General features: G+C 43.9%; 2 protein-coding genes across 6 annotated transcripts; one reads left to right on the top strand and one right to left on the bottom strand.

Moving 5' to 3' along the window:
- The first annotated feature begins 652 nt into the window (after window positions 1–652).
- Window positions 653–18072, top strand: ALDH5A1 (aldehyde dehydrogenase 5 family member A1). Its single transcript, XM_075921149.2, has 10 exons — window positions 653–1112; window positions 5120–5203; window positions 5946–6116; window positions 7019–7135; window positions 7530–7673; window positions 8762–8905; window positions 10582–10740; window positions 13260–13429; window positions 14790–14848; window positions 15034–18072. The coding sequence occupies exons 1-10, from the start codon at window positions 843–845 to the stop codon at window positions 15237–15239; spliced, it is 1524 nt and encodes a 507-aa protein (XP_075777264.1). The 5' UTR covers window positions 653–842; the 3' UTR covers window positions 15240–18072.
- Window positions 18073–18540: 468 nt separating this feature from the next.
- KIAA0319 (KIAA0319 ortholog) lies at window positions 18541–103079 on the bottom strand. Of its 5 annotated transcripts, none has more exons than XM_089776357.1 (21): window positions 102306–102955; window positions 88274–88434; window positions 69999–70774; window positions 67942–68137; window positions 63860–63958; window positions 60879–60976; window positions 59955–60042; window positions 58360–58452; window positions 56565–56697; window positions 53281–53509; window positions 49246–49369; window positions 48168–48300; window positions 46221–46369; window positions 44619–44770; window positions 43014–43152; window positions 38070–38229; window positions 35218–35360; window positions 33101–33223; window positions 30133–30223; window positions 25644–25735; window positions 18542–24918 (listed from the first exon to the last, which is right to left on the bottom strand). In XM_089776357.1, the coding sequence occupies exons 2-21, from the start codon at window positions 88320–88322 to the stop codon at window positions 24740–24742; spliced, it is 3246 nt and encodes a 1081-aa protein (XP_089632483.1). In that variant the 5' UTR covers window positions 88323–88434; window positions 102306–102955; the 3' UTR covers window positions 18542–24739. The 5 variants fall into 5 exon arrangements, with proteins under 5 accessions (XP_075777261.2, XP_089632483.1, XP_089632484.1 ...); XM_089776358.1 differs by having other exon boundaries at window positions 102813–102951; XM_075921146.2 differs by lacking the exon at window positions 88274–88434 and having other exon boundaries at window positions 18541–24918; window positions 25644–25732; window positions 102813–103079.
- Window positions 103080–103494: the final 415 nt, after the last annotated feature.

Genomic DNA, 103494 nt, shown 5'->3' with positions numbered 1-103494 from the left:
GTGGCTAGATTGGCACGGGCGCTTTTCCACCAAAAAACCCCGATCGCCATTTTTGCGATCGCGGCTTTTTTGCAGAAAACAAAGCTGAGCTGTCTACACTGGCCCTTTTGCGCAAAAGTTTTGCGCAAAAGGACATTTGCCTGAACAGGAGCAGCATAGTATTTCCACAAAAAGCACTGATTTCTTACAGTAGGAAGTCAGTGCTTTTGCGGAAATTCAAGCAGCCAGTGTAGACAGCTGGCAAGTTTTTCCCGGAAAAGTGGCTGATTTTCCGGAAAAACTGGCCAGTCTAGACACAGCCCTGGATGTCACTCTCCCACACAGGGCACTCCAACACAAGTGGGGGGTGCTGAGAACCTGGATTGGGGAGCCTGCATTGGTGCTCAAGGCCCCCCCAGCACACAAAATCTTCTAACCTGCCCCCCCCCCCCCCAGCTCTGGTGTGTGAGGGGAATATGGGAAGCGTCTTTCTCCTTCTCACTAGGGGCCACATCAGTGAGTGGATGCGCGGGAGGGGGGGAAGGCGGGTTGTTTGTTTCTCACTTGTGTGTCGCTCCCCACTGATTTTTCTATGGGGCAGCGGCCCCCTGCGCAAAAAAGCTTCCCCACCCCTGCTGTAAACTGCAGGCGATGGAAACCGCAGCAAGCCAAGGGGTGCGGCATCCCTGTTGCCTCGGGGCACCCGTGGGTGAAGACGCGCCCTGCTGCGCCTCTAGCCCGCCGAGAAAAGCTGGAAACGTGGCCCTGGGGGCCCTGCAGCCCGGTCCCAGGCCCCTTCGGGAGCAGCTGGGGCGGCTCTAGCCGGGCAGCTCCGCCCGCCCCTGGCTTCCTGCTGGGCTGCAATGGCGGGGCGGCTGCTCTGGCGGCTCCCGGGGGCCCAGCTCCGGCGCAGCAGCTCCGGCCCGGCCCCGCCGCGGCTGCCCGGCTCCCTGCTGCGCTCGGGGGGCTTCGTGGGGGGCCGCTGGGTGGAGGCGGCCGCCGCCTTCCCCGTGCTGGACCCGGCCAGCGGCGCCGAGCTGGGGCGGGTGGCGGACTGCGGCGTGGCCGAGGCCCGGGCTGCGGTGAGAGCCGCGCGGGAGGCCGGGCCCGGCTGGAGCGCGGCCCCCGCCAAGGTGAGCGCCCCGCCGGGGGAGAGGCAGCGAGCGGGGAGGCGCGGGCGGCAGGGACAGCCCGGCCTCGGGAGCCCCCCCCCCCGGTGGGGGAGGAGAGCCAGCGCCCGGAGCCTGGGGAGAGGGTCCCCGCACACCCCCTGGGGGTGAGTGGGGCATTTACTCTGCAGGTGCGCCCATGGCTTCCTCGCCCTGGGGGTATGATCCCGCAGCAGCACCAGTGCAGGATTGGGGCCACCGTTCCCACCCCCGTGCAGAATACATTTTGTTACCGGGCGTGAGCAGATGCGCACCAGCAGGACAAACAGGGGCTGTGTCTACATTGGTGCGGAAAATGGCCGCTTTTGCGCAAAAACTTGCTGCCTGTCTACGCTGGCCGTGAGTTCTTGCGCAAGTACGTTCTAATGTGCGAAATCAGGGCTTCTTGCGCCAGTACTCTGACGCTCCCGCTCAGGAATAAGCCCTCTTGTGCAACTGCTCTTGTGCAAGAGGCCAGTGTAGACAGGCAACATGAATTTCTTGCACAAGAAAGCCCGATGGTTAAAATGGCCATCAGAGCTTGCTTGCGCAAGAGAGCGTCTGGCATACTGGCATGGATATTCACATGATATTCTTATTGATAAACTAGGCAAATATAACTTAGATAGGGCCACGATAAGGTGGGTGCATAATTGGCTGGATAGCCGTAGTCAGAGAGTTGTTGTTAACAGTGCTAAATCCTGCTGGAAAGGGAAAACAAGTGGAGTTCCTCAAGGGTCTGTTTTGGGACCCGTACTGTTCAATATCTTCATCAATGATGTAGATATTGGGATAGAGAGTACGCTTATTAAGTTTGCAGGTGATACCAAACTGGGTGGGGTTGCAACTTCTTTGGAGGATAGGGACATAATTCAAAATGACCTTAGCAAGTTAGAGAAATGGTCAGAGGTAAACAGGATGAAGTTTAATAAAGAGAAATGCAAAGTGCTCCACTTAGGAAGGAACAATCAGTTCCATACATACAAGATGGGAAGTGACTGTCTAGGAAGGAGCATGGCGGAAAGGGATCTAGGGGTTATAGTGGACCACAAGTTGAATATGAGTCGTCAGTGTGATGCTGTTGCAAAAAAAAGCAAATATGATTCTAGGTTGTATCAACAGGTGTGTTGTAAGCAAAACTTGTGAAGTCATTCTGCCGCTCTACTCTGCACTAGTTAGGCCTCAGTTGGAGTACTGTGTCCAGTTCTGGGCGCCACATTTCAAGAAAGATGTGGAGAAATTGGAAAGGGTACAGAGAAGAGCGACAAGAATGATTAAAGGTCTAGAGAACATGACCTATGAAGCCAGGCTTCATGAACTGGGCTTGTTTAGTTTGGAAAAAAGAAGATTAAGGGGGGGGACATGATAGCGGTTTTCAAATATCTAAAAGGGTGTCACAAGGAGGAAGGAGAAAATTTGTTCCTCTTGGTTTCTGAGGACAGGACAAGGAGTAATGGGCTTAAAGTGCAGCAAGGGAGGTTTAGATTGGACATTAGGAAAAAAATTCCTAACTGTCAGGGTGGTCAAATATTGGAATAAATTGCCAAGGGAGGTGGTGGAATCTCCCTCTCTGGAGATATTTAAGAACAGGTTAGACAGACATCTGTCAGGGATGGTGTAGACGGAGCTTGGTCCTGCCTTGAGGGCGGGGGGCTGGACTCGATGACCTCTCGAGGTCCCTTCCAGTCCTATGATTCTATGGAAAGCATATCTCTTGCGCAAACGCACAGGCCAGTGTAGATGCTCTCTTCTGGAAGAGTTTTTGCACAAGATCATGCCAGTGTAGACATAGCTATGCTGTTGGCTGTGGGAGCTCTACTAATCAACTGGGTGGAATTTGAATCGCTCAGGGGCAGCCTCCCAAGCGCTCATCTTATAGGGAATACCTATTAAAAATGCTTCAGAGAGGGACTACACTAAAAGAGCTAAAGAGGGCCTGATTTAGCTGCCTCTATTAGTGGGTGTGGTAAAACCCCATACTACAGCTGTAAGCGCTTTGGGGCAGGAACTGGTGGGCTACGTCTAAACTACATCCCTTTTTCGTAAAAGTGATGTAAAATTAGACGTATCGTAATTGCTAATGAAGCAGGGATTTAAATCTCCCCTGCTTCATTAGCATAAAAATGGCTGCCACTTTTTTTCGGCACGGAGCTTTGCCGGAAAAAGCGCCAGTAAGGGATCTTTCGGAAAAGGCTTTATTTTCCGCAAGATCAGCGTCTAGACTGGCGCTTTTCTCTGACAAAGCTCCGTGTGGAAAAAAAGGCAGCCATTTTTATGCTAATGAAGCGGGGGAGATTTAAATCCCTGCTTCATTAGCAATTGCGATACGTCTAATTTACATCCCTTTTACGAAAAAGAGATGTAGTCTAGACATAGCTGTGGAGTGCAGCATACAGCTCATTGAGGTTCTGACACCTCTAGGCACTGCTACTAATTCATCTGTCACTAATGTAACATAGAAAAGGAGGATTAGTGGGGACAGTAGATGGTGCTTTACATTTAAAAGCTGACTTGAAAGCCACAAGCCATTTACTGTAAAACATTGGGTCTTAGCCAGGGGTATATGTACTTCTGGGGGGCCATGCAGAAGTCTTGCAGAGGGAACAGCAACTCTTCTCGTTTTTTGCCTGATTTTTCTCTAGCAAATGCCAGGTATTAGCAACACACAACAAAGAGCAATTAATAAAGATGTCCTGCTTAGGTTCATAGCCATGCTCTTTTCGGATCCCAGCCCTCCACCTGGTTTGACTTGGAAGAGCTTCCCAGTCATTGCAACCAGGGAAGGGTCACACCAGATGTCCTGGTTAATGGAAGTGCTCCCAATACTCAGGGCTGTGTCTGACAATAGGGATGTAAGCGACTAGTCAACTAACTGATAAGCAGGAGCTTATTGGTTAGCACTCTCGACTAGTTGCATCACCTCTATGTCCCCCGGTGCCACTCTGCATTACAAAGAACAGTGGAGCTGGCACGTGACGATGCCAGCTCAGTTCGTGGTCCTGGGACTCTCATTTATCAGCATTAATCCCACTTTCCACTCTGCATTACAAGGGACTGGGCAACCGGTGTGCAAAGACACTGGTTCAGTCCCTGCTCCCGCGGGTCATTGGTCAGCTTGCATAACTTCCGCTGTTGCCGTTCTGCATTGTAAGGGATAGGGTAGCCAGTTATGTGGACTGACCAATGACCTGCGGGAGTAGGGACTGAGCCAGCACATTCACACACTGGCTCACATATCCCTGGTAATGCAGAGTGGCAGCAGGGGAGGTTAAACTGGGCCTCGGTGAAAGCCAGACTGAGCAATCTATCAACTACTCGATTAGGAAAGTAACCACGCTTTAAGATCCTTATCTGACATGGGCGCCCATTACCTCACAACCCATCCACACTTGCTCTCTGGTCACCAAGCCGCTGCCAACCAAGTCCCCAGAAGCTAAGAGCAGCAGCGACTGCTCATCATCAGGGACCAGGGCCTCGAAAATCCAGCAGGAGGCTGCAGAGAGGAGCCCAGTGGAGCCAGAAGAGCACAGAGGCCAGGTGCTCACAGTTGGACCAGGCACTCTGGGCCACTGCGCTCCTGTTCCCATTGCGGCCCCTGCCCAGTACCAATCCCCCTCAGAGCTTGTTGACACAGACGATGTGATGACGTCATTCTGACACCCGGCGGGAACATTCTGTTGTCCAGCAGGAAAACCTTTTTTATATAGAGAGAGATAAGCATTCATGCCTGATGGTATATTCTACCAGCTATCTTGAGGATGAAACTTCCACTTAAGAAAGATTCTTCTCTGAAGCATTTGTTGCTGTCAGGGTCAAGTTACCTAACTAAAAAATGACCATTGTCTATACTGGCATAATTAGCCCTCCAATACAGTTTTGAATAGCACACATTCATTTAGATGAGAAGTATGACATTAATTCAGTATGGTAACATTCTTATCTATGTTCAAAACAAGGGTAGCTTTGCTAAAATACCTTTTTTCTTTGTCCAGGAGAGAAGTGTGTTACTTCGCAAATGGTACAATTTGATGATGGATAATAAAGATGACCTTGCTAAGATAATTACAGCAGAGAATGTGAGTATAACATACAGACTAACATGACTACCCCTATGGTAAATTTTGTAACTTTAAAAACAATAGTCCTGTGGCTCCTTAGGGTATGTCTACACTTGCACCCTAGTTTGAACTAGGGATGCAACTGTAGGCATTCGAAATAGTCAATGAAGTGGGGATTTAAATATCCCGTGCTTCATTAGCGTGATCTCACGTTACTCTGATCAACAGCTGTTTCGAAAGTAAAAGTGCGCACCAGGATGTGTTCGAACCAAACCCCTTGGTTCAAACTAACGTTACTCTGGCTACCCCCTGAAGCTCCTAAAAATATATTGGGTAGTATAATGTGCCACAGGACTACTCGTATATAAAAATGTACTCATTTCAGCATCTTTCAGGCCTCTTTGCCAGCAAAGGACCCCTTTGGCAACAAAGAGCCTTATCCTGAGTGGTGATGTGCACCCACAACTCCCAGACCTTAAGCAAGAAAGTCTCATTTAGCAGAACCTCTACTATAGAATTTACCATGCAGCACCTATTGAAGTAATGGGAAGACTTCTATAAATCCTTAGCTCAGACTCTGTTTGAAATTTATGTAACCTGGAATCATAGTGCCATTTACAGTGCCTAGAACAATGACTAAGACTCCAAGGTGCCATCATAATAATAATAATAATAAGAGTAAAAAAATTACCTAGATGACTTTTTTTCCCCAATCACTTTGGGCTCTTTAAAATATTTATGCACTGTGATTTAATCATAGGGAAAGCCCTTGAAAGAGGCGCAAGGTGAAATTCTGTATTCTGCCGCCTTCCTGGAATGGTTTGCAGAAGAAGCTCGTCGCATTTATGGGGACATTATCCCACCTTCTGTGAAAGATAGAAGAATCTTGGTACTGAAGCAGCCTGTTGGAGTGGCAGCCATTATAACCCCTGTAAGTGCAGCTGGATCTATCAGACTGATTAAGGATTAACTTAGGGCATTCAGCTCAGCTTTGAGGATGGAGCAGTGTATACCACCACTGCCAAAGAGAAAGGAGATTCAGGAGGGTGTTTCCCTGCTCCCACAAAAACAAAACCCCCAAATGGTCCCTGCTTATTTGTTCTTGGTGGGTTGTCCTCCCCTGTATGGCCACGTAGGGCAGAGCTTATGTTCTGTATAAGGTATGATAAGATACAGCACTCGTCTGGATATATTTCTACATTGAGGGGTAGCCATGTCAGTCTGTAACTTTAAAAATGAGTAGTCCCGTGGCACCTTAGAGACTAATAAAAATATATATAGTATCTTGAGCTTTCGCGGGAAAAACTCAATCTGAAGAAGTGGGTTTGCCCATGATAGCTTAGGAGACCATACATATTTTTGTTAGTCTCTAAGGTGCCACAGGATTACTCATTTCTACATTGTTACATATTGTGAGACAAATAATGGCGTCTTCATGCTGAAAATACTTGTCATGATTTTGGTTTTCATGTCCTTAGGAATGCAGGTTTGTTTCCTCAACTTTTTTTTTCCCCTACACATACTCTTAGCAGAAGATGCGCCCCAAAAAGGTCAAAATGTTTGAATCAATATAGGCAGCTCCAGTTTCTCATTGATGTAGACATCTCTTTGCCATTTAATTAGAATTTTTAAGAGCACGAGATAATTGTTAGTCATTATACAGAATTTTATAAGTGCTGCCTGTTCTCTCCTTTTCAATTTTTGAAAAGTAAGTGCTCGTTCTTATATCACATTTGTTTTGATTCTTCCTAGAAGCTACAAGAATAGCCAGTTATTTGAGCAGAGCGAGAAGTATCTTCTGATTTTTTTCACTGCGTATTTCTCTCCTCCTAGTGGAATTTCCCTAGTGCTATGATTACACGGAAGGTTGGTGCAGCTCTGGCAGCAGGCTGTACTGTGGTGGTGAAGCCTGCAGAAGACACACCATTATCAGCATTGGCACTTGCTGAGGTGAGCTTTTGTCCTGGTGTAGTCCATTGCCAATGTAATAGCTGCTGTTTTAGATTTAATACCTTTACAATAATCAAACAAAATAAATGGAATATATTATGGCCACATTTCCAACATTAGACTAGCTATTGAAGTGCTTTGTAAAAAGACAGATTTAACTTTGAATATCGTTGCATTAGTTCATGTGGGCAACAGCCTATTTGTGTGTAAATAACAACGCCAACATGTAATGTTGAAGATGCTTCAATATTGGGCCCCATTAACTCCCACTGACTCATTGCTTATATCTTCAGAGCAAATATTAGAAATGTATGCTCACATAAAAATATTACCTAACTAATCCTGTACAAAGTATATTATTTTATAACTAAATATTCTCCCTTTCTCCTTTCAGCTTGCAAACCAGGCTGGAATTCCACCAGGAGTATATAATGTTGTCCCCTGTTCCCGACAACAAACCCCAGCTGTGGGAGAGGCTCTCTGCACTGATCCCTTAGTAGCAAAAATTTCTTTTACTGGCTCCACTGCTACAGGAAAGGTACATGATAAAATAGTGAATGATTGAAGGGTTTTTACTGTAATTATGTTTGAAAAGCAAGGGGAAGAGTTTTGAGGCGAGACAGGCATAATTTTCCTTTGGGGTGGTTCTTCCCCACACTGTAACAAACTTTCTTCCCTATGACAGCTGAGGGCTCCCCACAGATTCCTGATTGTGTTTAGTATCAGAGGGGTAGCTGTGTTAGTCTGAATCTGCAAAGGCAGCGAGGAGTCCTGTGGCACCTTATAGACTAACCAAAGTGTTGGAGCATAAGCTTTCATGGGCAAAGACCCACTTCGTGAGATGCATTGCTGATTGTGTCTGGGACTTTTCCTTGAATTGCTATCCATTTAATCTGGTAACTAATACCTTTTTTAATGTGCATTGTTTCAGTTTGTAATTTGACAGAGAGCAGTTACTCAGGAAAGTTCAGCTCCAAATACTGCTGTTTCAGGTTATGTGATGACTGAACTCTAATGGGAACACTTTACAATGTGCTGCTCAATAATGAAGTGCATTACTGAAAGGGAGCAGTTAATTAAATGAAATCTTTACGTAAGACTAGATTGTATTCGCCTTACTATGTAAATAGTGTCATGGAAATCAGTAGGACTATTTGAGGAATAAGACACTGGAGCGTGGGGTAAGATGGCAGAATCTTTCCCTGTAGGAGGAAGAGGCATTCTCTAAAATGGTCTGAGGAGGAATGTGGTGACAGTGAGCCAAGGAAAATTTAAGCTGGATATCAGGAGAAAAATCCTAACAGCAAGCTCCGTTGTATTGTGGAACAATCTTGAAAGGGAAAGTAGAAAAGCTAGTCCTTAAGTTCTAGTTAAATAAACGCTGGACAAAGTTATTGGGTGAAATCTTGTTCTTCTTAATGCTAATGGGGTTTTTCCCACTGGAAAAACAGAGGATACAATTGGCAAGGGAATGAAAAAGATGGACAGACACTGTGGTGATCTTGTAGGTTCATCATGGGAGTTCATCCCCTGCCAAAGTTAGTCCCCCTCCACCTTTAAATTCTGATTCTTCAGATAACTAATCAGTTACACTTATCCTGTTCTATGTTTGCTTTATACGTATAGGTATTGCTGCACCATGCTGCAGGGACTGTGAAGCGGGTTTCCATGGAGCTTGGAGGGCATGCTCCATTTATAGTGTTTGATAGTGCTGATGTGGACCGAGCAGTTGCAGGAGCATTAGCTTCTAAATACAGAAACTCAGGGCAGGTGAGTTCTACCTTGCCTGTTTTATCTTGTGGAGCATGAGAGCCTTTTTGTGGGGGGGAGAAGAGAAGGGTGATTAACCTGGATTTGACTAATTTGATTTGCTTGCGGATTTACAGTCCCCTATCCACTGAACAAATAAAGCGTAGGTAGCAGCATTATCATGGCAATGCATTTTAGTCATTACCTATAGTATTGAGAAAGTGAGTCTACATTGCCAGTTCAGTGGCAGTCCTGCTGAAACTGACAACATAAATGATTTTGTCATATGGACATTTCACAAGCAAAAAATTCACATGAATTCCCAAAGAATGGGAACTGAATGGGGAATTGAGCTAAGACCATTCTTATTTCAGGCCATTGAAGTAGGCACAGCAAAGCATATTTTAAGTTAGTGGTTCAGTTTTTGGGCAACCAAACCTGTTTGTAAGAATGTGCACCTAATCCTGTATTCCTTGTGCCCATAGCCTAGGAATAGGAAGACTAATCCGAACTACCTACTCCGTGCCGCGTGTAGCCGCGGGCACGGAGTCCGAACTAGCGGGGATTTAAAAATGACGGCACCTGGCAAGATGCAAATGAAGCCCGCGAAATTTAAATCCTGGGCTTCATTTGCAACCTTGGTTGCCTACATTAACCACCCTAGTTCGAACTAGGGTGGTAGTGTAGACATAACCTCAGAGTCTGTCTAGGCTAGGGATGTAAATGACTTGACTACTTGCTTCCCCCGCTACTTCTGTATCAGAGGCAACAAGGTGGTGGGGGGGGGGGGGGGGGGGGGGGGGGGGGAAGAGAAGAGGAGCCAGCTTAAATCCGAATCCCGCCCACTGCACTGATGCCTCTGAGAGACAGCAGAACAGAGGGGCAGGAGAGGCTGCTGCAAAACAGCCTCTGCCCATGGCAGGCCCAGCACTCTGTTTGGGGCCAGGCACTGGGGCAGCTCCAGCAGCAACCCCCACCAACTCTTAACATCCTTAATCTATACTATAGGCTCTCATATGCAAGAGTAAGGAATTTAGACTTGATGTAAAAAGTTACCAAAGGGAATCAAAGGTAGATAATACAGTCTAACCTGCAGGAGAGCATTATTTTAGCAGTTATTTGTTGGAGAACATCAAACAATAATAGGCTGTAGCAATCAAGGGAGGAAGAGAGGAGGATGTGACTAGAACAAAGGGTCAGTGTGAGCAGGTGTTCTTCTCCTAGCCTATGAACCCAGCCTGAAAAATCCAGACTCCCCTTTCTATGAGATTTGACCATCTTAACAAAGGGAAACATAATAAGGTAACAGAAATATCTGTTCCTACCTTCTCTTCAGCTTAGGTGCTAACTGCTACTAAACCCACACTCTCTAGCCTTTTATTAGAGGATAATTCCCACTTCCTTTATATCTTGGAAGTTACAGATATTAATTAGAGAGTCACCAGAACCCAATTAACCCTTTCCTAGCAGGAACCACACCTGATAATGTGGTGAGGTGTTTCAGGGAAACACTTCCAGCTTGTTAGTGTTTGATATTCAGGGTGTTGTAATGAGAGAAGTGGAAACTTTGGGAACAGCCTATGTGAGTGAAGAGGAGGCATGGAAGGAATTGTAATGGTAAACAGTTACTGTGCTGTAAAAAAAAGTGAAAAAGCACTAAGCTTTATGTTTTGTTGTTCTTTCATGTTTGTTTGCAGACATGTGTTTGCACAAACCGATTTTTGGTGCAAAAAAGGATCCATGATGCATTTGTGGAAAAATTTGCTAAAGCCATTGAGAGAGAGTTACGTGTAGGAAATGGATTTGATGAAGGAACTACTCAAGGGCCATTAATTAATGAAAAAGCAATAGAAAAGGTATGTACATATAAATAAAAAATACACTGAATTTCGCTTTTGAAATTTTAATTTATATTTTTATAAAGTATTAAACGGGTATACTCAGTTTTGTCTAATGCCTGTTTTGTAAGGCTATATTTGCTACTCTACTCTTATAATATATGCTATTTACTTATGCTAAATAATCTCTTCGACCTTGCATTTTGAGGTGATCTTTGCAAAATCTCAAGAAGAGAGCTCTGAATGGCTTGAAAGCTTGACTGTCTCACCATCAAAAGCTATTATTTCACCTACTTTATCTCTGAAATTGTAGAAAGTATTTTCTACTCAAAGCCCACAATGAGGTGAACAGGAGTAATTACAGCCATCATTGCTTCATTAAACTAGGAAAATAAAAAGGAATAATCTACCATGATCAATCCTTTCTTTCCAATTATATTCTGAGAGGTATTCTTCTGGAGAACATTTGTAAAAGCTTAACAGACTGTGGGAGTTATAGTGGGAGTATTCATATCTCTAGGTAGCATGATAGAGTTTTTGTTTTCTCATTTATATAAGTAGTTATATGTATTAACATACATTTATTCAGATTCTTCATTTCTATTATGGAAATTAAAAATGGCATTTATTTATTAGATAATTTTTTATTCCTAATTTTTGTCACTAAGCCATGGCCCACTAGATGCCTATCTGCATCTTTAGGTGTCTAAATATCTTTGAAAATCTGGCCCCATCTCCTTCAGATGTTTAGAATTAGTAGAGTTCATCTTCTCCCACCTGAAGGGGTTTTTTTTTAATTATTGGTCATAGATTGGAAGGGGGAAACAAGCTTTCCTACTTTTTCCAGCCCCCAGTTGGTTTTCTTAATTTGGATGAATTAATCCAGAGGAAGAAAATATCTTCTCTGCACCAGCTGGCTAAACTGAATTCAAAAGTAAAATTAAAACACACTTTTCACCACACTAGAAACTGAAAATACCTGCATTAGGAAAGGTCCCAATGCCACCATTCACACTGCTGTAAAGATTAAAAATAACGTAGATACTTAGTGCATCATATGACATTATGACATACAGTAATTCCTCATTTAACACATTGATGTGTTTCTGAAAATGTTTGTGCTAAGCGAAAATGTGCTATGCAGGGTCAATTTTCCCATTAAAAATAATGGAAAAGGCGGGGGGGAGGAGGGGGATTGCATTTCAGGTGGTGGTGGCGAAGTCAATTTTTTGTTGGTGCTGGGTCGTCAATGTCAACATTAGATATCTAGCAACGTAAGTCGCCGCGGTTTGTTAAAACAAAGATAAACAAGTGAGTGAGCAGAGGAGCTCTGTGACCACGTGTATTTATCCGCTCATGCGTATTACCACTATTTTCACCAACTTATCCCGCTACACGAAGTAGTCTGCCACTTGATTATTTTCGTGTTATTTTGGGGATGGTCATGTTATTCGAAAAACATTCCCTAAAAAAAAAAATCATGCTATTGCGAAAACATGTTAAGCGGGAATGTGTTAAAGAAGCACATGTTAAACGAGTAATTACTGTACTTAGATTCACTACCCTGCCCGATTATGTTTATACTTTAAAAAAAAATAGTACTCTAACTTATAAAAATTTGCAGAAGATTCACTGATGTAATGTAAGTTTTTTTTTGTTTTTTTGTTTTTTTTTTTTTTTAATTAATCTATTGAAATGATTTGAATAGATCATAGCAAGTTTAGGCCTTACCATAGGTTACCATAAATTCAGATTTATTTTTAAGGCCTTATTTTTAAAAAAAATTAAAAATCCATTTAAAATCCATTAAAAATAAATCATCAATTTTTATCCATCCGTGCTAGTGGTCATAGATGTTACTTTAATGTGAATTCTGTCCATTAGAGTATTGATTGAGATATGGTCCCTCGAATACCATCCTTCCGACTTGCTATTGAGATAAGCAGGGCTCGACGAGCCGCAGCGAGCCCCACTCTCCAGCCGTTCTGTCCAGCGATTTGTGCATGCGCAGATCTCCTGAAACCTGCTCTTCCGGGTTTTAATCTGCTCGCCACGGACGAGTAGATTACATAGATTGTCGAGCCCTGGAGATAAGATAGTTATTTCTGTCAGTAGGTAAGGACGACAGTCTTCTCTGTCTGTATGTGAAAATGCTGACCGTGAATGTGTGACCTTATCCTGCAAAGACTTACATATGTGCTTAACTTTACACAATGTGAGTACTTCCCTTGGCTTCAACAGGACTAATAAGCATCCATAATGTTACGCTTGTGTGTAAATCTTTACTGAATTTCATCCCTGCATTGAAAGTTATCCTTGTCTATGTCTAAAATTCAGGTGACGTTCAGGCGGAGAGATGAAAATTCATCAGAAAGGGAGATTTTAAACAGGTCTCAGTCCTCTGAAGGAGGAGATTAAACCCCTTTTGTCTAATGTCCTGTTTAATTTTGGGGAATCTTATTGTGTATTCAAGGAAAACTAAACCAAATCTTTTCTGCTAAATGCTAGCTTGAGTATCTTATTTGTGTTCATCTTAGGTAGAGAGACACATTAGCGATGCAGTTTCTCAAGGAGCATCTATCATGACAGGAGGGAAACGACACAGCTTTGGAAAGAATTTCTTTGAGCCTACTCTGCTCAGCAATGTCACAACAAAAATGCTTTGCACGCAAGAAGAGACATTTGGTCCGTTAGCACCAGTTATCAAGTAAGATATTCCATTCTTCAGATTAGTATAGAGGGAATTTAGTATACTTCAGAAAAATATTTGACATGTGAATAAGTATGCAGTCTGCATTTTTAACTATTACACCACTTTTTCTTAGGTCCTTTAGGCTTGTGAGATTACGGTGCACGCACGCTTTATTTTATTAAATGAGAATTTTTCTTAAATGACACCTGCAGTTTAACAAGGGAGGATAACAAGAGGCCATCAATTTCATGCTCCTCTATGGGATATGGAAGCTTTTTCATCATGTCACTTGACCTAATAGTACAGTAAACTTCCGATAATCCGGCACCTTTAGGACCCAGGGGGTGCTGGATTATCAGATATGCCGGACTATCGGAAGGGGGGGCTATGAGGGGTCTGGAGGATGCCACCCCAAACCCTTCATAGCTCCCCCCCCCCCCGATAGTCCGGCTCTGCCCCAGGTGTCTCCGATTCAGCCGCTGCTGGTCAGTTTCAGCAGCGGCTGAATCAGGGACGCCTGCGGCAGAGCAGCTGGGGTGCTGCCAGGTTGGTCTGGTAGCGTTGCCCCTCTGCACTACGGGACCAACCTGGCAGCACCCCAGCTGCTCTGCCCCAGGCGTCCCCCAGTCAGCCGCTGCTGAAACTGATCAGCGGCTGACTCCAGGAAGCCCGGGGCAGAGCTGTTCTGCCCTGGGCTTCCTGGAAGCAGCCGCTGGTCAGTTTCAGCAGCGGCTGAATTGGGACACCTGGGGCAGAGCAGCTGGGGTGCTGCCGGGTTGGTCCCGTAGCGCCGCCCCTCGAGGAGCAGCGCTATGGGACCAACCCAACAGCACCCCAGCTGCTCTGCCCCTGCTTCCCCAATTCAGCTGCTGGGGAGTTTCAGGCTGAATCAGGGAAGCTGGGCGCAGAGCAGCTTCAGTTGTCTGGCTGCTTCCGGGTTCCCAATGGTGTCGGACCATCAGGAGTGCCAGAGCACTGGATGCTGGACCAATGGAGTTTTACTGTATTATGTTTATCTGATCAAAATACACTTGGGACAGTTGTGTCTCTCTCTCTGAGTGTTTTTTTTTCAGCATGGTTGAAGCTGATAGGACTCAGTGCAGGGGAAAATTAATAAATCTTTCCCAGGCGTGAGATACTGTCTAGACATTAGTTGACAAATCTTAGCACATTTTTAAATAGCAAAAGCACCCTTGCTTGAGACTGAAAATTAAATTATAAACACTGGAAATACCACAGAGAGCAAGCCTACATTCACTTTATCCCATTTGCTTCTCAGTATCCAGAGAACAAGAAGGCACTAAGGGTTACTTTCTTTTCCCCCTGCTGCATTGATTACAGGTCTCACTGGTATCTGCTTCTCTCTATTTGGCAGGTTTGATACTGAAGCAGAAGCTGTTGCTATAGCAAATTCAGCCAGCGTGGGTTTAGCAGGTATGTTCTTCTTTTGCAGATACACCACTGTGCAGCCACAGGCTTGAGCTTAATGTTGCATGAGATGAAGAATTTAATTTTGATTGTTCTGTTTGCTAATAAGTACCTTCCCCAGAACCTTCTGCTACCATGACCTTTTGATTTTTGTTCTATTTTAATAATGCACTTTTACATTCATGTGGCAGGATATTTCTATTCTCGAGACACAGCGCAGATCTGGAGAGTTGCAGAGCAGCTGGAGGTTGGAATGGTTGGTGTTAATGAAGGAATTATATCCTCTGTGGAGTGCCCTTTTGGTGGCGTAAAAGAGTCTGGCTTAGGACGAGAAGGTTCAAAATATGGTGTTGATGAGTACCTAGAAATAAAGTATGTCTGCTTTGGGGGCTTATAATTTGCAAAAATGATGCAATCCACAAAGGCCTGGAAATAATTACTTGATTCAGGACTATCCGTGTATTAATGTGACATTTACTTTTTTCAGATCCAAGTAACGTTATTGTGTAAATGTAGAGAGAGATGTTTCATTTAGCTCTGTGCTGATATTTGTAAAACACAAATACTACTAGTTACATAGTTTTAATTAATAACCAATATTTGAGTGCCTCAGGTGGGGGGGAGAGCAGGGAGGGAGGAATAACTTATGTTGTTTGAGTTATTCTATGTAACTAGGAAGGATTTGGAAATCTGTGCACAATGAACATCATAATGTCTGTTCTGGAGGAGAGACTTTTTTTTCCCTGCTGTCTCTCCTAATATTCATGCATTGATGTAGTGGGTGGAAATGGGGAGGATAGCTTATTGTTTATGGTTTTGTGCCAAATATGCACTTTATTCTCAGCTCACCTAGGTGGGGGTAGAACTTTTTCAGTTCTTTTCTCATGAAAAGTTTAATGAAAATAATGTGGTGCCCATGAAGGAGAGGAATTGATAGTAATGGCTGGAACTGCTAGTCCACAGCTGTGTCAGTAGTCAGTGTTGATTGCAACACTACCTGCCGTTGCAGCTTTGAGCCTCTCCAGTGCAAAGAGGTCCTGACTTATGGCAAGAAACTTAATAGTGTGGGGAACAGATACAGACCTTATTTCCATGGTAGCATAGGCTGGGTGCATCCCAGCAGTCTGTGTAACTGGTTGCACAGTGAGTCAATGGATCTTGGGAAACAGCTAGTTTAGTGTATAGCCGGAGCAGGTTTTATGTATAGTGCAGGGACATTCTGCCAAGCTGATGTAGAGAGGAATCATGCCAATGAGCTCTACATGACAATATAGATTCATTCATTCCCCTGCGTAAGACCAAGATGACCCTATATGGGAAAGGGAAGAGGATGGTCATCAGGGTCAGTGTTGCCAACTGACTTCAAGGAGAACTTTCCCCCTACAAGCTACTTCAGCTTCCTCAGTGACCGAGACTCATCAGGCTGTACTCCTCCTATGGCTTTGGCCGTGAATGCCACCAGGATCTGGACTGGCAGATGTCTGTTGGAGGGGGACTTAAACACATCTAACTTACAAAGTATTAAGGATGGTGTACGTCTTTAGAGGGAGCCTTTGTACATCACCCCATTACTTGGTGTAGCTCAGTTGAAAGCATCATTAAAAGATGATGTAACAGTTCTTTAGTATGAAGCAAATGATGGTGTATTAATATTCTTGTGACTAAAAATAAGCACTTTATTCACTAAACGAATCTTCCTTGGAACATCCTATAGAAAACTTTAAACTGGAGGGGTGAAGTAGAAGTTAACCAAAAATGAAAGTGCTAACTCCTATATAGCCAGACTGTTTTACATTAAGTTACTGAGTGAAAGTGAGCCAACCTGTTTCTCTATACTATTTGAATGTACCTTATCAAATGGTTTAATTGAATACAATTGCCTAAGATAGGAGGAAATGTATGCGCACACAGAGTAGTGTTGATTGCTACTCAACATTTTACATGTTTAGATGATTTTTGTATTACTCTGTTACGTCTACACTGCAGGCTTTTTGTGCAAAGACTTGCAGAGCACCTACACTGCACACGCATTCTTGCGCAAATAAAGTTACAGTACAGTGTTGGAAAACAGGGCTTCTTCCGGAAAAGTTATTCCTCTCCTCATGATGAATAAGCCCTCTTGCACAAGAGCTCTTCCAGATGAAGGCAGTGTAGACAGGCAACATGAATTTCTTGCGCAAGAGAGAGTCCACACTGCCATGAATACCCTTGCGCAAATGCACATGGTAGTGTGGACGCACTCTTGTGGAAGACCTTTTGCACAAAACAGTTCTTGCGCAAGAAGCCTGTAATGTAGACGTAGCCTAAGTGTGACTGGAGCTCATTTTTTATTGCCAGGGTAAAATGCATAAGTGCATTGTACTGAAGTGATGCCACAAAAGGGATTTGGAAAGGACACTCATTGCCCTTGCAGAAGTCCCAAATACAATATATACACAAATTAAGGTACTTTATCAACGACAGTGTGTGCTGCTGGGGTTAACTAGTATACAGATGACTTGTTTATATTAACCAGTTTTAAACTCTTGTAGGTAAACATATAATGCCCTGATTTTTTAGAGCATTGTGTTATGGCTTATATGAAAGTAGAGCAGCTAAAACAAAATATTTTTCTTATCCAGGAGAGTGTTTTGCAGACAGCCAGTACTGTCAGCTACACCCATTCCAAAGTGCTAGTGCTTGTATAAAGCAAGCACACAGGCACTTTTAGAAGTATCTTAGGCAGGTGGACCTGTCACTTCAGCCCATCACTCCAGTTGTACTGTTCTGACCAGTTGCCCCCATGACAGATGCAACACTGTTTGTTGTCTTAAAATCTGGGTGTCATGTTTTATGAGTGAATTTTCTTCTGTGAATAAATTTAAATAAAACGTTAGTAAAATTTTACAGTTTACCTAGCACAAGATATTTTTTAACTATGTCTAGGAAGCACAAACTTTTGTTGCATAACTTTAACTTGAAAAAAATGTTTCTCAAGTTTTCCTCTATGCCTGGATTCCTATGTTTGCATGTGTGTGTTTGTCTAGATAACATCGACATCGAAGAGCACAGATTGATCTTTCTTACAGATGTTGTACTCTTAGCAAAAACTGTGATCCTTGAAGAAAAAACATACTGATACTTGAATTCTTACAATTCAATTGGTGTATTAGTTTGTCTAGCTTTTTCTAATGTAATGTGTTTGAGTGTTCAAATAACTGTTTAAGTAATAAATGTCTACCACCTGTGAAGCAGTTATTGTCTTGTGTACAGTACAAGTCTTCTGTCTTAGTACAGAACTGCTGGAAGAGTTGGAAATGCCTAGTATTTGAGGACATGGAAAAGTAGGCTTATGCTTTTTTCAGTGTACTACAGTTCTGAAAGCTATAACTCATGCAGCTATACTGAACATTTAGGATGTAGCACGGATTCTTCTTACCTACAAGATGGCATAGTGCTACTACTTCTATCCACATGTCCGTGGAAAAGGTATTGCAGAGTTGGGCTATTCCATTTATTTGAGAAGGGCACTCTGCAATAACAATACTTAGCTTGGGAAAAAGAAAGCAGGTTATATTTAAATAGCTAGTATAGTATTTTATTTGAAGTGGTTTTTAGTTTTATTAAAAGTGTAAACATTCTTCCACTCCCTCCACCTCTAAAATGTTCAGTCTAACAAAATGAAATCTTTTTATTATAATTCCCTGGCAGGCTGACCCAAAAACATTTCTCCTTCTCTCCTCCCCATTTTTATGAAACCAAAACAAAAAAAACCCCACTACCACACACACAAAATAGTTATTTGCATTCTGAGAGCTGCAATTATTATTTGAGTTTGTCTTTTTTGTCCTGTTCTTCAATATACTGAACTCATTCCTACCTTTCATGGAAATTGAAAGAAGCAAAGGGAATTATAGTTTGTGGTATGAACAGAAAAGCTAAAGCATCTCTTTGTTTTTACTATACTGCGCTGACAGAGTTGAACATCTGACATGACACAGCTGCATACAGAAGAATGCAACATCCACAAGAGGACACATGATTGAGCCTCATAAAAGAGAGAAATCTTTATTAGAAGGGATACATAAATTTAATAGGATCACTTCAGAAATGGTTCCAGTTAGAATATATTATTGTTTGCAATCTTTAACATTTTCTAGAGACCGATTCCTGCTAGAATGTCTACAATAGCTCACACCCCCAAATGCAGAGTGCAATGCTTCTGTACCAAGGTAAAATACCAACATGTGGCTAACCTACACTTAATTCATTACCTATGCTACAGGGAAATAGATTTTCATTTTAAGTACTATCAGTTTCAAACCTTTGGCTTTCTTCCTCCTTGCTACACCTGGAATGACTCTGAGCTGTCTCCAGAACCCTAAAGTATAACTCTTATCCTTTAGGACCTTCCTTTCTACACTTCCTTATTCCACTCCCCCTTCTTGCAGAGGGGTGCTTACACTTCATCTCTCTCTCCAGGATTCCATACATTCTCCAGGGGGTGACTGTTGTCATTTTCTCCACACCATTAGTCCCAAAAAACTCAAGGTCACTATAATGTAGTCTCTTATCTTCCCAATATCTCGAGGACCAAAATCCGCACGTGATATGCAGGCAGTGTGCCCATGAACTTCAGCAGGAACTAAAGGTTTTGACTTGTGAGTTGTCGGAGGAAAGTTAAATTGTAGCATTTTTTACCTATTCTCAGGTTTGAAGGGTAATACACACTGTGCTGTTAACCCTTTGCACACAGCTCCCCCTGCATGGGTGTACGCACTGAAACAACTGAATAAAATAAAATTAGCATCCCATAGGCAAGCACGTTTGGCAACACCGAGCAAGGAGTGGGTCCCTCAGCTCTTATCTGGTATGCTTGAGAAAGAGGTTGTCCTCACACATCTGACAAGTATGAAATAACTGGGCTTGTCAAATGCAACTTGGTCAGGATTTTCAGACAACAGTTCATATCGGCAACAACTCAATTAATATGAGGATTGAATGAGAAGAAAGAGGCTTTGCTCTTTCTGTTCTTGTCAGATGTGTCCAGCTAAATTTCACATCATACTGCAGTAGCACCTTCCTCTGCCATGCTGAAAAAAGGGTTTTGATTTGCTTATAGTGGTGTAGTTTTATGGTCTGAGTATGGATGTCCCCAAACTGCAACAATTAGTGTGGATTAATTAAATGCCTCTTATAAGCAATGAATATGAGAATTTTCTATACATCAACTGCACTCAGGACTTAACTTTGAAGGGATGTGCATAAGAATAGAGTTGCCATGCTTGTCCTTCCCACAGTATTGATGCTTTCGTGTAGAGCATTAGCATCTCAACCCTTAGCCGCTTGTACAGGAAGTACATAGAATTTTCTGAGTAGTTCCCAGCATCCTGGGGCATTTTTAATATTTGTATTTTGTCTGTCAAAAAGGATCTTGAGTGCTCCAAGCCCGGCACAGTCTGTAAAAACAGGCAGACTTCACTCAATGCCACCAATGCATTCTAACCCTCCTCCCAGTTCTGGGTATTGCCTGGGCAAAGACTCCAAGAATTCAGTATGGTCATAAGTAAAAATTACAATGATTCAAAGTCTGGCACTTGCTATATTCAATCCTGAACGCCTCATAAGAGAGTCATGCTAGACTTAAGGACCACTGAAATCACATCACAAATTCTCAGAGCCAGAAAGGTATTAACATTTAACTTTCAAAAGTGGAACTACACAAAAATAAGCATGCTTGTTAGATGAAAGTCAAAAAGCACTGTCACAAGGGCCAAAGGCCTGCCAGCAGAATGGGGGCTATTTAAAAACACCACGACAGAGGCTCAAACTAAATCTATGCCACAAATCTGAAAAAAATAGTATGAGGGCCAAAAGAATGTCACCATTGCTTTACAGCAGAGCAGTGCAGGTCAGTAGAGGCAAAAAGACTTTATTTAAACTTTGAACATCTTATCCTAGTGAAGATAATAGGAAGGTGCCACAAACGCCGGCAGATTACGGCTTCAAGTATGTGGCAGGCCACAAAAGGATTTGAGAAGCAACTTGCTAAAGACAAGAGACTAACAGTAAAGAGGATGTTTGAAAGTACACCAGAAGTAGGAAGCCTTCCAAACAGGTTACAGGTAATAGATGACCAAGATGTTAAAGGAACGCTCAGGGAAGACAAGGCCATTGCAGAAAAGCTAAATGAATTCTTTATCTCGATTTTCACTGCAGAGGTTATGGAGACAATAAGGACTAGAACTACCGTTTTTGGACAACAGATCTGAAGTACTATCCCACACTGATGTGTTAATAGAAGATAAATGGTAATAAGTCACCAGGACCAGCGGGTTTTTACCCAAGAGTTCTGAAGGAACTCAAATATGAAATTGCAGAACCAACAGTAGTATGTAACCGGTCACTGAAAACAAAACTCTGTACCTACTGACTGGATACTAAAACAAAAGGCTCCCAAGGAGACACTGACCAATGAGCCTCATGTCATTAGCAGGCAAACTGGTAGAAACTATAGTTAAAAAAATAAAAAGAAAGAATTATCAGGCACATGAGCATGATTTGTTATGGAAGAGATAACAGACTTTTGGTAAAGGCAAGTCATGCCTCTTATCAATCGGTTAGCATTCGGAGGTATCAACAAACGTGAATATGGGAGATCCAGTGGATAGAATGTACTTGGATTTTTAGATAGCCTTTGACAAGGTCCCTTACCAAAAGCTCTGATGGAAACAAAGGGTATGCCTAGGCTACCAGGCTGTGTCAACAAAACTTGTGTCAACACCCAAAGGTCAACAAAACAGAAATTGCTAGAGGGTGCATGCAATGCAGTATGCGTTTGTTTCCCATAGTGCAGTGTTATAGAACAGCGGAGCTGATCCCTGCACAACTCCTGCAGCCTTCTCAGCTGCTGGGAGAGGCACCCAAGAGAAGCTCTGTAAGGAATGTCAATCAGCTCAGCATCCTGTCCCCCTCGCCCTGCAGCAGCAATCTGCCTGCCACTGTGTTCCTAATACAGGGCTAAACAGGAGCAGTCCAATGATTTTCTCTTTGTTTGTTCCCCAAATGGAGCAGCTCACTCAGTGGTCAGGTACTTCCCAGAGCTTTGAAAGGGGAGGAACACATACCTGCAGGCAGCCGAGATCAAAACACTGAGCAGAACCATCAGGGCAGGCAGCGTGGGATATTGGCAGAAGCTAGTTCTGTCGACAAAATAAACGTCTACGGTGGCTCTTTGTTGACAATAAAGGAAAAGAAAAAAGTACCTCCTACGGGTGGAAGTCTTTAGTCATTAAAACTAGGTGTTTTTCTGGACAAGAGTTGCATTGCAATGTATACTCTCTCTCTTTTTTGTCGCCAAAAAGGCAGTTTTTGGCAACATAATCTTGTAGCGTAGACAAAGCCTGAGAAGTCATGGGGTAAGAGAAGATCCTGTCATGGATCAGTAACTGGTTACAGGATCAGAAACAAAAGGTGAGAATGAGTGGTCAGTTTTCATCATGGGCAGAAATAAACTGACTGTTTCCCCTAGGATCTGTACCAAATCCGGTGTTGTTCGATCTATGGGATTCCACTCCCAGAAGCACCCAGACACCCTGTGCCTCCAAACCTCCACTGATACCACACTGCTCAGTGTGGTATCATCACTGTCCCCAAAAACAATCCAGAATGGGAGGTTCCATAGCACAGGACATACCCTTCCCCTAGCTCAGCCTTCCCCCCACTTCAAGAGGTGCCTAGCCCTGCGCTCAAGGCAGAACTATTATCCCTGAGAGGTCTTTGTCTAACCTGCTGTTAACCTCCATCACTGGAGATTCCACAACCAGCTAAGGCAATATATTCTAGTGCTTAACCATCCTGATAGGAAGTTTTTCCCAATGTCCAACTTAAACCATCCTTGCTGCAATTTAAGCCCATTGCTTCTTGTCCTATCATCGGAGGATAACACGAACCATTTTTCTTCCTCCTCTCTGTACCAATCTTTTATGTGCTTGAAAACTGATATGTCCCCTCTTATGGTCTCTTCTCTTCTTCGGACTAACAAACCCATTCTTTCAATCTTCCCTCATAGGTCATGTTTTCTAGATCTTTAATTCCTTTTGTTGCTCTTCTCTACATCCTCTCCAATTTGTCCACATCTTGCCTGAAATGTAGCACACAGAACTGGAACAATACTCCAGTTGAGGCCTAATTAGCATGGAGCTAGGCGGAAAAATTACTTTTCATGTCTTGCTTACAAAATGCCTGTTAATGCATCCCAGGTAATGTTTGCTCTTTTTGTGACAGTGTTACACTATTGACTCATTTAGCTTGTGATCTACTATGATTTCTAGATCCTTTCCTGCAGTGCTCCTTTTTATTTCTTAGGCATTTCTTACTTTGTATGTGGGCAAATAAATTGTTCCTTCCTAAGAAGAGTACGTTATATGTATCCTTATTCAATTTCATCCTATTTACTTCACATCATTTCTCTACTTTACTCAGATCATTTTTAAATTTTAATCCTGTCCTCCAAATCACTTTCAACCTCTCAGCCTAGTATCCTCTGTAAACGTTGTAAGTGTACTCTATGCTATTATCTTCACTGATGAAGATATTGAACAGAACTGGATCCAGAACGGATTCTTGCAGGACCTCTCATAATATGCCCTTCCAGCTTGACTGTGAACCCTTCCAGCTTGACTGTGAACCCAACTAACTACTATTTGGGACCACTTTTGCAACCAGTTATGCACCCACCTTACAGTAGCACCATGTAGGCTGAATATCCCCCTGTATATCCCTAGCTTATTTATGAAAAGGTCATGAGAGACAAAAAGCCTTCCTAAAGTCTAGATATGCCACATCTATCACTTTCCCTATTCACAAAGCTTGGTACCCTGTCAAAGAAAAGATGGTGAGTTGGTTTGACACCATTCTTGACAAATTCATACTGTTACTTACCACCTTTATGTTGTTCAAGGTCTTTGCAAATTGCTTATTTACTCCATTAACTTTCCAGGTACTGAAGTTCAGCTGAAAAGGTCTGTCTCTCCCACCACTGTAGCCATGAACAAATGAAGTCAACGTACAAACTGGATCCCCTTATGCAGATTTCAGGGAGGTGATGGAGCAATAATTTCTGGGTGCTGAACAATAATTATGAACAGGAGCTCAACAGTCAAGACAGTCTTGCCCTCCTCCCTAGCCCAAGAGAGCCAAACCTCGAACTAAAAGTAAACAAGACGACCCCTAATATTCAAGCAAAAGGATACATTTGTATCACATTAGCTTGCAGCTGATTAAGTGAAACTGCTAGATAATAAATGTCCCTTAAACAGAGTCATTTTCACCTTATGCGTGCTACCTTAAAAACCAGTCAAAGCAGGGCATAAAGATAAATACTATGTACTAAAAATGCTACCTACAAATTTTCCCCTTTTTGTATTCAACTTAAGAACCGTATATGAAGATGGAGCTTGTAGCCAAACTCTGCTTTTTGCAGATAACAGGGAAACTCTGAATATTGGCTTTTACTGTTTTACATTAGATACGTAACATAATGTAACAGAGCTCCGAGTAACAGAAACAAAGTAAAGACACAACCAGAATATAGCTCACAGCCTCAGTCACCATTGTTAGTAACATAACACTCTTGACTGGGGTCACAGCAGTGATTCATCTGTCTACTATAGGGAAAATGTCTGCTGAAATTTATGCATAAATATTCAGCACAGAGTAAACGAGCAATAAATGTACTTCTTACACCAATGACAAGAGTTAGTTGTTTGTTTAATCCCCCCTCCATGGCACTGGAAATTTTCTTCACCCACTGTCAGAATATATTTTAGGAAGCTTTTGATTTTGAAAAACAAAAGGTGGATCAACTCTTTCTTGGTGTGTCAGATCAGCACATCTTTTCATTTTACACTCATTCAGTTATCTGTCTTTCAAGCTGTAGTTGAAAGAAACTCCATTTTTGATGGACCCATTCATGATGCTCTTTGGATTCTCTCTTTCGACCTTTTCTCTGCTAAAGATAGTGTCCTGGTCGCTGTCGAATTCAGACTCTGAAACCATCAGACTGGAATTGTGTTCTGTACTTCTGTGTTTTATACCTGAAAATAAACAATCAAGCCAAAAGGTTCTCTGGAAAGTTTTATTTTTAAATTTAGTAACCTGTCTCTTGGGTAGCATTGCGCAACATCAGTGATACTGTGCTACCCTGCCTCTAAGAGTAAGTATTCAGACCACTATCCATATTAACAACTATACAAGTAAACACTAAATATTGGGGGGCCAGATACGCCAATGGAGCTTCTCCCATTGATACTGAGTGGCTTGCACTTCGTGTCTTCTCCTGCTTCTGTTTAACTGCACATGGTCAATTCGTTTAAAGCACCTCATCATGCAGCACAGACATTTCTAACAGCTTAAACCAGCCAATTAAATCTATACACAAAGACAGCTCTATGATTGATCCAACTGACCATGAAAAGTCTGTGCTCCTGGACAAACTTGTTACTTTTTAGGATGCCATTGTTCAGGAAGTTTTCCTCCATTGGACTTGAAATTTTTCCCCATTAGAGGGAATTCAAAATTCCTTCATTGTGAATGGAAGCTGTTAACTAGGGAAATAATTAAAGCCTAATGAAATTAAGTGGGACATATTTGGGCCATGCAACATTGCTGTGCATAAGCTTGAAAAATCAGTTTTAACTTTGTAACATAAAAAGCTTGTTTTCATGTTTTCTTTTAAAGTGTGTGTAGAAGAGAACTTTCTAAAACATAGGAGTTTAACGATCAACTGCTAAAAAAGATCCCAATTAAAAATAAATCTTACCATATTTGGGCCTTAGCTCCATCCTCTCCTGGTCATCTATGTTATCTAGGATGGTGTATTTGGTTTTCTTTCTTATTTTTGTCCTCTTTCTGCTAAAAGTATAGTGACACCAGTAAATCAAATTTTCATGCACAGTACACATACATCTTTTTATACACATACATCTTTTTCTTATAAATGCCTTAGGGGCCAAGAATATCTCCTACCCCTGTACTCCCTCCACAGTCCCTACCCCTTCTCTCCATATCTCTCTCTGGACCAGTCAGATGCCCTCTGTAGAGTCCAAGGCAAGTGAGGACGGAGTCACAAGGCAGATGAGCCCCAGTTCCTGCCACATGCCAGTCTGGAATGTTCAACACCGGCAACCCCTATGTCAGAGAGAGTAGTCCAAGGGGGACAGCTTTTCAACCAACATCCTGTATGTCTCACCAAAACGACATTGTGGGGAAGATTAAACACCTGGACAACTCATTTTTTTTTGTTTCATCTAAACAAACTGCCTCTGTTGGATTGTCTGATAAGCAACAAAACGTGCACTCCAATGACTAGCACCAGCGAGAACCAAATAGAAAAAACATGTTTTCCTTGGGAGAGAATTACTGATGGTCTTGCTGACATGTGATTTACACTGAAAAGCTAGGTCAGAGCCACTTCGGTGAGGGGGGGAGAATAAAAACTTTCCCTGGACCACTTTAGCTATTTTAACCTATCCCTCAGTGCAGATGCAGATAAGTGGAGGGAAGAATACTTCTGTCTCCATAGCTACTGTCATTCATAGCTGCTGCAGTTCCTACATGAATGAAAAAAATCCCTTCCATACAAGTAGGCTGCTTTAGAGTATGAGTTTGTTGGCATAGTGACGCTGATGTAGCTAAATCAGTGTAGTCCGTGCAGTGAAGACACACCTGAGATCAGACAAAGTATATTGAGGCGGACAAAAAAAAGCTGGAAACCGGGAGAGAGACTCCTGGGACACACAGTGTTAGCATACAAAGTACAGGCTAGTTTCCCTGGACCTAAGCCAGACCCAACCTGCCGAGCTATGTCCATTCTCCATGAGGTCAACTCTGCTTTAGAGTTTCATTCCCTCAAGAACTCCCTAGTTTAGTGATCTCCAGGACATACAGCTTCATCTTGGTGTGTGACAAAGATGGCGGTGGGCAATAATTTTGGGGCCCAGTAGGGGTGGGGCCTAAAACAGAACGGGTGGGGCCAGAATGCTTCCGGGCTTCCCCACCCCCAGACCATGATTGGTCTGGGGGTGGGAAAGCCCTTCCCCCTCAGCATCCATGCCCCTGGCAGCACAGGAAGAGGCTTTGCATGCTCCCCCACCCTCTGGCCAATTAGGGTCTTGGGGTGGGGGAAGCACACAAAGTTTCCTCTGCCCTGTCAGGAGAATATAGCACTTTGAAGTGTTGTGTGCGCCTAGCAGGATGGGAGGAGACTTCACATGCTCCCCCACCCCCAAGCCGTGGTTGGTCTGGGGGCGGGAGGAGTGCACAAAGTTTCCTCCGCCCTACAAGGAGTGCACGGCATGAGGCTTTGCATGCTCCCTGCCCCCAGGCTAATCAGAGCTTAGGGGTGGGGGAGGGCACGAAACTTCCTCCGCCTGCCCCCGCCCTGCCAGAAGCACGCAGCATTTAGACAAGTGCCACGTGCTCCTAGCAGGGCGGAGGAAACTTTGTGCGGTTCCCCACCCCCAAGCTCCAATTGGAGTGTGGGAAGTTTCCTCCACCCTGCCAGGAGCATGTAGCACTTTGAAGTGCCACGCGCTCGCGGGGGTAGGGCGGAAGTAACTTCGCTCGCTCCTCCCGCCCACAGACCAATCAGGGCTTGGGGGCAGGGGAGCGCATGAAGTCTCCTCCCACCCTGCCAGGAGTGAGCGGCACTTCAAAGTGCTTCATACACTTCCCCCACCCCCAGGTCCTAATTGGCCTGAGGGCGGGGGAGCAGCAAGGCCTCTGCGGGTCAGATCCAGCCCGCAGAGGCCCTTTTGCCCACCCCTGCTCTAGAGGGAAGATTGTAAAGATCTTAAATATGTTTTCAGATGTTGGGCTGGGATATACATTAATTATAGGTGGAGAGGTTCCAGCAGTAGTCTCTTTTTATAACTATTTTTTTAAAGAGTGTCAAGGAACACCACAGGCAAAGGACAGGTACTGCTTTTTCACGGGACAAGTATATAAACCCAAAAGACAGAAAGAAATATTTCCAGAGGACAGTTGCGTTTGAGAAGAGCAGAATGGTTTAATGCTGAAAAGCTGACCAAAGGAAGAAAAGAGATTAGTAAAATACACACCTTGGACTTCAAAAAAGCAGATTTTGACTCCCTCAGAGATCTGTTGGGCAGAATCCCCTGGGATGTTAACATGAAGGGGAAAGGAGCCCGGACAGCTGGCAGTATTTTAAAGAAGCCTTATTGAAGGCACAGAAAGAAACCATCCCAACGCGTAGCAAGAGAGGCAAACATGGCAGGAGACCGGATTGGCTTACAGGAGAAATCCTTGGTGAACTTAAGCACAAAAAGGAAGCTTACAAAGAGTGGAAACTTGGACAAATGACCAGGGAGGAGTTTAAAGGTATAGCTCGAGAATGCCGGGGGGTTATCAGGAAGGCGAAAGCGCAAATGGAATTGCGACTGGCTAAGGATGTGAAGGATAACAAGAAAGGTTTCTACAGGCATGTTAACAAGAAGAAGGTGATCAGAGAGGGTGTGCGGCCCCTAATGGATGAAGGAGGTAGCCTAGTGACAGATGATGTGGGGAAAGCTGAAGTACTCAATGCTTTCTTTGCCTCTGTATTCATGGACAAGGTCGGCTCCTGGACTTCTGCGCTAAGTGACACAAGATGGGATGAAAATGTACAGCCCGTGGTGGGTAAAGAACAGGTTAGGAACTATTTAGAAAAGCTAAACATACATAAATCCATGGGTCCGGATTAGTGCATCCGAGGGTACTGAGGGAGTTGGCAAATGTCATTGAGGAGCCTTTGGCTATTATCTTTGAAAAGTCATGGAGATCGGGAGAAATCCCGGATGATTGGAAAAAGGCAAATGTAGTGCCCATCTTCAAAAAAGGGAAGAAGGATGATCCAGGGAACTATAGGTCAGTCAGTCTTACCTCGGTTCCTGGAAAAATCATGGAAGGGATCCTTAAGGAATCCATTTTGAGGCACTTGGATGAGAGGAAAGTGATTAGGAATAGTCAGCATGGATTCACAAAGGGCAAGTCGTGCCTGACCAATCTGATTAGCTTCTATGATGAGGTAACTGGCTTGGTGGACATGGGGAAGTCAGTGGATGTTATATACCTTGACTTTAGCAAGGCTTTTGATATGGTCTCCCACAATATTCTTGCCAGCAAGTTAAGGGAATGTGGATTGGATAAATGGACGGTAAGATGGATAGAAAGATGGTTAGAAGGCCGGGCCCAGCGGGTAGTGATCAATGGCTCGATGTCAGGATGGCGGTCGGTTTCTAGCGGTGTGCCCCAAGGTTCGGTTCTAGGACCAGTTTTGTTCAATATCTTTATTAATGATCTGGATGAGGGAATGGATTGCACCCTCAGCAAGTTTGCGGATGACACTAAGCTGGGGGGAGAGGTAGATACGCTTAAGGGCAGAGATAGGGTCCAGAATGACTTAGACAAATTGGAGGATTGGGCCACAAGAAATCTGATGAGGTTCAACAAGGACAAGTGTAGAGTCCTGCACGGAAGAATCCCAAGCATAGTTACAAGCTGGGGACCAACCGGTTAAGTAGTAGTTCTGCAGAAAAGGACCAGGGGGTTACAGTGGATGAGAAGCTGGATATGAGTCAACAGTGTGCCCTTGTAGCCAAGAAGGCTAATGGCATATTAGGTTGCATTAAGAGGAGCATTGCCAGCAGATCCAGAGATGTCATTATTCTCCTTTATTCGGCTTTGGTGAGGCCACATCTGGAGTATTGTGTCCAGTTCTGGGCCCCCCACTACAAAAAGGATGTGGATGCATTGGAGAGGGTCCAGCGGAGGGAAACCAAAATGATTAGGGGGCTGGAGCATATGACTTATGAGGAGAGGCTGAGGGACTTGGGTCTGTTTAGTCTGCAGAAGCGAAGAGTGAGGGGGGATTTGATAGCAGCCTTCAACTTCCTGAAGGGAGGTTCCAAAGAGGATGGAGAGAGGCTGTTCTCAGTAGTGACAGATGGCAGAACAAGGAGCAATGGTCTCAAGTTGTGGTGGGAGAGGTCCAGGTTGGATATTAGGAAAAACTATTTCACTAGGAGGGTGGTGAAGCACTGGAATGGGTTACCTAGGGAAGTAGCGGAGTCTCCATCCCTAGAGGTGTTTAAGTCTCGGCTTGACAAAGCCCTGGCCGGGTTTATTTAGTTGGAATTGGTCCTGCCTAGAGCAGGGGGCTGGACTTGACCTTCTGAGGTCTCTTCCAGCTCTATGGTTCTATGATATTGGTTTGACAGGGTGCAGCAATGTCACGTTTACCCCACACATACCTTTTGCAGCAGCAGATGCAGAGCCATGCTAAGCCCACCAAGAGCACAATCAGAATGAAAGTGGATACCATCACGTAGAGTATGCTCCATTCTAGAACATAAAACAAGAGAGCGATGTGCAAAGGAATCACGAATATCACAGCTTTAATAAATGATCCCAAGATGCAGAGTGCCCGCTTCATTTTTCTTTACTTTGATTGGAAATTGAGAGTAGTTCTCTTAGAAGGGAATCTGTAAAAATGACATCACAATGGTACCTAGTTATCATTGCTGAGATGTAAAACTCCCCTCTCCCCCCCCTTGCCAGCCCATCACAGTTAGCCTGAGATCTGAAAGTCCAACTGGGTTCTTTCCATCTTGGCATCTCACTCAAGTGAGGTGTGAACCTCTATGCACCAGCTGCACAGTGCAGCTCTGACAGGGGAGCTGTTTGGCGACAGTGAGCTGTTAGGAAAAGGATACCTTCTTATGAAGAAACTGAAAAAATATCATATGGGAATAGGGAGACAAAAAACATGAAGCCCCACAAGCTAATCTTTACAGTCACTTTTTAGGGTATTACTATTATTCAGTCTTATTATTAATTATTATTATTAATTAACAACTGTAGCAGCACTTAGGATTGGGTACCACTGTGCTATTTTTATTTATTTGGATTTCTGCTAGAACAGATGGGTCCAGTTTCTGATAGTGATCCTATAGAAATTAATCAGACGGCCAAGGAGTAATGTATTTCTCAACTTAAGAATAGGAGACTGTCCCGTATGAAGACTAGGACTGTTATTTTGGCTAAACTAATGCTATTAAAAATATTTGATTAAATTAAGGCTATTAAAAACTAAGTACAGTAGAGGAGATTTCCATTAGGGCAGTGGTTCTCAACTCATTTCAGTCCACGGACCACCAGGCCAATCAAAAAATTTTCGTGGACCACCTCCAGCACATGTAGCAAAGGACGAATGACACAGCAACTGCACAGCACAACGGTGGCAGCTACACTGATGCTCAAAGCCTCAGACGGAAATTACTGGCAAGACAACGCAGTTGCATCCTAGGTGACACTCTGGATGACACGCCGAGTGCTTGTGAACACGGCGTAAAACAGCCTAATGGCGGTGCCTGCTCACGCCATGTGACTTTGGACAATATTCCTGTGGACCACCGAAAAAGTCACCACAGCATTAGGGTGTCAAATGGGTATGCCTAATTAAGAACTGACAGTCCCGTCAAATAAAATATATACCAGTAACAACTAAACTCTATTTTCCAGGGATAATTGTAATAGCTGTAAGGTAAGAAAATGATGGTCAAATAAAAAGGCACGATTTTAACTGACAAGACTATTTCATATAAAAACATAAGTATTTTGTAGCAACTGCTAAAAACCTCTAGGCCACCATATTAAAACATGAAACATCCGCCAGCATGCAGTGGGAAGGTGTTATCTCTGTGTTGTTTCTCTGAACCTCGGCGGAAATCAGAAACTGTCAAGCAACAGCAGGTGCAATAAAAAGGTTATCTACGGAGCTATCCAACCAGGCCCAAAATAATTCCCAAGTGTCCCAGAAGTAACACTTAGCTATTTTTAATATTTTTCTCCTAAAACCGTGATGCAAAATTTGAAAAAAAAAAGTATTTTAAAACGACAATGTCTAGTATTATTTAGAAGGCTTTCAATCACTTTAAACTTTCATGCATGTTTTCCAGAGTGGAATACTGATGGGCTGGACAACCCGAGAGTCTCCTAATTTTCTGTCATTATTCATTTCCTTATTTTCTCAATTTCCACAAGTAATACAACTCCAACTCTGGGGCATATTCTTCCTTCCTTCTCTACATGTAACTGTTAATGCCAGAAATGGGGTCACAGCACCCACGGAAGTGCCAGGCCTGTGACATGTCCTGCAGGTTGCTGAATGCCCTCAACTCTGACTGCAATCAGTGCTAGTGAGGTATTTTGCACCTTACAAAATGGAACTCTGGCCAACTTGTTGGGAAAAGAAGTCTTAGTAAACAATCAAGGGGGAAAAGAATTCCAGAAAATTCAGTCTACTTTCTCAGCAACAGTTTTACCAAGTAATAAAGGTTTACAATCACTTTGCTTCTTTTTTTTCCCCTCTGAATCTTGCCTGTTACATGAAAAGAATGTCCCCTTTAAAGAAGCTGTTACATCCAAGTCAATCCTGCCAGGTGCTGAGCACTCAGATCCCATTTGGCAATTGTGCGCATGCTTTAAGCTAAGCACACAAGCAGTCCTATGGATGTCAATGAGACTGTTACTGTGCTTCAACTTGAGCATGTGCCTAATTGTTTTGATGTATCAGGCTAGAGCAGTAGTTCTCAACCAGGGGTACAGTATCAATGGGGGTACCCAGAGATCTTCTAGGGGGCACATCAACTCATTTGGATATTTGTCTTGTTTTCCAACAGGCTACATAAAAAAAGCACTAGTGAAGTCCATCTAGACTAAAATTTCATACAATGACTTGTTTATATTGCTCTGTATACTATGCACTGAAATCTAAGTACAATATTTATATTCCAGTTGATTTATTTGTAAGTATATGGTAACAATGACAAAGTAAAAACAATCTTTTCAATAATAGTGTACTGAGACACATCTGTATTTTTGTGTCTGATTTTGTAAACAAGTAGTTTTTAAGTTAGGTGAAACGTGTTGGGGGTAGGCAAGACAAATCACACTCCTGAAGGGGGTTCATTGTAGTCCGGAAAGTTTGAGAGCCACTGGGCTAGAGTGATTTGCAAGTTGCAGAATCATGCTCAGACTTGCTTCTCATGTCATATGACTACATTTCTTTGTTTTGTTGGTTGGTTCTGGAAGACAGGCGTATGTATTGTTAATTCACTTTCAGTATGTGTATTACTCATAGATACCTTTATAGAACTACTCTACACAGAAAAGGGAAATCATTCTTAGAACATACCACACGATGCCATCTAAACTCACCACAGTTACTCTCTCCATCAGTTAGGTAACGCTGGATCAAGTTCTCCATCCATAGCTGATAGCAAATACAACGCTTTGTGATGGGATCACAGTGACCATGTCCAGAGCATTTTAAGAGGCAGACTAAGAACAAACCAAATGTGAAAATAATTACAGTGTAGAAGGGCAGCATGTAATGCACACGCTGCTGAGACCCTAGCGCAGGGGTGATGCATGGCCCATTTCTTGCCCACAACTCCAGTGCAGAGGGTAACAAACAAAAAGGTCACTTAGAAATTGAGCTACAGGAATTTCACTGAGGCATTTCCATGCATCACTGGTAGACAAATATATACCCCTCCCTCCCCCAAAACCATTGCTTTTGCTGCTGTTAATAAACTGAATCACTGCTGGTTCCTAATCTTCCAGTCATTTGCTGGGGGTCTAAATTAGTCAACAAGTCAAAGGTGTTAATTGACACTAGGGAGTGACCTGAGTCAGGGAGTTCAGTTTTGTTTATTGTTGGGTATTTCAATGGGGTATAGTCTCCATAATAGCTGAGTACTTGAGATATATTAATGTGCCGAGACACTACCATCATGAATATCATACAAATGCCTGAAAGAAATATACCATCACAACCCCTGAGGGTATGGCATTCATATACTTACTTTTTAAGCAATAAATTACTGTCCAAAATACAAGGAAGTTGCAGCATTTTTTTGGTCTTTTAGGTGAATAAAAATAAAGGCAAATTTGCACATTTTACCTCCAATTTTCTATTTTGAAAAAGCCCTTAATCGTTACAGTGTAACAACTGTCACTTTTTTCCCCTCAGAGAGGAAATGCAAAAATACACCATATTCATCAATGATTATTTTAGAGCCACAGCTTGTATCTATCCCTTTGCATTCTGATCCTGAGCATAACTCCCCTTGGGTTGTAAATGATAAATTCCTTTCTGTAATGCCCCCCAGAGACCTGCAGAGTTCCAATTACCAGCAGCACTGAGACTTTATGGCAAATTAAAACTTGAAACTTGGCTTGAAAGCCCAACCATCACTGTGAAAAGCTCTTGGATTCTGAAGAAACACTTGGGGTCTGCCCACTCTACAATATTTACCACCTGGGGGGATGGAGCTATACAGGTTGGACTTCCCAAAACCGGGACTCCCTCATCCAGCAACATCCATGGTTCAGCAGGACCACAGGTGTTCCTGGACCTGGGAGCCCCAATGGCAAAAAGGCTGGCGACTCAGAGCCCGGCAGAGCTGGGGCTGGCACTGGAGCCCCAGTAGCACAGGAAGGGCCGTGGCAGTCCCAGTTGCAGGGCTAGGGATGTGGCAAGCACAGCAGCTGCATTAGCTGCTGGTAATTGGAACTCTGCAGGACACTGGGGGCATTGCAGAAAGGAATTTATCATTTACAACCCAAGGGGAGTTATGTCAGGACCAGAGACGCGGCAGACATGGCAGTCCCAATAGCAGGGCTGGGGCACGGAGGGGGAGGAATGTGGCTGGGGCTGGCAGCAGGGAGGGAGAGTGGTCTGGGGAGCCAGTAGCAGGGGACCTCCTCTGGTCTGGCAAATTCCCTCGTTCGCGACTGGTCAGGTCCCAAAGGTGCCAGACCAGAGAGGTCCAACCAATAAGACAATTGATGGCCTTGATGTCCTGAAGGGAGGTAGGACTTAATTATAATCCTGTTAGGGAATAGCATAACATCTAGGCACTAGGGATACAACACAAATGCTATATTACATTATAGCAGTAAGGTTCCAGTAACGTTTGTCCAATTCGCAGAGAAGAACAAACCATGTTATAACTCAGCTGGGATAATATAGTGTTATAACATAGTTCCCCCACCATGGTACATTTCCTAATATACAGTAAATGAGCCTTAGTTTACAAAATGATTGACAGCTATGATACTCTTCGCCACTTTTATCTTTAAAAGGAAAGCAAGAAACTGGCAAAAGGCTGTCCTAAATAAACAGGTATTTCAAGCCTCATCTTTCAGAAAACTGAAGCAAAACAGTGCAGGGAGAAAAGCCACTACATTCTGCTCCCTTGCTGCCTATGTGAATTAATATTCTGATGTCTGTAAACTTCAAGAAATAGGAAGCAGCAGGCAGAACATACCAACTGTGTCAACCCGCAGAACTTTAAAAAGCAGGAAGTCAGCCTTCTCCTTCAGCAGCTGCACATGCAGCATCTGTGTGACATCTGAAGCCTTTCTTACTTTGAAAGGATGCCCATTCTGCACGTAGAATATAACCGCTGTGCTGCAGAGAGAACGCAGAAACAAAATGGAGATTTAGTTTGATTGCAAGAGCCCATACTCTGGAAATCAGAAATGTAAAATCAGTCTCTTTGGTGTCTATATTTTATTTAATCTGCCACTGGGTTAACCACATTCATCAGAGGGACGTAGCTGTTGCACTACCGTGCAGTTCAGGAACAATAACAGTTGTCTAGCACCTCAGCTTCATAGGGAAAAAGTTGAGGGAGCAGGACACACTCTTTCCTCCCAAGTCTGGATTTTTTAAACTTCCAGGCACACTGCAAAGCCTTCTCTTTTCCCATAAATATCCAAGGTCTAATCCAAAACCCACTGCAGGAAACAGAATCAGGGCAATAGAGAGAGTGGTCATTTATAGCTGAGGGACACCGGCAATTAAGAGAGCCAATGTTGAACCAATGAATGTCTGACACTCCAGCATAAAATCCTTATGTCATGTTATGCTGCAGTTGCATGGGAGGATTTGGTTTTTGGGGGAATGAATCCTTTAATTGGAAATTAGTCACAGGGGGTACATCTACACTGCAGGCTAAAGATAAGTAAAGATACGCAACTTCAGCTACATTAATTGGGTAGCTGAAGTCGAAATACCTTAATTTGACTTTTGGTGCTGTCCACACTAATAAGTTGAAGGAAGGACTCTCTTCCTTTGACTTCCCTTACTCCTCATGAAATAAGGGTTATAGAAGGTAGAGTAAGAAGCCCCTTTTTTCGAAATTACAGGCTTGCTGTGTAGATGTGCACTCTGTTATTTCGAAATAACGCTGCTGTGTAGAGACATGCCCTGGGATTTAAAAGTGTAGAGATACCATTACATTTGATTATAGTGTAGATTTTACATTTTGGGAGGAACATAGTCAGAGCCCTATGTGCCCAAAATGATTTTTTAAGAAACCAATTAGTTAATTTAGGAAGACATCTCAACTGATTCCATCAACCATGTTGTCAGGTCTCATGTGCAAGCTACACAGAAATCTGTAGTAAGATCAGCTGTGTACAACAATTTCCAGTCTTTCTTCTTTAAATCTGCCACTCAAATGCATCCACTGTATATACTTCTCCATGTTACTCAGAAGCAGGTAGACAGTGAGCATGTACAGTGACCATCTGCTCTCCACTTACTCAGGAGATGAGAGTTCCAATACTGCTGTGGAAAAAGCAGCACCTGGACATCACAGTTTTGAGTGGGGGGCGGGGTACAAAAAGGAAAAGGAACTTTGATCACAGAGACCTGGGACAGACACATACATTTACTTATTCGGTCTGTCCACCTCCATCTAATTTTTGGAATGACAAAGACAGCAAATGAACAAAGAGGTCAAGATAAGTAAAAACAATCTCTGTCAAACAGAAGGAAAGAAATGTCTGCAGGGAATTTTTTAAAAAAATGAGGTTCTCTAGTTCCAGTTTCCTAAGCTCCATAGATCTGCCACATGGATTATTACTGCCTGTAGAAGAACTGCTATATTGCTAAAGCACATGCTCCAGGGAAAGCTCTCTCAATGTCTCTTTACTCTTCCACGTAGCGGCACAAAAAGCCACTTGGAATGAGTTCAGCAGAGTTGAGAAGAATCACAAAGTTCATTTACCACTTTTGAAAATAAAAACTCTCTTTTTCAAATCAAACTGCTGCCATCCTGCAGACCCATGAAATTCTGTCAGTGAAAAAGCTATTTTAAAAGGAAAAATCTGTTTATGGTATTCTGCCAGTACAGCTTCTCTCAGTTCTTCAAGCATAATAATTCGTATTGGTAAAAGCACTTATGTCACCATAACTGCACCTATAAAGGTGTGTCTAGACTACAATGGCTCCGTCGAGCCATATAAATTAGTTTATTCGGCATAGTCAAAGAAGCAGGGATTTAAATAATCCCCGCTTCATTAAAATAAACATGGCCGCCACGCTGTGCCAACGATTAGCTGATCAGACACAGTACAGCAGTCTAGATGCGAATCTGTCGGCTGGGGAAGCCTTATGCCTCGTGAAAGTATATCCCTCATGCCTTCTTTGATTATGCCAAATAAACTAATTTACATGGCTCCATTGATGGAGCCATGTAGTCTAGACACACCTATAGAGAGGCTGTTGCTGGTATAGAAATGTAAAAACAAAACAAAAAAACCCACAAAATCAAAAACAAAAAACCACCACACAGCCCTGACTGACACTGCTAAACCAGCTAAGTTTCTAGTGTAGATCTGGCCTCAGTGTAGCTTATTTATTTATAAGTATATGCGTTGTCTTATTCCTTTGAACAAAGTTGGTTCAAAAAAGGGCACCTAGAGATCCTCCTTTTGCAAAAAGCTCTAGTAAGGCTCAACAGTCTGGTCCCAAGAAGCTAGTGCCTTGGGCTACCTCTCTCCCTGCTTCATCACTTTTCACCTGGGAAAGTCCTAGTCCAATACTCCTCCTTGAACTACAAGATTTGGAAGAGGTGGGCAGATCATTGACCTTCTTTTGGGCAGCTTCTCTGCAACCCAAAAGAAACTCAGAAAAGTCTAACAGCCCAGATAAAGAATGAGTGCGTTAAACCACACAATACCCCTTAATGACTCTCTTGGGGGCATTTATTGCAATTTCCCTAGGTGCTTGTACATACGTGACCACTCATATACAACCCGCTAGTACCTTTTAGGCTGTCACAGGGCAGCTGTCATGTCCATAATCACATACATCCTGACAGCTACATACCTTAAATCTGAATAGGCTTGTATCTTCTGAACTTTGATGTCTGAATCCAAGACGTTCAGCAGCACTGCTAGTTGTCTCACCAGGGTGTCCTTTTGTTGCTCAGTCAGCTGGCCAACCCCAACTTGCAAAATCAACTCCACCAGGCCATTTTTTTTAGGGTCTGAGAAAACAAACACATAGTGGTTTTGTCTACACTCAACGGTTTAGCGGGCAGCTGCCACAGTGCTTCCACGGCAGCACTTTAAACTGAAAGTGTAGCCACAGAATGAGCACTCTACACGTAACCCACCGCTCTCTCAGCGCTCTTAAAAAAAAAAAAAAAAACCCACACACCACCTCCACGAGGGGAGCAGCTAACAGTGCTGGGCATGTGGCTCCCAGTGCTCTAGCCTGGTTCACACTGGCGCTTTACAGTGCTGTAACTTACTGCACTTAGATGGGTGTTTTTTTCACACTCCGAGCCAGAAAGTTACAGTGCTGTAAAGTGCCAGTATAGACCTGAGCACTGACTTTCAGACACTGACAAATATTTCAGTACTGACTGAAGGGAGTGATTAGTAAATCAGGTACTCCCCCCCCACTTCCCTTGACTTTTAGTTAATTTTGAAGCATGCCAGACTAAGTTTCTAGCTAATTCCCCTGTGCCCCGGTTAGTTACAATCCAGCACTGGGTCTACACACAAGAATGAGAATCAATGCACCTTTACAGCTAATGCTGTAAGTCTCTTCATCAGCTGTCCTGCAGGGCTCACTCATGCACAGAGGCCAGACCCAGTTAAGTGCTTAAGTTCAGTGCTTAAAAGCCTGAGAGTGAGTTCACACCAACAAGCTGATCTCAACTTCTCCGGACCTAAAAGCCTCCCTCAATGCTGCAACTAATATGTGCTTAAATCTAGCACTCATGGGACAGAACATTTTTACAAGAGTCTATCTAAATGAAGGAATACATATTTGGGGCAAAAAAGTTAGACATTTTTAAGCAAATCTGACTTTATAATGTGGGTTTTGTTAAATATTGTAATGATATTTTGCCCTTCTGTGGATCTTTTCACACATCACAAACCTCACAACCACCTCAGTGACATAGTAAGTATTATCCTGACTATGCAGAAGAAAACATTGCATAGAGGCAGAGTGACTTAACCATAAATGATATCGCATAGGAAATCCATGGAAGAACCCCAGTTAGTATTCAGATCTCCCAATTACACACCTTGTTGTCTTCACCACAAAATTATCCACCCGATTAAAAAACAAACAAACAAACCTTAAAACCAAGAAAAAAATATAAAGACAGACACTTCATTTCGTATAATAAACAAATGAAGAGTCTGTGGAAGCATTTTTTCACCCCAACATTGCAATATGGCCGTGAGAGCAGGAATCGTAACTGAGCAGTAAATGACTAAAAATAAAAGTGATTTATCTAATTGCATTGTCCCAACTGATTGAAATGCAAAACTGAAACAAATAATGAAGAATAAGTAATATAAATGTGCCTCTGAGTTTTAAAAAGCAAAGGTTTTTACTTGTAATACAGGCAGTCCCCGAGTTACGCGGATCCGACTTACGCAGCGGTCCCGCCACCTCGACCTCCGGGGCGAGAAAAGCTGCTCCGGGTGCCCCTGGTCTGCTGGGGACCGTCTCCAGCAGACCAGGGACACCTGGAGCAAAACCGGGGAGGCGGAGGGGTCCCGCGCCTCTGAGGCTTTGCTCTGGCAAAGCCGGGGAGGCACGGGACTCCGCCGCCACCGCGGCTTTGCTCCCGGTGTCCCTGGTCTGCTGGAGACGGTCCCCAGCAGACCAGAGGCACCGGGAGCAAAGCCGCTGTGGCTTTGCTCCCCGTGTCCCTGGACTGCTGGGGGGGGGGGGCGCAGCTAGTGCGCCCCCCCCCCCCCAGCAGACCAGGCTTTTGTTGTGGACCCTGGGGTAGAGCAGCTGGGGTGCTGCCGGGTTGGTCCTGCAGGGACCTACCTGGCAGCGCCCCAGCTGTTCTGTCCCAGGCTCGAGATTCAGCCGCTGTTGAAACTGATCAGTGGCTGATTCCAGGAAGCTGGGGGCAGAGCAATTCTGCCTCCAGCTTCCTGTAGTCAGCCCCTGGTCAGTTTCAGCAGCAGTGGCTGAATCTGGAGCGTGTTCCGTCTTACATACAAATTCAACTTAAGAACAAACCTATAGTCCCTATCTTGTACGTAACCCAGGGACTGCCTGTATAGTCAAGAAAGTGATTTTTTTAAAACCTTGCGGCCTGATTCTCCACTAACTGAAAAAGTTGTGGGCATTTACACCTGTGCAAAGTAGGCGTAAAATAGTATCACAAAAGCACGTAAACAGAGAATTGAGATATAATTAGACGAGGGTGACCAGAGATCCTGTTTTTAAAGGGACAGTCCCATATTTAAGCCCTGTAGCAGGTGTCCTAACTTTTTCCTAAAAACAGACAAATATTCAGTCTCTCCCTCATCAGTACTGGAAAGTTCTGCTACTGGCAAGATCCCTGCGTGTCAGCTGCCTGCTCATCAGTGACTGACAGTAGGGGTGGGTGTGTAAGGCTGATGATGGATCAAAGATGCAGTATATGAGCTGGCTGCTCCTCCTGCTGGTTTGTCAGCACAGCCACCACTGCATTCTGGCTCTCAGCCAGCTTGGCCCAACCCCCACATACTGCTTCTAGCTGGCACAGGCTGCAGTGGCCGGTGAGTGTGGGCAGGCACGAGGTGGTGGCTGGTTACCTGCCACCTCTGCTACTCACCCATCAGCCCTTTGACTTGCTTCCCTTTTCCCTGTCCCCTGCCTTTCAAACCCCACCCCCCCATCCCACCGCTCCTCTGTATGCTCCCCCGGCACTGTACATCCTGCTCCTATGGCTACGTGGAGAACCAGCCTCTGACCGGAGCACTCAGCTCACCAACAGTCTGGCTCTTTCCTCCCCCCACCGCCTCTGCCTGGGCCAGCTCCCTGGAAAAGACCAAGACCCGAGCCCTGCATGTGCCTAAGCCCCACACAATGCTGGTACCAAAAAGCCTCTCTGCCCTTCAGCTAAGCTCTGGAGTGGCGGCCCGGGGAAGTGATTTCCAGCCTGTTAATACCCTGAACCTGCAGACTCCAGAGCCCACCCCGGGGGTAGGAGTTTAACTTTCTCTTGACTTGGCCCCACCCCAGGTCCTATTCCCAGGAAATGGAGGGTTGCTCCATCCTGTAGGCACCCTCCTCTGCCGAGCCACCTCTCGGGCCAGATTCGCTGAAGCCCCTGACTTTAGGTTCCCTGGGCCCCGCTGCACAATGCAGCCTTATGGCTTAACCCTTTCCTGCCCATGCTGCAGCCTGGGAACAAGCAGCAGCTGAGTTATGTTGGTGGTCAGCAGCAGCCTGGAGATGTTCCCTGCCTTTTGACACTGCACAGGCAGGATGGGACAAGCTGCTGCCAGCCACACAGGAGTGGTGATTGAGGGGTGGGGGGAAGGGAATAGATAAGCTCTGCACTATCATCCCTTCCCACTACCCGGCTGCTGCCGGCCACAGTCCGGCGTAAACCCTGGCAGAAATCAGAGCAGGGGAGCATATGATTCTGCATGCCCACCCCACATATTTCCCAAGAAGGATATCTGGAGAGGCTGGTCTGCCCTGGGGGCCTAGCTAGGCAGAGAGGGTCAGGTCAGTCAGTCACCCCTCTATGGGAAAGCAGTACAGGCAGTCCCCGACTTACGTCGGATCCGCACTTACGTCGGATCCGCACTTATGAACGGGGCTCTCTCGCCCCGGAGGTCGAGGTGGCGGATTGCTGCCTGCGAGCTCTGGGGCAAGAAAGCCCCGTTCGTACGCTGCTCCCGGTGCCCCTGGTCTGCTAGAGATGGTCCCCAGCAGACCAGGGGCACCGGGACTGAAGCTGCAGCCGCGGCGGGGTCCCTCGCCTCTGAGACTTTGCCAGAGCAAAGCCTCAGAGGCGCGGCACCCCGCTGCCGCTGCGGCTCTGCTCCCCGTGTCCCTGGTCTGCTGGGGGGGGCACAGATAGTGTGCCCCCCTCAGCAGACCAGGCTTTTGTTGTGGACCCTGGGACAGAGCAGCTGGGGCGCTGCCGATTGGTCCTGCAGCGCCGCTCTGGGCACTACTGGACCAACCCGGCAGCACCGCAGCTGCTCTGCCCCAGGTCCTGATTCAGCCGCTGCTGGTCAGTTTCAGCAGTGGCTGAATCAGGACGCCTGGGGCAGAGCAGCTGGGGTGCTGCTGGGTTGGTCCAGTAGCGCCAAGGAGCGAGGAGCGGTGCTACTGGAGCAACCCAGCAGCACCCCAGCTGCTCTGCCCCAGGCGTCCCCAAGTCAGCCGCTGCTGAAACTGACCAGCGCTGACTACAGGAAGCCCGAGGCAGAGTTGCTCTGCCCCAGGCTTCCTGGAATCAGCCGCTGATCAGTTTCAGCAGCAGCTGACTTGGGGACACTTGGGGTTCTTAAGTTGAATCTGTATGTAAGTCAGAACTGGCGGTCAGTTTCAGCAGCGGCTGAATCTGGACGCCAGTTCCGACTTACATACAGATTCAACTTAAGAACAAACCTACAGTCCCTATCTTGTACGTAACCCGGGGACTGCCTGTATATGGAAGTGTGTGACACCTATTCCTGTTTGAACCCTAAAGCCTTAAGGATAAAAAGGTAAACAAAGAGGATCCTGCTACTTTAATATTTAATAGGGGCTCAGTCAACTTGGTGGTAATTTGCACACTTGCATGAATGATTGCCGTTGAACTCACTTGAATAAGAATGATTTTAAATAGGCATCCTGCATTCAGCAAAGACACATTTTCTCCCCTACATAACAGTATTTTGCACCCATTGAACAAGTGGTGGAGAATCAGACCCATTATTTTTAACCTGACAGGAGACTGCCCACAGCAAAGCAAAGCAATGTGGAAATACATACAGCTTATAGAGGACTTTTTAATGATCATACCAGGCCGCACTTCAATCGTAGCAGTGTCAACAGCTGAATCTCCTTTAGCATCTGTGACTTTCAAGTGAAAAGTATAGAGACCTTCCACAAGATTGGTTAACTGCAGAACTGCTTCATGATCTGAGCCATGTATCACATCCTGTCCCCGCAACAACAACAAAAAAAAGAAAGCAGCAGAGGGTTATAATCCTGGAGAGGGCTGAGGCTAGCAAGCTGTACATCAGTCTGGCTGCAGAATGTGGATCCATAGATTTCAGAGCCAGAACGGGTCACTGTGCTCATCCAATCCAAGCTGTTGTATAACAGATCATGGAGCTTCTCCAAAATACTTCCTAGAGCAGATCTTTTAGAAAAAAACATGCAGTCTTGATTAAACAATTGTCATCCAAGGGGAATCCAGCACAACACTTGCCCTCGGACCTTAAAAGCAAACAACAGAGTCCATCTCAAAAGAATCCTTCCCAGAATTGCCAGGAGTTGCAATGGACCAGTGCAAGTGTGTGAGTATTAATTAGGTTAGGTCTCCATTTGCAACTGGGAGCCATCATGTACAGTTTGTACAGACATACCCATGCCAGTTTTAGTCTAATCAGCTCTAAAAATAGCAGTGAGGATGCAGCAAACTAGATTAGAGATAGCGTGGGTACGTCACCACAAACTGCAAATTACCCCTCCAGTTACAGCACAGACATAGCCTAAATGGTATGTATATGCCCATGAAGCGTGCACCCCTTTCATGAAGCTAGTAAAAGGAAAACTTGTGTTCAAGGCAGACATACTTAGATGTACATCTGTTTAAAAATATAGGAGTAGGTCTACATTTTTGTTTCTCAATTTTATCCCAATATTCTGTGTTCTACCTCCTTGTACTCTGAACAATTCCTCTCCTTTGGATGTTTATACCTTTTAGATATATGCAGACATATCTCTCTGTATTGTTATTGTGCTAAACGTATTCAGTTCTTTTAATGTTCCCACATAAATGACTCCCTTCTGATTCATAATCATTTTGCTCCTCTTTCTCCTCCAGTTCCTGCTAATTTGTCATCATCTTTGTGATACTGAAGAGCTCTTATCCACACTCAGCATTCTGGGGGGGAGTTCCACCTGTGTCCTATGGAAGGAGATTATCAGCTCTTTGGTCTATGACAAAACCATATTGGTTTCTTTGTCATCACCTCACATTACAAGTTCCTTGGGCTTTATCAGCCTTTTGCTTTACAATGAGCTTCCTCCTTTTTGAATATCTGGGTTTCATGTTATTCCCCCTCCGGTGCATTAGCTTGTTTTTTTTTTTTTTACCCAGATTTATCTCATTTTACTGTCATGTGACCATATTTTTAAGCTCTATCTAGTGTCTTTCGCATCTCTAACCTTACTGCTCCACCCCTCCAAACAGAGCATGCTCCACAAAGGTAACTGAAGTGCCATTTACCCCTTGCATCATTCATGAATACAGTTGTGAAATAAAACCAGACTCATACCAATCCTTACTACAGCGACTGGCTGGGACAACTGCCAGCACGGTACATGAAGTCAAAGTGCTTGTATGCAAGTAAGAGAGGGCAGATTTTGTCCCCAATTAAATACTTTCAAAACACTTACCCCAGCTGCTGGGCTTTGGCCATCTCGAATCCACAGGTAAGATACAATTCCTTGGTCATCAGTAGACCAGGAGCCATCCAAGGTTATAGAGTTATTGGGAAGCACAAGAACGTGTTTGCCTCCGGCATGAGCCCGAGGAGGACTGTTGTTTTCTAACCACAAAGACAGTAAAACAGGAAGGGTTTCTCTTAAAAGGTGTAAGACCTAAATGGACACATGGCTACAGAGAAACGCATGCAGCCTGCCTGTAGTATAAATCCTCTGAGTTTCAGGCAGCCAGAGAGAATGAAAACAATTCTGTTTAAAAGTGTCAGCAAAGGAGTAGGTGAAATTCAGCCCTAGCGAGAGAAGGTGTCTGATTCTACTGAAATCAAGGAAGCAGTTATGACTGAGCTGCATTTCACCTCATACTACAGTCAAGAGAAACATCGCTGCAGTACTGAAAGGGTTACTGCTGAAAGGTGCTCACACTTTGGAAAGTGACCCTGTAAGCATGGCATTATAGAGTTCTACACTTATCTCTCCATTTCCAGATCAGATTTTCTCAGATTACAAATAAAATGTTTTTCATAAGCGCTAGCCCCACAAACTCAACTAGGGATCTGAGACACAAGCTGGGTTCTTCTCTTCTTGATCGCCACTAGCACAGCCTCCCCAGCTCAAAGAAGGTTCTCAGAGGCAACAGTGTCTTCAACCGATGCCCTCAGCAATACCTGTGCAGTCCTCTGCCTTCAGTGGGTTTGCACTGGTGTCACACGTTGGACCTCTAATTGGAATTTGGTAAACAGTTCTGCTGATGATACACATGAAGGGATATAGAGACCAGCTTTTCCCCCAGCTGTACTGGTACTGCAGTACTAACAGGAGCAAAAAACATTAAAAACACAGTACACAGAGCAGTACTGTTGAGTAAGAAGGTACCACCTGTACGGAACGGAATGGCATGTAAGGCTACAAAGAAATAACTTGGCAGAATACAGGCCATCCTCACTACAAGTCCAAGATATGTTCCAAAAAAACCTTGGACTTATAGCAAAACAACTTCGAGTGGGGTATTACTCCCCTCCCCTCCACCACCACCACCTGCGGCTGACTTCCATTTGCGCTGTTCTTTTTGTTTTTGTTTGTTTGTTTTTGGTTTAACTTAAGAGTGGAGAATGGGAGGACTTAATAATGCATCAGTTCCTATAAGCATCAATGACTTTAGTGCAGAACAGATGTATCCTGGGGCGACTTATAGCGGGGACACTCTGTACACACAAGCAGATTTTGCAATAAGTGCCTCAGCTGATTTGCATGCAGTAGAACAAAGTGCATCTTTAACACAGCGATGCTAGCCCATAGAGACCATCGGCCCCAAGATATTCATACCAAGAAGGAACAAGATTTTTTGAATATGTAATTGAAGTTAAAAGGAAGTCCTAGAAGTAATTCTATTAGTCACATATGAAACGATATATCTTGATTTTAAGTCCAGCAGGTTTCTCCGAGTTCCCCTGAAATCCAATCTGTCATCTAGTTCTAATTTCCTTCCATTTTCTAATTGATCAATATAACTGGCAAGTCCCATTGCTGTGCACATGAAGAGGCAATTTGACTTACCTTCTTTAACAGTAACAGAGAGTGTGGCTGTGTTGCTTAATCCCTGGCTGTCTTTCACAGTCAAGAGGAAGTGATAGGTACCAACTTGCAGACCACTTACAGTTGCCACTGCTTTGTCAATATTTTCCATTTGCACAGGGGTTGGCCCACTGAAACAAAACACCACAGGCAAATAATCATGACAACAGAACAAATTCTCCCCTTGGTGTTACTCTGTCACTTATTCCATTTGCATTTATGAAGCAGTGTCTAAGCACTGATAGCACTGGAACTACTCCAGACACAAATTTGGCTCTCAGAATCTGAATTTTTATACCTGTTTTACAGATAAAGCCAGGCAAGCAGCAAGAATGAGGAACATGGTGGCATCTTAAAGACTAACGCATTTATTAGAGCATAAACTTTTTGTGAAATACAATTCATTTCTGCAGATGCTTCAAGTGAAAGAAAGGCAAACAGAGGTGCCCATGGTCACACAAAGTCACGAGCAGGAAAAGAATCCGGGAATACCAATTCCCACTCTCCTGCTCTAATATGTCTACAATACTTGTGGACACATTTACTGTAATTATAGGAGTGACACACAGTCACTAAATATACAGAGTGTCAGCAAACAAGGGGCCCACTATGTGGCAAATGTGATAGCTGAATAGCTTCGCATCTGGTACTTTTTGGTAAGGATCTAGTGACTTTGTACATACAAACCCAAAAGGTATAAAATTGTAAATCACTGTCCAAAGATGTTAAAGTTAAAAATACAATCCATACATAGAAACAATCCCGTCCAGTATGTTGTTGAAAACCCTGACCCAAACATATTGGGAATTTAAGCAATCATTCACTCCATTGTATTCACTGAAGACTAATCTGGGAACATATGGCACAACCGTATACTGATATGCAACTCTCTTATGCACTTTTTAATGGAGGCCTTGTGAGTTCATGCCATTTTTTACAAACATTTTTATGTACTAATCAACCAGTCCCATTACAAGACGCAGGCAGAAATCTCACAAGCTTTCAAGTTGAATCTGACATCTCTCTATATCACCAGACATACAGCACAATCACACTTAGCAGATGGCACATGCATGCAACAGCCTAACATGGCATCCAGGAAATCCAACACTGTTTGCTTTCATATTTTGGTTGGGGATGGAGACACAAAGAGACACAGTATCAGGACATGACCCTTCCTCTCTTCCAATCACCTCCCTGGCTGTGTACATACAGCAGTACCTTTCATTAGGAATAAACTCAGATTTGTGTTTCTAAGATCAGGGCTCATTTACAGTGAAATCAATGGGCTAAAAGGTTTTCCAGTGAACACTGTGGGGCACCAGTTTGCTCTGTTTAAACAAGGGGTGGACAAGACAGCTTAGGTGGGATGAGTTCAAAACAGTTGGCGGTTCACTACAGGCACCGTGCACCCCGGCAGGGCGGTGGTGGGGCAAAGACTTCACACATATCCTGCTCCCAGGCCCTGATTGGCCTGGCTTTGGCAAGCGTGCAAAGTCTCCTCCCACTGCCAAGGGAGCTCAGCACCTAGAAGGAATGCCAGGTGTTCAAAACAGCTGGTGGTTCTCTCTAGACACCAGAGGGGTGAGGGACAAAGACTTCATGCGCTCCCTCTCCCCCAAGCCAATTAGGGTCTATAGGAAGGGGAGCACAGGAAGCCTCTTGGCCCCGCTCCCACTTCCGCCTGAGGGCCCACCCTTTCCAGGGCAGCCCACAACCACTTCAGAAATTTGTGAGGTGGCCCCCTTCAAAAATTATTGCCCACCCCTGGTTTAAACCTTTTACATATTCTCACTGCTATAAAGTTTCTATCCCATCAAGCAAAGCAGCATCAATCCCAAAGCTATTTTCAGTCCTGCATTTCCTTGATAATTGTGTTGGATACTCTTTCAGCCAAGCAATTAGACTAACCTCATTTTTGCTAGATACCTGATATTTTCCCAGTGATAGAAAACAATGCCTTGGTCATCATGGCTTTTGCTTCCGTCCAGTGTAGTGCTTTCTACCGGAAATGTTAACTCTTTATCTGGACCAGCCACCGCTACTGGAGGACTGTTATTTTCTGTAAAAATAGTATTTTAAAATACAACACATTTCCTAATCAATCACGGTGAGAGTTATCAGTCTATTTTTAAATGTATACAGACATTTTGATGTAAAAAAGATAAGCGGTACACATTTGCTCAAAGACTGCAAAGGCAAAGATCACAAAGGTCTGGGTTATAGAAATCTGTAAGATCCTCCACGGTAGGTTTCTGAAGAACTACTTACTCCCTAGAGTGGGACAGATTCTGTCTGGCAGGTAAGGGTGTGCCCAGAATGGGGCACAAAGTATGGAGTTCATCCCTCCCCACAATAGCATTTTACACTCACTTTTTATGGTACAATCACATGTAAAGAGCTTTTGCATCGTCTCATACACAGCACTTAAAAATGCTTTGTATTATCAGCCTCAGGGTACTTTTTTCTAGTTTATCTCTGTGTTCCACTTAACTATATTCCTAGTGGGAATAGGGGGTCAGATTCATCCACCGCTGTGGACATCCACCAACTTCCAGCAGCACCAACGCTTATAAAGCCATCTACTGAGAACTGAAACCACAAAAGGAATCCTGAAGATGAAATGCAGAGCAAAATGAAAGCACTGACTTATGTGCCGAACGACTTCGCTAAACAGGCTGGCTGTGCAGGAAATTCAGCACAGAACTGCATTTTATCTTTCAAAAAATCAGTCCAAGTGTACTTCTGTGTTGAATGCCTTATGTTATCTGCTTAGCAGGACCTGTCAGCAGAGACAGACATGCTCTCCTCAATTTTATTTTTAACTTGCTGTTCACCTTTAAAAGACAAAAGCAAGAGAGAGTCTTTGAGGCAGCAATCATTGGATACTCTGTCTTCCAGCTGACAGATTCAATGCAGAGCGATTCAAATAAGCAGGGCCTTCAAAAACAGCTATAATTATGATGCCAATCTATCATCTATGAAGGGAAACCTGCAGTCTACATACCAGGCTGTACAATCACTGTGACCTCAGCTGTGGCCTGCTGTCTAGCTGAGTCCGTAACAGTCAACTGAAATGTATAATCTCCTTCCTGCATTGCAGATAACTGGAGGTATGGTGTCCGCACTCCCTAGTCATTAAAAACAGAGGATTACAAGAGATGGAGAAATAAAATGTACAAAATGGCCCAAACAATGCAACTTAGTATAGTAGTCAACATACAGTTTTAATTTACAACATGAACAAACATTTTGCCTGATCAAATGTGTTTCAAGGGAAAAATCAATTTAAAAGCAAATTTCAGTTACACTAGCAGATGGTTATGCAAACAGTACTGTTGTTTCATATGGTGCCAAATGTAGATTTCTTATTTTGCTATAATGGCAGATTATTTTTTTAAACCAATGGTAATGAGCAACAAAATGTCTTATAGAGCACGTGACATTTACATTCATAACTAACAAGTTAAATTATGAACATTATTATTACAACTTGTTTCATTTCCTTAATGTCTTTTTATTTAGACAAAGCAAAGTTGCTTACATGTAGTAAGAACATAAGAATGGCCATACTGGGACAGACCAAAGGACCATCTAGCCCATCTGGCCTATCTTCTGACAGTGGCCAATGCCAGATGCCCCAGAGGAAGGGAACACAACAGGTAATCATCAAGTGATCCCTCTTCTGTCATCCATTTCCAGCCCCTGACAAACACAGGCTAGGGATACCATTCCTATCCATCCTGGCTAATAAGTATTGATGGACCTAACCTCCATGAATGTATCTAGTTCTTTCTGAACCCTGTTAAAGTCCTGGTCTACACAACATCCTCTGACAAGGAGTTCCACATGTTGACTGTGTGCTGTGTGAAGAAAAACTTGTTTTTGTGTGTTTTAAACCTGTTGCCTATTAATTTCATTTGGTGACCCCTCACTTTTATGTTATGGGAACAAGTAAATAACTTTTCCTTATTTGCTTTCTCCATACTGGTCATGATTTTATAGACCTCTATCATATCCCTGCCCTTGTCTCCTCTTTTCGAAGCTGAAGAGTCCCAGTCCTTTTAATCTCTCTTTATATGGGACCCATTCCAAACCCCAAATCATTTTCATTGCCCTTTTCTGAACCTTTTCCAATGCCAATATTTCTTTTTTTAGATAATGCGACCACATCTGTACACAGTATTCCAGATGTGGGAGTACCATAGATTGATATAGAGGCAATAAGATATTCTGTCTTACTTTATCCCTTTTTTGAATGACTCCTAACATTGTGTTTGCTTTTTTCACTGCCGCTGCATATCAAGTGAATGCTTTCAGAGAATTATCCACAATGACTCCATCATATTGACTCTCTTGAGTAGTTATTACTAAATTAGTCCCAATCATATTGTATGTATAGCTGGGATTATTTTTCCAATGTGCATTACTTTACATTTATCAACATTAAATTTCATTTGTCATTTTGTTGCCCATCATTTAGTTTGGTGAGATCGTTTTGAAGCTCTTCACAGTCTGCTTTAGTCTTAACTGTCTTGAGCAGTTAATCCTCTGCAAATTTTTCCACCTCACTGTTCACTCTTTTCTCCAGATCATTTATAAATAGGTTGAACAAAATTGGTCCCAGTACAGACCCTTGGAGAACACCACTAGTTACCTCTCTCCAGTGCTTTTTTTATTTTAAATTAAATTAAATTAAATTAAAGAAAGAAAGAAAAAGTGATGGTACTCCAAGGGAAAAGTTGTTGGTCAAAAAAGGGGCTTAGTGTTGCCCTTTTAAGAGACGCGGCCCCTTAAAGATGGCCATTTTCATTACAGAGATGCCGGTATGCTCCGTGCTTTCCAGGTAAGCTCTGACTGGAGGTGCCAGTTCTGCATACCGGGCAGTACTGTCACAAAAAAAGCACTGCCTCTCTCCATTCTGAAAACTCACTGTTTATTCCTACCGTTTCCTGTCTTTTAACCAGTTATCAATCCATGACAGGACCTTCCCTCTTATCCCATGACAATTAACTTTACTTAAGAGCCTTTGGTGAGGGACCTTGTCAAAGGCTTTCTGGAGATCTAAGTACACTATATCCCTCTTGTCCACATGTTTGTTGACCCCTCTCTGATTGTATTCATATAGGGAAGATAATATAGGTTTATGGAGGCAGCTATTTTATATCCATAAAACATCTTATAACATTATACTGTGTATTCATCATTAACATTTTCATTGGAAGACAATAAAGAAAATATTTAGCATGCAGAGGGACCAAATCCCGTGCACAATGAAGTTAATATCACTAATGTCATAATAAGTTATGTCACTGACTTTAGTGGATCAGGATTTGGTTCTAGAAGTATATTGCCTATAAAGTATTCTCTCATAATGCCTATCATACAATTAATAACATAATAATCTGATATTTAAATATAATGGGCCCAATATAGCCCACCTAATCAACTCAATTAATAAGTGATCATTTATGGCATCATAAGAATGCATATCCCCCTAGCAAATTATGATGCAATACCACCTATGTCTTTGAATTAAAGATATCATTTACAGCTAGCTAATGTATAATTTTATTATTAAATTAACCATCAGCACTCATTTCTGTACTAAACATTAGCTACTGGCAAATGCAACAGTCTACAATCCTCAGCTTTGTAGCCACAAAGACTCTTTCCAATTCTTGAGCAGGAATTGTAACATGTCCTCTCATTTCAGCGTCAGACAGCTGATAAGCCCATTAGACATTCTGAGCCACTGTCCCATTCGCACCAGAGAGCTGCTTGGGCTGTAGTAACTGCCGGAATTATAGTTACAGGTTGTGCAGACATGTTATTTCTCAGACTCAGAGCTTTTCTGTACCAAGTTAGAAACCTTCTATTATGAACAGTTATAGCAGTAGAAAGCTGCTATGAATGAGACTAGCAAAAGGAATAACTCAGTCCATATTACAGGTTTGTATCAATTGAAATACAACCAGTTCTGAACTAAAATAACAATAGTGGTGCAGAAACAGTGTCAGCAAGCCCTGAAACACCCTTATTTTCAAAATGGACAAGCCAGGTGCCCAGCAAGGGAAGCTCTGGTAATGTAGTCAGAAACGACAGTGGGGATGATCATGCCTCACAGACAAAGCTGTGGCAGCCAGGCCAAGTGGTCCGAGGCAGGAGGCTTAGCACTGGAATCAGAAGTCCAGAGCAGGGTTAGAGCGAGCCCAGAGCAAAAGCAAGGCCAGAGCAGGACTAGAAACAGGGATAGAGCAAGACCACAGCTGGAGCAAGTTAAGGCAGGTGGGGGACAATTCTAAGTCCTGGAATGACACTGAGCAGACTGAGGCACTGTTTCTCCTATGAGACATATATACCTGCCCTAAGAGTCACCAGATCAGTTTCTGGCTTGGGGACTGGCTGGACCTAGCAACAGAATGTCTCATCAGTGCTCGTGGCTTAATCAGAACTCTAGTTCAGGGATGACTCATCACCTTATAATGTGGCTCTGAAAGAAAGCCCAGAGAGATCTTTAGAGGCAGAGAGCTGGCTGGAAAGAGCTTTGGAAACATGAGCAAAGAAACTTCCCTCCGTGATGTGTTCCTCTTGTGTTCAGGAAAACAGGACTTGGTTCTGCACATTCTTTGTACATAAAACAGGTTTGTATCAAAGAAACATGCCACCATCAATTTCTTCTCCTAATGGAAACAACTTACACAACCCTAAAAGCTTGAATCAGAAGGGATAATGTAGCTGTTAAGAGCTGGATCCAAGAAGAGAAATTGAGGGCTGGCATTCCTGTTGAACCAAAGAGAACAAGTAATGGTGCTGCTCGCAGACATCAAGATGGACAAAATCAATTAATAAAACAAAACAACATCTACAGTCTCTCAAAAGAATTTAAAACAAGAAGTGTATACTTTACCTGTATCAAAAAGGGAGTAACAATGCATTTTAAATAACTAACAAATGTGGTGGCAGTTTCTAGGCACATATTTGCTCTAATTCAAGCAAAAGATAAAACAAGCTTTTGATATTAAGCAAGAAATCAGCTTACCTGCATTGCCACTACTTTGCCTTTACTTTTGGGGCTAAGCGACCACCCATAGCTGACAATCTCATGATCGTCACTGCTCTGGTTTCCATTCAATATGATGAAGTTTTGGGGCAAAGTTATCACCTGATTTGGTCCTGTGTTGGCAATGGGCGGGTAATCCACTGGTTTGTTGACCGTCAGAGATGCAATTGTGGAGTTAGCTGCTCCATCAGAATCGATTACTGTTAACCTACAGGAGGAAGAAGGATATTGAAAATCCATTAGGCTGGCTTTCTGCCCAATTCTGTGGTCAGATGCCTATTTTCCTCCTGCAACAGGAGATGGCAAAAAATAGCACCTAAAACATAGCAAAGTCAAGAGCACTTTCCTACTCTGATGTAAGGGGTTTCTGACGTGATCAACTGCTACAAGGGAAATCCAGATTCCTAAACTCAGGTCTTAAATAAATGATGAGGAAATTATTTCCGAGCACTGCCTTGCTCTACACTGAAAATATACTTGTAATTTTTAACTCTACCTGTTCTGGACCACCGGTGAAATTCTTTCCTCATTTAAGTCAATGGAAAAGTTCCTGTTGACTTCAAACAGAGACAACATTTCATCCCAAGTCCCAAAATTCCTAACAAAAGGGAGTAAAACCCCAAGGATTTAGCTCCCCATCTAAAGCATACTCATTCCTATTAAAAGCTGAGGCCATATCTCCACTTAGCAGAGGATCGACGCTCTGGTGATTGATCTTCCAGGGTTTGATTTAGCAGGCCTAGTAAAGACCTGCTAAATCGAACACTGAGGGTGCCCTGTCAGTGCTGGTACTCTTTCCTGGCCGTTGCAAGGAGTAAGGAAAACTGATGGGAGCGTTTCTCCCATTGACCTCCTACTGTGGGGCCGCCCCAGAAAAATTGATGCAAGGTACGTCGACTCCAGCTATGCAATTCATGTAGCTAGAGTTGCTTATCTTGCATCAAATTTTCTCAGCCTGTGTAGACCTGGCCTGAGGAAAAGATTGCTTAAGAAGTTCTCAAATTAGATAGCAGAGGTAAAGTAATTAACATTCACTGTAAAATAATTAACATAACATGCATCGGATGAAGTGGGTCTTTGCCCATGAAAGCTTATGCTCCAATACATCTGTTAGTCTATAAGGTGCCACAGGACTCCTTGTTGCTTTTGGAGATCCAGACTAACACGGCTACCCCTCTGATACTTAACATTCATTGGGTCTTCTTTTTTCCTTTGGTAGAATTAAAATTAATTTGCTTTAATGGGACTTAGCATCACCCCAAAATTTTGAAGTTTTGTTAATGGAGGCCAAAGTTCCATTACCAAAACAATGCAGTACAAAATACTATTACTGCTAACAATAAACAAAATGGAAATCCCCTTACACTTTAAGACTGCAATATTGATTTGCATGTGAATTAAATTCAGGTAAAGCTATCTGTTAAAGTGTTTACACTGTGCTGCTCCTTGTGGTATCTGAACTCATCTTGATTTAACTGAGCTCTGTTGTGCCTAATGTATATAACAGAACACTTGGCGGGAGTGCACTTTGAAGCATTCCACAAAATTGGGCACAGTCAGTATAAAAGTGCTTCTATCATGAAGGGAAGGAAAGTATTACAAAGCAAGCAAAAGGACTGGCAGGTAAGTGCTCAGGGTTTTATTCTCATTTCTGCCACAGATTGCCTTTGTGGCCTTAGACAGATCATTTAAGATCTCCATACTTCAACTGACCCGTCTGTAGATGGATATAATAAATGGTCACCTGACAGACTTAAATCCTTAGTGTATGAATAGCACTTTGAGGTTGTATCTACACTACAAAGAAAACGCGAAAAAAGATACGCAAATTGCAAAATGCAATTTGCATATCTTTTTCCCGCTTTTTTTTTTTTTTTTTTTCCCCCAGAAGAGGCTTTTCCAAAATTTGGCACATTTCCGTGGCACCAAATTTTGGAAAAGCCTCCTCTTTCAGCACATCCCTTCTTCGTACAACAAGGTTTACAAGGATGGCGAAAGAACACACCTGCTTTTCCAAAAATTTTTTCAGAAAAGCAGATGCGTTCCTTGGACATGGCAGAGCTTTTCTGGGATACCTCCTGTATGCCAGAAAAGAGCTTCAGTTGCGACATAGCCCTTGTTATAATTTTGAGTGCTTGCTCAAGATCCTTGCTTAGAAGGCATTCTAGCATCCCCAATAGGGGCAATGGGTCACTTTCCAGTCTCCTTTACAGTATTGTGAATATGGAGGAACTCATTAAGTCATTAGAGTGGCTCCAGACTTACTTCTGTATAACTGAGAACACAATATGGACCTGTATGCCTCAGCAAGCATTAGCGCACAAACCTTGCACAGAGGACCGCATTTTCCACACATTTATGTGAAATCCTGTCAAGTTCTAACACCTCAGTGACATTATGCTATTAGGCTATTTCATAACTAAATTGATTTTTGAATCAAGTTTAGGGTTTGCATTAGCAAGCAAATCACCTGTTGAAGTCAGTGACCATTCTGCATCCTAAAGAGAGCCAGATTGGGCCCTACACTAAAAGTAGCTAGAGGGAAAAAAAAGGAGAATTTGTCTTACTGAACAAGCACTCAAAATTACAACACGGGTCTTTTCTGTTGGACTGGTTTCAGATTCAGCAGGCTATGCTGGGATGCAAATGGTAACAGTCAAAAGGCTTTACTGAAGAAGTTAATGATTCTTGCAATATTGACTCTCCCAAGTGCTTTGCTGCGAGAAGTCGCCTAATCCCATTCTGTCTACAGTTAATTTTAGAGCATGACAACAGTTGACTACATAGAGATAACAAGGACAGCTGCCAACTTGTGGAATGAAAAATAATTAAATGAAAACATTTTCTCCTCAATTACAGAAAACAGGGCCGGGAGATTGAATTTCTGATGTATCATTTTGCAGAACATCATGCTGCACAGCAAAATGTGATGCAACCTGCCAGTCTTGTGAAATCCATGCATTTATGCATAATCTGAGGCAGCAGGATAACGTAACAAGCTAAACTGAGAGAAATAATTTGCAAGAGACATAGCCCTCTGTTCGAGGAGGCAAACATCACTACAAAGAATTTGGTTGTTTATTTGTATTATTGTAGTACCTAGGTATACTAGTCATGAACCACAACCCTAGTGTGCCAGGCAACACGCAAAAAAAGAATGAAAAAATGGTCCCTGGTCCAAAGGACATACAAAACGAAAAAGATCTTGAATTGAAGTCATGACGTGAAGCTTGAAACAGAAAGTGGGAAAGCAGCCCACTTACCGGAAAGTATAGTTTCCAGGAACAAGGTTAGACAAGTGCAAAACGGGCGTATCAGCTGATGCCTTCTGTTCTCGCAAGGGACCTTTAATTTCCTCCCAGTGGTAACTCACTATCTTAGCGTCATCTCTACTTTCTACACCAAATTAAATAAAAGTATCAGAGTCCAGTATTAAAAGTATGAATATTAAAAATTCTCATACTAAGAAACTTAATTGGTTTTCTATCGTTATCTCTCCAGACATGTTCACACACAGAATGCACAGAGCAAGCTCAATTTACTGACACGTATTGAATCATAGCATCTGAACCACAACAGTATTTTCCTATACTTAGAAATAAGATAACTCCTGGTTATGTTGCAATAAATTAGGAATGTTAAATTTTGATTAATCAGCTAATTGAGTAGTCAATGGAATTTCTATTGACTACTCAATTAGCTGATGGGGGTGGGGGAGGCTCGCTATCCCCGCCCTGCCTCTGCCTTTGAAACGTAGTAAGAGCTGACTGCAGCTCTTGCTACATTTCCAAGGCAGAGGCACAGTGGGGAACCCAGCACAAGCAAGGACTGCTTCAGTCCCCACTCGCAGTGGGTTCTCCGCTGCGCCTCTGCCTCCCCTGTCCATCTCCCCACACCACAGACACAGTGCTGGGAGGAAACCAGCTTTTAAGCTGGCTCCCCCAGCACTGGCTCCTGCTTCCTCCCCAACTTGCTGCCTCTGATATAGAGGTGATGATGAAGAATTAGACTGATATTCAACACAAAGCCTAGACAAAGCACAAAGGAGCCTTCCAAAAGCTTAACCCCATAATGAGCTGTGAAAAGTAGGAGCACCTAGAGAAGTGGTTGTACAAGAGGCCTCAGCATCCCCAATCTAAATGGAGAGACTTCCATACTGGCCCTGTGTAGCTGGACATGAAGGATGACAGTGGGAATTCCAGGAAGGAGAGGGCAGGAGATCATCATGGATCAAATGGCCCTAGCATATGGCTCAAGTGGAGAGGCAGTTGAGGGAGCTGCACCAAAGCCCTGAACCCTGCCCACTAGATGTATTTCATCTTCCCCACCTCCCCACACAACTTGATCATGTGAAGTCTGAGTAGAAGGAAACAAAGGGTGAGAGATCAAGAGCGGATTATTCCATAATGAACCTCATTCAGACTTATCTCTTACACCTATTTAGCCTGATTATCTTCTGCCTTGCACTTTGTTTAGTCATATATCTCCTGATTCAGCAAGGTACTTAAACACATCCCCAACTTTAACGACACGACTAGTTCCATCCAGGTCAGTGAAATCACTCAAATGTTTGAAGTTAGGCACTTCTTAACTACCTAGCTGTATCAGGAGCTTACCCTTGTGAAAAGTGAATTTAAAAACACTGCCACCAGTAAAAATGAATGAGTGCTGACACACTCTCTTGATTTACTTCTCTGCCCCTGCATTCTGAACTCACATTCCCATGACTGCAAAATGTTAGCGAATCAAGCTCAAAGTCTATGCCATGTTGCTTGAAAATGGAGCTAGAGGAAAAAAAGCTTTCATATTTGTAAATATTAAAATGCAAACAAAAACCAGAACAGAAATGACGGGGTTCAAATTTCCTAACAAACATTATAACCTAATGTCACTTCATAAGCAGCACAGAGACAGAGGATGTAATGTTATCAACATATAGTACGGAGGCCGTTATATGATACGTAGGAGATGGTGGTAATCAATTAAATTTACCATCCATAAGCTAAGACAACATTATAAGGATTATAGCATAAAAACAGAGAGCTGCCCAGTACATACGACTGCCATCAATGAAGGTAGAAGTTGTGGGCAAAGACACCTCCTGTTCATTGGGGGAAGCAACTGCTACAGGTGGTTGGTTCGCTCTGACAGCTGTGTAAAAAAGAGGAACAGAAAACTATGTTAAAGACAACCTGTGCATAGAACTCTAGATTTGGCAGATAGCTCTCTCAGCAGAATAGAGGCAAATCAACCTCCAACCACTGAGCAGGAAGATTAATGCTTAGGCAGCGAGGAAAATAATGGAAGTTTTGTGTGTAATCAGATAGCAACTTTACACCTAACAATTTATTATTTTTTATGCCGAGAAGCTAAAGAACAGCACTTAAAATGGTGGTTTCTTAAAAAACTATGAGCCAGATAATTCAACAGGAGAAAGCTGCTCAGCTTTGCTCACTATATAGCCTAGCACCACTAAAACATTCATTTCCTGTAAAGTTTGAGACCTGCAATTAAGTTTCCTGGATACCTGAAGTATTCCGTGCAGTTTTGGAGCCCTACTGAAGGGCTGTAAAACAACAATACTTCTAATTTTACATTAAGGATCCAGATTGCAGGTGATTAGGGAGAAAGAATGATATGTTCATATACCACTATTAGTCCAAACCCTTATCCCAGGTTAAGTCCTATTTGTGCCATTCTAGCCACACAAAGTGGATTTCAGGCCACATCGCTGGAGTATCCAGGAATTCCCCTGATGTAGGGAATGCCCAAGTGGCATAAAGTCAGCAGAGGCAGGGTTAGAACACCAGCTGTGCCTTCTGATGCACTGTAGGCTGGACAAGGGATAGGAACACTCTATGCTCCAGCACTCTTAGGCCGGGAACCTAAGTTCCTTTCTAAGCTGCATGGCCATGCAGCAGCATATTAAGAGAGACACTGTCAGGGAGAGATGCCTTTTCCTTAGCCCCAAACTCACCACCCCAGAAGTGGTGCCTCTCCCTGGCCACACACCCAGACCTGCTGGGGACACACTTCCCCAGCCCAGAGTTGCAGCCGCTCAGGAGACATGTCAAGAAATGTTCTTCCCCTTCTCCCCACTGAAGCGCCAGGGCAGCCTGCATCCCAAGCCCTTCGCCCTCAGTCACACCCCAGAGCCTGCACCCCCATCTCATGTCCTCACTGTAGCCCAACCCTCCTACACTCCAAGCCTCTTGGCCCCAAACCTGCAACACATCACCTTCATGTTATGCACATATTAAAATTAATTCTGCACACAGATGGGGAAAATTAGAGGGCACACTGCTGGGGACTGTTCAAAGTGGCCTAAGTTAGATCAGCACTGTTGCTGCTTTACCTTGTGGCAGGTGCCAGTTCAGCCTCCAGCAGTCTACAGGGAGACAGGTGAAAAAATGCCACCTTCATCTCTACCCATAGGTGCAAGGAGCTCTGGGACAGCTTGGGACTCCACACGCTGCACTTAGTTCAGTTTATAACAAATTCCCTGAAGGAATGTCCGGGACTGAATGAAAATATTTGTGTGTGGCCAGGCAACTAATTATTCTTTAAAACCACTAATGAATCTTTTTTAAAAAATGTGGTGAATGAGCCCGTGTGTTGAAAACGTTAGTTACTCTTCTGGCAAACTGATTTACCTGGTTGGACAGTGACATTTACAAATCCTTCTCCAAATGCGTTTTCACTGGAAACGGTCACTTTGAAGGCATAGAGGCCTACTGACAGCTGAAGCACACAAAAGAGTTTTTCTAATTACAGGTAGGAATTTCACAGAGATCATCTGAACATTTCAAGATTTGCCCAGCAAGCGACTTGAAATCCAGGGCTCCATCTATAAAAGTATGCACAAAGTGTGCTGGCTATTGCCCCGTGGTGGGGATGGAGATGGAGCCACATAAAACACATTTGCATTCTCTTAAAAGATCATCAGACTCTTCTGAAAACCATGATATGCCAAGTGAAGACTCTGATGTGGGCAGAGGAAACAAGGAAGCCTTGACAGTAACACAGAAATAAACTTCTCTGAGATGCATAACGTGTAAATTAAAAGGACTGGAGGGTCCCATTTCACTCTAACGCTATAGCTCACCAACTTTTTCTTTCTGCTGAGGAATGTTAGGCCAGATCCTCTGCTGGTGTAAACTGAGCACATAACAGCTCCACAGCCTTCAGCAGAGCTATGTGGATTCACATTAGCTGAAGATGTAGCCTTTTGCATAGCAGGTGGAATTGATTTATAAACCAGCAATACTACAGCCAGGGGCGGATGAGGATTTTGCGGGGCCCAGGGCAGCACAATTTCGCAGGGCTCCCCCTTTTGACACAGCGCATGTGCCAGGGCACCACAGCGCATGCGTGGGGCTTCTTGAAGCACGGGGCCCGGGGAAGCCACCCCGCTCGCCCTGCCCTATATCCGCCACTGACTACAGCCAGTCTGATAGCATGCTGAGGGAGACACAACTGTGGTCCTTGTACCAAGTCAAAGATACCTCCAATGCAGACTGCAAAATCTCATGCTGTGTTGATGAGAGTGAAGCAAGACTAAATTACACCCCACTTACTTGAGAGAGTTTCAGTGCCTGTGTATGCTTCCACTCCATTTCACCCTCATAGTTAGCAGGGTGACTAATCAAGCTCCACTCATAATTGTAGCTTGTTTCTGGGAGTAAAAAAAAAAAAAAAAAAAATAAGTGTGTAGTAATTATGAGCCTTGCCTTCAATATAAACAATACAGACACATGGGGAAACAATGGTTGAATGTCTACAATGCAAAATAGTACAGTCAAATAGTGACTTAATAAAAACATAAGAATGATCATACTGGGACAGACCAATGGTCCATTTAACCCAATAGCCTGTCTTCAGACCATGGCCAATGCCAGATGTTTCAGAGAAAGTGAACAGAAAAGGGCAATTTATCAAGAAATCCGTCCCATTTGTCTAGTCCCAGCTTCTGGCAGTCACAGGTATGGAGACCCCCAGAACATGGGATTCCATTCCCGACCACCTTGGCTAATAGCCATTGACTGACCTATTCTCAATGAACTTAACTATTTTTTTTTTAACTCCGTTACACTTTTCACCTTTACATCATCCCTGGCAATGAGTTCCACAGACTGACTGTCCTTTTGTTTTGTTTTTTAAATCTGCTACCTATTAATTTCATTAGGTGACCCCTGATTCTTATGTTATGGGAGGGATAAGCAGTACTTCCCTATTCACTTTCTCCACACCATTCGTGCTTTTATGTCCCTTCATCTTCCTCTAAGTAGAACAGACCCAAGACTTTTAATCTTTCCTCATATGGAAACTTCTATACCCCCAATCATTTTTATTGCCTTTTCTGCACTTTTCCCAATTCTAGTATATCCTTTTCTTTTTCTTTTTTAAATGGAGGTGACCAGAACTGCACTCAGTATTGAAGCTTTGGGCGTATCATGGATTTTTTTTTAAAGCTCTCTTGCCAAATGGTTCCCAACACTCTGCTAACATTTTTGACTATTGCTGAACATTCAACAAATAATTTTAGAACTATCCTCAATGACTCCAAGATCTGTTTCTTGAGAAGTAACAGCTAATTTAGATCCTATTGTTTTGTATGGATAATTAGGATTGTATTTTCCAATGTGAATTATTTTGCATTAACATTGAATTTCATCTGCCATTTTCTTACCCCATCACCCAGTTTTGTGAAATCCATTTGTAATTCTTGAGTATCAGCTTTGGACTTAACAATCATTGGTAATTTGTATCTTCTGCATATTTTGCCACTTCACTGATTACCCCTTTTTCCAGATCTTTTATGAATATATTAAATAGCAATGGTACCAGCTCAAATCCTTCTGGAACACCCCTATTTTCCTCCTTCTCCTGTGAAAACTTCTGATGTTTGAATCTGTGATCTGAATCACTGCAGCACAGAATATGTCAAGATGCTGCAATATTATGCAACTCAGGGAGAGGAAAGGTGGTGAGGGAAAAGTGATGCACATGAATGGACTCTGCAGGTATTTTAGCAGGAGTACATACTTTCCTTACCATCACTGACATCAGTTCCTGAACTGTTCTGGTGCTAAACGCTCATGCACAAAGAATTCTTTACGTCAGGAATATAAGAGTCAACAGCATTAAGAAAAGTTCAACCCAAATGGCCTAAATTTGTTTGCAGCCTAAATTTATTTCTAAAAGATATGTACATGGACACATTAGTCTAGGTTAGGGATATGAATAGTTAACTAGTAAGCATCACCCTTAAGCACCCTGGGTGATGATTACCTGTTACAGTTAACTGGCATAGGGTGGGGCAGTGCCCTACCTGCTACAGGCAGGGTGCTGTTCCAGTCCAGTGGAGCCTGCCACAGGTGGCAAGCACCCCAGCCCAACTGAAGCAGCCTGCGCCCATTTAAGCGGTTAACATTTAACTGGTTAACTGATTAAATGGGATTTTACATCCCTAGTCTAGACCCTCCCTGGCGTAAATCCATGTAGCTTCAAAGGAGAATCTAGCTAATTAATGTGCATGCTAAACACACAAAACTAGGGCTGTCAAGCGATTAAAAAAATAATTGCGATTAATCGCACTGTAAAACAATAATAAGAATATTTAAATATTTTGGATGTTTTCTATATCTTCTAATATATTGATTTCAATTACAACAGACTACAAAGTGTATAGTGCTCATTTTATTTTTAATTACAAAACCTTTACACTGTAAAAAAACCCTTCAGTTCACCTCACTGACGTATTGTAGTGCAAATTCTATCACGAAAGCTGAATTTAAATTCTTCTATAGAATGAATATATTTGTGTCTTATTCAAAAGAGTCCTTTTTTAGCTCAGGACCAGAGGGGGGGTAGACTCTGCTGTGGGTAGTGCAGAGTTCGGGAGGGGGGACTCACCTCCAGAATCAGATGGGGCAGGGGGGAGGCGGAGAGGATCAGTCCCAGTCCCAGAAGCCAAAGAGAGATGGCTTGGGTGAGCTCTGCCCGGGAGGGGGAGGGGGATGGGAGGGAGATAGCTTGGGCAAACACCCCCCCAGGCTGTTTTATTTTTTAAAATATGGTCACCTGGGAGGGGAGAGGGACAGGTGACAGGTATTTACTTTTCTTGTTTACTTCTCTTTTGGAGCTGGAACCACATCTTCAGGTTTTTTCTTCCTTTCTGGCTGCTTGGTTTTTCCGTGCGCCCTCTGGTTGCGGTTTGCATTACTGCACCTTACCAGAGAGTCTCTGAAGCAGCTCATGCTGGTTGGTTTGCTGACCTCTGCGATTAATGTGAGTTAATTTTTTTAGGTCAATTCTGCCCTGCCTTAACGCCCACTAATTGACAACCCTACACAAAACTACACCTATTTATCTCTAAAACCCATTTTGAAATGCCACTTTACATCTGGTACCACAGAGAATTGTCTCCACAGATTAGAAGGGGAAGCTCTGTTCCATGGATGCCTTCTAGCCATGGCTGTAAATACAGCCTCAAAGCCAAACTGTGTTCATGTGTCAATATCTGGTGTCTCCTTGTTGAAAAGATTGTTAAATTCACCTTTGGGGGGTGGCGGCACAACAAAGGCATTCAGTTCAACTTCATTTTTCGGCAGAATCACCTGTAGGTTATCTCCAGCGGACACCATGAGTTCTTTTACTGTATTAAAAGAAGATAAAAGTATTACATTTACAAAATAGAAAGAGAGGAAATGGATTTGAAAAAGAAACTGTAATTGGGATTGCATATCATCTGGCAATTTTCTGGGAAAAGATGGAGAGAATTACATTTTCCTGATAAATTAAGAACAGCTATGATTACAGGTGAATCTTCTCTCGCCACCACAGTTGAGAATGGCTCCCACAGAAGTCGAAAATCAGAATTAACTAATTTTTTTCTTTAAAAAAAAAATCAATGTTTGTAATTTTTCCAGTCCACCATCTGTGTTAATTTTGCTTTCATCACACATACAAAAATCCCATGATACAGATGTGTTTTTCCGTCTTAAAAGTATAAACATTTGGGAGATGAAAGGGTAAAAATGGTGAATTAGAAAAGCCACGTATGAGAACCTGAGCAGGGTTGCATTCAATCTATATGTAGTTTCTTTCAAGTTTCCAAGTCACTAGTTTCCATTGAATACATATAGAGGGGACCTATGAAGCAAACTAAGGGCTGTATTTTGGCTAACCCTGTCAATGTGCACTATAGAAAGAAGAGAGCAGAGGAAGCCTCCTCCAAACCCCACATACAAGATGCTTCCAGAATGCCATAGACTATATTCCCTGTGTACAGACCAGGAATCAGTGAGTAAATTCAGAAGCGGTCTAAATCTCTCTCTTTTATTAAAAAAAAAAAAATTTAAAAAAAAAAAAAAAGCAAGCAAAGCATGGCCATGTAAACTCAGAACAGTCAGTCAGTCCCTGCAGACCTGCCAGCACCCAGAGAGCAGCGTTGACTCTTTTTATGGGTAAGAGCTACATGCACTCTCTCTAGCATGCCCCAAGGCAGTCTCATTTTCTACAGAACATCCCAGACTGCATCTGCTCAGCCTCTAGAGAGTTCTACACAGACGACCAAACCCAACTGTGTCTGTTGTAGCCCTCAATTCAATCATGTGTGTTCTGGAGTCACAAGTCAGACAACTCACAGGGTTTCTGATAACAGGCTTCTGAACAGGCTTCTGAACAGTTTCTAATGGCTTTATTCTTGGAAGCATTCCAAAGAAATCACAGCCAGCACAGTTAACACTAAAAAAAGATTACACCAAATAAAGTAACACAACAACCCTTAACTAACGCACTAGAATCTCGCTTTTCCACCGTGTACTAGTTACACATTGGCATGATGCTGCAGCTGACATGACTAATATGTTATTCATAGTGTCACAATTTTGGCGTCCATGAAAATAGCAGGAGAACATGGAAAATGCAGCTTGGCTAAAAGGCAGCCATATGCTTTGCATCTTATTTCTTGCTGCCCTCCTGCTAGGAACAATCTTTCACTTCAGGGCTATAAAGAGTCCTCTCTCTCGCTTCCTCCAAGCCACTCTTCTGTATACAAGGTCCACGGGTTTTTATAGCAGTGCACCTTCAGGCAGAGTTCAGTAAAACAGAACTATATAAACACCCTGAGTTTTAGATTCTTTCCCCACTACTGCGACGGCACAACATGGAGTAGCCTGATACCAGAGGCTGCATTTGCTGATGCCCAAATGTCCAGTTTGGGAATTTTGAATAAGTATGCCCACCAGATCTCGCCTTCTGGTGCAGGAGAGATCTCAGCCCAGGAAGCTGCTTCCACTGCAAGCGAGTGGCCTTTGATGCTGGTTGTTGGGGAGAGATTCATGTACAGAAGGCTTCGTATATGCACTATCCCAACCATCTTGAAATAGTACATATGGATGCTCTCTTTTCTTTGGATGACAGAGCACAGACTGAGCGCTGAACTTGCAAAAGGCTTGAATGCAATTGATTTAGAGCTGAAGTCTCCACCGACATCCAGTGTATCCTCTCTTGGAAGAAGAGGGTCACAACTTCAGTTGTGAGGGGGAAAAAAAAAAAGCTAGTTTTTGGGATCCAGGTTGCATCTTTTGGAAAAAAACATCTTATCATTGTGGCACATGCTAGAGTGTTCCTCCATGGGTCAAGCCCCAGCCTGTGACTGGAGGTGATGGCTCTCAGGAAGGTGTCCTTGGTGGAGAGGAAATACATTGAGCCCCTCAGGAAGCACTCCAAAGGATACAGTCAGTGCATTAAGAACCAAAGTGTGGTTCCATAGCAGCACTTGATTAAACTGAGGAGGGTGAAGTAAAAGATGCAGCTCCAAGAAAAAACACCGGAGGAGGGAGGTTCAGTGCTGCCTGTCACTTGCCTTCTCCCAAGTCCCATTTTGAGTCTTCTTCAGTCCTTTCCCTCCTTGTGTGCTACTGAGGAGAGGCAGGCAGGAGCAAGGAAACAACTGCCTGGCCTGTGGTTGCGGCCACACACCATTACCTGAAGTTGGGCTCATTCCATTGCTCAGGGGCCCTGTTGTACCTCTTTTTCCTTTGTCATGATAAGGGGGAATGATACCTGCTTCAGGGTCCTGTGGGTTTCAATCCAGGCTCGCTGCTCCTGGCTCAAGAGAGAAATTCTGACAAGATCTTTGCCCTGGAAAGCACTGCTGAGATGTACAGGGTTCCTGGGCACTGAATATGCAGAGGCCCCCTGCCCGGCTCGCCACGAGCAGAACAGAGCAAATGGCTTGTCCCTTCTTCCCGTTCTCCTCTATGCTGAGCTAACAGTCTAGCAAAACACTGACTTCTGGGAATATCTGCACACAGATGTTATTGCCGCTGTCATCTCCATTGCAGGGAAGGTGTGAACGTCTATACTGCATAAAATGGTCTGAGCTCTGACTCAGCTTTGAGTCCAAGTCTCCCTGCTGCCCACGTGCAAACCAATCTGACTCAGGTCAGCAAACACTCAGAACTGGATCCTAGGGCCCTACGAGGAAGTGAGTCAGAACCTGAGTCCTACTGTGACTCGGGGACAAGCCCTGTCGTACTGCAACATGGGTGCCTCTCAAGCTTCATACCCAAGTCAGAAGGTCTGAATCGTGCAGTGCAGATGTGATGGCTGGGAAACATGGTCCTGCAAGTGTAAGCCCAGGATGACTGAAGCGTGGGTTTGGAAACACCATGCTCAGAGTGCAGTGTGGACATATGCAGAGTGAGAAAGCTTTATCAAATAGGGCCACTCTTGCAGTACAGTAATTCCTCATTTAACACTATAGATATGTTTCAGAAAATGATCGTGTTAAGTGAAAACATGTTATGAGGGGTCAATTTTCCCACTGAAAATAATGGAAAAGGTGAGGGTTGCGTTTCAAGTGGTGGTATCTGTTGGGACCGGGACATAAGGTTGGGGGAGAAAGGGGACTGGGTTACAGCAGGGAGGGGAGGTGTTTGGCTCTGGGGAAGGGAAAGGGAGGACAGGGGAGGGTGATTGGGTTGGGAGTATGCCCCTGTGAGGAGTCTGCCAGGACCCGCGCTGCGTCTGGCGAGGGGGAGGAGGGCTCACTAGGGAACGGCGCAGCAAGCAGCAAACCCTCTGCCACTTTGCAGGAGGCAAGGGAAGCCCCACACAGCCGCTGGCAACAGGCCGTCTGGGGAAACCCAGCCACTCGCCTACAAGCGGGGGCGGAGGAGAGGGGGCAAAGCGTCTGGAGAGGGGGAGTCAGCGGGGAATGGTGCAGCGAGCGGCGAACCCTCCGCCGCTTTGCAGGGAGGCGGGGGAAGCCCCGCACAGCCACCGACAACAGGCTGGCTAGGGAAATCGTGTTATTCTGGGAACGGTCGTGTAATTCAAAAAACATTCCTTAAAAAAAAAATCGTGCTATTGCGAAAACGTGTTAAGCGGGCACGTGTTAAATGAGGAATTACTGTACAAGCAGTGAGTCTCTAGATAGGCCTGCTCTCATCCAGAGGCTCGTTTCACAGCCACTCTCTCCCATCAAAGGCTTTCCATACTTTCCATTACCAAAGATCAACCAATGAACTCTGGCATTCAGATTTTTTTCCAGGCAACCTGCATCACTACCTTAAAGTTAACATTTCTCAACTGTTTACTTAAAGAAGTTCTGCCTTGACAAAAAGTTACCTGCTTTGGCAGCAGGGGTAGGAGAAAAGAAGGGCTGTATGACAGTGGGCTGAGAGAGCACAGCACTAGCTGGAAGTGGTATGAGCCCATCTTGTGTCAGACTCCTTGGAGCTGTCGTTGGGATTTGGGTTCTCTCTGCAATAGCTTGGGTAGATTCCAGATTGTCTGAAAGAGGGTTCTGGGAAGGCGTTAGATCCTAGAAGAGGAAAAATAAGGACACAGTTATTGTGAGCCAAGTCATTTCTCCTATTCAAATACACATAATGCATAAACTGAGTCCAGTGATTTGTGTCATTGGACTATCCAGAACCTGAAGAAAAATGTTACCAATCAAGGCCCATATTCTCCCACTGTATTTTTAAAAAACTGCCTGCAACACATGGACAGCAATGGAAGGACATAGCTGGTAAGGCTTTCTCTACGCTAAGGACTAGTTGACGAACCCATAAGCAAATGTTTATCAGATAGTCAAGTAGACTAATTGATTCCTCCCCCACTTGCTGCCTCTATTATATAAAGGCAGCAAAAGGAGAGGAGGGGGAGAAGCGGCAGTGATGTGTGGAGCCCGGGGTCAGCTGGGGACTTCCTAGCTGACCCTAGGCTCCCTGTGGCATTTCCGCAGAACCTGGAGTCAGCTGGGGAGTCCCCAGATGACCCCGGGTTCCACAGAAATGCCGCATGGAGCCCAGGGTCAGCTGGGGAGTCCTCAGCTGATCCTGGGTTCTGGGGAAATGCTGCACAGAGCCAGGGATCAGCTGGGGAGTCCCCAACTGACCCTGGCTCCACATGGCATTTCAAAGTGGCAGTGCCGCATGGAGCTTGGGCAGCAGGGGACTCAGAGTCCCTCGCCGACCCCAGGCTCCATGCGGGTGCTTGCACTTTGAAATGCACAGAAGCCCCCGCTGGGGACTCTTGTACATTTCAAAGCTGGCACCGCATGCAGCCTGGGGCTAGTGGGACTTACTGCTGGCCCCACGCTGCACAGAAGTTCCAGCAGGGCTCTTATACATTTCAAAGGAGGAACATGGAAGTGCCTATTGACTAGTCCATGGAAATTCCATCGACTACTCAACTAGTAAATTAATCATTATTTAACATCCTAAGTCTACACTACATGGTAGATCGATGCTGCAGCAATCGATCCACTAGCCGTTGATTTATTGTGTCTGCTTAGACAAAATAAATTGATCTCCAAGTCCACTCCTGCCCACACTGGTACTCCACCAAGATAAGAAGAGTAGCCAGTGTTGACATGAGAGCACCCCTGGCCAACCTGACTGCACGTAAGACTCTATTTGGGTAGCTGAAGTAGATAGACTGTGCCAGTAAGTGTAGATAAGTACTGATAAGTACCTGAACACTGATCTTCTAGGGAGAAGCGCAGTGTTTCCTGTGACCATGTAATGTCCATGAATAATACTGAGTATTTATATAGTGCTTTACATATTCAAAACACCTCACAAACACTAATAAACCCCACAACACACCTAGGACAGAGGTAAGTATTAGTAACCCCACTACACTCACTTAATCTAATGAACGGAGGCAGGGACTTGAAATAATTTGACCAAGACTACACACTGACACAGAGCCACCGCCAGGATTTAAATGCAGTAATTTCTGAGTCCCAACGCTGTATCTCCTCCCTGGACCACATGACCTTAGTGCACATTTGAATGCATACTGCATGCTGAGCTGTTAAGGGATGACACATTTCGAAAGTCAGAAAGCCAAACTACAAAGAGACATATAATCCAGATCCAGGTCTAAAAAGCTGAAAGTTTAAACTGGGATTCCTATACCCAACTACCAGAAGCCTTACTGTCTGATAGAGATCTGACTGCCATCCCTTGACCTAACTAGCATGCACTGCAACTAAGTTAGCCAGATGACGGGCTGTTAAAGGGCACATTCTTCTTTTCTTATGACAGCATTTCATGGTCCACTGCTGATTTCCCTCACGTCCGTAAGTAATGTATTTTGATTTGAAAAGGACCCACAAAGCAGAATATTATAGTGCCCACTTCACTACTACTGGGATCTTGAAGCACCCCTACCTCTTTCCCCAGGTTGTCACTGGCTTGCACAAGTGGTTGTCTGGCTGCTTCACTTTCCATGGACTCCACTGGGGACCAGGTCACCTCAGCGAGAGATGGCAGCTTCTCCTTGGTGTGTTCAACAGTGACAGCGTTAGACTCGGACCCGCTTTTAGTCCTGAGATTTTCCAGTCGTGAGTCTTCCCTCTGCTCTTCAGACAAACCTTCAGGGTTGTCACCGGAATCAGAGACTGAAGAGTTAAAGCCATGTTCACTGGCCACCATCAGGCCCCAGTCCGTGTAATCAGAGCTCTCTTTCGGCTCGTGCTTGGTGCTCATCTGAAAGGGGTCTTGCTCCAAGTCCCTGTAGTCATCGGTGTATTCAGGCATCTCCTCAACCCTGTGATCTTTACTCAGCAAAGACAGCTCCTTCAGGTTACTCACTTCCTCAGAGGGCCCCCCCTGCAGTCCCACAGAGTGAACCCTGTTGGGCAGCACCTCCCCATACCCTAGCAACGCACCTTGCCTTTGGGAAGGCCTAAGAACGAACGTAAGATACGATTTCACTGTTTCAATTTTCTTGGGTTCACAGTTTTCTTTATGTTGGCAGTTCACAATGTAGCAGCGCCGTTCAAACATCCAGGCCAAGTCGCAACCTGAAAGATCGCAGCAAGCCGCTGTGCAGTCGGACGTTGACATGGCATGGGGAACCCTCATGATTTTAGTGGTTTCTAAATTAGGAGATATCACTGCAGCCGAGTACGTGGCACCTTCCCTGCACTGTTCACAGAAATACCCTGAAACAACACACACGGATGTTAGGCAGAGAACGACAAATCACACAGTTGTATAAGTTGCCATTATGCCTTCAAAGGACTTTTCATACAAGGGCAAAAACGTAAGCCGCATTAAGTTCAAGTACAAATCCTTTTACCACGCACAAGTTTCTCCATGATTTTTCTTGCAATGTTTGCTAATTCTTGAAGATATTTGCGTGCATTAAGAGTGATATTTTTTACTTAGATAGCATTTCTCATCTGATGGTCTCAAAGCTTCTTACAAAATACCTTTTATCCTATTTTACAGATGCTGAGGCAAAGAATTTACAAGACTTGCAAGAACATCCTACAGCAAGCTAGCAGCAGAGCAGGGAATATAAGAACCCTAATGGCAAAGCATACATATTGTGATACCAGTAGACCAGATGCCAGCTGTTGCCAAGGCTGTAGTCAGCTGAGTACTGACAAATACATAGCTAGAAACTAGATTAGTGCATGTGTTTGTTAGTGGTGTTCAAGACAGGTGTTAGACTTGTCAATGTGTTCAGTGTTTAGGCAATATAAAATGCTTGGAAGTTACTACATGCATTAGTTTTACTTGTAATGTCTGTACCCTAGCTATAAGGTAGTAGGACACTTGCTTTATTACTGAAATATTGCCTGCTCTGAACCCAGGCAGGAGTGGTTCACTTGTCCATAAAAAAGAGAATTATCAAAACCAAGTAAACCATTGTAAAATATCATGATACAGAGACTGGGTTAATGACCCTCTCACACCCAGAAAGTGCTACATACAAGAAAGTTCATCCCACCAGCTTGAATTCTGGAAGAAGGAAACAGAGCAGACATGAAAATGCTTCATCTCTTTGCTGTTTGGAATCTCAAAAACTGGAACTGTGAAACAAAAGTAGGAAACCCTAAGGTCAACCTGGGTTAGGCCTGAAAGTCATTCAGTGCTAACAGGTTACTAGGACTCTTACTTCTGGGAGAATTCTGCATTAAAAAAAATTACCAATTCTACACACAGTATTTTAAAATTTTCCAATTTTTGAATTTTTATTTACCAAAATACTATAATCACACCAGTTTCAAATTTTGCTCACTTATTTCAAAATACTTGTGAGCAAATATATCTAACAATACAGACAGCAAAAAACATTCAGGATTTTTTTTTTTTTGACAAATAGATTCCTTACTAGGCATATTAATACAGAACTATTACGTAATAATTTATTTAAACCACAATACATAACCCATTTCCTGCACCCCTCAGAAGCAATGAAAAGGCTTGAGAGACTCAGGGAGTGAACCTGGAGGGTTGTTGGGTGTGGGTAGAAGTAGGGAACGGGGGGGGGGGGCTTTTTTTTCGAGGGGGGGGAAGAAATGGGATTATTAGGGAGTCTAGCAATCTCTCCCATGCAGACCCTGACTGAAAGTGAAAGGCTAGAGGTCAATCAGGTACATCTTCCCCCTTCCTCAGGTATCCTTGCACTTCTACTCAGTTCCTCCTCCTCTCCCCCAGCCCTCCATCCTCATGTGTCATTGCACCTTCGACTACCTCCCTCCACCCTGTCTCCATGTGTCCCTGCACCCTCTAGGTAGCAAGATAGACTGAAGGGCCCAAGAGAATGGCCTGTGACTCCACTACAAGACGGTTAGAATGCTTCTGGGATTCACATTTGTTACTTGGCTTAGGAAATCTAAATATAAAACACACAAGGAGTCTGGCATGTCAGCTCTGCTTTTCAACAGTCTGCCCGGAGCTTGGCAGCATGGCCCTGAACCACTCCAGAAGGTGGGGGACACATATTTTTTGAATTTTAGTTTAAATTTTAAGAAGTAAGACACACATTTTCCTTCTGATAAAGAAGAAAGAGCCACACAAGATGGATGATGATAATAATAAGACTTAAAAAAACCACACGAAGGTGCTCAGGTACCAAAGTGGTGGGGATGGTACAAAAACTGGGATGGAATTTAATCTGATTCCTACTGAGATTAAATCTGCTTTAATCATTAGCTCCTACTGCCTCTCAGGGGTTTGCACTTTCCAATATAATATTTTCTAATTCCTGGATCTTACAGTGAACTCATGATCTGCATGTGTGAAATCACATTTATTTCCTTGACAAGAGACTATTAGGTAAAGAATGCAGGACTATGACATCATTGCTGGATGAAGTAGAAAGGAGAGGGGAGAGAACCTTTCAATCAAGCACAAGTTTTAAGTTTGCTCCAATGTAGAAAAAAATTCCTCTTCAGAATTATTTGATCATGTATGTAAATAGTCACCTCAAATATCCAGCCATAGTTAGAAAAACTGTAAGGAAAAATTGGCACTTTCTTCTTAAGATGGTTGAGTCATATTTGCTGACTTAGCTGATGAAACTAAGATGTTAGAGTTAGCGGTGCAGAGCTAACAATTTTGGAAGAGTGAGCTGGATTCTATTCTGCCTCATGCATCACTGACAATAGTGTCAGCTGAGTTCCGGTGACAGAAGCTTTATTACTGGTGATGGTAAAAGAGGAGGAAAGCAAACAGCTTGAATGTCAGATCCCTGGTTAAGGATAAATTCCTACCCTCTGTTGTACTAGTGGGGGGAAAAGTAGCAAGCAGTTGCCAGCATGTAAACCTGGCACTTCCCTGAGTGCTAAGCAAGAGGGTTGTTATCCTGCTTGACAACACTTCATATCTCCAAGGAGAAATGGTCAGCTTGTCTAGACCCAGGCCATCATGAAAACATGCTGTCATTGGCAGAAACACTGCCCAGAACTCTTTCTGCACTTGATTCTGATACCATTATTTATGACAAATAATAGCACCTTATCTCAGAAGCAGCCCCACTGACTTTACTAGGGACTCCTTGTGAAGTATGGTGCTGCTCAGTGAGAGTCAAGGGATCCCAAACCGGCTCTGAACAAGCAGCGATAATGTGCACTGCAAAACATGGTACCTCCAGCCAGCACTGGCCTTTGGGCAGACAGACCTTCTGACGACCACTATTGTTCCCCTCACAGCATGACGGGGGCAGCAAGGCAGGATCTGACCTCAGTTTGTAGTGCTGGCATGGACAGAAAAGTCTTTTGACTTGCAAATGGACATTTAATAATGTACTACCAAAGCATACAATGCCTCCCTCTCGTATTTACAGCAGCATTTTTCTGACTACAAATACAGTTTAATACAATGGTGGGATTTTGTTTGTTCCTGTATTTGGCACTTCCAGCAAGACCACTATTCAAGGGGACAGGAACTCAAACAGCTCCTGTACAGCATACCTACTACAGCATGCGATTCTTCAGCTTAGCAGCACCCCAGAAGACATTTATTTTCATTTTTCTCTTCCACATCAAATATACTATAATTAATTCTTCCATATTCCCATTCACTCTGAGAATATCAGGGGCTGCAGCAGAGGTCTCTGAAAATACTTTCCATAAAGCATTACTTTAGAATGTGCTACCTAACTTCTGACAGGGCAGCTGCAGGAGCTCATAGTTAAAGGAGACGTCCGGCAGTTAAGAGACCAGATTAACTGCTGTGTGATTTAGACATTTACCACTTCAATAAAAACGTAATAAATGGGAACTTGAAGAAACAAAATCTCTCACAGGGTAACACACACAAAGTGTGACTCAGGTTCGTGTACAATACAAAGTCACCACCTCTTAATTAAAGAGAGGTTTTAGCCCACACTTTCAAAAGTTACTAGTTCAGGGTGGACAATAATTTTTACTGGGGCCACTTCAGAAATTTTTGAAGTGGCCCTGGGCTACATTAGAAGGGGCCGGGGGGGGGGTGCAGGATACTTCCCTGCTTCCCCACCCAACAGACCATGATTGGTTTGGCGGTGGGGGGGGGGGCACATGAAGTCTTTGTTCCCCCCCCCCCCCGCCCTTGAGGTTCCCCCATGCACCCATGCCCCTGGCAGTGGGAGGAGACTTTGTGCACTCCCCCTTCTGCCCCCAGGCCAATCAGTGCTTAGGGGCGGGAGGAGTGCGTGAAGTCTCCTCCTATCCTCCCAGGAGCGCATGGCGCTTTTAAGTGCTGCACACTCTTTGCAGAGCGGGGACAGGGCGGAGGAAACTTTGTGTGCTTCCCCCCACCCCCAGGCCCTGATTGGCATGGGAGCGGCTTGGCGGGCCAGATCCAGCCTGCGGAGGCCCTTTTGACCACCCCTGTACTTGTTGGATGCTCAGCATTTTCTGTGAACCAGGGTTCTTTAAGGTTTCAAAAGTTGGGCACCCAAATATTCAGGCATCCAAAAGAGTAACAACAATGATACAGAGCTCTTAAATAGCTGTGGTAACCAACATCTTACCCGGGAATTCAGTATCATTTCCCTCACTTTACTGGGGGTGGGGGGGAGGGAGGAGGACAGGAGGCACAGAGAGACAAGATGACTCACCCAAAGTCACACAGCAGATCAGTAGCAGGGCTGAAAACAGGACCCATATATCCTGAGTCCCAGGCCAGTGATACTGCCTCCCCTGACACTAGTCACTTTTGAAAACTGTGGCTCATATTTTTGTAAGTGAACTTCATGCTGATGCAACATGGTGGATTGACATTCTGACAGACTGAAGTCCTCCATTTACCTCCAGAGTACAGCATGGATTAGTTTTGCCTGCCTAAATATAACTCAGTCTCCATGCCCTCACCAGCCATGAGTCTCTCAAAGGGCAGTAATTGTTTCAGATCAGTGGTTCTCACCTTTTTTTTAATATTGTGTCTCCATGTCACAAAAACAAGAATTTCAGGATCTGTTTCTGTCCACTCATTCAGAAAGCAAGAGTAGCAATGACCATCCTAGACCTGTTCCCATCCTCCCACTGGAACACCTTGGTCTCACCTCTTTTACAATTTCCCTTGCATATGCAGACATTCAGCTTTGTTATATAGAACCGTTATAGCACAGAAGGTAGCTTGATTTTCAGATATGGAAAGTTCCCAACACTTCTGTGGATGTCAAATCTGGCCATCTGAAAATCAGCTTAAGAAATACAAATGGTACTTAGCATTGACCAACATGCATTACTGAGAACAGTTTAAAAAGCTGCACTAGATCAGCTGTGCCACTGTAGCCCTACAGTAAAGATGCTTCTCCTGATACCAGAGTTAATCGATCTCCTCAAGAGATGGTAGCTGTATCAATGGGAGAAGACTTCCAGTCAACATAGGGGTGTCTATGCCAGGCAATAGGTTGGTATAACTGCGTTGCTCATGATGTGAATTCATAGTGCACATCTGGCCTCAGTATCTTGAAGTCACTTCTTTATGGATGCATGGCAGCTGCTTTTTCAGGAGGCACAGTGATACGCACCCCTTCTAACCAAGATCAATTGAGTCCACGGTGCATAAGCCAAAGCCCCGCAAAGTCAATAAGAGTTTTGCCACTAAACTCAGTTAGATATTCAACTGGTTCAGTGTAGAGTCTGAAGCAGAAATTTCAGCCTGAACACTACATGTATTGGTTGGTTGGTTTCAGCTGGGATATAGAAGCCCTGCGTCCAGAGGGGACTCAACTGATCTCCAGGTATTCCTCTACATTCCCAAATAAGGAAAAAAAATGATGTCCATCCATCTGATTTGTGGGAAACTTGCTGAAAAATGAGGTACTTAGATGATGGTGTTTTAACACTTTTGGTCTGCACAACTGCGATCCTCCAGCTGCGGGCATAAAATTAAAGCAGTTGTTTGTAGGCACTGTTTAAAACAACTGCGGTCAGAAATTAACACGCCCTTTTATTTTGGAAAGTGACTGTGCAAAAATAGCACCGTGTAGTTCCACATTTATAGTGCCTGACTTGCAGATTGTGTGTGCTCAGTTTATAGTTAAAAAGATGGTTTTAGGACTGCATAATTTGGAGATAATGGAGTTGCACAAATGGCCCTGTTACTGGATATAAATAATTCTATTACTAATATATAAACTGGTAAAAATAATCTCTCACTCCCACTAGTGTTAGGAAAAATTAATGAAGACAATTTTCCCCACTAAAGTCAGCAGACATACCTCTTCTTACAGATGCAGGTAACAGGTCTGCTGGGTAAGACAACACTTACATAGTCACTTTGTGGAGTAAAGTTCTTCCTTATGAAGAATCACCCAAAGCCCTCTGAGCTGCAAGGGTTTTCTGCACCACACACTTCCTTGTTTTACTTCTCTGCCCACCTGCACTCTACACTCACACTCCTAGGCATACATGACTGCAGAACAATGGAGAATCAAGCGCAAAGTCTACACCATGTTGCTTTCCACTTGAAAATGTCTCTAGAAAGAAAAGCTTTCATTTAAAAAAATAATAATAAAAAGGTAAACACTAGAACAGAAATGATAGGATTCAAAAAGACATTACAGCAAAAAATAATGGAGGCTTCCTTTTCTCTCGTCGTCAGGCCGATCAAGGCCAGAATAACATGGAGATTGAGGTAATTTACTAGGCATCAAATGGTTATATATTGGGGGTTATCTGGTTGTCTATATGGCAGATGGAAGCGCTAGGTGATTATGACAACAAGGCACAAGGGCTGGTTTGGTCATTGGGTCTAGCTGTGAGCTGTGCAGCAGGGGACTTATCTGTATTTTAAGTGACAACTATCAGATGGAATTAATCCAGCCACTGAGGACTGCAATATGGAAGAACGGATAAGGGAAAGCAGGACAATTTTAACCCCTGTCCCTTTAAGAAACTGATTTGATGTCAAGCAGATAGGCTGAGATTTCCCCCCCCCCCCCCCCCCTTACACCCTTCTCCAGCATTCTTGCCTCAGAACTGGCTGTGGAAGAGGAGGTATTAAGGGGAACAACTCAAAGCAGTTCCTTCTCCTGGAGGATGCCCATATCTACACACACCACTCCTTCTGGCTCGGCCACTGTGGGAGTTGGGGCAGGCTAAAAGCCCAAGCTTAGAGATGCTGCCTCTACTAAGTCAGGCTAGTTACATGGGCAACTTTTAAAACAGACCTTAAGCAAGGTCACATGGGTTCCTCTACATGAACATGGAAGATCCAATGGTAGTTTTCATAAGGCTAGAGAAGGGTAGGGCGTGCCCCATTATGCTGGGCCAAAATCTGCTCTCCCCACACAGCTGTGCTGTGGGCTGGCTGTATTTCAGAGGTGTTCTAGGTACCTGATTTTGTTTAGTGGTTTGGGAGTCTTTGAGGAAAAAAAAGATATAGTATCAGTAAATTAGGAGAACAACACAGAGAGTATGTCTACACTACAGAATTTTGTCCGAAAAACAGCCAGTTTTCCGACAAAACTTGAGGAGCGTTGACACTGCAATCACGTTCTTCTGCAAGAAAAATCAAAAGGACAGAGGGGTTTTTCCGGCATTGGTAATCCTCATTCTATGAGGAAGAAGCCTTTCTATGAAAGAGCTATTTCGGAAAAAGGCGTATGTGGACGGGGAAGAGGAAGGTCTTTCGGAAGAAGAGGAAAGAGAAAAAAAGCACAGGTGCCCTGGTGGCTATTCCGTCCATAGCAATCACAGCTTACATGCAAGAGAATGTCCATTCAGTATGGATGCTCTCTTTCGAAAAAGCAGATTGCTTTTTCGATGCTCTTTCGCATGGTGGATGCTCTCTTTCGGAAGAATTTTTTTTCAGAAGATCTCTTCCGCAAAAAGCTTCTTGCACAAGAAGCCTGCAGTCTAGACATAGCCTAATTCTCCCCCAGCTTCTGGAAGGGGGGGGGGGAAATCATGTTTCCCAAGAGGAGAACTTTAATTCCAACTTTCAAGCCAGAGCCAAGTTTCACAGCCAAGTTATAAACCTCTGAAGAACAGGATTTATAACATAAATGCTGACAAAGGCGTAATTAACTCTGCTGCTAAGGCTGCTGATCTATAAAAATCACTATCCTCAAACCCAGCAAAGCCAGATTAGCCAGAAGTTCATCAAAATCTGAAGTGTCACTACATCAGTTTCCGAGGGCATGGGATACCTCTGAACATCAGACACATGATTTCATTCTCTCTCCACAGGCTGCTTCCATGTTAATTAGAGCCTCCCTGTCCCAGAAATCCTGTAAGCTTTTACACAGACACACTTCAGGGAAAGCAGAAGGCCTGCTTCTGGCCTCAGAGACCGTTCTAACTGCAGATTAAACACTGGGGGCGGGGAAAAGCAAATAGAGAAAAATGCTAAATTACATAAAAGCAAATCCTTGACACAGGGACAAATCCAAGAGAACTGCAATTGGATTTACAAACAAACAATGGCCTGCAAAGCTTTTACAGCAATTAGAGCAGGAGTCTGTGGGATATTTACAGTTCTGCTAGATGGCCCAGGATCAGCTGAGCCTCTCTAATTGGTTCACTGATCTTGATGGTTCATCTTCATTTCACCCGTTGCCAGGATCCCTGTTTATTGCTGATAAATCAAGATGTGCTGATGGGTGGAGTAGATGGATTTGCATTCTGCCCAGTACTCTCTTGAGCCTTTGGAGGGAATCTTTCCCCGTGACTATGCTCATGCTCTGGGAAAGAAGATGCTACTTATTGGCTTTATCCCCGATAACCCATTAGAACACTGGGCAGGATTTTGAAAGACACAGGTCCAGTTCTCTGCTCTGCTACTGATTTCCTTCCTGAATGACCCTGGATAAATCACTTGCTGTTCCTTTCAGTTTCTCAGCTGTAAAACTGGGGCTAGCAGCAATGTTCCCTCTAAGATTTCCCATCCGTGAGCAGAGTAAGTTTTGTCTTGTGCACCAATATTGAGCTCATGTGCGCTTGTTTGGATGTGTGGCACACAAGTTATTAATAAATCTCTTATAATCCTCTCCCTTTTCCCTCTCTGCTGCCATGTCTCCCACCTTCCACTCACCCCACCTACTCCCCTGGTGCCAGCGACTGCCCCCACCTCACAAAACCCCACAAAACCCCAGCTGTCCTGGCTCCTGCCCTTCTCACTCCCCTCAGGCCTCCTGGGACCCGTCCTCCTCCCCTGCACCCACCCTTCTCTCCCCCCTCTCTCCCGGTGTCTACTCCTCCTCCTCTAGCCCCACTCTGATCATCTGTAGCTACCTCTCCTCATTCCTTCTGCTAATACCTCCCTCTACCCACCTGCCCTGCCTCTCTCCTCTGGTGCCTGTCCCTCCCCTCTAAGTGTCTGCCCTTCTGTTTCACCCCCCCCACAACCTCCTGGCACCTACACCTTCCCTTACTCATGCACCATTCTGGTCCCTGCCCTCCCAACACCTGCCCCCTTTGCCCTCTTCCCCCCTGGTGCCCATCCCCTCACCACCCTCTGCCCTAGTTCTCACACCCCTCTGTGCCCTCACACATGATTTGCTCCATTCCCTGCCTTCCTTATGCCCACCCCCTCCCAGCACCCACTCCTCCCCTCTCCCTCCCTCTTGCCCCCATTGTCCCTCCCCTTTCCTCTCCCAGCACTACCTTGTCCTCTCTCTTCTCCCATCCCCACTGACACCTTCCCGCCTCCCACTACTGCTCCTCCTCCCTTTTCCCCCTCACTGCCTCCTCTTGGCCCACTGGCATTTGTGTCTTAACCATCTTGCCCCTTAGTGCCTTCCCCTTTCTTCTCCTTCCCTGGCCCCCTCCTTTCCCCTCTGCACAAGACCCTTCCTCTCCTCACCCACCTTGCCCTTAGATCTACCTCTGCCCATTCACTTACCTTCTGCCTTCCTAACAATTGCACCTGCAGGGGTGCAGCCACGTGACAGGCAACTGCCCTGTGTGCCAGGACTGGAGCCAGAGCCAGAGCCGGGGCCACGGTGCTATTTTTAGTACTGCATCCCAGGCCCAAGAACAGCTGCACTGCACCCAGGCTTCAGTCCCGGCACAAGCAGCAGCCACATACCATGCGGCCCCGCCCCAGGAATAGCTGGGGCCAAGGCTGCATGGCAGCTTCTGAGGCTGGGACTGCTGTACTAAAAATAGCACCACGGCCCTAGCTCCAGTCTCGGCACACAAGGCAGCTGCCCACCATGTGGCCGCACCCCATGTACCAGGACTGGAGCTCCGCCACGGTGCAGTTTTTAGTACCACAGGCCCAGCCTCAGAAGCTGCCATGCAGCCCCAGCTGTTCCAGGGCAGGGCTGCATGGCAGGTGGCTGCTGCCACATATGCCAGGACTAGAGCCTGGCCATGGTGCTATTTTTCGTACTGTGGCCCAGGCTCCAGCTCCTGTGGCCACCACACAGCCCGCCCTGGCTGAAGCACCAGCCCTTCCGAAGGGTTGTTGATGCGCACCCGTGCAGGCACACACCTTAAAGGGAACTATGGCTAGCAGTACTTCCATAACTCACAGTGGTGTGAAGATGCGATATCTGAGGATCTCGCAATGAGTAATAACACAGTAATGGGGCCACATAAATACCTTACCGGTAAATTCCTGCCTCCACCCTCCCCCTGTTTTTTTTTTGGGGGGGGGGGGGAATTGTCAGTAATTCATTTAATTTGAAATATATTTAACCTATGTTCTTACAGTAGGTGCTGTACAAAGCCCATAGACAAACGCAGTTCCACCCAGAAATCTGATAGCCTAAAAGCACCAGTGCTACAGAGCGAGGACTCACCATGAAATCCAGAGGAGGAAACAGCTTCACATACAGTCCTGTTCTGAAAAGTGACTCTACAAATGGCATTATGGTATTCAGCTTTTACTCTCTCGATAAGTGTAATATTACATAACTGAAAAGTTGCTCTGAGCCCTGGCTACACGTACAATCTAGACCGTGGGTAGGCAATTTTTGCAGGGGGGCCACTTCACAAATTTTGGTATGTGGTTGTGTGCTGGCTCCAGGCTCTCCCCCCCCCCAGAAGGGGTGGGACTTGGGGCTACAGACAGAGACAAAGAGTGTGTAAGACAAAGAGAGAGACACTATGAGCAAGACACAAACTGTGTGACACAGATTGAGTGTGCATGACAGTGTGGGGGGACAGATGTGCACAGAGACAGATGACACGGAGTGGAGGGGGTGACAGACACACAGAGTGTGCACTACCTGCTGCTGGGTAACTTCCTGAGAGAAAACATCTTGAAGGGAAATCAGTCCTGCTCTGTTGTCTCCCCCTTCCCCACCAGTCTCAGTCACTTACCATCCACACTTCAGATTGGAGCAGCTCTGCTGTGTGTGTGCCTCCTTCCCGATCCCTGCTCTGCAGAGAAGGGGTACAAGAGCAGGGGGACACTCTGACTTCAGCACTCCCCTCTCCTCTGCACAGCTAGCCAGAGAATCCTGGGAACAGCTGGTCTGTAGGATGGAGCAAGGTGGAGGGGAGTAGCAGCTGAACACATGCTGCCAGCTGTAAGCATGCACCTCTGCTAATCAGGTGGGCAGGCCAGAGAAAAATGCCTGATGGGCTGGGTTCAGCCCTCAGTCCTGATTTTGCCCACCCTTGAACTAGAGCAGGGCTGAGCAAAATACAGTCCGGGCCAGATCCAGATCCAGCCACCTCCAAGTCACCAGATCCAGCCCATGAACCATCCTGCCAGGACCTTCAGGCACACGCAGCTGGCGCAATTTAAAACACAGTCCCTGTGACTCTCTGCTCTGCACAGAGGGGGAGGCTTGGTGCAATCTTCCCATCCCCAATCCAATCCTCAGCTCCTATTGGCCAGAAACAACTGGCCAATAAGAACTGACCTCAGCCAATCTCTCAGCTTATATTGGCTAGAAACAGCCAACCAATCGGAGCTGAGAGATTGGCCTGGGAGACTGAGGCTGCGCGAGCCTCTTCCCCCACCCAGAGTTGAGAGCCATGTGGAGGGAGCAGCCTGTATTTTCAAGTGGGCTGGGGCTGCAGCAAGCAGGGAGCCCAGCCTGCCTTGGAGGTGCTGCAGCCTGCTGACTAGGAGACACTTAAACTCCAATCCAGTGCTGGCTTTTTACACCCCAACCCCTCCTGCATCTCAACTCCCTCCCCCAGATCACCATCCAAACTGTCTTCACCCCCTGCCTCAGGTCACAACTACCTCCCAGACCTGTACCCCCTCCTACACCCTTCCCCCAGGCCAGAATCCTCTCTTGCACCCAGACCCCCTCCCTGACCCTATACCCCAATCCCCTGCCCCAGGTCACAATACCCTCCTCCACCTAAACTGCCTCTCAGACCCCACATTGTCTCCTGCACCCCTGTACTTTACCCCATGCACCCTTCTGCACTCAACCTCCAACCTAGACCCCGCATCCCCTCCACAAAAAAGTGCGGCCCTTGACCATGTACCAAAGAATTGGAGTGCCCCCCACACACCAAAAATTATTGCCCACCCCTTATCTAGACCCTGAAAGTCAAGCTGGGTCCTCTCTAGGAATCATCAGCAACAAGTAAGAGTTATTCAGGTCAAATTATACCTTCTGCTGTGCTGGACAATCCCACTATTTTTAAATTATGCCCTCAGTGAAATCTCACTGCAATCAGTAGGCTTGCACAGCTGTATCTGATCAGATCTCAGTAAACAATTCTGTTGATGATCTCCCCAAGTAGTAGACTCCCAAGCCCTTTCAATAAGCTATGTTGACTTCACAATGTTAACGGCTATAAAAATGTACTTTAGTCACTAGAGTCAGCAGCTATGACTTTGCGCATGCGTGCACGTGCGCACACACACAAAGAGAAAAGCTACTTTTCCAGAGGAAAGTGCCATATTTACAAAATAATTGATCAGAAGAAAATGACACCTTTGGTTTACAGTGTTGCTAACTCTAAGGATGTTATTGTGACTATCAGCATATTTGGAATTTTTGTAAAGCCCCAGCATCTGGAGTCGTGTGTTTCCATTAAAATCCTGGCTTCCATTTAAAGCAAAGTTTCTAGCCTCTGTGGTTGTCAAGAGAAGTTTTAAAAAACATGAACACTGAAGAGTCAAAAATCAGAAAGCAAAGAAAAATAAATCAGATTTTTAGGATAACAGTGAGTTGGAAGGATTAACTCATGATTTTTTACCACAAACTTGGCAACAGTGTGCTGAGAAATCAAAGATAATGGGAATCTCAGCAGAAGTGTGTTACTAAACAGGGAAACAGGACTGGCACCTTCGTAAATGGCACTGGGAGGTTGTTTTATGCCTGCAGGGCTGCTTAGCACAGAGCACAAAGATGGGAGTTCTACATCACCTGTAATTGTAACTATACACTAAACTGTCTTTGTGTTTTGTTATAAAGGCTATTCTCAGCATGAAGTACCACAGCATGAATATGCAGTAGCTGAATATTATGAGCCAGGCATGATGGCATGCTGAGCTTTATTACAGGAATAGAAATGTATTGCAATAAAATAATTTTGTAAAATCACTGTGATACCAGGTTGGAATACATCTCTGTAAGCCTGCCATACTGAATTTAATCCAGTGTATAGCACTGCCAACTAAACAGTTGTGTCTATGGTAACCAATGCATGCTGCCTATATTGATGAGAGAGTGCTGTACAGCCCCCACTTTAGTTCAACTGGACCGGCATATTATTTTTATAGGAGATATAAATACATATAAAAATCAATTTTTGAATACATTAGTTCCATCACTACTGATAGTCATTCTGACCATTGTAATTTAGATCACATTCAACACAAAATGATTTTAGCAGTTAATGGATTTATCAGTGGCAATACACTACATTATAGAAGACTCATACATACTGTCACAGATCCCCCCCCATGCTTTATGAAAATTGGCTTATGAAAATGAATATGCATAACTCAGATGCTTTATGCAAAACAGGTCATGTAACATATCAGTTTTACAGTTACAAACTCCCTGAATCTGTATATCCTATTTTTGTCCATGTATCATTCTTGTATGTGATAGGGATGTTATATTTAGATTAATTGGCTAATCAAATAATCAAAGCAATTTGCATTCAATATTCAATTAGTCGATAAGGGCGCCTCCGCCTTCGAAGTGTAGCAACTATTCCAGCAACACATAGAATTATAGAACACTAGGACTGGAACGGACCTCGAGAGGTCATCGAGTCCAGTCCTCTGCCCTCATGGCAGGACCCAGTACTGTCTCTAGACCATCCCTGATCGATGTCTATCTAACCTGCTCTTAAATATCTCCAGAGATGGAGATTCTACAACCTCCCTAGGCAACTTATTTCAGTGTTTACCCACCCTGACAGTTAGGAAGTTTTTCCTAATGTCCAACCTAAACCTCTCTTGCTGCAGTTTAAGCTCCTTGCATCTTGTCCTATCCTCAGAGGCTAAGGAAAACAATTTTTCTCCCTCCTTGTGACACCCTTTTAGATACCTGAAAACCACCATCATGTCCCCCCTCAGTCTTTCCAAACTAAACAAGCCAAATTCTTTCCGTCTTCCTTCACAGGTCATGTTCCCTAGACCTTTAATCATTCTTGTTGCTTTTCTCTGGACCTTCTCCAATTTCTCTACATCAGGGATGTCCAAACATTTTTCAAAGAGGGCCAGATTTGATGAAGTGAACATGCGTGAGGGCCGACCATTTTGCCTGACATTCTTTGAACCATTAAAATTAAATGCAAATTAACTATTTTATGCAAAGTTTATTGCAAACGGCATACTTTTCATTTCGTCACATGGATGACAAATCTAAACAGGTGTTAAATCACTCTGCCTTTCATATCTGAAGGCCAGATGAAAAAAAAATCCAGGAAGCTGAAATATATATGAAAGGTTGTCTGTCAACTTTTAAGTTAAAAAAATATGAACAGGAACATAACACCAAGTATATATGTTGTGTCCAAATATATTTATAACTGATTTAGACCAACTGACATTAACTGAGATTTTACAATGTATTCATCTCAATACATATGGATTCATTGGGGGCCATAAAAGATAGATATTGCCAAATTACCTGTGGGGCCGTATTAAACTGGAACACGGGCCGCAATTGGCCCGCGGGCCAGACTTTGGACATGCCTGCTCTACATCATTACTGAAGTGAGGTGCCCACAGCTGGACACAATACTCCAGTTGAGGCCTAATCAGCGAAGAGTAGAGAACAATTACTTCTGGTGTCTTGCTCACAACACACCTGTTAATACATTCCAGAATCATGTTTGCTGTTTTTGCAACAGTGTCACGCTGTTGACTCATATTTAGGTTGTGGTTCACTATGACCCCTAGATCCCTTTCTGCAGTACTCCTTCCTAGACAGTCGCTTCCCATTCTGTATGTGTGAGACTGATTGTTCCTTCCTAAGTGGAGTACTTTGCATTTGTCCTAATTAAACTTCATCCTATTTACCTAAGACCATTTCTCCAGTTTGTCCAGATCATTTTGAATTATGACTCTATCCTCCAAAGCATTAGAACCCCTTCCAGCTTTGAATCATCTGAAAACTTAATAAGCGTACTCTCTATGCCAGTATCTAAATCGTTGATGAAGATATTGAACAGAATCGGTCTCAGAACAGACCCTTGTGGAACCCCACTTGTTATGCCTTTCCATCAGGATTGTGAACCATTAATAACTACTCTCTGAGAAAGGTTATCCAGCCAGTTATGCACCCACTTTATAGTGGCCTCTTCTTAAGTTGTATTTGCCTACTTTATCGATAAGAATATCTTTCATAAGAATATTCATCTCTAACCCAAAGAGTTCACACCAAAATGATCTTTATCAAAGGACCTCAAATATGGCTTTGAACAAAACTGACTATATAAGACGCATGCATCCACTATTTACTGTACAAAAACGGACACAAATTCCCCTCAGCAGACATACAGTATGACAGGATTATCCTCTAGAACACTGTTTCTAAACTTGCCACCAAAATACCCTGGACTTAATGCCATCTCACTTCCAAATTTAGCAGGATTTTTTGAACTAGACATATTAGAAAGACTCTCTCTTATTTAACAGCTAATACTGCTTGTTTCTCAAAAGACTGATGGAGTCCAAATAATTCTTTATTACATTTATTGAATTCCAATAATATAGATTCTGCCAGTATTTTTGTACCCACAACTCCTTCTGGCAAAAATAAAGACCTTATATGTGCATTATACTTCATTCTGTAGTGTTTTGGTTAACAATGCCAATGTTAGAATTAAAACTACTCTTGATAAAGAGGTAGTACAGAGAATCTACACTATTTTTCATTTGTTTGTTAATGTTACTGTCCGAGGCAGAACATCAGGAATGGCTGCCCGTCGCAGGGAGCCATAGCCTGTAATACCTCTGAGGCTGGTATAGGGGGCTCTGTCTGTGAGGTGGAGTGTTTTCCATATAAGGGCATGTAAATTAATAATCTTCCCCTGCTCGCTCCACCCATTGCAGTAACAGATCAGCCAGTGGGCTGACTGGTGCTCAGGCCTGCTACTCCACCCACTGCAGCAAAAACCAACCTATGGGGTGATAAGTTCACAGGCAATAAAACAGGCAGGCAGCCCCTCTCTCACTGGGGATTCGCATTGAGTGAACGCCTGGCCTGATCACCCAGACGCCTTGCACCCCCCGCTCTTGAGTCTTACTGAGCGTACTCCGAGTTGGTCGACCCGAGTGGAGACAGTTTATGAGCGTGTGACCGGTACTTGTGTTCCTGCTGTCTCCAGAACTGGTATAACCCCCCCCCCCCGCCATCATCCCTATCCTAATTGATTTTTTAGTTGTCCTTATTGCTTGCCAAGTGACAGTGGCTAAAAAGTTACTAAGTTAGTTTATAAATAGTTGTGGTTTAGGTTTTTTACTGTTTCCTTGTATAAAGTTGTGTAAATAGTCAGCCCTATGGATAATACCAGTGTTAATTCAACTGTTCCTAACCCCTGGGCAGTTATTGGGAATTATTGTGATTTAGAAAAGCCTCAGGGAATTGTTTTGTGTTGTCTGGCAATCTGTTTAATTTTTGTTCTGATGATTGTCTGGCGCCATCAAAATAAAATCAGTTTGTACTTTTTGAAACCCCCAGTTGTGGTCTCATCCTTTCCGGCATCCCTTCAAACCTCGTGTATTACGGGGACTGACAGTTACCTGTGGCAGTTAGGGAAATTTTACCAATTCTCCCCTAAATTGTCTTTGTGAAAAGAAATTCTACGTGCCTGAAAAAAAATCATTTTTATTTTTCTTATACTAGTGGCTTGATCAGGCCTCAGCTCAGATGCCTGAAGTATTTATCCTTCAAAGTGTTATACCTTTCAAAGGCACTCGAGACCTGCTCCCAGCGCACATGGCTTTGCTCCCACCTAGATATGTTCTTATAATGCTCCATTCCCTTTGTACTCCACAGCATTTGTACCTAATTGTGGCTGACCCAGAATAGATCAGCTAGGACCAAGGAAAAGTTCTAGGAACCTTTCCTCCAACCCCACCTGGATGGGTCAGAAATCAAGTTTTGAATAGCCTCTATTTAGCGTCCCTTTTCTGCTTTCAGCTATGAAGTTATTACATCACAAGAACTCTTCTTAGCAATGAGCAATAACAATTGCCTTTTCTCAACCTAGTCTTATTTTATCAAAACAAAAACAAAACAAAAACAAAAACAAAAACAAAAACAAAACACACACCAGCATTTGCTTCATTTGCGGTGCTCGACTCAGACATTAACACATGACGTAAACTCCTACCTGTGATTGCCCACAGCAACAAGAACTGAATGCTGAGCTCAAATGCCATTTTACACCAGGCAGGCAGTGACAACCAGGCTTCTGACCAGCTGTTCGGAGAAGATATGACTTTAGTATCAGTTTCCTCTATTAATTTAGTACCTAGCAGGAACCTTGAAGGGCTGTAATAGACAGCAGAGGGAGAAATAGGTCAGACTTCAGCATTTTAGACTTGTCACAGCACAAGCAGAGAGGATAAATGCAGGCTTTGTAATTACTTCCCCAGCTCCTGTGTGATGGATGAAATAAGAGGTAGGGCAAAAAGAACAAATTACTTACCTGTAACTGTTGTGCTTTGAAGGCACAGAAATAGCCTACACCCTTGGGTCCCTGTACCTACAAATCCCCAGTTTTCTGCAATTATTCTGCTTAAGTGGAAAGTGAAATGCAACCTTCATTGTGGATCCATTAAAAAAAAACCTTCAATATTAAAATCCCAGGCTTCAAAGGTAAGTCTGTTAATTTAGGAGACTACTTGTGTGAGTAAGGCAAACAAGGGCCTTTTAGGTTTTCTTCCTGAAAATTCTCTTCTCCTCAGGACAATCAGCGTGCCTCCAGTAAACCTGAGCAATGAACAGATGGGCTTAATGGAGAAGAACTAATTCCAACATCTCTTTTGAGAAGGGAAAAAAAATCCACAAGCTTTAATTAACCAGCTACAGAGCTACTATCTACCATGCATACAAAAGATACAGAGGAATACCCCAAGAGGAAAGGGAGTGGAACCCTTGGCTGGCTTAGTGCTGGGCCCCTTACAGCGTGGTCTTTTCTATGACAAGTGACTGGCCTACTGGAAAACCAGGAGAAATACAAGAAGAAGAGAGCTGTTTTGACACTGTTCTTTTACACAGGCTTATCTAAACAGGGTAGATATTGAAACAGCTCCAGATTCCAGCTGGACTTCATCTGCTGCACATACAATCCAAGTCACCATGCAGCATCAATTCATCAGGAACCTTGGAGATTCTTCCCTTCCTACACACAACCTGCCATTTTGGAGAAGGGGAAGGTTAAAGTATTTTGCTAAGAATCTCAAATCCCAAATGCAAAAGTGGTGAATTGGGAACGCTAAACTGGGAAAGTTTATTCACTTCAGAAGTCTGACACACATTTTAAAATACAGTTTGACATTCATATGCCTAATTCGACCGAACAAGCAATAAAATTACTTTTTTGAGACACACACTATTATGGAAAATCCAAGCATCAAAATGGTTATCTTGATTCATTCAAGTAATACTAAAACAATTATTTGTCACAAAACAACACTACTTTATACCTAAGAAGGTTTTGATATTTGCAATTACAGTTCTCCCCTCCAAAAAAATTCTTAGAAACAGGATGAAAAATGCATTAATCCATTTCTTCCCACTCTGACCACCCTTTGTAAGGGTCAACTATTGAACAAATAAAATCTTTTATTTTAATCTAGCACTGAAGCTCATGCAATGCTGCAGTGTTTATGTTTTTGTAATTATTCAAAGAGACTAAATTCAACCTGGATGTAGTTTCACATAAGTCAGGGGTCTCTAACCTTTTTAAGCACAAGATCACTTTTTGAATTTAAGTGCAACCCAAGATCTACCTCAAACCCACATATCCTTGCCCCGCCTCCTTTGTGCTCTTTGCCCTGCCTCTGACACCTCGCCACTGTTCACTCCATCCTCCCTCCTCCCTCCCTCCCCCATTGGGGCAGGCAGTTGGGATGCAGGAGGGGGTTCATGACTTTGGTAGGGGTTCAGGATGTGGACTCCAATGAGCACTGCTTACCTTAGGTGGCAGTGCAGTGGGGCTAAGGCAGGCTCACCCCTGCCCTAGCTCTGCACCACTCCCAAAAGCAGCCAGCAAACTTGCTCTATCCATAGTCCTGTTGTGCCCCCTCTCTGCTCTGTGGAGATAGGACACAGGGTGGGAAAAGGGGGCACCTTGACATCAGCACCCTTCTCTTTCTTCCTTGCCCTGCACAGAAAGCAGGAGGCTTCTGGGGGGAACAGTTCCAAGGCAAAGGGCCGGAGATGCACAGCAGTGGGAGGAGCAGCAGCTGAAGCTCTGGCACTTGATAGCCATGTGGCCAAACCAGTTAGGATCAGCTGTCAGAGGCTCCAAGATCTACCAGTAGATCCTGATCTATTGATCGGTGACCACTGACGTAGGTTAATAAAGTCACATTAGGAAGTAATTTGGTTCAGCATGCTTAAGTGAGAAGGAAAATAATTATACTTTGTTCTTATGCAGCACCTTTTCCCAAAGGAGCTCCAAACACAAGCTCACAAGTATTAGCAAAGCAATTACTATTAAATCCATTTTACATTTTAGGAGTTGGTGATAGCGACTCCTATTATTAAAGTTGCCAACCGTTTCCCATTTTAACACCAAAGTTCAATCACTCACAAATTTGTCAAACTTTAGCTACTGGGACAGAAACACTGTAGCTACGTCTGAACTACAGGCTTCTTGCGCAAGAAGCCTTTTGTGTTAGTGTTTTTATGCAAATACTTCTTGCGCAAGAGCATGTCCACACCTCAAAGCTCATCACAAAAGCGATGTGCTTTTGTGCAAGAGAGCGTCCACACTGCTGGATGCTCTTGCGCAAAAAAGCTCTGATGGCCATTCCCATAATGGCTTTTTTCCTCTGGAGCATCCACACTTGCCTTCTTGCGCTATAGCTATAGCGCTAAAAGCAGTTATGCTCAGAAAAGGAGGTTTACCTACAGCAGAAAAAGCCCTCTGTTCTGCCATTTAACTGCCCATTTAATTGTGCAAGAGCTCGTTTGAGGTGTGGACACTCCCCAGGTTTTTGCGCAAAAACCTTGTAGTGTAGACATAGCCTCCATGTTTGGTCTCTATTTCAGGTTTAATTTCTTTGGAATGTTTCAGCCGATCTTGAGAAAAACATTAGGAAAAAGACAGCAAGTTTTGCCAATCTTAACCAATTTTTCTAACTTAAAAAACACAGCATTTCAAGTTTCTGTTCAAAATCTGAGATGTAGCAGTGGGATAGGCTTGTAGAACCAGAAAGAGAGAGAGATTTTTTGTGCCTGCAAAAAAAAAAAAAAAAAAAAAAAAATCCAGAAATGGACAAGTCACGAGCCACAGAAAGCTGCCATTTGTGCATGTGCCACAGAACTTATTAGGAGTTTGACCTTAAAAAAAAAAATCTAATATCTGGCCATGGTCTCTCTCCCTCACAGATTTTTAGAAGCAGTCCCACAAACCAGATGTATCTTTTTAGGATGGATCGAGTATGTATGCTCTGCTGGCTGAAAGAGGAGGGTGCATTGGGTTGGGACTCAAAACGTCTTAGGTTCAAGTTTCACCTCTTTTTCTGACTGGCATTAATTAGAAGAATTGCGAAGTATACAGAGTTGTTAAGCAAGGTATACCCTTTCCTCCAAAGGAAGGCAAGTATCAGTCCTTTCCTTTTACATAATTAGTAAGTAAGGATCCACAGGTTGTACCAGACAGAACTGGGAAAAGAATCCTGATCTCTAAGGCCAAGCCTACAATACACCTAGAAGGTCGGCTTAAGGTACATCAACTCCAGCTTATGTAGTTGGAGTTGGCATACCATAAGCTGAGCTTGGTAAAGACACTGAAGTCAATTGCAAAACTACTTTTGACGTCAGTGGGAGAAATCTCAGATCCAAAATATCATAGAATCACAGAAAACTAGAACTGGAAGGGACCTCGAGAGGTCATCAAATCCAGTCCCTTGCCCTCATGCCAGGACCCAGCACCATCTAGAATGGGATCAACCCTGACTAGGGAGGTAAGTGAGTTGTCGACTACTCATTTCCCCCCCCCCCTCCCCTTTCTGCCTCTGTATCAGAGACAGCAGGGGGCACGGAAACAGGAGCAGGTGCTGGGCGGAGCCAGCTTAAAAGCCATTTCCCCCCAGCACTGTCACCACTGTGCTGCTTGCCCCTCCACCCCTGCACTGCTGCATCTATCAGAGGCAGTGAGGAGGGGTGGGGCTCCAGCAGCAGACCCTGTTTGCGGTGGCCCAGACTGGCAAGCCCAGCTCAGTCCCAGTGAGCACCAGTCCGGGACTGCTGCGACTCTGCATTTTAAAGAGCCAGGCAGCTCTTACTACATTTAAAATGCAAAGCTGCAGCAGTCCCAATTCTGTCCTGGCTTGCACTGGTCGAGGACTAATCCAGCTACTGTTCTGTAGTTTAAATGTAATAGGAGGCCGGCTGCCTGTGCACCCGGCTCCTACTACATTTAAACTGCAGAGCTACAGCAAGGGTAGCTTCTGGACAGAGCATCTTCCCTTATCAGCCAATTGTGTGGTCAATACAAATTGTATTGACTACACAATTAGTGAATTACCGGCCTTTTAACATTCTTATCCCAGATAGAGGTTCGTCTAACCTGCTCTTAAAAATCTCCAGTGATGGAGATTCCGCAACCCTCCTAGGCAACTTATTCCAGTGTTTAACCACCCTGATCATTACGAAATTTTTCCTAATGCCCAAACTAAGCCTCCCTTGCTGCACTGGAAGCCCATTGCTTCTTATCCTATCCTCAGATCAAGGAGAAAAATTTTTCTCCCCTTGTAACACCCTTTTAGGTATTTGAAAACTGTTATGTCCACCCCTCAGTCTTCTCTCTTGCAGACTAAACAAACACAATTCTTTCAGTCTTCCCTCATAGGTCATATTTTCTAGACCTTTAATCATTTTTGTTGCTCTTCTCTGGACCTTCTCCAATTTCTCTACATCATTACTGAAATGTGATGCCCACAGCTGGACACAATACTCCAGTTGAGGCCTAATCAGTGAAGAGTAGAGAAGAATTACTTCTGGTGTCTTGCTTATAGCACTCCTTTTAATGCATCCCAGAATCATGTTTGCTTTTTCGGCAACAATGTCACACTGTTCATTCATTTAGCTTGTGGTTCATTATGATCCCTAGATCCCTTTCTGTAGTATTTCCTAGACAGTCACTTCCCTTTTTGTATGTGTGAAACTGACTGTCCCTCCCTAAGTGGAGTACTTTGCATTTATCCTTACTGAATTTCGCCCTATTTACTTAGACTATTTCTTCAGTTTGTCGACATCATTTTGAATTATAAACCCTATCCTCTAAAGCAGTTGCAACCCCACCCAGCTCGGTATCATCTGCAAACTTTATAAGTGTACTCTCTATACCAATAACTAAACTGTTGGTGAAGATATTGAACAGAACTAGTCCCGAAACTGATCCCTGCATAACCCCATTTGTTATGCCCTTCAAGCATGACTGTAAACCATTTGTAACTATTCTTCTAAAAGGATTATCCAGCCAGTTATAGTACATAAGACCACATCTTATAGTAACCCCATCTACACTGTATTTTCCTAGTTTATTGATAAAAAGGTCATGCAAGACTATCAAATGCTTTACTGAAGTCTGTGTAAACCACATCTACCACTTTCCCCTTATCCATCAGGCTTGTTATCTTATCAAAGAAAGCCATTAGGTTGGTTGACATGATCTGTTCTTGACAAATCCATGCTGATTGTTACACATCACCTTATCTTCCAGATGCTTGCAGTTGGATTCCTTAATTATTTGCTCCATTATCTTTTCTGGCACAGAAGTTACAGCCAGCCCAGAGATGGCCAGGCCCCTGCCCGCCTGCTATCTGGTCCCCAGGGGCAGGCCAGGGCAGCGAGGACCTGGATGCTAGCAAGCTGCTTCTCCCCAAGGGCTGGGGTGCTTGCTGCCTCCCTGTGGTCATTCTGGGGTATAACTGTTCCCTGTGCTTGCTGCGCCCCTGTTGTCAATCATGAGTACAAGTGACCCTGCTATCACACTCCTCCCTTTCTGTTTGATGGAAAGCAATCATACTCCATGCACATTCCACGGTCCTGGCACAACCAAACCCTGACTTTGCTTTAAGTTATGTTAAGATGAAGTTATATACCATGTTTGTTGGTCCTGGCTCCTACCATTTAGGAGGAGTTCTTAAAACAGATATAGACACACACAGGTGACTACACTTGTCTACACTACAATATGCAAATGAGAGACTCATTTGCATGAGTTGCAATCTCATTTGCATGTTTTCTACTGCGCCATTATTGCGCTGGGGGTTTTCACACAAAAACAAGCAGTGTGCACATTTTCTTTTTGCTCAAAAACCCATTTTTTGTGCAAAAAGAAAATGGCCGCACTGCTTGCTTTTGCACCAAAATCCCAGCAGTGTGGATGGGGGGTTTTGCACAAAAAGAAAACGTCCTCACTGCTTGTTTTTGTGCAAAAACCCCAGCGCAAAAATGGATCGGCAGAAAATATGCAAATGAGATCGCAACTCATGCAAGTGAGTCCCTCGTTTGCATATTTTTTGCTTTGAAAACTCAGTGTCGATGGAGCCCCAGAGAGGCAAATGCCCAAATTCTCCAAATATACAGATGAACAGAGGACATAATGCTGCCAGCACTACATTTGAATTTTCTTGGCTTTCTTCGGTTTAAGTCAGATCTGTAATCTTATTCACATTTCAGAGGGAGAGCTGCTCAGAATGGACTGTATGCACATTTATATGTCAGTAATAAAAGTATATATTGCCTTACGTTGAAAGCCATTTCTTTTTTCCTAAGCCAGCTTTCAGCTTTGCTTGAGCCAAGTAGAATTCTGTACCTGGCAGCCTGAGAGAAACGTTTCCATTTCATGATTTTTAACATGTTTGGCAGCAGGACAGGCCCCCAGCACCAGACTGTTCAGCGGACAAAAAAATAATAATAATAACTGCATTTCCCCCAGAACCTCTCTGTATTACAGTCCACCTGGGTTTTAATATAGATTAACATCATTTTCCCTGTCAGAGAGAGAAAAGGACCAGCCAAGCATCGACACATTAACATTCTCTACACATAAAAGCTACCTCAGGGTTAGCGCAATAAAAGATTGTACAGATTGGATTACCTAGACTAGAGTGTACATCTAAATCCTTGGTCTGCAGCGTGGCAAATATATCATAAGGCAGCATATCTGGGACTCTATCTTCCTCCCAATTTATATCAATGGCAAAACTCCCAATGGCTCAATCAGGCCCATATAGGAAACCTCAGAATCTCCAAATGTAACTCACTGCTGGTACCAAGATACTTGCATCAGCTGTGAGAGCAGTTCACCTTCAAGGTAAAATAATCAAAAACTGGAAAGGGTGAGTGGTTAGGATAGTCGTAGAGCAGTGCTGGAGAACTGCAGACTGACCGCCCATGGCATAGATGCTGACTGTATGGGTGCTCCTGGGCTGGAGTACTCACAGGGAAAAATTAATGGATTCTGAGCACCCACAGACAGCTTAGCTCCACCTTTGGCCTCTTTTCTCCCTGTGCTTCTCACTCACTGGTGGCCCTGTTTACCAGCTCCTCCCCTCCTCCCTCCCCCGCTTCTGGAATGCAGCAAACATCTGATTTGTGGCATTTAGGAGAGAGGGGGAGGAGCAAGAACAGGGGACACTTGGAGGAGCTGAAGAAGAGACAGAGCATGGGGTATGGGATGGCCTGGGAAGAAGTGGGGGGGCGGAAGAGGATTGAGCAAACCTCTACTCCACAGCTAGAGGGGAAGTTGGTGCCTATGGCTAATAGTGTGACAGTAGTATGAATAACTTTGCTCATTAGCAACACCTACTCCTGAGTGAATTTTGCATGAAAAAATGAAAAATTCTGCAAACAATATTTTAAAGAGACTGAAAGACTATGCATATTTTATTTGTCAAAATAACACAGTATAATTACACTGGTTTCAATTATTTTGGTAATTTGTTTAAACTGCAATACAATGGATGGAGAATGTGGAAGGGGAATATTGGGGAAGATCCCTATACCCCTTATCTAATAGTAATGCAGCTAAATGTAGCTCTTTATTTCTAGTTATTAGTCAAATCTATGCAGCCATGTGTTCAGAGTTACATCATAAGCAAGTGAAGAGCAAATGAAGGCTGGGGTATCAAACTCACAATTTATACTGGCTACTGACCACCTCCAGATGGCTCAGTAGCAAAGAGCTCATGGAGCACATTTTGAAAGTACATTTTTTCAGTACAAAAGTTTAGACCAGTTCCAATCACTGAAATACCATAAGCATTTGTAAGGCCATATTGTCATTTTTCTATGGGGAAGCAAAGAAATCTGTAGCAGCCCTGAATTCTGCACACATGCAGGGACACAGAATTCCTCCAAGAATAAACATTACCTCGGAAGATTTCCCACTGCCAGGAACCTTACATATTTTGGGTTATGGTACCAGAAGAACTAGTAAAGATAATACCTAAAACTCTTCTTTTTTTTAAGCTAGCTAGATTTTATGTTGATGATGTCCCTTCCCCAAAACTGAAAGGTACAGTAAACAAAATATCCTACTTATTAGACTGTCCTGATATCTTTAACAAACAAAAAAAAAAACCCAAAAAACCACATTTGAATCTTTCCATTAAATAGAGCATTAAACAACTCATCAGAAAAAAGGGTTACCCACAGTAGAACTTCACCAATTTCACCATTACATAACCCCTAGCATCTCTGATTAACACAGAAAAGAAGGCAGAGAAACCCATGAAAGCAACACTTGCCGCTAGTAACATAAGGAAACTACCAGGGACATAAGCAGACACCATAGTCCTAATGCTAAAGGATGGTATAACAGCAGAAACCATTTCAAACATTTCCAGACAATACAGTCTAATATTAACATCCACATAAAGGAGCTAATTTTCAGACTATCCACAACTGCTGCTTAAGACAATGAGATTTATTGGTGCTCAGCCTCAGCAAATCAGCTCCCTTATGTAGGTGCTTGACAATAGGCACCACTTTTGAAAATGGGGGCCTGCGGTTATAGATAAAACCCTCTTAACTGCAAGTCCCGCATATACCTGTGATTCTGATCCTTTCTGTTCAATTTGTATGGAGTTCTGTATGCCTTGCTTAGTAACTGCTGTAGGTTATTATAGCCTAATTCTAGTAAATTTTGTCAGTCAAATTCAGAAACTACTACAAGAAATAATTAAGAAAAAATCAACTACCCAGTTTTTTAAAAAAAATACCTATTATGTTGGACTGAAGGATTGCAAAGTCAATTGTCTGTGTGATATGCCCAAATACTCATTACTGCTAACCAATGCAAGTAACACAGCTAAAACAGAAAAGTAATGAGTCATGTAAAGGGTCATTTTACTGTACAATACTTCAGCAGATATGATAGCTACTGAACAACAAATAATTTCGTTGTAATTGCTGCCGATACAGCAAACAAAAAATGAATTCCTAACACTTAAAAAGTTTACACAGAACCAAAAGCAATTTACGGTAAAAACAACATAAAAAAAAATCAATGAATAGTGTAACTGCTAGGATGAAAAATTATAGCACCATCATCAGTGCCAGAATTTACTCCAATTGTGACATATATAGTGACTGGAAACAAGATTAAATCACTCAGGATTACTGCCACCTAAATTGCAATACAAATATCATTTGTATAGTACTTTTGTATGCACATGCCAGAACAATGTGCTAAAAATGAGCTGAACTCAATAAATTCACCAATATAAGACAATTCAAAGATGCCAAACATCTCAGCACTTCAAATTCTCACTTGGCAGATAAAGAGTGTAAATCCTAGTTTTATAAAGGGAAGCATCTGAAGGCAGAATGATGGATTATTGTGATCAGCTGGAACTTTGATCAACAGATCTTTTGATTTCCATACATTTTTGTGGCCTCCTATTAGTTCTCTGTATCTTTGCTCAATATTCATTCTAAAAGGGGAATACAGTTTCCAATTTTCAAAATGTAATGTCAATATCAAACCAAAAAGAAAAATGTTTTAACGGACTGAAAATAATCCATGGTGTCCAGGGCTTCATTGACATGCCATATACAAAGCACCGTTTACTATCAATAAGTGACAGTACAGCAAAAGAAGCTGTGCCCCACATGTCAGTAGTAAGCAGTTCCAGTAGTAGCATCAGAGAGGCAGTAAAATACCAGTGGGTTTCAGGAGTGCAGTACAAAGAACTGAGGATAAATTTGACTTGACTGGCACCGGTCTTGCATGGCAGGAGGTGCATATCACAACAGTATTCAGGAGGGGCAAAATGTAGAATATGTGAGTGTTCCAAGATTAGGAAAGGAAGGAAGCAGTTGATCCACAGTCAATCAACTGAAGCAAAACCGGTCATAGCACAAATAGCCACAGGCATGCAGAATTTACAGAAGTGTTTATGTGAAAATAATGAAGTTAAAGGGAGAGCTATAGACATTGGTACAATACACAGAGCCAAAACCAGAGTGGGGTGTGCCCTTGGCAGTAATTAAAAAAACTTTTTTTTTTTTTTAACTTGACACAAGTGATGGAATTCTCCACTATTTATGTAATTGGGGCAAAGGATTTAGTAGTGTTCAGAAAGGCATTACACACTTATACAAATAACAGGAATATATGCCATTAAACTAAGGATACAAACTTATCAAAGAATAAGCCAGCCACTAACTGTCTCAGTTGAGGAAGAAACTTTCTGCATAGACATAGTCTATTATGGGGGTTTTGCTCCTTACTCTACACTAAAGAGTACAGTACTGGATATTGTAGGATACAGGATATTATACTATTGTCCTGATTTTTCAACCCTTATGATTCTAACAGTCCTGAACAACCAACTCTACACTACCCCAAGTAATGTGACATACCCTCAGAAAACAGCAAATATGCAGTAGAGCCAGCAGCAAATGTCCAGCATAATCAACAGCTGTACCCTCCCCATTGTGGGCAGCCACTTTCCCAAGACGAGACATGTCATGACGAGGACTCCATTGGACACATAGCAATATTAAGTCACACACAGTAGCACTGGTAAAGTCACCAATAGACATGCACTCCACACGGCAGATTAGGGAACCATACAAGAGAGGTAAGAAAGAACCACATCCTGCCATGTTCCTTGCAGAAATTAGACCATTCAGTGGCTGTTGCTTTATTCACTGCTTGCATGTCCAGTACTCATTGTTGGAGGATAAACTATGCTTTCCAAAACACGTCCTTCTTCCTTATTCCTACCCCTTTTTAGGATTGATCCTATACTCACTGCAGTCTATGGCAAAGCTTCCATTGACTTCGATGGCGTAGAATAGAAGTGGGGAACCTCTCCTGGATTTAGCCTCCGAAGCTCAGGGCTCTCCCCAGCCTTGAGAAGCACAGGCTGGCACTCCAGCCCTTCATGGGATTGGAACACACAAAATCTACTAGCCTGAACCTCCCCTAGGCTCTGGTGAGCAAGGGGAATTTGAGGAGTGTCTTTTTCCTTCTCAGTCAGGGCCACATCACTGAGGACTTCTTGTTGTTGTGTTTTTTGCTTCTCACTTGTGCGTGGCCCCAGACTGATTTTTCTGTGGGTCAGCAGACCCCCCCCAACCCAAAAAAGGTTCCCCAACCCTAGAGTAGAATTAAGGCCTTACTAGGTTGTCCTCTCCTTTGCACTCAGAGGCAGCATATCAGCCCAGAGCTTTGTTTATATATTCTACTCCTCTCACCGACAGCACCCATTCACACAATTTGCTCTATCTCCTATCCTTTGTGACACGTGCAGCTCTGCACACATTGTCTAAGCTACTCAAGCTATTCCTTTTTACAGAGAATGTTAGGTATAAAAGATGAAGGTGGCGCAAGGTTAATCAGATATTACAATTGTCTTGAGGCAGGCCAAAATGATGGAATAGCCATTTGAATATTCAATCCCCAAATGGAAAAAACTAATAAAAATTAATGGGTATTATGCAAATTAGAACATATCTGTGCTTGTAGCTGAAAGCCCATGCCATAGCACAGGTATAATTCATAAAGTTGTGTGTAAAGTTGTGTGTAAAAAAAGCTAAAAATTACTGAGAACTTAAAACTGGGCAATAAGACCATGAATCTCAGTGATGATTGAACTGTGGTGATATTCTAATAAAATGAGTTGTTCTCCATGCTATGATTTCCATTGATTAGCACAGACCTTCTAGGCTTCATAGGGATGTTTGAGGTTATTGTGGCTGTTGTTTGTGTCTAGGGGGAGTTGTGATGGGAGTTTTCTGTTGATTTGTGAAAGTGGTATATGGGCACATGGGAGTGGCAGCTGAGCCAAGTTATCCACCAGTCTCTCATATACTCAATGAAATGGTTGCACATAAATTAGCTGGGGAGTAAGACTTGTGATTAGTCAAGATACCTCTGATATCACAATAGCGTAGGACTCGGGGCAGGCAAAGATACATGCCTTGCTGTAGCTGAAACACACATAGGTGTAATTCATAAAATCAAAATAGTTGAGAACTTAAAAGTTGGACATTAAATGATGGTAAATCAGAATGATGGTCCAACCTGGTGAGGTTCTGAACAAAAGTTGCTCTCAGACTCAGCCATGCTTCTAATTGTTTACATCACTTCACACTGACCGTACAGACAACATAGGCTCCAGGGTGACATACAGCACAACAATCCAGGGTTTTTTGTTGTATGGATTAGTTATGCTGCTCAGGTTCACACCTCTTGTGCTAGATGCTATACAAACAGAGATAGATACAGTCCCTGTCCTAGAGATCTTAATCCATAAATGGATTGGATTGTAAATTCATCAGGACAGGGACTATATATGTATGTATTTGTCTTTGTACAGCATATAGTAGAAGAGATCTGATCAGCATTACTGTCTTATAAATAATGCGCGCGCGCGCACACACACACACACACACACACACACACACACACACACACAGAGAGAGAGAGAGATTGGAGGAGAAACAAATCAGTTTGCATTGCATTGAATTTGCAACTCCCCTTTTCATCTATAGGTTGTGATTTAAACTGTAAATTCCTTGGAGCAGGAAGCTGTGTTTGTTAAGCACTTAGTATTTACTCAGCCCCCAAAACTCTGCAAATAGTGAAACTGATAATGTTTGTTTTCCTTTTATTGAAATGGGATAAAACATTTAACTGAGCAAACCAAAGTGATCACCACCAGCACATAATGTCAATATGTATTTATAACAAAAGCAGGCACTTCAGTCACAAATCACTAATTTCCATAGGGTTTGTAACTGTAACATTCCCAATACAGTACTGAGATTTCTCAGGACCATCACAGCTGTATACTTCCGAAGCAACATTAAGAGATATTCCCATTTCTGACCCTTTTTAATCAAAGTGGAAATTGAAAAGAAATGCCCTTATTACAACAGTGAATCTATGTTGATATTTTTTCTTCCCAGTCCAACAGGTGGGACACATTTGCTACACAATTACGAAAAGAAAAAATACTAACACTGAGCAATTGCTGTAACATTTCTTTTATTTTAATGATCCTCACAGTCATATAGTAAAACTACTTCATCCAGTATTTCTTTACACACAAGCATTATATCATTCTGTGCTAATTCAGCAGGAGAGGGAGATATTTTCTTAAAAGCAAAGAATAAACATGCATTTGCTAAGGGGTATATACTTCCTTCCTTCCTTGTCCTGTGAGATGCATAAGTGCATGCAAGCAGGGGCAATTAATCTTGGTTTTCAAGATCTAGATCAATAATTGTGAAATTCTTGTAGGACGCAGACCATAACACCACCTCACTCTCAATCAATGTAAACTGGTTGTCATAATATATTTAACAAGTAATGCACATTTCTAGGCAATATACAGAGCAGGGGAGAACATACATGCTCTGGCTGGGAAGTTACTGAATATATGTTTACAGCCAGAGAGGGATGGGGAATTCCAGGGTTTCCTGCCCTCTTTCAAACAATAAATAACGGATCCATGCAGCAATTAGCATGTGCAGCAGGAGGTAATTTTTGCACAGCACCAAGACGGACCCAAACTCCACCTGTCGCACTAGCTCCCAAGCGCAAACAAGTGCTAGTCTCTAAAGCATCCTTTGTTTGGTCTATACTATAGCCACCTGAATTGTACAGGATTAACTCCCTCGCCAGCACCTCTAGGGAAGCGGGGCGGGTAGGATGACCCTACCTGTGAGACGGCCGACGAGGCTGCTGCTGTCGCTTCGCCAGGGCCTGGCACCATCCTTCACTGCTCCATCGATGGAGCAGAAGCCAGCGGGAGGGAGGGAGAGAGGCGTGTGCGCCGCAGGGAGGGGGGCAGTAGCAAAGCGCCAGGCCAGGCTGCCTAATGTCTTCTCCCTGCTGCTGAATCAGGGAGCTGCTGCCCGGACCTCCAGCGCGGCGGCGGCTGCAGGAGCGAGCCAGCAGCGGGCAGCGGTTCCTCCTTCCACCGCCCAGCAGCGGATGCTACCGCGCAGCACCGCCCGGAGACGCCCCCAGCTGCCTCCCCGCCCCGCCATCGGCAGCCCAGCCCTCTGCCGGGGACGAGGGAGGCGGGGCTCGGGGAGCGGCAGAGGGAACCTGCCCTGGTAGCGCGGCCCGGCCTGGCTGCGGGGCCGAGCTGCACGAAGCAGGGTGGCGGGCAAGGGGGAGGGTTTGCCCCACGCCCCGGCAGCGCCTTACAGCGGGCGCTTACCAGTTTCGTCCACGGCAGGCAGAGCCGGAGCTGCCCGAAGGTGGGAGCTGGAACAGCCCCAGAGAAAGGGGCCCGCCCCCCACACGCCTGGAAGTCCAGCGTCTTCACGCGCCGCCTGGGGCAGCGAGTCAGACCCGGCGCCCTTAGGGCGGGCAAGCCCCTGCATTTCTCCTCAGCCGAGCGGGCACGCGTGAGGCGCAGCAGGGCAGCGCTGGGGCGTGCTCAGGAGAGGTACCCAGAAGCCTGGCTCCCCAGCCCCCTGCTCTAACGAACAGAAACACACAATTGACGGGTGGGGTGGGGGTGGACAAAGACGGGTTTTTAAAGACGCTTGCCCCAGAGCTCAGTCTGCAGTAAAGTGGGGGTGCAGGGCGGGCAACTAATGCTGACTATCCGCCAGGGGCAAGTGGTGAATAATGCCAGGGGCTGTGTGAGCAGAGGTCCACAGGGGAGTGGCAGTGAAGAGACCACGGTTGGGTTGCTTGAAGACCTGGGACTCACAGCTCAAGGGGAGCCCTGGCTCTATATCCTCTTTGCCCCCCCTTTTTACCATGGCTGACTTCCCTGGGTTGTGAGGGTTTGGGAAAGAAGTGAGAGAAGGAGCAAAGACTGAGTTCCTCCACCTTAGATCTTCTGCTAGTGCATGGGGTGAGCAATCATTTTTATTGGAGGGTGGTGTCAC

Source organism: Pelodiscus sinensis, chromosome 2 (genome assembly GCF_052426305.1).
Source record: "Pelodiscus sinensis isolate ZL-2025 chromosome 2, ASM5242630v1, whole genome shotgun sequence".
NCBI classification, from domain to species: domain Eukaryota; kingdom Metazoa; phylum Chordata; order Testudines; family Trionychidae; genus Pelodiscus; species Pelodiscus sinensis.
This window is presented reverse-complemented; position numbering and strand designations above follow the sequence as displayed.

Coding starts and splice junctions, on each gene's coding strand:
- KIAA0319 (XM_075921145.2), bottom strand. CDS start 102,978: ATGCAGGGGCTTGCCCGCCCTAAGGGCGCCGGGTCTGACTCGCTGCCC. Junction 48,301..49,245: donor CACAGTGATTGTACAGCCTG/GTATGTAGACTG, acceptor CTATTTTTACAG/AAAATAACAGTCCTCCAGTA. Junction 43,153..44,618: donor GCCAAAGCCCAGCAGCTGGG/GTAAGTGTTTTG, acceptor TTGCGGGGACAG/GATGTGATACATGGCTCAGA.
- ALDH5A1 (XM_075921149.2), top strand. CDS start 843: ATGGCGGGGCGGCTGCTCTGGCGGCTCCCGGGGGCCCAGCTCCGGCGC. Junction 7,136..7,529: donor CAGCATTGGCACTTGCTGAG/GTGAGCTTTTGT, acceptor TTCTCCTTTCAG/CTTGCAAACCAGGCTGGAAT. Junction 8,906..10,581: donor AATACAGAAACTCAGGGCAG/GTGAGTTCTACC, acceptor GTTTGTTTGCAG/ACATGTGTTTGCACAAACCG.